The sequence below is a fragment of the Myxine glutinosa genome, chromosome 7 (assembly GCF_964187855.1).
Source record: "Myxine glutinosa chromosome 7, kmMyxGlut1.1, whole genome shotgun sequence".
In the NCBI taxonomy this organism is placed as follows: Eukaryota; Metazoa; Chordata; class Myxini; order Myxiniformes; family Myxinidae; genus Myxine; species Myxine glutinosa.
In genome coordinates this window covers 12,134,671-12,278,849 of record NC_136267.1, presented here as the reverse complement: position 1 = coordinate 12,278,849, position 144,179 = coordinate 12,134,671, and the positions used below count along the sequence as shown (strand labels likewise).

Here is a 144,179-nt window from a genome sequence, read left to right as displayed (position 1 = left end):
GATATCATGTTTAAAGATTCATCATCAGGCTAATTTAGCAAAGGGATATCATGTTTAAATATTCATCATCAAGCTAATTTACAAAAGGGATATTATGTTTAAATATTCATCATCAAGCTAATATACTAAAGGGATATCATGTTCAAAGATTCATAATCAAGCTAATTTACGAAAGGGTTATTATGTTTAAATATTCATCATCAAGCTAATATACTAAAGGGATATCATGTTCAAAGATTCATCATCAGGCTAATTGAGTAAAGGGATATCATGTTCAAAGATTTATCATGAGGCTAATTGAGAAAAGGGATATCATGTTTAAATATTCATCATCAAGCTAATTTACGAAAGGGATATCATGTTTAAAGATTCATCATCAAGCTAATATACTAAAGGGATATCATGTTCAAAGATTCATAATCAAGCTAATTTATGAAAGGGTTATTATGTTTAAATATTCATCATCAAGCTAATATACTAAAGGGATATCATGTTCAAAGATTCATCATCAGGCTAATTGAGTAAAGGGATATCATGTTCAAAGATTCATCATCAGGCTAATTGAGAAAAGGGATATCATGTTTAAATATTCATCATCAAGCTAATTTACGAAAGGGATATCATGTTTAAAGATTCATCATCAAGCTAATTTACGAAAGGGATATCATGTTTAAATATTCATCATCAAGCTAATTTACTAAAGGGATATTATGTTTAAATATTCATCATCAAGCTAATTTACGAAAGGGATATCATGTTTAAATATTCATCATCAAGCTAATTTACGAAAGGGATATCACGTTTAAATATTCATCATCAAGCTAATTTACGAAAGGGATATTATGTTTAAATATTCATCATCAAGCTAATTTACTAAAGGGATATCATGTTTAAAGATTCATCATCAAGCTAATTTACTAAAGGGATATCATGTTTAAATATTCATCATCAAGCTAATTTACTGAAGGGATATTATGTTTAAATATTCATCACCAAGCTAATATACTAAAGGGATATCATGTTCAAAGATTCATAATCAAGCTAATATACTAAAGGGATATCATGTTTAAAGATTCATCATCAGGCTAATTTAGCAAAGGGATATCATGTTTAAATATTCATCATCAAGCTAATTTACAAAAGGGATATTATGTTTAAATATTCATCATCAAGCTAATATACTAAAGGGATATCATGTTCAAAGATTCATCATCAGGCTAATTGAGTAAAGGGATATCATGTTCAAAGATTCATCATCAGGCTAATTGAGTAAAGGGATATCATGTTTAAATATTCATCATCAAGCTAATTTACGAAAGGGATATCACGTTTAAATATTCATCATCAAGCTAATTTACTAAATGGATATTATGTTTAAATATTCATCATCAAGCTAATTTACTAAAGGGATATAATGTTTAAATATTCATCATCAGGCTAATTGAGTAAAGGGATATCATGTTTAAATATTCATCATCAAGCTCATTTACGAAAGGGATATTATGTTTAAATATTCATCATCAAGCTAATTTACGAAAGGGATATCACATTTAAATATTCATCATCAAACTAATTTACGAAAGGGATATTATGTTTAAATATTCATCATCAAGCTAATATACTAAAGGGATATTATGTTTAAATATTCATCATCAAGCTAATTTACTAAAGGGATATTATGTTTAAATATTCATCATCAAGCTAATTTACAAAAGGGATATTATGTTTAAATATTCACCATCAAGCTAATTTACGAAAGGGATATTATGTTTAAATATTCACCATCAAGCTAATTTACTAAAGGGATATCATGTTTAAATATTCATCATCAAGCTAATTTACTAAAGGGATATCATGTTTAAATATTCATCATCAAGCTAATTTACGAAAGGGATATCATGTTAAAATATTCATCATCAAGCTAATTTACGAAAGGGATATCATGTTTAAATATTCATCATCAAGCTAATTTACGAAAGGGATATCATGTTTAAATATTTATCATCAAGCTAATTTAGTGAAGGGATATCATGTTTAAATATTCATCATCAAGCTAATTTATGAAAGTGATATTACGTTTAAAGATTTATCATCAAGCTAATTTACTAAAGGGATATCGTGTTTAAATATTCATCATCAGGCTAATTTACTAAAGGGATATTATGTTTAAATATTCATCATCAAGCTAATTTACGAAAGGGATATCATGTTTAAATATTCATCATCAAGCTAATTTACGAAAGGGATATCATGTTTAAATATTCATCATCAAGCGAATTTACTAAAGGGATATCATATTTAAATATTCATCATCAAGCTAATTTAATAAAGGGATATCATGTATAAATATTCATCATCAAGCTAATTTACAAAAGGGATATTATGTTTAAATATTCATCATCAAGCTAATATACTAAAGGGATATCATGTTCAAAGATTCATAATCAAGCTAATTTACGAAAGGGTTATTATGTTTAAATATTCATCATCAAGCTAATATACTAAAGGGATATCATGTTCAAAGATTCATCATCAGGCTAATTGAGAAAAGGGATATCATGTTTAAATATTCATCATCAAGCTAATTTATGAAAGGGATATCATGTTTAAAGATTCATCATCAGGCTAATTGGGTAAAGGGATATCATGTTCAAAGATTCATCATCAGGCTAATTGAGAAAAGGGATATCATGTTTAAATATTCATCATCAAGCTAATTTACGAAAGGGATATCATGTTTAAAGATTCATCATCAAGCTAATATACTAAAGGGATATCATGTTCAAAGATTCATAATCAAGCTAATTTATGAAAGGGTTATTATGTTTAAATATTCATCATCAAGCTAATATACTAAAGGGATATCATGTTCAAAGATTCATCATCAGGCTAATTGAGTAAAGGGATATCATGTTCAAAGATTCATCATCAGGCTAATTGAGAAAAGGGATATCATGTTTAAATATTCATCATCAAGCTAATTTACGAAAGGGATATCATGTTTAAAGATTCATCATCAAGCTAATTTACGAAAGGGATATCATGTTTAAATATTCATCATCAAGCTAATTTACTAAAGGGATATTATGTTTAAATATTCATCATCAAGCTAATTTACGAAAGGGATATCATGTTTAAATATTCATCATCAAGCTAATTTACGAAAGGGATATCACGTTTAAATATTCATCATCAAGCTAATTTACGAAAGGGATATTATGTTTAAATATTCATCATCAAGCTAATTTACTAAAGGGATATCATGTTTAAAGATTCATCATCAAGCTAATTTACTAAAGGGATATCATGTTTAAATATTCATCATCAAGCTAATTTACTGAAGGGATATTATGTTTAAATATTCATCACCAAGCTAATATACTAAAGGGATATCATGTTCAAAGATTCATAATCAAGCTAATATACTAAAGGGATATCATGTTTAAAGATTCATCATCAGGCTAATTTAGCAAAGGGATATCATGTTTAAATATTCATCATCAAGCTAATTTACAAAAGGGATATTATGTTTAAATATTCATCATCAAGCTAATATACTAAAGGGATATCATGTTCAAAGATTCATCATCAGGCTAATTGAGTAAAGGGATATCATGTTCAAAGATTCATCATCAGGCTAATTGAGTAAAGGGATATCATGTTTAAATATTCATCATCAAGCTAATTTACGAAAGGGATATCACGTTTAAATATTCATCATCAAGCTAATTTACTAAATGGATATTATGTTTAAATATTCATCATCAAGCTAATTTACTAAAGGGATATAATGTTTAAATATTCATCATCAGGCTAATTGAGTAAAGGGATATCATGTTTAAATATTCATCATCAAGCTCATTTACGAAAGGGATATTATGTTTAAATATTCATCATCAAGCTAATTTACGAAAGGGATATCACATTTAAATATTCATCATCAAACTAATTTACGAAAGGGATATTATGTTTAAATATTCATCATCAAGCTAATATACTAAAGGGATATTATGTTTAAATATTCATCATCAAGCTAATTTACTAAAGGGATATTATGTTTAAATATTCATCATCAAGCTAATTTACAAAAGGGATATTATGTTTAAATATTCACCATCAAGCTAATTTACGAAAGGGATATTATGTTTAAATATTCACCATCAAGCTAATTTACTAAAGGGATATCATGTTTAAATATTCATCATCAAGCTAATTTACTAAAGGGATATCATGTTTAAATATTCATCATCAAGCTAATTTACGAAAGGGATATCATGTTAAAATATTCATCATCAAGCTAATTTACGAAAGGGATATCATGTTTAAATATTCATCATCAAGCTAATTTACGAAAGGGATATCATGTTTAAATATTTATCATCAAGCTAATTTAGTGAAGGGATATCATGTTTAAATATTCATCATCAAGCTAATTTACGAAAGTGATATTACGTTTAAAGATTTATCATCAAGCTAATTTACTAAAGGGATATCGTGTTTAAATATTCATCATCAGGCTAATTTACTCAAGGGATATTATGTTTAAATATTCATCATCAAGCTAATTTACGAAAGGGATATCATGTTTAAATATTCATCATCAAGCTAATTTACGAAAGGGATATCATGTTTAAATATTCATCATCAAGCGAATTTACTAAAGGGATATCATATTTAAATATTCATCATCAAGCTAATTTAATAAAGGGATATCATGTATAAATATTCATCATCAAGCTAATTTACAAAAGGGATATTATGTTTAAATATTCATCATCAAGCTAATATACTAAAGGGATATCATGTTCAAAGATTCATAATCAAGCTAATTTACGAAAGGGATATGACGTTTAAATATTCATCATCAAGCTAATATACTAAAGGGATATCATGTTCAAAGATTCATCATCAGGCTAATTGAGTGAAGGGATATCATGTTCAAAGATTCATCATCAGGCTAATTGAGTAAAGGGATATCATGTTTAAATATTCATCATCAAGCTAATTTACGAAAGGGATATCACGTTTAAATATTCATCATCAAGCTAATTTACTAAAGGGATATAATGTTTAAATATTCATCATCAGGCTAATTGAGTAAAGGGATATCATGTTTAAATATTCATCATCAAGCTCATTTACGAAAGGGATGTTATGTTTAAATATTCATCATCAAGCTAATTTACGAAAGGGATATCACGTTTAAATATTCATCATCAAACTTATTTACGAAAGGGATATTATGTTTAAATATTCATCATCAAGCTAATATACTAAAGGGATATTATGTTTAAATATTCATCATCAAGCTAATTTACTAAAGGGATATTATGTTTAAAGATTTATCATCAAGCTAATTTACTAAAGGGATATCGTGTTTAAATATTCATCATCAGGCTAATTTACTAAAGGGATATTATGTTTAAATATTCATCATCAAGCTAATTTACGAAAGGGATATCATGTTTAAATATTCATCATCAAGCTAATTTACGAAAGGGATATCATGTTTAAATATTCATCATCAAGCGAATTTACTAAAGGGATATCATATTTAAATATTCATCATCAAGCTAATTTAATAAAGGGATATCATGTATAAATATTCATCATCAAGCTAATTTACAAAAGGGATATTATGTTTAAATATTCATCATCAAGCTAATATTCTAAAGGGATATCATGTTCAAAGATTCATAATCAAGCTAATTTACGAAAAGGATATTATGTTTAAATATTCATCATCAAGCTAATTTAGTGAAGGGATATCATGTTTAAATATTCATCATCAAGCTAATTTACGAAAGGGATATTATGTTTAAAGATTTATCATCAAGCTAATTTACTAAAGGGATATCGTGTTTAAATATTCATCATCAGGCTAATTTACTAAAGGGATATTATGTTTAAATATTCATCATCAAGCTAATTTACGAAAGGGATATCATGTTTAAATATTCATCATCAAGCTAATTTACGAAAGGGATATCATGTTTAAATATTCATCATCAAGCGAATTTACTAAAGGGATATTATGTTTAAATATTCATCATCAAGCTAATTTCGGAAAGGGATATCATGTTAAAATATTCATCATCAAGCTAATTTACTAAAGGGATATCATGTTTAAAGATTCATCATCAAGCTAATTTACTAAAGGGATATTATGTTTAAAGATTCATAATCAAGCTAATTTACGAAAGGGTTATCATGTTTAAATATTCATCATCAAGCTAATTTACGAAAGGGTTATCATGTTTAAATATTCATCGTCAAGCTAATTTACGAAAGGGATATTATGTTTAAAGATTCATCATCAAGCTAATTTACGAAAGGGATATTATGTTTAAAGATTCATAATAATCAAGCTAATTTACCAAAGGGATATTATGTTTAAAGATTCATAATCAAGCTAATTTACTGAAGGGATATTATGTTTAAAGATTCATAATCAAGCTAATTTACTAAGGGGATATCATGTTTAAAGATTCATAATCAAGCTAATTTAATAAAGGGATATTATGTTTAAAGATTCATAAATCAAGCTAATTTACTAAGGGGATATCATGTTTAAAGATTCATAATCAAGCTAATTTAATAAAGGGATATTATGTTTAAATATTCATCATCAAGCTAATTTACTCAAGGGATATTATGTTTAAAGATTCATAATCAAGCTAATTTACGAAAGGGATATTATGTTTAAATATTCATCATCAAGCTAATATACTAAAGGGATATCATGTTTAAAGATTCATAATCAAGCTAATTTACCAAAGGGATATTATGTTTAAAGATTCATAATCAAGCTAATTTACTGAAGGGATATTATGTTTAAAGATTCATAATCAAGCTAATTTACTAAGGGGATATCATGTTTAAAGATTCATAATCAAGCTAATTTAATAAAGGGATATTATGTTTAAAGATTCATAATCAAGCTAATTTACTAAGGGGATATCATGTTTAAAGATTCATAATCAAGCTAATTTAATAAAGGGATATTATGTTTAAATATTCATCATCAAGCTAATTTACTCAAGGGATATTATGTTTAAAGATTCATAATCAAGCTAATTTACGAAAGGGATATTATGTTTAAATATTCATCATCAAGCTAATATACTAAAGGGATATCATGTTTAAATATTCATCATCAAGCTAATTTACGAAAGGGATATCATGTTTAAATATTCATCATCAAGATAATTTACTAAAGGGATATTATGTTTAAATATTCATCATCAAGATAATTTACTAAAGGGATATTATGTTTAAATATTCATCATCAAGCGAATTTACGAAAGGGATATAAGGTTTAAATATTCATCATCAAGATAATTTACTAAAGGGATATCATGTTTAAATATTCATCATCAAGCTAATTTAGTAAAGGGATATTATGTTTAAATATTCATCATCGAGATAATTTACGAAAGGGATATTATGTTTAAATATTCATCATCAAGCTAATTTAGTAAAGGGATATCATGTTTAAATATTCATCATCAAGCTAATTTACGAAAGGGATATCATGTTAAAATATTCATCATCAAGCTAATTTACGAAAGGGATATCATGTTTAAATATTCATCATCAAGCTAATTTACGAAAGGGATATCATGTTTAAATATTTATCATCAAGCTAATTTAGTGAAGGGATATCATGTTTAAATATTCATCATCAAGCTAATTTACGAAAGTGATATTACGTTTAAAGATTTATCATCAAGCTAATTTACTAAAGGGATATCGTGTTTAAATATTCATCATCAGGCTAATTTACTAAAGGGATATTATGTTTAAATATTCATCATCAAGCTAATTTACGAAAGGGATATCATGTTTAAATATTCATCATCAAGCTAATTTACGAAAGGGATATCATGTTTAAATATTCATCATCAAGCGAATTTACTAAAGGGATATCATATTTAAATATTCATCATCAAGCTAATTTAATAAAGGGATATCATGTATAAATATTCATCATCAAGCTAATTTACAAAAGGGATATTATGTTTAAATATTCATCATCAAGCTAATATACTAAAGGGATATCATGTTCAAAGATTCATAATCAAGCTAATTTACGAAAGGGTTATTATGTTTAAATATTCATCATCAAGCTAATATACTAAAGGGATATCATGTTCAAAGATTCATCATCAGGCTAATTGAGAAAAGGGATATCATGTTTAAATATTCATCATCAAGCTAATTTATGAAAGGGATATCATGTTTAAAGATTCATCATCAGGCTAATTGGGTAAAGGGATATCATGTTCAAAGATTCATCATCAGGCTAATTGAGAAAAGGGATATCATGTTTAAATATTCATCATCAAGCTAATTTACGAAAGGGATATCATGTTTAAAGATTCATCATCAAGCTAATATACTAAAGGGATATCATGTTCAAAGATTCATAATCAAGCTAATTTATGAAAGGGTTATTATGTTTAAATATTCATCATCAAGCTAATATACTAAAGGGATATCATGTTCAAAGATTCATCATCAGGCTAATTGAGTAAAGGGATATCATGTTCAAAGATTCATCATCAGGCTAATTGAGAAAAGGGATATCATGTTTAAATATTCATCATCAAGCTAATTTACGAAAGGGATATCATGTTTAAAGATTCATCATCAAGCTAATTTACGAAAGGGATATCATGTTTAAATATTCATCATCAAGCTAATTTACTAAAGGGATATTATGTTTAAATATTCATCATCAAGCTAATTTACGAAAGGGATATCATGTTTAAATATTCATCATCAAGCTAATTTACGAAAGGGATATCACGTTTAAATATTCATCATCAAGCTAATTTACGAAAGGGATATTATGTTTAAATATTCATCATCAAGCTAATTTACTAAAGGGATATCATGTTTAAAGATTCATCATCAAGCTAATTTACTAAAGGGATATCATGTTTAAATATTCATCATCAAGCTAATTTACTGAAGGGATATTATGTTTAAATATTCATCACCAAGCTAATATACTAAAGGGATATCATGTTCAAAGATTCATAATCAAGCTAATATACTAAAGGGATATCATGTTTAAAGATTCATCATCAGGCTAATTTAGCAAAGGGATATCATGTTTAAATATTCATCATCAAGCTAATTTACAAAAGGGATATTATGTTTAAATATTCATCATCAAGCTAATATACTAAAGGGATATCATGTTCAAAGATTCATCATCAGGCTAATTGAGTAAAGGGATATCATGTTCAAAGATTCATCATCAGGCTAATTGAGTAAAGGGATATCATGTTTAAATATTCATCATCAAGCTAATTTACGAAAGGGATATCACGTTTAAATATTCATCATCAAGCTAATTTACTAAATGGATATTATGTTTAAATATTCATCATCAAGCTAATTTACTAAAGGGATATAATGTTTAAATATTCATCATCAGGCTAATTGAGTAAAGGGATATCATGTTTAAATATTCATCATCAAGCTCATTTACGAAAGGGATATTATGTTTAAATATTCATCATCAAGCTAATTTACGAAAGGGATATCACATTTAAATATTCATCATCAAACTAATTTACGAAAGGGATATTATGTTTAAATATTCATCATCAAGCTAATATACTAAAGGGATATTATGTTTAAATATTCATCATCAAGCTAATTTACTAAAGGGATATTATGTTTAAATATTCATCATCAAGCTAATTTACAAAAGGGATATTATGTTTAAATATTCACCATCAAGCTAATTTACGAAAGGGATATTATGTTTAAATATTCACCATCAAGCTAATTTACTAAAGGGATATCATGTTTAAATATTCATCATCAAGCTAATTTACTAAAGGGATATCATGTTTAAATATTCATCATCAAGCTAATTTACGAAAGGGATATCATGTTAAAATATTCATCATCAAGCTAATTTACGAAAGGGATATCATGTTTAAATATTCATCATCAAGCTAATTTACGAAAGGGATATCATGTTTAAATATTTATCATCAAGCTAATTTAGTGAAGGGATATCATGTTTAAATATTCATCATCAAGCTAATTTACGAAAGTGATATTACGTTTAAAGATTTATCATCAAGCTAATTTACTAAAGGGATATCGTGTTTAAATATTCATCATCAGGCTAATTTACTCAAGGGATATTATGTTTAAATATTCATCATCAAGCTAATTTACGAAAGGGATATCATGTTTAAATATTCATCATCAAGCTAATTTACGAAAGGGATATCATGTTTAAATATTCATCATCAAGCGAATTTACTAAAGGGATATCATATTTAAATATTCATCATCAAGCTAATTTAATAAAGGGATATCATGTATAAATATTCATCATCAAGCTAATTTACAAAAGGGATATTATGTTTAAATATTCATCATCAAGCTAATATACTAAAGGGATATCATGTTCAAAGATTCATAATCAAGCTAATTTACGAAAGGGATATGACGTTTAAATATTCATCATCAAGCTAATATACTAAAGGGATATCATGTTCAAAGATTCATCATCAGGCTAATTGAGTGAAGGGATATCATGTTCAAAGATTCATCATCAGGCTAATTGAGTAAAGGGATATCATGTTTAAATATTCATCATCAAGCTAATTTACGAAAGGGATATCACGTTTAAATATTCATCATCAAGCTAATTTACTAAAGGGATATAATGTTTAAATATTCATCATCAGGCTAATTGAGTAAAGGGATATCATGTTTAAATATTCATCATCAAGCTCATTTACGAAAGGGATGTTATGTTTAAATATTCATCATCAAGCTAATTTACGAAAGGGATATCACGTTTAAATATTCATCATCAAACTTATTTACGAAAGGGATATTATGTTTAAATATTCATCATCAAGCTAATATACTAAAGGGATATTATGTTTAAATATTCATCATCAAGCTAATTTACTAAAGGGATATTATGTTTAAAGATTTATCATCAAGCTAATTTACTAAAGGGATATCGTGTTTAAATATTCATCATCAGGCTAATTTACTAAAGGGATATTATGTTTAAATATTCATCATCAAGCTAATTTACGAAAGGGATATCATGTTTAAATATTCATCATCAAGCTAATTTACGAAAGGGATATCATGTTTAAATATTCATCATCAAGCGAATTTACTAAAGGGATATCATATTTAAATATTCATCATCAAGCTAATTTAATAAAGGGATATCATGTATAAATATTCATCATCAAGCTAATTTACAAAAGGGATATTATGTTTAAATATTCATCATCAAGCTAATATTCTAAAGGGATATCATGTTCAAAGATTCATAATCAAGCTAATTTACGAAAAGGATATTATGTTTAAATATTCATCATCAAGCTAATTTAGTGAAGGGATATCATGTTTAAATATTCATCATCAAGCTAATTTACGAAAGGGATATTATGTTTAAAGATTTATCATCAAGCTAATTTACTAAAGGGATATCGTGTTTAAATATTCATCATCAGGCTAATTTACTAAAGGGATATTATGTTTAAATATTCATCATCAAGCTAATTTACGAAAGGGATATCATGTTTAAATATTCATCATCAAGCTAATTTACGAAAGGGATATCATGTTTAAATATTCATCATCAAGCGAATTTACTAAAGGGATATTATGTTTAAATATTCATCATCAAGCTAATTTCGGAAAGGGATATCATGTTAAAATATTCATCATCAAGCTAATTTACTAAAGGGATATCATGTTTAAAGATTCATCATCAAGCTAATTTACTAAAGGGATATTATGTTTAAAGATTCATAATCAAGCTAATTTACGAAAGGGTTATCATGTTTAAATATTCATCATCAAGCTAATTTACGAAAGGGTTATCATGTTTAAATATTCATCGTCAAGCTAATTTACGAAAGGGATATTATGTTTAAAGATTCATCATCAAGCTAATTTACGAAAGGGATATTATGTTTAAAGATTCATAATAATCAAGCTAATTTACCAAAGGGATATTATGTTTAAAGATTCATAATCAAGCTAATTTACTGAAGGGATATTATGTTTAAAGATTCATAATCAAGCTAATTTACTAAGGGGATATCATGTTTAAAGATTCATAATCAAGCTAATTTAATAAAGGGATATTATGTTTAAAGATTCATAAATCAAGCTAATTTACTAAGGGGATATCATGTTTAAAGATTCATAATCAAGCTAATTTAATAAAGGGATATTATGTTTAAATATTCATCATCAAGCTAATTTACTCAAGGGATATTATGTTTAAAGATTCATAATCAAGCTAATTTACGAAAGGGATATTATGTTTAAATATTCATCATCAAGCTAATATACTAAAGGGATATCATGTTTAAAGATTCATAATCAAGCTAATTTACCAAAGGGATATTATGTTTAAAGATTCATAATCAAGCTAATTTACTGAAGGGATATTATGTTTAAAGATTCATAATCAAGCTAATTTACTAAGGGGATATCATGTTTAAAGATTCATAATCAAGCTAATTTAATAAAGGGATATTATGTTTAAAGATTCATAATCAAGCTAATTTACTAAGGGGATATCATGTTTAAAGATTCATAATCAAGCTAATTTAATAAAGGGATATTATGTTTAAATATTCATCATCAAGCTAATTTACTCAAGGGATATTATGTTTAAAGATTCATAATCAAGCTAATTTACGAAAGGGATATTATGTTTAAATATTCATCATCAAGCTAATATACTAAAGGGATATCATGTTTAAATATTCATCATCAAGCTAATTTACGAAAGGGATATCATGTTTAAATATTCATCATCAAGATAATTTACTAAAGGGATATTATGTTTAAATATTCATCATCAAGATAATTTACTAAAGGGATATTATGTTTAAATATTCATCATCAAGCGAATTTACGAAAGGGATATAAGGTTTAAATATTCATCATCAAGATAATTTACTAAAGGGATATCATGTTTAAATATTCATCATCAAGCTAATTTAGTAAAGGGATATTATGTTTAAATATTCATCATCGAGATAATTTACGAAAGGGATATTATGTTTAAATATTCATCATCAAGCTAATTTAGTAAAGGGATATCATGTTTAAATATTCATCATCAAGATAATTTACGAAATACTCCCTTTACTAAAGGGATATCATGTCCAAGATTCATCATCAGGCTAATTGAGTAAAGGGATATTATGTTTAAATATTCATCATCAAGCTAATTTACTGGTGTTGGGCTAGCGGCTAGGGTGCCGGCTTAGGATCCTAGGATCCTGGGTTCGAATCCCGGTCGATCGCTGAATTAACGCCAGGGGGGTTGACTCAGCCTGTCATCCTTCCGAGGTCGGCTAATTGAGTACCAGTTCACTGGTAATTCCCTGTTTGTCGTTAAAGGCGGCAAAAAGGATTGGCGTCAGGAAGGGCATCCGGCCGTAAAACATTGCTTCAAAAAGGGGACCAAAAAACAACAACAACCACGGTTCCCGAAAAAGGCCAACCCCCGCTTTGCGGGGAAAAATGGCCTCTGAAGGTGGTTATTTATATTATTTAAGCTAATTTACTAAAGGGATATCATGTTTAAATATTCATCGTCAAGCTAATTTAGTAAAGGGATATCATGTTTAAATATTCATCATCAAGCGAATTTACAAAAGGGATATTATGTTTAAATATTCATCATCAAGCTAATTTAGGAAAGGGATATCATGTTAAAATATTCATCATCAAGCTAATTTACTAAAGGGATATCATGTTTAAAGATTCATCATCAAGCTAATTTACGAAGGGGATATTATGTTTAAAGATTCATAATCAAGCTAATTTACGAAAGGGTTATCATGTTTAAATATTCATCATCAAGCTAATTTACGAAAGGGTTATCATGTTTAAATATTCATCGTCAAGCTAATTTACGAAAGGGATATTATGTTTAAAGATTCATCATCAAGCTAATTTACGAAAGGGATATTATGTTTAAAGATTCATAATCAAGCTAATTTACCAAAGGGATATTATGTTTAAAGATTCATAATCAAGCTAATTTACTGAAGGGATATTATGTTTAAAGATTCATAATCAAGCTAATTTACTAAGGGGATATCATGTTTAAAGATTCATAATCAAGCTAATTTAATAAAGGGATATTATGTTTAAAGATTCATCATCAAGCTAATTTACTCAAGGGATATTATGTTTAAAGATTCATAATCAAGCTAATTTACGAAAGGGATATTATGTTTAAATATTCATCATCAAGCTGATATACTAAAGGGATATCATGTTTAAAGATTCATAATCAAGCTAATTTACCAAAGGGATATTATGTTTAAAGATTCATAATCAAGCTAATTTACTGAAGGGATATTATGTTTAAAGATTCATTAATCAAGCTAATTTACTAAGGGGATATCATGTTTAAAGATTCATAATCAAGCTAATTTAATAAAGGGATATTATGTTTAAAGATTCATAATCAAGCTAATTTACGAAAGGGATATTATGTTTAAATATTCATCATCAAGCTGATATACTAAAGGGATATCATGTTTAAAGATTCATAATCAAGCTAATTTACCAAAGGGATATTATGTTTAAAGATTCATAATCAAGCTAATTTACTGAAGGGATATTATGTTTAAAGATTCATAATCAAGCTAATTTACTAAGGGGATATCATGTTTTAAGATTCATAATCAAGCTAATTTAATAAAGGGATATTATGTTTAAAGATTCATAATCAAGCTAATTTACTAAGGGGATATCATGTTTAAAGATTCATAATCAAGCTTATTTAATAAAGGGATATTATGTTTAAATATTCATCATCAAGCTAATTTACTCAAGGGATATTATGTTTAAAGATTCATAATCAAGCTAATTTACGAAAGGGATATTATGTTTAAATATTCATCATCAAGCTAATATACTAAAGGGATATCATGTTTAAATATTCATCATCAAGCTAATTTACGAAAGGGATATCATGTTTAAATATTCATCATCAAGATAATTTACTAAAGGGATATTATGTTTAAATATTCATCATCAAGATAATTTACTAAAGGGATATTATGTTTAAATATTCATCATCAAGTGAATTTACGAAAGGGATATAAGGTTTAAATATTCATCATCAAGATAATTTACTAAAGGGATATCATGTTTAAATATTCATCATCAAGCTAATTTAGTAAAGGGATATTATGTTTAAATATTCATCATCGAGATTATTTACGAAAGGGATATTATGTTTAAATATTCATCATCAAGCTAATTTAGTAAAGGGATATCATGTTTAAATATTCATCATCAAGCTAATTTACGAAATACTCCCTTTACTAAAGGGATATCATGTCCAAGATTCATCATCAGGCTAATTGAGTAAAGGGATATTATGTTTAAATATTCATCATCAAGCTAATTTACTGGTGTTGGGCTAGCGGCTAGGGTGCCGGCTTAGGATCCTAGGATCCTGGGTTCGAATCCCGGTCGATCGCTGAATTAACGCCAGGGGGGTTGACTCAGCCTGTCATCCTTCCGAGGTCGGCTAATTGAGTACCAGTTCACTGGTAATTCCCTGTTTGTCGTTAAAGGCGGCAAAAAGGATTGGCGTCAGGAAGGGCATCCGGCCGTAAAACATTGCTTCAAAAAGGGGACCAAAAAACAACAACAACCACGGTTTCCGAAAAAGGCCAACCCCCGCTTTGCGGGGAAAAATGGCCTCTGAAGGTGGTTATTTATATTATTTAAGCTAATTTACTAAAGGGATATCATGTTTAAATATTCATCATCAAGCTAATTTAGTAAAGGGATATCATGTTTAAATATTCATCATCAAGCTAATTTACTAAAGGGATATCATGTTTAAATATTCATCATCAAGCTAATTTACGAAAGGGATATTATGTATAAATATTCATCATCAAGCTAATTTACTAAAGGGATATTATGTATAAATATTTATCATCAAGCTAATTTACTCAAGGGATATCATATTTAAATATTCATCATCAAGCTAATTTACTCAAGGGATATTATGTTTAAATATTCATCATCAAGCTAATTTACTAAATGGATATTATGTTTAAATATTTATCATCAAGCTAATTTACGAAAGGGATATCATGTTTAAATATTCATCATCAAGCTAATTTACGAAAGGGATATAATGTTTAAATATTCATCATCAAGCTAATTTACTAAAGGGATATTATGTTTAAATATTCATCATCAAGCTAATTTACTAAAGGGAGATTATGTATAAATATTCATCATCAAGCTAATTTACAAAAGGGATATCATATTTAAATATTCATCATCAAGCTAATTTACGAAAGGGATATCATGTTTAAATATTCATCATCAAGCTAATTTACTAAAGGGAGATTATGTATAAATATTCATCATCAGGCTAATTTACGAAAGGGATATCATATTTAAATATTCATCATCAAGCTAATTTACTAAAGGGATATTATGTTTAAATATTCATCATCAAGCTAATTTACGAAAGGGATATCATATTTAAATATTCATCATCAAGCTAATTTACTAAAGGGATATCACATTTAAATATTCATCATCAAGCTAATTTAATAGAGGGATATTATGTTTAAATATTCATCATCAAGCTAATTTACTAAAGGGAGATTATGTATAAATATTCATCATCAAGCTAATTTACGAAAGGGATATCATATTTAAAGATTCATCATCAAGCTAATTTACGAAAGGGATATTATGTTTAAATATTCATCATCAAGCTAATTTACTAAAGGGAGATTATGTATAAATATTCATCATCAAGCTAATTTACTAAAGGGATATCATGTTTAAATATTCATCATCAAGCTAATTTACTAAAGGGAGATTATGTATAAATATTCATCATCAAGCTAATTTACTAAAGGGATATCATATTTAAAGATTCATCATCAAGCTAATTTACTAAAGGGATATTATGTTTAAATATTCATTATCAAGCGAATTTACTAAAGGGATATAAGGTTTAAATATTCATCATCAAGATAATTTACTAAAGGGATATCATGTTTAAATATTCATCATCAAGCTAATTTAGTAAAGGGATATTATGTTTAAATATTCATCATCAAGATAATTTACGAAAGGGATATTATGTTTAAATATTCATCATCAAGCTAATTTAGTAAAGGGATATCATGTTTAAATATTGATCATCAAGATAATTTACGAAATACTCCCTTTACTAAAGGGATATCATGTCCAAGATTCATCATCAGGGTAATTGAGTAAAGGGATATCATGTTTAAATATTCATCATCAAGCTAATTTACAAAAGGGAGATTATGTATAAATATTCATCATCAAGCTAATTTACTAAAGGGATATTATGTTTAAATATTCATCATCAAGCTAATTTACTAAAGGGATATTATGTTTAAATATTCATCATCAAGCTAATTTACGAAAGGGATATTATGTTTAAATATTCATCATCAAGCTAATTTACGAAAGGGATATCATGTGAAAATATTCATCATCAAGCTAATTTACTAAAGGGATATTATGTTTAAATATTCATAATCAAGCTAATTTACTAAAGGGATATCATGTTTAAATATTCATCATCAAGCTAATTTACGAAAGGGATATCATATTTAAATATTCATCATCAAGCTAATTTACTAAAGGGATATTATGTTTAAATATTCATAATCAAGCTAATTTACGAAAGGGATATCATGTTTAAATATTCATCATCTCTCTATAATTCCAGTAATCTCTGTGTGTCTGTATGCGACCGCTGTTTCTCGACAACTACCGGTCCGATATACTTGAAACTTGCCAGGTATATTGCTGGGGACCCGAGGATGTGCCTTTTCAAGGTTTGAAATTAATCGGACAAGTGGTTCCCAAGGTATGGTCACCGTACTCGCAAGCCGTTCGCTTTGGCTTTGCGAATGGACCAAACCATTTCATGTAAATAGAGGGGGGGGTTCTGTGGTCGTTACTGCCACGTGGTTTCAAAGTTTTTTTTTGTTGTTGTTGTTTGCACGCATGTTTTTTTGCACACACGTACGGGCAAGCACGTACGGGCAAGCACGTACGTGCGGGCACGCCCTAGTCAAGCTAATTTACGAAAGGGATATTACGTTTAAATATTCATCATCAAGCTAATTTACGAAAGGGATATCATGTTTAAATATTCATCATCAAGCTAATTTACAAAAGGGATATTATGTTTAAATATTCATCATCAAGCTAATTTACGAAAGGGATATGTTTAAATATTCATCATCAAGCTAATTTACGAAAGGGATATCATGTTTAAATATTCATCATCAAGCTAATTTACTAAAGGGATATCATGTTTAAATATTCATCATCAAGCTAATTTACGAAAGGGATATCATGTTTAAATATTCATCATCAAGCTAATTTACTAAAGGGATATTATGTTTAAATATTCATCATCAAGCTAATATACTAAAGGGATATCATGTTTAAATATTCATCATCAAGCTAATTTACGAAAGGGATATCATGTTTAAATATTCATCATCAAGCTAATTTACTAAAGGGATATCATGTTTAAATATTCATCATCAAGCTAATTTACGAAAGGGATATCATGTTTAAATATTCATCATCAAGCTAATTTACGAAAGGGATATCATGTTTAAATATTTATCATCAAGCTAATTTAGTGAAGGGATATCATGTTTAAATATTCATCATCAAGCTAATTTACGAAAGTGATATTACGTTTAAAGATTTATCATCAAGCTAATTTACTAAAGGGATATCGTGTTTAAATATTCATCATCAGGCTAATTTACTAAAGGGATATTATGTTTAAATATTCATCATCAAGCTAATTTACGAAAGGGATATCATGTTTAAATATTCATCATCAAGCTAATTTACGAAAGGGATATCATGTTTAAATATTCATCATCAAGCGAATTTACTAAAGGGATATCATATTTAAATATTCATCATCAAGCTAATTTAATAAAGGGATATCATGTATAAATATTCATCATCAAGCTAATTTACAAAAGGGATATTATGTTTAAATATTCATCATCAAGCTAATATACTAAAGGGATATCATGTTCAAAGATTCATAATCAAGCTAATTTACGAAAGGGATATTATGTTTAAATATTCATCATCAAGCTAATATACTAAAAGGATATCATGTTCAAAGATTCATCATCAGGCTAATTGAGTGAAGGGATATCATGTTCAAAGATTCATCATCAGGCTAATTGAGTAAAGGGATATCATGTTTAAATATTCATCATCAAGCTAATTTACGAAAGGGATATCACGTTTAAATATTCATCATCAAGCTAATTTACTAAAGAGATATAATGTTTAAATATTCATCATCAGGCTAATTGAGTAAAGGGATATCATGTTTAAATATTCATCATCAAGCTCATTTACGAAAGGGATGTTATGTTTAAATATTCATCATCAAGCTAATTTACGAAAGGGATATCACGTTTAAATATTCATCATCAAACTTATTTACGAAAGGGATATTATGTTTAAATATTCATCATCAAGCTAATATACTAAAGGGATATTATGTTTAAATATTCATCATCAAGCTAATTTACTAAAGGGATATTATGTTTAAAGATTTATCATCAAGCTAATTTACTAAAGGGATATCGTGTTTAAATATTCATCATCAAGCTAATTTAATAAAGGGATATCATGTATAAATATTCATCATCAAGCTAATTTACAAAAGGGATATTATGTTTAATATTCATCATCAAGCTAATATACTAAAGGGATATCATGTTCAAAGATTCATCATCAGGCTAATTGAGTGAAGGGATATCATGTTCAAAGATTCATCATCAGGCTAATTGAGTAAAGGGATATCATGTTTAAATATTCATCATCAAGCTAATTTACGAAAGGGATATCACGTTTAAATATTCATCATCAAGCTAATTTACTAAAGGGATATAATGTTTAAATATTCATCATCAGGCTAATTGAGTAAAGGGATATCATGTTTAAATATTCATCATCAAGCTCATTTACGAAAGGGATGTTATGTTTAAATATTCATCATCAAGCTAATTTACGAAAGGGATATCACGTTTAAATATTCATCATCAAACTTATTTACGAAAGGGATATTATGTTTAAATATTCATCATCAAGCTAATTTACTAAAGGGATATTATGTTTAAATATTCATCATCAAGCTCATTTACAAAAGGGATATTATGTTTAAATATTCACCATGAAGCTAATTTACTAAAGGGATATTATGTTTAAATATTCACCATCAAGCTAATTTACTAAAGGGATATCATGTTTAAATATTCATCATCAAGCTAATTTACTAAAGGGATATCATGTTTAAATATTCATCATCAAGCTAATTTACGAAAGGGATATCATGTTTAAATATTCATCATCAAGCTAATTTACGAAAGGGATATCATGTTTAAATATTCATCATCAAGCTAATTTACGAAAGGGATATCATGTTTAAATATTCATCATCAAGCTAATTTAGTGAAGGGATATCATGTTTAAATATTCATCATCAAGCTAATTTACGAAAGGGATATTATGTTTAAAGATTTATCATCAAGCTAATTTACTAAAGGGATATCGTGTTTAAATATTCATCATCAGGCTAATTTACTAAAGGGATATTATGTTTAAATATTCATCATCAAGCTAATTTACGAAAGGGATATCATGTTTAAATATTCATCATCAAGCTAATTTACGAAAGGGATATCATGTTTAAATATTCATCATCAAGCGAATTTACTAAAGGGATATTATGTTTAAATATTCATCATCAAGCTAATTTAGGAAAGGGATATCATGTTAAAATATTCATCATCAAGCTAATTTACTAAAGGGATATCATGTTTAAAGATTCATCATCAAGCTAATTTACTAAAGGGATATTATGTTTAAAGATTCATAATCAAGCTAATTTACGAAAGGGTTATCATGTTTAAATATTCATCATCAAGCTAATTTACGAAAGGGTTATCATGTTTAAATATTCATCGTCAAGCTAATTTACGAAAGGGATATTATGTTTAAAGATTCATCATCAAGCTAATTTACGAAAGGGATATTATGTTTAAAGATTCATAATCAAGCTAATTTACCAAAGGGATATTATGTTTAAAGATTCATAATCAAGCTAATTTACTGAAGGGATATTATGTTTAAAGATTCATAATCAAGCTAATTTACGAAGGGGATATCATGTTTAAAGATTCATAATCAAGCTAATTTAATAAAGGGATATTATGTTTAAAGATTCATAATCAAGCTAATTTACTAAGGGGATATCATGTTTAAAGATTCATAATCAAGCTAATTTAATAAAGGGATATTATGTTTAAATATTCATCATCAAGCTAATTTACTCAAGGGATATTATGTTTAAAGATTCATAATCAAGCTAATTTACGAAAGGGATATTATGTTTAAATATTCATCATGAAGCTAATATACTAAAGGGATATCATGTTTAAAGATTCATAATCAAGCTAATTTACCAAAGGGATATTATGTTTAAAGATTCATAATCAAGCTAATTTACTGAAGGGATATTATGTTTAAAGATTCATAATCAAGCTAATTTACTAAGGGGATATCATGTTTAAAGATTCATAATCAAGCTAATTTACTAAGGGGATATCATGTTTAAAGATTCATAATCAAGCTAATTTAATAAAGGGATATTATGTTTAAATATTCATCATCAAGCTAATTTACTCAAGGGATATTATGTTTAAATATTCATCATCAAGCTAATATACTAAAGGGATATCATGTTTAAATATTCATCATCAAGCTAATTTACTAAAGGGATATCATGTTTAAAAATTCATCATCAAGATAATTTACTAAAGGGATATTATGTTTAAATATTCATCATCAAGATAATTTACTAAAGGGATATTATGTTTAAATATTCATCATCAAGCGAATTTACGAAAGGGATATAAGGTTTAAATATTCATCATCAAGATAATTTACTAAAGGGATATCATGTTTAAATATTCATCATCAAGCTAATTTAGTAAAGGGATATTATGTTTAAATATTCATCATCGAGATAATTTACGAATGGGATATTATGTTTAAATATTCATCATCAAGCTGATTTAGTAAAGGGATATCATGTTTAAATATTCATCATCAAGATAATTTACGAAATACTCCCTTTACTAAAGGGATATCATGTCCAAGATTCATCATCAGGCTAATTGAGTAAAGGGATATTATGTTTAAATATTCATCATCAAGCTAATTTACTGGTGTTGGGCTAGCGGCTAGGGTGCCGGCTTAGGATCCTAGGATCCTGGGTTCGAATCCCGGTCGATCGCTGAATTAACGCCAGGGGGGTTGACTCAGCCTGTCATCCTTCCGAGGTCGGCTAATTGAGTACCAGTTCACTGGTAATTCCCTGTTTGTCGTTAAAGGCGGCAAAAAGGATTGGCGTCAGGAAGGGCATCCGGCCGTAAAACATTGCTTCAAAAAGGGGACCAAAAAACAACAACAACCACGGTTCCCGAAAAAGGCCAACCCCCGCTTTGCAGGGAAAAATGGCCTCTAAAGGTGGTTATTTATATTATTTAAGCTAATTTACTTAAGGGATATCATGTTTAAATATTCATCATCAAGCTAATTTAGTAAAGGGATATCATGTTTAAATATTCATCATCAAGCTAATTTACTAAAGGGATATCATGTTTAAATATTCATCATCAAGCTAATTTACGAAAGGGATATTATGTATAAATATTCATCATCAAGCTAATTTACGAAAGGGATATCATGTTTAAATATTCATCATCAAGCTAATTTACTAAAGGGATATCATGTTTAAATATTCATCATCAAGCTAATTTACTAAAGGGATATTATGTATAAATATTTATCATCAAGCTAATTTCCTCAAGGGATATCATATTTAAATATTCATCATCAAGCTAATTTACTCAAGGGATATTATGTTTAAATATTCATCATCAAGCTAATTTACTAAATGGATATTATGTTTAAATATTTATCATCAAGCTAATTTACGAAAGGGATATCATGTTTAAATATTCATCATCAAGCTAATTTACGAAAGGGATATAATGTTTAAATATTCATCATCAAGCTAATTTACTAAAGGGATATTATGTTTAAATATTCATCATCAAGCTAATTTACTAAAGGGAGATTATGTATAAATATTCATCATCAAGCTAATTTACAAAAGGGATATCATATTTAAATATTCATCATCAAGCTAATTTACGAAAGGGATATCATGTTTAAATATTCATCATCAAGCTAATTTACTAAAGGGAGATTATGTATAAATATTCATCATCAGGCTAATTTAGGAAAGGGATATCATATTTAAATATTCATCATCAAGCTAATTTACTAAAGGGATATTATGTTTAAATATTCATCATCAAGCTAATTTACGAAAGGGATATCATATTTAAATATTCATCATCAAGCTAATTTACTAAAGGGATATTATGTTTAAATATTCATCATCAAGCTAATTTACTAAAGGGATATCACATTTAAATATTCATCATCAAGCTAATTTAATAAAGGGATATTATGTTTAAATATTCATCATCAAGCTAATTTACTAAAGGGAGATTATGTATAAATATTCATCATCAAGCTAATTTACTAAAGGGATATCATATTTAAAGATTCATCATCAAGCTAATTTACGAAAGGGATATTATGTTTAAATATTCATCATCAAGCTAATTTACTAAAGGGAGATTATGTATAAATATTCATCATCAAGCTAATTTACTAAAGGGATATCATGTTTAAATATTCATCATCAAGCTAATTTACTAAAGGGAGATTATGTATAAATATTCATCATCAAGCTAATTTACTAAAGGGATATCATATTTAAAGATTCATCATCAAGCTAATTTACTAAAGGGATATTATGTTTAAATATTCATTATCAAGCGAATTTACTAAAGGGATATAAGGTTTAAATATTCATCATCAAGATAATTTACTAAAGGGATATCATGTTTAAATATTCATCATCAAGCTAATTTAGTAAAGGGATATTATGTTTAAATATTCATCATCAAGCTAATTTAGTAAAGGGATATCATGTTTAAATATTGATCATCAAGATAATTTACGAAATACTCCCTTTACTAAAGGGATATCATGTCCAAGATTCATCATCAGGCTAATTGAGTAAAGGGATATCATGTTTAAATATTCATCATCAAGCTAATTTACAAAAGGGAGATTATGTATAAATATTCATCATCAAGCTAATTTACTAAAGGGATATCATATTTAAAGATTCATCATCAAGCTAATTTACTAAAGGGATATTATGTTTAAATATTCATCATCAAGCTAATTTACTAAAGGGATATTATGTTTAAATATTCATCATCAAGCTAATTTACGAAAGGGATATTATGTTTAAATATTCATCATCAAGCTAATTTACGAAGGGGATATCATGTTTAAAGATTCATAATCAAGCTAATTTAATAAAGGGATATTATGTTTAAAGATTCATAATCAAGCTATTTTACTAAGGGGATATCATGTTTAAAGATTCATAATCAAGCTAATTTAATAAAGGGATATTATGTTTAAATATTCATCATCAAGCTAATTTACTCAAGGGATATTATGTTTAAAGATTCATAATCAAGCTAATTTACGAAAGGGATATTATGTTTAAATATTCATCATGAAGCTAATATACTAAAGGGATATCATGTTTAAAGATTCATAATCAAGCTAATTTACCAAAGGGATATTATGTTTAAAGATTCATAATCAAGCTAATTTACTGAAGGGATATTATGTTTAAAGATTCATAATCAAGCTAATTTACTAAGGGGATATCATGTTTAAAGATTCATAATCAAGCTAATTTACTAAGGGGATATCATGTTTAAAGATTCATAATCAAGCTAATTTAATAAAGGGATATTATGTTTAAATATTCATCATCAAGCTAATTTACTCAAGGGATATTATGTTTAAATATTCATCATCAAGCTAATATACTAAAGGGATATCATGTTTAAATATTCATCATCAAGCTAATTTACTAAAGGGATATCATGTTTAAATATTCATCATCAAGATAATTTACTAAAGGGATATTATGTTTAAATATTCATCATCAAGATAATTTACTAAAGGGATATTATGTTTAAATATTCATCATCAAGCGAATTTACGAAAGGGATATAAGGTTTAAATATTCATCATCAAGATAATTTACTAAAGGGATATCATGTTTAAATATTCATCATCAAGCTAATTTAGTAAAGGGATATTATGTTTAAATATTCATCATCGAGATAATTTACGAATGGGATATTATGTTTAAATATTCATCATCAAGCTAATTTAGTAAAGGGATATCATGTTTAAATATTCATCATCAAGATAATTTACGAAATACTCCCTTTACTAAAGGGATATCATGTCCAAGATTCATCATCAGGCTAATTGAGTAAAGGGATATTATGTTTAAATATTCATCATCAAGCTAATTTACTGGTGTTGGGCTAGCGGCTAGGATGCCGGCTTAGGATCCTAGGATCCTGGGTTCGAATCCCGGTCGATCGCTGAATTAACGCCAGGGGGGTTGACTCAGCCTGTCATCCTTCCGAGGTCGGCTAATTGAGTACCAGTTCACTGGTAATTCCCTGTTTGTCGTTAAAGGCGGCAAAAAGGATTGGCGTCAGGAAGGGCATCCGGCCGTAAAACATTGCTTCAAAAAGGGGACCAAAAAACAACAACAACCACGGTTCCCGAAAAAGGCCAACCCCCGCTTTGCAGGGAAAAATGGCCTCTAAAGGTGGTTATTTATATTATTTAAGCTAATTTACTTAAGGGATATCATGTTTAAATATTCATCATCAAGCTAATTTAGTAAAGGGATATCATGTTTAAATATTCATCATCAAGCTAATTTACTAAAGGGATATCATGTTTAAATATTCATCATCAAGCTAATTTACGAAAGGGATATTATGTATAAATATTCATCATCAAGCTAATTTACGAAAGGGATATCATGTTTAAATATTCATCATCAAGCTAATTTACTAAAGGGATATCATGTTTAAATATTCATCATCAAGCTAATTTACTAAAGGGATATTATGTATAAATATTTATCATCAAGCTAATTTCCTCAAGGGATATCATATTTAAATATTCATCATCAAGCTAATTTACTCAAGGGATATTATGTTTAAATATTCATCATCAAGCTAATTTACGAAATGGATATTATGTTTAAATATTTATCATCAAGCTAATTTACGAAAGGGATATCATGTTTAAATATTCATCATCAAGCTAATTTACGAAAGGGATATAATGTTTAAATATTCATCATCAAGCTAATTTACTAAAGGGATATTATGTTTAAATATTCATCATCAAGCTAATTTACTAAAGGGAGATTATGTATAAATATTCATCATCAAGCTAATTTACAAAAGGGATATCATATTTAAATATTCATCATCAAGCTAATTTACGAAAGGGATATCATGTTTAAATATTCATCATCAAGCTAATTTACTAAAGGGAGATTATGTATAAATATTCATCATCAGGCTAATTTAGGAAAGGGATATCATATTTAAATATTCATCATCAAGCTAATTTACTAAAGGGATATTATGTTTAAATATTCATCATCAAGCTAATTTACGAAAGGGATATCATATTTAAATATTCATCATCAAGCTAATTTACTAAAGGGATATTATGTTTAAATATTCATCATCAAGCTAATTTACTAAAGGGATATCACATTTAAATATTCATCATCAAGCTAATTTAATAAAGGGATATTATGTTTAAATATTCATCATCAAGCTAATTTTCTAAAGGGAGATTATGTATAAATATTCATCATCAAGCTAATTTACTAAAGGGATATCATATTTAAAGATTCCTCATCAAGCTAATTTACGAAAGGGATATTATGTTTAAATATTCATCATCAAGCTAATTTACTAAAGGGAGATTATGTATAAATATTCATCATCAAGCTAATTTACTAAAGGGATATCATGTTTAAATATTCATCATCAAGCTAATTTACTAAAGGGAGATTATGTATAAATATTCATCATCAAGCTAATTTACTAAAGGGATATCATATTTAAAGATTCATCATCAAGCTAATTTACTAAAGGGATATTATGTTTAAATATTCATTATCAAGCGAATTTACTAAAGGGATATAAGGTTTAAATATTCATCATCAAGATAATTTACTAAAGGGATATCATGTTTAAATATTCATCATCAAGCTAATTTAGTAAAGGGATATTATGTTTAAATATTCATCATCAAGCTAATTTACTAAAGGGATATTATGTTTAAATATTCATCATCAAGCTAATTTATGAAAGGGATATCATGTTTAAATATTCATCATCAAGATAATTTACGAAATATTCCCTTTACTAAAGGGATATCATGTCCAAGATTCATCATCAGGCTAATTGAGTAAAGGGATATCATGTTTAAATATTCATCATCAAGCTAATTTACAAAAGGGAGATTATGTGTAAATATTCATCATCAAGCTAATTTACTAAAGGGATATCATATTTAAAGATTCATCATCAAGCTAATTTACTAAAGGGATATTATGTTTAAATATTCATCATCAAGCTAATTTACTAAAGGGATATTATGTTTAAATATTCATCATCAAGCTAATTTACGAAAGGGATATTATGTTTAAATATTCATCATCAAGCTAATTTACGAAAGGGATATCATGTGAAAATATTCATCATCAAGCTAATTTACTAAAGGGATATCATGTTTAAATATTCATCATCAAGCTAATTTACGAAAGGGATATCATGTTTAAATATTCATCATCAAGCTAATTTACTAAAGGGATATTATGTTTAAATATTCATAATCAAGCTAATTTACTAAAGGGATATTATGTTTAAATATTCATCATCAAGCTAATTTACGAAAGGGATATCATGTTTAAATATTCATCATCAAGCTAATTTACTAAAGGGATATTATGTTTAAATATTCATCATCAAGCTAATTTACGAAAGGGATATTATATTTAAATATTCATCATCAAGCTAATTTACGAAAGGGATATCATGTTTAAATATTCATCATCAAGCTAATTTACTAAAGGGATATCATGTTTAAATATTCATCATCAAGCTAATTTACGAAAGGGATATCATGTTTAAATATTCATCATCAAGCTAATTTACGAAAGGGATATTATGTTTAAATATTCATCATCAAGCTAATATACTAAATTGTGCTTTTTCTGGTCTTCATCAATGATCTCTTCGACTCTCTTGAAAATCGTCTCTGTCTTTTTGCTGATGACTCCACTATCTGCCGCTCCATTCCTCATCCCTCAGATCAGCAGTCTGCAGCCTCCTCACTCTCTGCAGACCTGGACAAAATCACAGACTGGGCAAACAAGTGGAACATGTCTTTCAATCCTGACAAATCTCACTCTTACTATGCATCTCCGAAAAGACCGACTGGAGAACCCTCCCATCCACTTTCTCAACAATCCTCTCCAAGAAGTTCTGTCGCTATCTGCCATGATGTTTCCTGCCATGATCTTTCCATGTCTCACTATCTGCCATGATCTTTCCTGGGAAAACCACATTTCCAAGCTGGCATCCAAAACCAGTCGCCGACTGAGCATCCTCCGTCCTGCAAAGTCCTTCCTTGGCACACCTGAGCTCCTCACCACATGCAAAGCTTTCATGCTGCTCTCCCCTCTGGGCTGGTGCTCCTGCTCACACCTGGCTCAGCTTCACGCTGTTGAAACCAAAGCTTTCAGAATCATTGGAATCTCCCGCAATGAAGCTAACTCTGAGGGCCTTTAACTTACTCACCACAGGCAGGTAGGTGGTCTTTCTGTCCGCAGGCAGGTCGGATCTGTGCTCTGTCCCCCAAATATTCCTACAGGTTGCAAAATATCTGCCTGCAACCCTCTTCTGGTGAAAGTGCCAAAATCTCGGCTCTCTGCTCACCTTTACTCTTTCATTCCTCTTTTCTCCCGCCTCTGGAACAAACTCCCTCACTCTCTTCAATCCCACTCCTCCCTCCAGGTCTTTAAAACAGCTGTTCACCACCATCTCTTATCATCCCCCATCCAAACCTTGATCTTTTCTACCCCTGTTAATTCACCCCAGATCCACTTTTTTGAAATACCAACTTCTTTCCTGTAAGTCCTTGCAGTGTCCATGTGTTTTATACTTCTCCCACCACCTCCCCTCCCCCCCTCATTCCCACGCCTCCCCAAGCCCTCTCCCTCCCACAGATCTCCCGATGTCCCTGCTCTCAAATATTTTGTTTGTGTGCTTCCCCCTCTCTCCCCATCTTATCTACCGCTCCCCTTATTATATGTTTTATGTGTGCGTTTGATTTTTTTGTGTGATTAATGTTAGCTCTTTCACGAGCCTCGATCTTGTATACAAAAAAAATCAAAAAATTAAAAAGACCCAATACACCCAGAAGACTAAAAAGACCGAAAATACTCTGAAGACACTAAATCCCCTGAAGACACAAAGTACCCCAAAAATTCTAAAATACCCCAAAGATACAAAAGTCCCCAAAGAGCCTTAATTAAAGACTATGATGACGCCAAATACCCAAAAGACCTGAATACCCAAAATACCCAAAGACCCTTAAAGATACCAAAGATCCTGAAGACCCAAAATACCCAAAAGACCTGAAGACCTTAAAGACCCAAAATACCCCAGAGACCCTTAAAGACCCCAAATACATTGAAGACCGTAAAGACCCAAAAGAGCCCAAAGTCCCACAAGACTGAAAATACCCTGAAGACCCAAAAGGCCTGAAGAGCACAACAACTCTTGAAGACCCTGAAGACCCAAAAATACACTGAAGACCAAAAAGACCAAAACAAACACCAAAGACCCAAAAGACACTGAAGACACTTAAAGTCCACAAATATGCTGAGGATCCAAAAGACCCATTGGACCACAAAGACCCTGAGGACCCAAAAAACCCCGAGGACTGAAAGAACACTAAAGACCCAGATTACGGAAACGAACCAAACGACCCCGAGGACCCAAAACACCCGGACGACCCAAAAGACCCTGAGAACCGTTTTAGAAGTGTTTTCAAAAAAACAAACAAACAATAAATATAAACTAGAACGACACTCTTTGACGTCACGACGTTGACCGATATGCCTCCACCAACATTATTACATCATTATAACACTTGCACCAAGTTTGCTTTAAATCCATTCAGCTGTTCTCAAGTTATCATATTTTTATCTGACATGACCTCTGATCTTTGACCTCTTGGCCCCAAAATGTAATCAGTTCATGTTTACATCATTATACATACCTATACCAAGTTATAATTTAAATCCCTTCAGATGTTCACGTCATCAAATTTTTACCTGAGATGACCTCTGACCTTTGACCTGGAGACCCCAAAATCTAATCAGTTAATCTTTACATTATTATACATACCTGTACCAAGTTTGAATTAGATCACTTCAGCAGTTCTCAAGTTCTAGACTTATTGCAGACTTTGAACTTTGACCTATTGACTCCAAATTCTAATCAGTTAATCTTTACATTATTATACATACCTGTACCAAGTTTGAATTAGATCACTTCAGCAGTTCTCAAGTTATAGCCCTTTACAGACTTTGACCTTTGACCTCTTGACTCCAAAATCTAGTCAGTTCATCCTTACATCATTCTACGTAACTCTACCAAATTTGGTCAGAATCCCATCAATGGTTCACAAGTTATCGCTGCAACAGGATTTTTACCTAACATGACCTTTGACCTTTGACCTCATGCCCATAAAATCTCCTCAGTTCATCTTTACCTCATTATACATACCTGCACCAAGTTTGACTAAGATCCCTTCAGCCGTTCTCAGGTCATCGCAGCAACGAAAACCTATCACGGACGGACGAACAGACAACCTGAAAACATAATGTCTCCGGCGACTTCGCCAACGAAGACATACAAACCCAAGGAGGTGACGTTCGCTGCACGTGATGTGCAATGCATGCAGAGTAAGTCGAGTGTTCATTTACATCCGTAGACAACAACAACAACAAGCATTTTAAGGCCATTTTCTCTGCAAGAGCGGGGGTTAGCCTTGCGGTCCCAATGACAATGTTCTGCCCTATTTTCTGCATCTCTCCTTGTTAACCCCCTTGCCCGCATTTCTTCTTTGACCATCTTTAGCCAAGTCTTTCTCGGTCTACCCCGTCCTCTACTTCCTTCTACATTCATTTCCATCACTCTTTTCAACCAGTCACTTTCATCCTTCCTCAACACATGACCAAACCATCTCAACCTGTTTCTCTTCACAGCATCCATCACAGGCTCTATTCCCATCATCTTTCGCAATTCATCATTTGTCTTCCTCTCTCTCAACGATACTCCACACATCCACCGAACCATTCGCATTTCCACCCTTTCCAGCCTTCGTTGCTGCTCTACGTTCATTACCCATGTCTCACTCCCATAAATCATAACACTTCTCACACATGCAGCATTGCAGCATACACCTTTCCCTTCAGCTTCAATGACACTCCCCTCCTCGTCAGCACGCCACTCAGTTCCCGAAACTTCTTCCATGCACATCTCACTTGAGCAACCATTGCCGAGTCTGATCCACCTTCTCCATTCAGCATGTCTCCAAGGTAACAAAATGTTTTCACACCTTCCAGCTTCACACCATCTCCAAGATCCAACTCAACATTTCCTCCATCTGCAGCTCCCTCTGTGCACACCTTACACTTGAATGTAGCTGCCACACTGGTTAATGACCCTCTCAAACCACTACATTTTTGATGAACCCACTCAGCGCATATTGTACATTGAATGGAATTCACTCCGACACCCTTCCTGCACACAGCACACGGCCACTTCCCAGTTATTTCCACCTCACCACATGCTTTACCACTTGCCATCACCTTCTTTTTTCCGATATTCACCTTCAGACCTTTTGTCTCCATACATTCCTTCCACTTGTTCATCTTCTCATTCAGTCCATCCATACTTTCTGCAATCAACACCAGATCATCTGCATATAACAACTCCCATGGTAAACCCTCCTTTACATTCTGAGCCAGCACCTCCATCACAGCTACAAATAGTATTGGACTTAGTACCGACCCCTGATGCACTCCCACCTTCACCTCAAACTCACCACTGTTCCCGTCCTTCGTCCTTACAGCTGTGCGCGCTCTTTTGTACATTGCCATCACTACTCTGATCAACCATTCCTCCACTCCTAACTTCCTCAATGACCATGCCATTACTTCACGTGGAACCCTATCGAATGCTTTCTTCAGATCAACAAACCCAAGAAACAACTTCTTCCTCTTCTCCGTATACTTCTCTTGCAAATGCCTCACAAGAAAAAGCGCGTCTGCCGTTCCTCTTCCTGGCATAAATCCAAACTGCATTTCGTCAATCTTCACTTTCTTCCTTATCCTCCTCTCCAACACCCTTTCCAATACCTTCGTTCCATGCTCCAATAACTTTATCGCTCGATACGAGCCACAGTCAAGAGGGTCACCTTTCCCCTTGTATAGAGGGACGAGGGTACTCAGTTCCCAATCCACTGGAATGCGGCCTTCTTTCACCACCAGATTGCAGATCTCTGTCATTCTCTTCACACCCCAATTTCCCACTGCCTTCAACATATCTCCCACAACTCCCGTCGGCCCTCCCGCTTTTCTACTCTTCATTGCTTTTATCACTTCCTCAACTTCCTTCTCGGTTATCTTCTCTGCCGGTCCTAAAACTGGGTTACTCTCTATGTTGCCATCACATTCATTCTCTGCATTCAACAGCATTTCCATATATCTTTTCCATCTTCCTTTAATTCCATCTGGGTCCACAACGATTTGTCCCACTTCATCCTTCAAGCAACTCACCCCCATCACATCACACCTCTCTTTCGCTATCTGCTTTGCAATCCTGAATACCGCTCTCTGACCCTCTTCCGAATCCAAGCGTTCTCCGAACATTTTCCTACATGCCTCCTGTGCCTTTGCTACCTCTTTCTTTGCAGCCTTCTTGGCTGCCTTATAACTTTCATGCTCTGCCTTTTCTGCCCCCATACCCTTCGCCTTCTGCCACTCCTTGAACTTCTTCCTCTTCTCGTCAATCTTCTTTCCAACTTCATCATCCCACCACCATGTTTCCGAGTGCCTCGGTGGTCCTTTTGTCCATCCACATACCTCACCAACGGCTCCCAACATACTATCTTTCATTGACATCCAACCACGTTCAAGCTCAACCACATCATCCTCTTCCCTTCTCAGCCTCTCTTTTAATGCCTCCCTTACTGTCACCTCTTTCAACCTCCACACCTTCATTCTCGGTTGGTACTTCACCCGCCGAGCTCTCTTCGCACCTTTCACCCTTATGCCGCAGACAACCAAGTGGTGCTGTGAAACAGCCTCCTCCCCCGGGATCACCTTTGTGTTCCGGAGGTGCCCCCTATCTCGCCTACGCACCAGCAGGTAGTCAACGGTTGTCGTCGACCCACCTGACGTGTATGTAACAAGCTTATTATCCTCTTTCTGGAACTGAGTATTACAAATCAACAAATCAGCTCCATCAGCAAACTCCAAAATCCTTTCACCTTCTCCATTTCTCACACCATATCTGTAACCCCCATAAACTCCCTCAAAACCATCCATACTCCTTCCCACATGTCCATTTAGGTCTCCTCCTGCCACAACAACTTCCTCATCTTTCACGTTTTCCATCAGCTTCTCTATCGCACACCAGAACTTGTCCTTCTCTTCATCGCTCCGACCAACCTGCGGAGCATATCCCGAGATGATGTTCACCAAGAGCTTTCCAATCATCATTTTCACCATCATCAACCTTTCACTCACTCTAGTCACACTCACCACACTCTCTACAAACTCTTCAGAAAACAGGACACCAACACCATTCACACCCTCCAGGCACCCTTGCCACACAAACTTGTATTTCTGTCCCTGCCTACCCTTCACCATTGTCACCCCACTTCCCTTCCATCTCGTCTCCTGCACACAACATATGTCCACTCTTCTTCTGACCAATACTTCCACCACTTCTCCTGATCTCCCTGTCATTGTCCCTACATTCCATGTCCCAAATCTCAGAAACCGAACTCCACGTCGGGCATCAGACGTTTCGTCGTCTTAAATGGAATGATTTCCACCCTTGCTTCGATCGGGTTCCCCACGTTGAGTTTTGACGAGAGGGAGTGGGGTCCCCCACGGGGTACTTCGGGCTGTACCCTGCCCATATGTAGTCGTAATTGTCATGGTTCTCTTTTTGAGGCAATGTTTTTATGGCCGGATGCCCTTCCTGACGCCAACCCTTTTAGTCGCCTCTTACCACGCAGGGATACGGTGTACCTATTCTAAACCAGGGTACACACCAGGTGTACCATTTACATCCGTAGGTTGTCTCATAAATAAACATGATAGAAAGAAGCACACCTGACGCTCGACTGAGGATTCAGACTTTGGCTCACGAGGTTGTCTGAATAAACTGTTCCAACCCGTAATTTTTGACAAGATTTTTTACCTCCACCACCAAAGGTGGATGGAGGTTATGTTTTCGCCCATTTGCATTTGCACTCATGAATTGATCATTTGCATACCGGGTCTGTTTGTTTGTTACTCGTGAAAATCGAAGACTTTTCAAGTATATTTGTTTGTCTTGTGCGTTATTCTGTCTGTCTGATGTACAGACAGACAGACAGTCACCAACACATCACAATTTTCAACTGATCTTCATAAAACCTCACCAAATGGTAGTTGGTCATAAGCAAGAAGCCTATTGTTTTTGGGGTCAAAAGGTCAATAGGTCAACATAGGCCAAAGGTCACCAACTTTATCAAGTTTCTAAAATGCTTTTTCTAAAATTCATCAGATTGACTTGAAATTTGAAGAGGATTTGCATTTCTGTTCACTGAATTCAACCACCAACTATTTTTGTGGTCAACATAGACCAAAAGGTCAACATAACCCAAATTTCTAAAATCCTCAATTTTTATCCGATTGACTTGAATTGAATTTCAAGAGGATTTGCATATCTGGTCGCTGAATTCAACCACCTAGTATTTTTGAGGTCAACGTCTTACTATAATTCACCAAATGTCCGTCCGTCAGACTGTCTGTCCGTCCGAAGGTACCGTAAAACTACTGAACCAATCGCAACGATATTTTGGGTGGGTAATGCTGGGATCTCCAGGAGTAAAATAGGCTATTTAGTTTTTCCAATTTCAGCTTTGGTCTCCAGCATTCTCAGGTTTGGACTCCTGCATAACATTCGCGTTCGCATAACGTTCATTGTGACGATGTTTTCATTGTGACGATGTTGTTTTCCTGGGTGCCGCACAAACGGCTGCACCGATCGCTGCACAGCTGCACCAATCAGACTCGGTGACCAATCCATAATATTTACCGATATGAACAGTCATGTGGCTTTTATTGAAATTCTAAAGATACTGTTTAGATTTTGATGATTTCCGTATGATACGCGGAGGGTACATGGATGGATGCATAATAGATGGATGGGTGGAGGCATAATAAATGGATGGATAGGTGGATGCATAACAGATGGATGAATGGATGCATATTACATGGGTGGATGGATGGATGCATAATGGATGGGTGGATGCAAATAGATTGATGGATGCAAATAGATGCATGCATGATTGATGGATGATAATGAGGATTCACTGCACATTCAGAGAGAGAGGATTCACTGCACATTCAGAGAGAGAGGATTCACTGTACATTCAGAGAGAGAGAGGATTCACTGTACAGTGTACATTCAGTGAGAGATGATTCACTGTACATTCAGAGAGAGATGATTCACTGTACATTCAGAGAGAGAGGATTTACTGTACATTCAGAGAGAGAGGATTCACTGTACATTCAGAGAGAGGGGATTCACTGTACATTCAGAGAGAGGATTCGCTGTACATTCAGAGAGAGAATATTCACTGTACATTCAGAGAGAGAGAGGCTTCACTGTACATTCAGAGAGAGATGATTCACTGCACATTCAGAGAGAGGATTCGCTGTACATTCAGAGAGAGAATATTCACTGTACATTCAGAGAGAGGATTCGCTGTACATTCAGAGAGAGAATATTCACTGTACATTCAGAGAGAGAGGATTCGCTGTACATTCAGAGAGAGAACATTCACTGTACATTCGGTGAGAGATGATTCACTGTACATTCAGAGAGAGATGATTCACTGTACATTCAGAGAGAGATGATTCACTGCACATTCAGAGAGAGATGATTCACTGTACATTCAGAGAGAGATGATTCACTGTTCATTCAGAGAGAGATGATTCACTGTACATTCAGAGAGAGATGATTCACTGTACATTGCGAGAGAGATGATTCACTGTACATTCAGAGAGAGAGATGATTCACTGTACATTCAGAGAGAGATGATTCACTGTACATTGCGAGAGAGATGATTCACTGTACATTCAGAGAGAGATGATTCACTGTACATTCAGAGAGAGATGATTCACTGTACATTGCGAGAGAGATGATTCACTGTACATTCAGAGAGAGATGATTCACTGTACATTGCGAGAGAGATGATTCACTGTACATTCAGAGAGAGAGATGATTCACTGTACATTCAGAGAGAGATGATTCACTGCACATTGCGAGAGAGATGATTCACTGTACATTCAGAGAGAGATGATTCACTGTACATTGCGAGAGAGATGATTCACTGTACATTCAGAGAGAGAGATGATTCACTGTACATTCAGAGAGAGATGATTCACTGTACATTGCGAGAGAGATGATTCACTGTACATTCAGAGAGAGATGATTCACTGTACATTGCGAGAGAGATGATTCACTGTACATTCAGAGAGAGAGATGATTCACTGTACATTCAGAGAGAGATGATTCACTGTACATTGCGAGAGAGATGATTCACTGTACATTCAGAGAGAGAGATGATTCACTGTACATTCAGAGAGAGATGATTCACTGTACATTCAAAGAGAGATGATTCACTGCACATTCAGAGAGAGATGATTCACTGTTCATTCAGAGAGAGATGATTCACTGTACATTCAGAGAGAGATGATTCACTGTACATTGCGAGAGAGATGATTCACTGTACATTCAGAGAGAGAGATGATTCACTGTATATTCAGAGAGAGATGATTCACTGTACATTGCGAGAGAGATGATTCACTGTACATTCAGTGAGAGATGATTCACTCTACATTCAGTGAGAGATGATTCACTGTACATTCAGTGAGAGATGATTCCCTCTACATTCAGTGAGAGATGATTCACTGTACATTCAGAGAGAGATGATTCACTGTACATTCAGAGAGAGATGATTCACTGCACATTCAGAGAGAGATGATTCACTGTACATTCAGAGAGAGATGATTCACTGTACATTGCGAGAGAGATGATTCACTGTACATTCAGAGAGAGATGATTCACTGTTCATTCAGAGAGAGATGATTCACTGTACATTCAGAGAGAGATGATTCACTGTACATTCAGAGAGAGATGATTCACTGTACATTGCGAGAGAGATGATTCACTGTACATTCAGAGAGAGATGATTCACTGTTCATTCAGAGAGAGATGATTCACTGTACATTCAGAGAGAGATGATTCACTGTACATTCAGAGAGAGATGATTCACTGTACATTCAGAGAGAGATGATTCACTGTACATTCAGAGAGAGATGATTCACTGCACATTCAGTGAGAGATGATTCACTGTACATTCAGAGAGAGATGATTCACTGTACATTCAGAGAGAGATGATTCACTGTACATTCAGAGAGAGATGATTCACTGTACATTCAGAGAGAGATGATTCACTGTTCATTCAGAGAGAGAGGATTCACTGTACATCCAGAGAGAGATGATTCACTGTTCATTCAGAGAGAGAGGATTCACTGTACATCCAGAGAGAGAGGATTCACTGTACATCCAGAGAGAGAGGATTCACTGTACATTCAGAGAGAGAGGATTCACTGTACATTCAGTGAGAGATGATTCACTCTACATTCAGAGAGAGAGGATTCACTGTACATTCAGAGAGAGATGATTCACTGTACATTCAGAGAGAGATGATTCACTGTACATCCAGAGAGAGAGGATTCACTGTACATCCAGAGAGAGAGGATTCACTGTACATCCAGAGAGAGATGATTCACTGTCCATTCAGAGAGAGAGGATTCACTGTACATTCAGTGAGAGATGATTCACTGTACATTCAGAGAGAGATGATTCACTGTACATCCAGAGAGAGATGATTCACTGTCCATTCAGAGAGAGAGGATTCACTGTACATTCAGTGAGAGAGGATTCACTGTACATCCAGAGAGAGATGATTCACTGTCCATTCAGAGAGAGAGGATTCACTGTACATTCAGTGAGAGATGATTCACTGTACATTCAGAGAGAGATGATTCACTGTACATCCAGAGAGAGATGATTCACTGTCCATTCAGAGAGAGAGGATTCACTCTACATTCAGTGAGAGATGATTCACTGTACATTCAGAGAGAGAGGATTCACTGTACATTCAGAGAGAGATGATTCACTGTACATTCAGAGAGAGATGATTCACTATACATCCAGAGAGAGAGGATTCACTGTACATCCAGAGAGAGATGATTCACTGTCCATTCAGAGAGAGAGGATTCACTGTACATTCAGTGAGAGATGATTCACTGTCCATTCAGAGAGAGAGGATTCACTGTACATCCAGAGAGAGATGATTCACTGTCCATTCAGAGAGAGAGGATTCACTGTACATTCAGTGAGAGATGATTCACTGTATATTCAGAGAGATGATTCACTGTCCATTCAGAGAGAGAGGATTCACTGTACATCCAGAGAGAGATGATTCACTGTCCATTCAGAGAGAGAGGATTCACTGTACATTCAGAGAGAGATGATTCACTGTACATCCAGAGAGAGAGGATTCACTGTACATCCAGAGAGAGATGATTCACTGTACATTCAGAGAGAGATGATTCACTGTACATTCAGTGAGAGATGATTCACTGTCCATTCAGAGAGAGATGATTCACTGTCCATTCAGAGAGAGATGATTCACTGTACATTCAGAGAGAGATGATTCACTGTACATTCAGTGAGAGATGATTCACTGTATATTCAGAGAGAGGATTCACTGTACATTCAGAGAGAGATGATTCACTGTATATTCAGAGAGAGGATTCACTGTACATTCAGAGAGAGAGGATTCACTGTATATTCAGAGAGAGGATTCACTGTACATTCAGAGAGAGATGATTCACTGTATATTCAGAGAGAGGATTCACTCTACATTCAGAGAGAGATGATTCACTGTATATTCAGAGAGAGATGATTCACTGTATATTCAGAGAGAGGATTCACTGTACATTCAGAGAGAGATGATTCACTGTATATTCAGAGAGAGGATTCACTGTACATTCAGAGAGAGATGATTCACTGTACATTCAGAGAGAGATGATTCACTGTACATTCAGAGAGAGAGGATTCACTCTACATTCAGAGAGAGATGATTCCCCCTACATTCAGAGAGAGAGATGATTCACTGTACATTCAGAGAGAGATGATTCACTGTACATTCAGAGAGAGAGATGATTCACTGTACATTCAGCGAGAGGATTCACTGTACATTCAGAGAGAGATGATTCACTGTACATTCAGAGAGAGATGATTCACTGTACATTCAGAGAGAGATGATTCACTGTACATTCAGAGAGAGATGATTCACTGTACATTCAGAGAGAGATGATTCACTGTACATTCAGAGAGAGATGATTCACTGTACATTCAGAGAGAGATGATTCACTGTACATTCAGAGAGAGATGATTCACTGTACATTCAGAGAGAGATGATTCACTGTACATTCAGAGAGAGATGATTCACTGTACATTCAGAGAGAGATGATTCACTGCACATTCAGAGAGAGATGATTCACTGTACATTCAGAGAGAGAGAGATGATTCACTGTACATTCAGAGAGAGATGATTCACTGTACATTCAGAGAGAGATGATTCACTGTACATTCAGAGAGAGATGATTCACTGTACATTCAGAGAGAGATGATTCACTGTACATTCAGAGAGAGATGATTCACTGTACATTCAGAGAGAGATGATTCACTGTACATTCAGAGAGAGATGATTCACTGTACATTCAGAGAGAGATGATTCACTGTACATTCAGAGAGAGATGATTCACTGTACATTCAGAGAGAGATGATTCACTGTACATTCAGAGAGAGATGATTCACTGTACATTCAGAGAGAGATGATTCACTGCACATTCAGAGAGAGATGATTCACTGTACATTCAGAGAGAGAGAGATGATTCACTGTACATTCAGAGAGAGATGATTCACTGTACATTCAGAGAGAGATGATTCACTGTACATTCAGAGAGAGATGATTCACTGTACATTCAGAGAGAGATGATTCACTGTACATCCAGAGAGAGATGATTCACTGTCCATTCAGAGAGAGAGGATTCACTGTACATTCAGAGAGAGATGATTCACTGTACATCCAGAGAGAGAGGATTCACTGTACATCCAGAGAGAGATGATTCACTGTACATTCAGAGAGAGATGATTCACTGTACATTCAGTGAGAGATGATTCACTGTCCATTCAGAGAGAGATGATTCACTGTCCATTCAGAGAGAGATGATTCACTGTACATTCAGAGAGAGATGATTCACTGTACATTCAGTGAGAGATGATTCACTGTATATTCAGAGAGAGGATTCACTGTACATTCAGAGAGAGATGATTCACTGTATATTCAGAGAGAGGATTCACTGTACATTCAGAGAGAGAGGATTCACTGTATATTCAGAGAGAGGATTCACTGTACATTCAGAGAGAGATGATTCACTGTATATTCAGAGAGAGGATTCACTGTACATTCAGAGAGAGATGATTCACTGTACATTCAGAGAGAGAGGATTCACTCTACATTCAGAGAGAGATGATTCCCCCTACATTCAGAGAGAGAGATGATTCACTGTACATTCAGAGAGAGATGATTCACTGTACATTCAGAGAGAGAGATGATTCACTGTACATTCAGCGAGAGGATTCACTGTACATTCAGAGAGAGATGATTCACTGTACATTCAGAGAGAGATGATTCACTGTACATTCAGAGAGAGATGATTCACTGTACATTCAGAGAGAGATGATTCACTGTACATTCAGAGAGAGATGATTCACTGTACATTCAGAGAGAGATGATTCACTGTACATTCAGAGAGAGATGATTCACTGTACATTCAGAGAGAGATGATTCACTGTACATTCAGAGAGAGATGATTCACTGTACATTCAGAGAGAGATGATTCACTGTACATTCAGAGAGAGATGATTCACTGCACATTCAGAGAGAGATGATTCACTGTACATTCAGAGAGAGAGAGATGATTCACTGTACATTCAGAGAGAGATGATTCACTGTACATTCAGAGAGAGATGATTCACTGTACATTCAGAGAGAGATGATTCACTGTACATTCAGAGAGAGATGATTCACTGTACATTCAGAGAGAGAGGATTTACTGTACATTCAGAGAGAGATGATTCACTGTACATTCAGAGAGAGAGGATTCACTGTACATTCAGAGAGAGATGATTCACTGTACATTCAGAGAGAGATGATTCACTGTACATTCAGAGAGAGATGATTCACTGTACATTCAGAGAGAGATGATTCACTGTACATTCAGAGAGAGATGATTCACTGTACATTCAGAGAGAGATGATTCACTGTACATTCAGAGAGATGATTCACTGTTCATTCAGAGAGAGAGGATTCACTGTACATTCAGAGAGAGATGATTCACTGTACATTCAGAGAGAGATGATTCACTCTACATTCAGAGAGAGATGATTCACTGTACATTCAGAGAGAGATGATTCACTGTACATTCAGAGAGAGAGGATTCACTGTACATTCAGACAGAGATGTTTCACTGTACATTCAGACAGAGATGCTTCACTGTACATTCAGAGAGAGATGATTCACTGTACATTCAGACAGAGATGATTCACTGTACATTCAGAGAGAGAGGATTCACTGTACATTCAGTGAGAGGATTCACTGTACATTCAGAGCGAGAGGATTCACTGTACATTCAGAGAGAGAGGATTCACTGTACATTCAGAGAGAGATGATTCACTGTTCATTCAGAGAGAGATGATTCACTGTACATTCAGAGAGAGATGATTCACTGTACATTCGGTGAGAGATGATTCACTGTACATTCAGAGAGAGATGATTCACTGTACATTCAGAGAGAGATGATTCACTGCACATTCAGAGAGAGATGATTCACTGTACATTCAGAGAGAGATGATTCACTGTACATTCAGACAGAGATGATTCACTGTACATTCAGAGAGAGAGGATTCACTGTACATTCAGTGAGAGGATTCACTGCACATTCAGAGAGAGATGATTCACTGTACATTCAGACAGAGATGTTTCACTGTACATTCAGAGAGAGATGATTCACTGCACATTCAGAGAGAGATGATTCACTGTACATTCAGAGAGAGAGGATTCACTGTACATTCAGTGAGAGGATTCACTGCACATTCAGAGAGAGATGATTCACTGTACATTCAGAGAGAGATGATTCACTGTACATTCAGAGAGAGATGATTCACTGCACATTCAGAGAGAGATGATTCACTGTACATTCAGAGAGAGATGATTCACTGTACATTCAGAGAGAGAGGATTCACTGTACATTCAGAGAGAGATGATTCACTGTACATTCAGAGAGAGATGATTCACTGTACATTCAGAGAGAGATGATTCACTGTACATTCAGAGAGAGATGATTCACTGTACATTGCGAGAGAGATGATTCACTGTACATTGCGAGAGAGATGATTCACTGTACATTCAGAGAGAGAGATGATTCACTGTACATTGCGAGAGAGATGATTCACTGTACATTGCGAGAGAGATGATTCACTGTACATTCAGAGAGAGATGATTCACTGTACATTCAGAGAGAGAGGATTCACTGTACATTCAGAGAGAGAGGATTCACTGTACATTCAGAGAGAGATGATTCACTGTTCATTCAGAGAGAGATGATTCACTGTACATTCAGAGAGAGATGATTCACTGTACATTCGGTGAGAGATGATTCACTGTACATTCAGAGAGAGATGATTCACTGTACATTCAGAGAGAGATGATTCACTGCACATTCAGAGAGAGATGATTCACTGTACATTCAGAGAGAGATGATTCACTGTTCATTCAGAGAGAGATGATTCACTGTACATTCAGAGAGAGATGATTCACTGTACATTGCGAGAGAGATGATTCACTGTACATTCAGAGAGAGAGATGATTCACTGTACATTGCGAGAGAGATGATTCACTGTACATTCAGAGAGAGATGATTCACTGTACATTCAGAGAGAGATGATTCACTGTACATTGCGAGAGAGATGATTCACTGTACATTCAGAGAGAGAGATGATTCACTGTACATTCAGAGAGAGATGATTCACTGTACATTGCGAGAGAGATGATTCACTGTACATTCAGAGAGAGAGATGATTCACTGTACATTCAGAGAGAGAGATGATTCACTGTACATTCAGAGAGAGATGATTCACTGTACATTCAGAGAGAGATGATTCACTGTACATTGCGAGAGAGATGATTCACTGTACATTGCGAGAGAGATGATTCACTGTACATTCAGAGAGAGAGATGATTCACTGTACATTGCGAGAGAGATGATTCACTGTACATTGCGAGAGAGATGATTCACTGTACATTCAGAGAGAGATGATTCACTGTACATTGCGAGAGAGATGATTCACTGTACATTCAGAGAGAGAGATGATTCACTGTACATTCAGAGAGAGATGATTCACTGTACATTGCGAGAGAGATGATTCACTGTACATTCAGAGAGAGAGATGATTCACTGTACATTCAGAGAGAGAGATGATTCACTGTACATTCAGAGAGAGATGATTCACTGTACATTCAGAGAGAGATGATTCACTGTACATTCAAAGAGAGATGATTCACTGCACATTCAGAGAGAGATGATTCACTGTTCATTCAGAGAGAGATGATTCACTGTACATTCAGAGAGAGATGATTCACTGTACATTGCGAGAGAGATGATTCACTGTACATTCAGAGAGAGAGATGATTCACTGTATATTCAGAGAGAGATGATTCACTGTACATTGCGAGAGAGATGATTCACTGTACATTCAGTGAGAGATGATTCACTCTACATTCAGTGAGAGATGATTCACTGTACATTCAGTGAGAGATGATTCCCTCTACATTCAGTGAGAGATGATTCACTGTACATTCAGAGAGAGAGGATTCACTGTACATTCAGAGAAAGATGATTCACTGTACATTCAGAGAAAGATGATTCACTGTACATTCAGAGAGAGAGGATTCACTGTACATTCAGAGAGAGATGATTCACTGTACATTCAGAGAGAGATGATTCACTGCACATTCAGAGAGAGATGATTCACTGTACATTCAGAGAGAGATGATTCACTGTACATTGCGAGAGAGATGATTCACTGTACATTCAGAGAGAGATGATTCCCTCTACATTCAGAGAGAGATGATTCACTGTACATTCGGTGAGAGATGATTCACTGCACATTGCGAGAGAGATGATTCACTGTACATTCAGAGAGAGATGATTCACTGTACATTCAGAGAGAGATGATTCACTGTACATTCAGAGAGAGATGATTCACTGCACATTCAGAGAGAGATGATTCACTGTACATTCAGAGAAAGAGGATTCACTGTACATTCAGAGAGAGATGATTCACTGTACATTCAGAGAGAGATGATTCACTGTACATTCAGAGAGAGATGATTCACTGTACATTCAGAGAGAGATGATTCACTGTACATTCAGAGAGAGATGATTCACTGTACATTCAGAGAGAGATGATTCACTGTACATTCAGAGAGAGATGATTCACTGTACATTCAGAGAGAGATGATTCACTGTACATTCAGAGAGAGATGATTCACTGCACATTCAGAGAGAGAGGATTCACTGTACATTCGGTGAGAGATGATTCACTGTACATTCAGAGAGAGATGATTCACTGTACATTCGGTGGGAGATGATTCACTGTACATTGCGAGAGAGATGATTCACTGTACATTCAGAGAGAGATGATTCACTGTACATTCGGTGAGAGATGATTCACTGTACATTCAGAGAGAGAGGATTCACTGTACATTCAGAGAGAGAGGATTCACTGTACATTCAGAGAGAGATGATTCACTGTACATTCAGAGAGAGATGATTCACTGTACATTCAGAGAGAGATGATTCACTGTACATTCAGAGAGAGATGATTCACTGTACATTCAGAGAGAGATGATTCACTGTACATTCAGAGAGAGATGATTCACTGCACATTCAGAGAGAGAGGATTCACTGTACATTCACAGAGATGATTCACTGCACATTCAGAGAGAGATGATTCACTGTACATTCGGTGAGAGATGATTCACTGTACATTGCGAGAGAGATGATTCACTGTACATTCAGAGAGAGATGATTCACTGTACATTCAGAGAGAGATGATTCACTGTACATTTGGTGAGAGATGATTCACTGTACATTCAGAGAGAGATGATTCACTGTTCATTCAGAGAGAGATGATTCACTGTACATTCAGAGAGAGATGATTCACTGTACATTGCGAGAGAGATGATTCACTGTACATTCAGAGAGAGAGATGATTCACTGTACATTGCGAGCGAGATGATTCACTGTACATTCAGAGAGAGATGATTCACTGTACATTCAGAGAGAGATGATTCACTGTACATTGCGAGAGAGATGATTCACTGTACATTCAGAGAGAGAGATGATTCACTGTACATTCAGAGAGAGATGATTCACTGTACATTGCGAGAGAGATGATTCACTGTACATTCAGAGAGAGAGATGATTCACTGTACATTCAGAGAGAGATATGATTCACTGTACATTCAGAGAGAGATGATTCACTGTACATTCAGAGAGAGATGATTCACTGTACATTGCGAGAGAGATGATTCACTGTACATTGTGAGAGAGATGATTCACTGTACATTCAGAGAGAGAGATGATTCACTGTACATTGCGAGAGAGATGATTCACTGTACATTGCGAGAGAGATGATTCACTGTACATTCAGAGAGAGATGATTCACTGTACATTGCGAGAGAGATGATTCACTGTACATTCAGAGAGAGAGATGATTCACTGTACATTCAGAGAGAGATGATTCACTGTACATTGCGAGAGAGATGATTCACTGTACATTCAGAGAGAGAGATGATTCACTGTACATTCAGAGAGAGAGATGATTCACTGTACATTCAGAGAGAGATGATTCACTGTACATTCAGAGAGAGATGATTCACTGTACATTCAAAGAGAGATGATTCACTGCACATTCAGAGAGAGATGATTCACTGTTCATTCAGAGAGAGATGATTCACTGTACATTCAGAGAGAGATGATTCACTGTACATTGCGAGAGAGATGATTCACTGTACATTCAGAGAGAGAGATGATTCACTGTATATTCAGAGAGAGATGATTCACTGTACATTGCGAGAGAGATGATTCACTGTACATTCAGTGAGAGATGATTCACTCTACATTCAGTGAGAGATGATTCACTGTACATTCAGTGAGAGATGATTCCCTCTACATTCAGTGAGAGATGATTCACTGTACATTCAGAGAGAGAGGATTCACTGTACATTCAGAGAAAGATGATTCACTGTACATTCAGAGAAAGATGATTCACTGTACATTCAGAGAGAGAGGATTCACTGTACATTCAGAGAGAGATGATTCACTGTACATTCAGAGAGAGATGATTCACTGCACATTCAGAGAGAGATGATTCACTGTACATTCAGAGAGAGATGATTCACTGTACATTGCGAGAGAGATGATTCACTGTACATTCAGAGAGAGATGATTCACTGTACATTCAGAGAGAGATGATTCCCTCTACATTCAGAGAGAGATGATTCACTGTACATTCGGTGAGAGATGATTCACTGCACATTGCGAGAGAGATGATTCACTGTACATTCAGAGAGAGATGATTCACTGTACATTCAGAGAGAGATGATTCACTGTACATTCAGAGAGAGATGATTCACTGCACATTCAGAGAGAGATGATTCACTGTACATTCAGAGAAAGAGGATTCACTGTACATTCAGAGAGAGATGATTCACTGTACATTCAGAGAGAGATGATTCACTGTACATTCAGAGAGAGATGATTCACTGTACATTCAGAGAGAGATGATTCACTGTACATTCAGAGAGAGATGATTCACTGTACATTCAGAGAGAGATGATTCACTGTACATTCAGAGAGAGATGATTCACTGTACATTCAGAGAGAGATGATTCACTGCACATTCAGAGAGAGAGGATTCACTGTACATTCGGTGAGAGATGATTCACTGTACATTCAGAGAGAGATGATTCACTGTACATTCGGTGGGAGATGATTCACTGTACATTGCGAGAGAGATGATTCACTGTACATTCAGAGAGAGATGATTCACTGTACATTCGGTGAGAGATGATTCACTGTACATTCAGAGAGAGAGGATTCACTGTACATTCAGAGAGAGAGGATTCACTGTACATTCAGAGAGAGATGATTCACTGTACATTCAGAGAGAGATGATTCACTGTACATTCAGAGAGAGATGATTCACTGTACATTCAGAGAGAGATGATTCACTGTACATTCAGAGAGAGATGATTCACTGTACATTCAGAGAGAGATGATTCACTGCACATTCAGAGAGAGAGGATTCACTGTACATTCACAGAGATGATTCACTGCACATTCAGAGAGAGATGATTCACTGTACATTCGGTGAGAGATGATTCACTGTACATTGCGAGAGAGATGATTCACTGTACATTCAGAGAGAGATGATTCACTGTACATTCAGAGAGAGATGATTCACTGTACATTTGGTGAGAGATGATTCACTGTACATTCAGAGAGAGATGATTCACTGTTCATTCAGAGAGAGATGATTCACTGTACATTCAGAGAGAGATGATTCACTGTACATTGCGAGAGAGATGATTCACTGTACATTCAGAGAGAGAGATGATTCACTGTACATTGCCGGAGAGATGATTCACTGTACATTCAGAGAGAGATGATTCACTGTACATTCAGAGAGAGATGATTCACTGTACATTGCGAGAGAGATGATTCACTGTACATTCAGAGAGAGAGATGATTCACTGTACATTCAGAGAGAGATGATTCACTGCACATTCAGAGAGAGAGGATTCACTGTACATTCGGTGAGAGATGATTCACTGTACATTCAGAGAGAGATGATTCACTGTACATTCAGAGAGAGATGATTCACTGTACATTGCGAGAGAGATGATTCACTGTACATTGTGAGAGAGATGATTCACTGTACATTCAGAGAGAGAGATGATTCACTGTACATTGCGAGAGAGATGATTCACTGTACATTGCGAGAGAGATGATTCACTGTACATTCAGAGAGAGATGATTCACTGTACATTGCGAGAGAGATGATTCACTGTACATTCAGAGAGAGAGATGATTCACTGTACATTCAGAGAGAGATGATTCACTGTACATTGCGAGAGAGATGATTCACTGTACATTCAGAGAGAGAGATGATTCACTGTACATTCAGAGAGAGAGATGATTAACTGTACATTCAGAGAGAGATGATTCACTGTACATTCAGAGAGAGATGATTCACTGTACATTCAAAGAGAGATGATTCACTGCACATTCAGAGAGAGATGATTCACTGTTCATTCAGAGAGAGATGATTCACTGTACATTCAGAGAGAGATGATTCACTGTACATTGCGAGAGAGATGATTCACTGTACATTCAGAGAGAGAGATGATTCACTGTATATTCAGAGAGAGATGATTCACTGTACATTGCGAGAGAGATGATTCACTGTACATTCAGTGAGAGATGATTCACTCTACATTCAGTGAGAGATGATTCACTGTACATTCAGTGAGAGATGATTCCCTCTACATTCAGTGAGAGATGATTCACTGTACATTCAGAGAGAGAGGATTCACTGTACATTCAGAGAAAGATGATTCACTGTACATTCAGAGAAAGATGATTCACTGTACATTCAGAGAGAGGATTCACTGTACATTCAGAGAGAGATGATTCACTGTACATTCAGAGAGAGATGATTCACTGCACATTCAGAGAGAGATGATTCACTGCACATTCAGAGAGAGATGATTCACTGTACATTCAGAGAGAGATGATTCACTGTACATTGCGAGAGAGATGATTCACTGTACATTCAGAGAGAGATGATTCCCTCTACATTCAGAGAGAGATGATTCACTGTACATTCGGTGAGAGATGATTCACTGCACATTGCGAGAGAGATGATTCACTGTACATTCAGAGAGAGATGATTCACTGTACATTCAGAGAGAGATGATTCACTGTACATTCAGAGAGAGATGATTCACTGCACATTCAGAGAGAGATGATTCACTGTACATTCAGAGAAAGAGGATTCACTGTACATTCAGAGAGAGATGATTCACTGTACATTCAGAGAGAGATGATTCACTGTACATTCAGAGAGAGATGATTCACTGTACATTCAGAGAGAGATGATTCACTGTACATTCAGAGAGAGATGATTCACTGTACATTCAGAGAGAGATGATTCACTGTACATTCAGAGAGAGATGATTCACTGTACATTCAGAGAGAGATGATTCACTGTACATTCAGAGAGAGATGATTCACTGCACATTCAGAGAGAGAGGATTCACTGTACATTCGGTGAGAGATGATTCACTGTACATTCAGAGAGAGATGATTCACTGTACATTCGGTGGGAGATGATTCACTGTACATTGCGAGAGAGATGATTCACTGTACATTCAGAGAGAGATGATTCACTGTACATTCGGTGAGAGATGATTCACTGTACATTCAGAGAGAGAGGATTCACTGTACATTCAGAGAGAGAGGATTCACTGTACATTCAGAGAGAGATGATTCACTGTACATTCAGAGAGAGATGATTCACTGTACATTCAGAGAGAGATGATTCACTGTACATTCAGAGAGAGATGATTCACTGTACATTCAGAGAGAGAGGATTCACTGTACATTCAGAGAGAGATGATTCACTGTACATTCAGAGAGAGATGATTCACTGTACATTCAGAGAGAGATGATTCACTGCACATTCAGAGAGAGAGGATTCACTGTACATTCACAGAGATGATTCACTGCACATTCAGAGAGAGATGATTCACTGTACATTCGGTGAGAGATGATTCACTGTACATTGCGAGAGAGATGATTCACTGTACATTCAGAGAGAGATGATTCACTGTACATTCAGAGAGAGATGATTCACTGTACATTTGGTGAGAGATGATTCACTGTACATTCAGAGAGAGAGGATTCACTGTACATTCAGAGAGAGAGAGGATTCACTGTACATTCAGAGAGAGATGATTCACTGTACATTCAGAGAGAGATGATTCACTGCACATTCAGAGAGAGAGGATTCACTGTACATTCAGAGAGAGATGATTCACTGTACATTCAGAGAGATGATTCACTGTACATTCAGAGAGAGATGATTCACTGCACATTCAGAGAGAGATGATTCACTGTACATTCAGAGAGAGATGATTCACTGTACATTCAGAGAGAGATGATTCACTGTACATTCAGAGAGAGAGGATTCACTGTGCATTCAGAGAGAGATGATTCACAGTACATTCAGAGAGAGATGATTCACTGTACATTCAGAGAGAGAGAGAGATTCACCTTTTGTTCATGTGTGTTGTACCGTCCACCAAACAGTGATGACTCCATCTACATCTCGCTGTCTGATAACATGGACCAACTTCTATCTACCCATCCCAACTCTCTCTTCCTCATATGTGGTGATTTCAATTGTCACCATGCCAGTTGGCTGGGTGTGGGTACCTCTCTCACCAGCCATGGCTCTTCAGCAAAGGACTTCTGCAACTCACTGGGACTGACACAATCTGTCAATTTCCCGACCCGGATCTCAGTCAACGGAGCATCTTCTCTTCTGGACTTGGTTATGACTAACTTCCCTGAAAATGTCTGCTGCTCTTCTTCTGCTCCAATCGGCTCTTCTGATCATGTGCTTGTTAAAGTGGACATCTCTCTGACCATTCTCAGAGAGCCTCCTCAACATCGACGAGTCTGGCATTTCACTCAGGCCAACTGGCACGGTCTTCAAGCAGCCATCAATCATCTGGACTGGTCTCCCATCTCGACCGCCTCTGACATCAACTCATCCTGGGAATTCTTCCAAAGTAAATTGCTCTCCCTCATGCACAGATTTATCCCATCTCGTCTTCAGTTGTCATACCCTTCCTCCCGTCCATGGTACACGGAATCTTGTGGTGAGGCTGTTGCCCAGAAACAACTTGCTTTCGTCTCCTGGAAAACAAATCCAACGGAAGGAAATCTCATTTCCTTTCACAAAGCCCGAAACAAGTGTGTGTCCACCCTCAGGAGAGCCAGGAAACAATATCTCTCCGTTCTCAGGACAGAACTCTCTTATCTGTCTCCCTCTTCCAAATCCTGGTGGCGTCTGGTGAAATCTGTTTCTGGTGTTTGTTCCCCCTCCATCCCCTCCCTCACCTCAAACGGCCACACAGCTGACTCCGCACGTGAAAAAGCTGAATGCCTCAACTCTGTGTTTGCCTCTAAATCTTGTGTCCCAAACCCATCCCTCTCTGTACCCACCGTACCCAGCTGCTCCTGGACTCTGTGTCCTTTCCTCCTGACAAGGTGGAAAAGTTTCTGTCAACCCTCGACTCTGATTCTGCAACTGGACCTGACGGCATCAGCCCACGGGTCCTAAAATCTTGTTCTTCCGCTCTTTCACTCCCTCTCTCTGTTCTCTTCACCCTCTCTTTTGCTCAAGTTAATCTGCCATCTGCTTGGAAATCTGCCAACATCACCGCTTTGCACAAAAAAGGTGCAAAAACAGATCCCAGCAACTACAGACCAATCAGCCTTCTCCCAATTATCAGCAAAGTCATGGAATCCATCATTGCTTCAGATATGAAATCTTTCCTCTTCTCCAATGGCTTGATCTCTGATCATCAATTTGGTTTCAGACCTGGTCACTCTACTCTGGACATGCTGCTTCTGCTTTCTCAACAATGGATGGAGGTCCTCAATGCCAAACAGGAAATTAGAGCCGTCTCCCTTGACATATCACGTGCCTTCGATACGGTCTGGCACCCCGCTCTGCTCACCAAACTCTCCTCTGTTGGTATCCATGGAAATCTCCACGCATGGCTGGCGGACTTCCTCTCTAGTCGTAGTCAACCTGTGGCCCAGAATGGAATTCTCTCATCTCCTCTTCCTGTTCAGGCTGGAGTTCCCCAAGGCAGTGTTCTGGGCCCTGTGCTTTTTCTGGTCTTCATCAATGATCTCTCTGACTCTCTTGAAAATCCTCTCTATCTCTTTGCTGATGACTCTACTCTCTGTCGCTCCATTCTTCATCCCTCAGATCGGCAGTCTGCAGCCTCGTCACTCTCGGCAGACCTGGACAAAATCACAGACTGGGCAAACAAGTGGAACATGTCTTTCAATCCTGACAAATCTCACACTCTTACGATGTCTCTCCGAAAAGACCGACTGGACAACCCTCCAATCCACTTTCTGAATAATCCTCTCCAAGAAGTTCTGTCACTCAAGCTTTTGGGTCTCACTATCTGCCATGATCTTTCCTGGGAAAACCACATTTCAAATCTGGCCTCCAAAGCCAGTTGCCGACTGGGCATTCTCCGCCGTGCGAAGTCCTTCCTTGGCACACCTGAGCTCCTCACCACATACAAGGCTTTCATCCGCAGCTCAATGGAATACTGCTCTCCCCTCTGGGCTGGTGCTCCTGCCTCACACCTAGCTCGTCTTCACGCTGTTCAAACCAAAGCATTCAGAATCATTGGAATCTCCCGCGATGAAGCTAACTCCAAGGGCCTCTCACTCACTCACCGCAGGCAGGTTGGTGGTCTTTCCGTCTTCTACCGACTCCTCTCTGGCCTTGCCCCCCCCAGCTCTCTCTGGGCTCTGTCCCGCAAATATTCCGACAGGTCGCACAAGATCTGCCTGCAACCCTCTTATGGTTAAACTGCCAAAATCAAGGCTCTCTGCTCACCTTCACTCCTTCATTCCTCTTTTCTCCCGCCTCTGGAACAAACTCCCTCACTCTCTTCAATCCCACTCCACCCTCCAGCTCTTTAAAACAGCTGTTCACCACCATCTCTTATCTTCCCCCATCCAAAACCTTGATCTTTTCTATCCTCGCTAATTTCACTCCAATTCCACTTTTTTGAAATACCAACTTCTGTCCTGGAAGTCCTTGGTGTCCTTGTGTTTTATACTTCTCCCACCCCCCCCCCCCCCTTCCCACACCTCCTCCCCCCAAGCCCTCTCCCTCCCACACATCTCCCTGCTCTTAAATGTTGTGTGCTCTCAAGTGTTTGTGTGCTTCCCCTTCTCTTGTCTTCCGCTCCCTCTTTTTATATATTTTGTTTGTCTGGTTGATTTGTTTGTGAAGTAAATGTCAGCTCTTTCACGAGCCTCGAATCAGTATACAAAAAAGATGATTCACTGTTCATTCAGCATTTGTGCAATTTATTTATTTATTAGGTTTTGCCAATCCCCACATTGCTTCCATAAAAATAAATAAAATTTCCATGATGCAAACACCCAATGAAAAGGCAGTATGTGCATTGCCTTGCTGCTGCAACCTTCACAAAGCTTGCATTGTGGGTATTCGGAAAATAAAACTGCTGCCATCTTTACACAAACCAAGTGATGCTTGTTTCCCATATTTTGGGTCGTTAGACTCTCTTTGATGTAAAGAAAGAAATGAAGTCAACATTCGAATGGATTTTATGTATGGAATGAATTGCACAAGAAAGTGTTAATGGAAAGTGCCAGAAATAGACAATAATAAACCAGAAATGCCTCTTGTTTAACGTCTTTGGAAAACAAGTGCCGTTTGAGTCCAACAAAAAGACCAACCTGAAATGATGACGTCACAAGATTTCCTTCTGAAAAATAAACAATGCACCAATTTGAATCGCTCCCCCAACCTCTTCCTTTCATTCACTACCCTTCCCTTCCTCAACTTCCTCATCCTCAGTCTGCTTTGCAAATACAATCATCATTACTTTTTAAATCCACAAGAAATAATCCTCACAAGTTTTGAACCCAAATTTATATGAGAGAATTGAGCACAATTTATTATATTAATCGATACAATTTCTGGACATACAAACTTCACCAACCCAAAGGACGTTGGAATATTGTGCAATCCAAGAGCATTTGTGACTCTTTCCCACCAAGTCTCCTGTATCACAAATCAAACAAAGCAAATGAGCGACCGTGTGTGAAAATGGGCGTTAATAAACTCAGGGGGGGCTCATTGTACCCCCTGTGATGTCCACGTGACAAATCAAACAGAGCAAATGAGTGACCGTGTGTGAGAATGGGCATTAATAAACTCAGGGGGGAGCCGATTGTACCCCCGGTGATGTCCACGTGACAAATCAAACAAAGCAAATGAGCGACCGTGTGTGAGAATGGGCATTAATAAACTCAGGGGGGAGCTGATTGTACCCCCGGTGATGTCCACGTGACAAATCAAACAAAGCAAATGAGCGACCGTGTGTGAGAATGGGCATTAATAAACTCAGGGGGGAGCCGATTGTACCCCCTGTGATGTCCACCTGACAAATCAAACAAAGCAAATGAGCGACCGTGTGTGAGAATGGGCATTAATAAACTCAGGGGGGAGCTGATTGTACCCCCGGTGATGTCCACGTCACAAATCAAACAAAGCAAATGAGCGACCGTGTGTGAGAATGGGCATTAATAAACTCAGGGCGGGCTCATTGTACCCCCGGTGATGTCCACGTTGTCCGGATCAGTAGCTCAGCTCTGAGGCTGGCTCGATCCCTTGTACGCGTATTCCAAAGCGGTGGCTATTGTCTGCATGTCCGACTCGATGCTCCGGGCCCAGTTCTCCACGTCCCCGATTTCCTGCGTGGGTTTGTGGGAAATGCAACCTGCTCAAGCAAAAGCCTCATCTTGAGCCCTTACCTTTACACTCACAGGTAAAACATGCAGTTCATGATGACCACGCAGCATGACCCCTTCTCCAAGACTCCAGCCCAACTTCCACACACTTTTTGTTTTTCCAAACGAGTAATTTACTTTGGACCCATTGATGGAGGTGAATTTAATTAATAGATCATTTAACTTCAAACAAAACCCACAAACAAACTCAATGGTGTAAAATTTGATGAACAAATGAGATACCCATGCTACGCACGGGTGGGAGGCCGGAAGCAAACAGGCAATGCATATACGGCGAATGCTAGAGCATGAAACCAATAAATTCCACATTCCTGTAGCACCTTCAATCGCACGTCAGACATGGACAGCAATTTCGTGAAGGACTTCCATGAAAAACGTATAGAAACATCGATCGTGGGTCCGTGGCGAATCTGCATATGGTGATCCGCGAAGTTCACATTCAGAAAGTAGAAACCATCACGGCATGTCGTCATTCACTTGAACTCGATACAAAATCGAGTCCAATCACAAATTAATCACAAAATAAACTTTTAACAACATTGTTAATGTTTCCTTCATTGTAAAAACTACCAAGTCAACAGTTAAAAGGATTTTGAGCTGATAGGTGTTACGGCCTCCGCAAGATCGATGGAGACAGCGATCTGTTGGCTTATACACCGCCCAAATAGCTATGTGAAATTCTCTCATGTAGAGATTAAACCCACGTCGTTTGAACTTTGGCCTAGGTCATTATTTACTTTTAATGATGTTTATATACGAATCAAAAAGAAGATCATTGGTTTTGGGTCGTCCTTTCCGCATATCTTGTGGGATTGTGAGTTGGACAGACGACCGTGATGGCGGGGAGGGGGTTGGCATTCTCTCAAGCAGGGATTCAACCCATGTACTTATAAAAGGTCTTTGTCCGAGGTCACCGAGTCCAATCGGTGCAGTTGATTTGTGCGGCACCCGGGAAAATAACGTTATGCGGGAGTCCAAACCTGAAAATGCTGGAGGCCAAAGCTGAAATTGGAAAAACAATATACCCTATTTTACTCCAGGAGATCCCAGGATTACCCACCCAAAATATTGTTGCGATCGGTTCAGCCGTTTTTGCGGTACCTTCGAACGGACGGACGGACAGACAGACAGACAGACGAACGGACATTTGGTGAATTATAGTAAGATGGTTCCCAACCAAGAATTCCTGAAATTATTCATGATGATGATGTGACAGGTCTGAGCAAATATTTTAAAATGAACATTGGTTTGAGGCAGTAGGAATTTTTTTTATTTAATTTAATATTTTTAGGTATTTTTAATTATTTAATTTTTTGATTAATCACTTAATTAATTTTCAAAAAGTTCCATATTCGGATGAAACTGTGGTGGTGCAGGTTTTATGCCATCAGCTAATTGATTAACAAAAAATTAATTATTTTACGATTATTTATTTATTTTAATGACACGACTCTCTATTTTCATCAAACCTGTCAGGCGCCAGACGTCCTTTCTTGTTTGTTTGTTTGGCCGATTACAAGATATATCAAAAAGTTGTGGAAGGTATCAGCCGAAACTTGCTGGAGAGGTTAGGTATGTGACAAGGATGAATCGATTCGATTTTGGTGAAGATTTGAATCCGTATCTGGATCAGATAAATTTTTTTCGTGATTCTCCACCATTGAGTGATAGGCCTAAAACCGATAGCATATCTGAAAATGTTGTGCACGGATTCAGACGAAATTTGGTGAACAGGTTATGTGTCTGACAAGGATGAATTGATTCGATTTTGGTGAAGATCCGAATACGAGAATTATTTGATTTCAAAATGATTCTTCACCATTGAGATATGGGGCCAAAAACAATATGTAACATGATATTTCAAAAAGTTGTGGACGACTTATGACAAAACGTGGTGGAAGAGTTGGATAGGCCACAAAAACAATCCGATTCGATTTTGGTTCAGGTCCGAATCCAGATCCGGCCTATCAGTGGGATACAAAACGTAAACTGTTCACCTGGTGGATGTGTGCTCTCCACCGAGTGCCGCTCTAGTTTAGTCGTGGTTTCACCCCTGTTACGTGGTCCTCCCGGTGACTACCTGGTCTCGGTGACCCCCGGACCGTGAGAGGAACTCCGCCAGAAAGATTTATTATGTATGCGCTTTCATAACGCAATCAATATTAATTCCAACCAAGAAAAAAACCCCTCACCAAGGATCCGGAATAATCAATGATATATTCCCCGAGCAATCAACCATCAACAATCAGCAATCAATAGTACAAAGATGTAAACTCATCTACATTAACTCTAAGATGGCCATCTTATACATTCCTCACGTGAGCCCCACTCCCGACTCCCTCCGTGGTCAATGTCTCTCACAATGTCTCCGTACTCCTGTAGTTCGATCTCCGCACGTGGGCGGTTGAACGGACTCTTCCTGACGTGCTTCCACCGGGCACGTCCCGTACCGGGAACAACGCCTGCAGCGCACACCTCCTGGCCAAGCAAAGCGGGTAAAGCAATGCGGGGAAAGCAACACGCGGCTTGCCCAGCGCGCGAGGCCCCAAGGTGCGACCCGTACGCGGCCTTGTAGATGGTGAGGCGAACTGTGCCGGACGCTTGGTTCCGTGCACGAACCCACAGTGACTTGATGTGTCAAAGGGTAGTTACACGTCCCGGTAACTCCTCTCACCAGACGGGCTTTTAAACGCCGATTCTCTTACGTTGCTCAATAGCGATCCCGCTCGCGTCCGAGCTCGGCGAGGAAGAAGAAGAATCGTCGCTTCTCCCGGACCTCGTGTCTTTTCTTCTTCCGTTTCCGGTCTCCTTTTTCCCAGAAGGGCTCCTGACCCTTTAATCACAACAACCTTTAATCGATTACACATTGATAAGCAAAGACCTGAATAGTAATTCACATACATTCACATAAATATGTAACACTCCCCCCCTTCAAGAAAGAAAGTTTGAACCCAGCGAAAACTTTCTTTGCCGGCCAACTTGGATAAACAAACCAGATAACTCACCCCCCCCCCCCCCAACTCATCAGTTCCCCCCGGGCACAGTCATCACTTAAAAATAAAGCAACAAAATTTCACACAATCCCCTAGATTAATTCCCTCTGGACCAAGCGTCAGCCACTTCTAGTTTCTCTTGAATGACGGTTAAGAGGTGGTGACCAAAGCCCCCAAATTTAAACCTCTCTATAGCACTTTTTCGGGAGGCCCAGCGGAGTATTCCCTACATGGATGCCTTAAGGATTGTGGAGTTCACGGTTAGTCCGGGGAGGAAAGTTCATTACATGGACGCCTTTAAGAACATGGAGTTCACGGTTCGTCCGTGCAGGAAAGTTCACTACCTGGACGCCTTTAAGAACGTGGCGTTCACGGTTAGTCCGTGTAGGAGCCCCGGCTCGGCGGCTCCCCCGTATATATCGTGCTTCAACTTCTCCAGACTCCTAACAGTTACGGTGGGACCACTTGTCCCAGCCGTTACCTGACTGGCGGTCTCCTTCTCGGCCAGTGCTCTGACATTCATTCTTTCGGGAGGTGCCGTAACTCTGGGAGCCTCCATAGTAATATCGGCTGCTGCCAACCCCAAAACTACTGCCATGTTGTCCTCTTCTGTAGACCTCTCGACGCCTACGAAATGCCTTCCCTACTGTTATGGTCCGACCCTCCAAATCCTTACCATTCCAATTCTTCTCTGCCTCCCTGGCGTCTCTTGTGCTTGCAAACGTGACAAAGCCAAACCCTCTTGACCGTTGCGTTTCCCTGTCTTTTACCACCCGCACTTCCACCAGCGGCCCATATCTGTTGAAGACAGAGGTCAGAACTTCTTCCTCTGTGTTGAAGTTCAGTCCCCCTACAAATAACTTGGAACTTTTGTCGCCATCCCGAGCTGGTGGGGTGTTATTTTCCCTGCTGTGCTCTTTACCAACCCTTGGGTTACCATAAATTTGCCCCCCGGCCAAATCATTCCCAATAATCACAGATACTCCCTCTACAGGAAGCGTGGCTTGTAAACCGACGGTGACCGGTCCTGACACCAAATCGGATTCCAAATGGATGACGAAGTGGGGCACTAACACAGCCACCGATCCCTTGTAACCGAACACTATCACCAGTTGCGGTACTCTTTGACAATGGCAAAATGCCTTCAAGCATTAAGGATTGATGGGCTCCTGTGTCCCTCAAAACCCTAACCGGTCTTGGGTTAGTCAAGTCTCCCTTGAGCGAGACCAACCCCTCATAAATAAATGGTTGGTAACTCTTCTGTGGGCGATTTCTTACGTTTGCCATCGCACTTGGAGTTGTACTAGTCGGACTCCGCTCTGGGTTGTCCCTTTTCATGAGGTAACAACTGGACATCAAGTGTCCAGGTTTTTTGCAAAAGGCGCAAGTAGGCCTGGAGGAAAAACTAGTGGTCTGCCTCGGGCCCCCCGGGAAATAAGTTTGTCTTGGGCCCGTAGCCCCCTGATTTCGAACAGTTCGGGTATCAGCGTTGTCCCCATATTCATCTCGAGGCCGCCGCCATGTATTGTCGTTCTCCGCACCTGCTGGTCCACACCTCCCCTGCGGAGATCTAGGCGAGGAGTTAGGTTCGTGGACCCCTAACCGGTGTGTTAAGGCATAATCATCTGCCATGGTGGCTGCGTCCCACAACTTTGGTACTTTCTTTTCCTGCAGGTACACTTTGATGTCCTCGTGGACACACTGTTGAAATTCCTCCACCAGGATCAAGTCACGCAATGTTTCGAAGTCTTTCCCGACTCCTTTTGACTCACACCACCGATCAAACATGTTTTCTTTCACTCTGGCAAACTCCACATGGGTCTCACTCTCCCACTTCCTGGCATTCCTGAATTTTTGCCGGTAAGCTTCAGGAACCAACTCATAGGCTTTGAGGATGTGCTTCTTCAATACCTCATAATCTGCACATTGGTCCATTGGTAGCGCCGAATAAATCTCTTGAGCTTTTCCCACCAGCACACTTTGCACTAGTATGGTCCAGGCCTCCTCCGGCCAGTTTAACTGTCGAGCCACTTTCTCAAAGTGTGGAAAAAATTTCGCGACTTCCTTTTCACTGAAGGGTGGAACCAGCCTCACATGTCTGCCCACATCCCAGGTGTTCTGGCTAGGTGTCGACCCCGTCAGCAAGGGTGGTACCTCTCCCCGTTCTCTCATTAACTCCAGCTCCTTGAATTTAATTTCCTGCTGAAGCTCCATGTCACGTTCCTTTAATTCCCTTTCTGCTTTTCTCTCCTCTGCTTCGAGGTCCCTTGCAGCTCTCCTCTCCTCTGCTTTTCTCCCTTCTAACCTTTCCTGGAGTTCTCGTTCCACTCTCCTTTCCTCTGCTTGTTTCTCTTCTCTCCTCTCTTCTGCTTTCCTTTCTTCTTCTGCTCTTTCCTTTTCTGCTTTCCTTTCTTCTTCTGCTAACCTTTCCTGGAGTTCTCGTTCCACTCTCCTTTCCTCTGCTTGTTTCTCTTCTCTCCTCTCTTCTGCTTTCCTTTCTTCTTCTGCTCTTTCCTTTTCTGCTTTCCTTTCTTCTTCTGCTCTCCTTTCTTCTTCTTTAATCCGTTCCTGGCTCCGTAATTGCAACTCCAGTTTCCGGAGCTCAACGTCTTCTGGTTCTTCGGGTAGCCACTGCCAGGCTAACTCGTCCCATGTTCCTAATCCCACCATAGACTGTATCACCGTGGTCTGCAACTCTGCCTTCCTCAAATTAGTTCGGACCTCCAAGTTAAAATGTTTGGCCAATTTCAAGAGGTCTGCTTTTAGTAACGCTCGGAACTGTGCCTCACTAGGTGTTACCGCAAAGTTCTGTGCAACAAACGCCATGGTGACTATCGTTAACACCTGTTAACCTTCACCCAAGACTTTACCACAATTTCTCAAAAATTTACCAATTAATAATTAATTAATAAATTTTAATTAATAAAAATTATTATTTTATTATGTTATACAATTTTAAATCCCGGACGTAGACCCAATTGCGAATCCGCAAATCGTAATTTGGACGAGCCCCCAATTCTGTTATGTGGTCCTCCCGGTGACTACCTGGTCTCGGTGACCCCCGGACCGTGAGAGGAACTCCGCCAGAAAGATTTATTATGTATGCGCTTTCGTAACGCAATCAATATTAATTCCAACCAAGAAAAAAACCCCATGGCCATCTTATACATTCCTCACGTGAGCCCCACTCCCGACTCCCTCCGTGGTCAATGTCTCTCACAATGTCTCCGTACTCCTGGAGTTCAATCTCCGCACGTGGGCGGTTGAACGGACCCTTCCTGACGTGCTTCCACCGGGCACGTCCCGTACCGGGAACAACGGCTGCAGCGCACACCTCCTGGCCAAGCAAAGCGGGTAAAGCAATGCGGGCAAAGCAACACGCGGCTTGCCCAGCGCGCGAGGCCCCAAGGTGCGACCCGTACGCGGCCTTGTAGACGGTGAGGCGAACTGTGCCGGACGCTTGGTTCCGTGCACGAACCCACAGTGACTTGACGTGTCAAAGAGTAGTTACACGTCCCGGTAACTCCTCTCGCCAGACGGGCTTTTAAACGCCGATTCTCTTACGTTGCTCAATAGCGATCCCGCTCGCGTCCGAGCTCGGCGAGGAAGAAGAAGAATCGTCGCTTCTCCCGGACCTCGTGTCTTTTCTTCTTCCGTTTCCGGTCTCCTTTTTCCCAGAAGGGCTCCTGACCCTTTAATCACAACAACCTTTAATCGACTACACATTGATAAGCAAAGACCTGAATAGTAATTCACATACATTCACATAAATACGTAACACCCCTAACACCAAAACCCGCTAATCTTGTGCCTTGTGATGACCTACTGTTTTTTGATTGGTGGACAGGTTAGATGTGCGTGTAGATTATGACCTAATTCACAAAAACCACATTTTTGATCATAACTTGGTACAATTTTCCTCTGATTTCCATGATGTTGACTTTCAGGGATACATGGTAGATGGGGACACGTTTTCCTCATCTACAATCTAGCCCTGAAGGTCAAGGCCATCTGGTGGTCCGAACAAAATATGGCCATCATTGGATCACGGACCAAGGGTAAGCCTGCCCCAGCCGAGGCAGGCTTACCCTTGTTAAACGCGTCGTGAATGCAGATATCGAGGTTGACCATGAAGCAGGATTTATTTTGTGAGGTGAAAAAGATCGGAACAGAATAAGAGCGCAGACTTGTGCTTACAAAGGAAAAGATAAGGAGACAAAAATCACAAATAAACAATGTGCGAGATTCAACAAGGAAATAAATTAATGCGTGAGGCTCACGTCCACACCGTACTACAATCAAAACAAACAGCTACAGGAACGGACACACGAGACATTTACAAAGTAGGGAGCAGTTAGACAACTGGTGCATGAATAAAAAATACAATTTCCTTATTTTTGTTATAATGACAGTTTGATGGAGAATCATTTTCGGTCACAAGGTCTTTTGAGTTTTTTGCATTGAAAATAACACAAATATAAGAGATAAGTTTCACCACAAAAATGTAGCGAGGGAATGGGGGCAGGGGAGGGTTGAAAGGGGAGGGTGATGGAAGTTCTAAACGGCAGCCTGTTTGTCGTGATTGTAACAGGTTCATGTTGAATTTAAGGGAGAGCACGAGGAACAAAGCAAACATTGAACTCTGATGCATAGGCGAGGGCAGGCGTGGTGGCGAGGGCAGGCGTGGTGGCGAGGGCAGGGGTGGTGGCGAGGGCAGGGGTGGTGGCGAGGGCAGGGTGGCGGCGAGGACAGGGGTGGTCCCAGGAAGCCGAGAGAGCAAACAGCCGGGCAGGGGTGGTCCCAGGAAGCCAAGAGAGAAAACAGCCGGGCAGGGGTGGTCCCAGGAAGCCGAGAGAGCAAAGAGCCTGGCAGGGGTAGTCCCAGAAAGCCAAGAGAGCAAAGAGCCGGGCAGGGGTGGTCCCAGGAAGCCGAGAGAGCAAAGAGCCGGGCAGGGGTGGTGGCGAGGGCAGGGGTGGTGGCGAGGGCAGGCGTGGTGGCGAGGGCAGGGGTGGTCCCAGGAAGCTGAGAGAGCAAAGAGCCGGGCAGGGGTGGTCCCAGAAAGCCAAGAGAGCAAAGAGCCGGGCAGGGGTGGTCCCAGGAAGCCAAGAGAGCAAAGAGCCGGGCAGGGGTGGTGGCGAGGGCAGGGGTGGTGGCGAGGGCAGGGGTGGTGGCGAGGGCAGGGGTGGTGGCGAGGGCAGGGGTGGTCCCAGGAAGTCGAGAGAGCAAAGAGCCAGGAAGGGGTGGTGGCGAGAGCAGGGGAGGTCCCAGAAAGCCGAGAGAGCGAAGAGCCAGGCAGGGGTGGTCCCAGGAAGCCAAGAGAGCAAAGAGCCAGGCAGGGGTGGTCCCAGGAAGCCAAGAGAGCAAAGAGCCAGTCAGGGGTGGTCCCAGGAAGCCAAGAGAGCAAAGAGCCGGGCAGGGGTGGTCCCAGGAAGCCAAGAGAGCAAAGAGCCAGGCAGGGGTGGTGGCGAGGGCAGGGGTGGTCCCAGAAAGCCGAGAGAGCGAAGAGCCAGGCAGGGGTGGTCCCAGAAAACAGAGAGCAAAGAGCCGGACAGGGGTGGTCCCACGAAGACGAGAGAGCAAAGAGCCAGGCAGGGGTGGTCCCAGAAAGCCGAGAGAGCAAGGAGTCGGGCAAGGGTGGTCCCAGGAAGCCGAGAGAGCAAAGAGCCGGGCAGGCGTGGTCCCAGGAAGCCGAGAGAGCAAAGAGCCGGGCAGGGGTGGTCCCACGAAGCCGAGAGAGCAAAGAGCCGGGCAGGGGTGGTCCCAGGAAGCAAAGAGAGCAAAGAGCCGGGCAGGGGTGGTACCAGGAAGCTGAGAGAGCAAAGAGCCGGGCAGGGGTGGTCCCAGGAAGCCGCCGAGAGAGCAAAGAGCCGGGCAGGGATGGTCTGAGGAAGCAGAGAGAGCAAAGAGCCGGGCAGGGATGGTCCCAGAAAGCCGAGAGAGCAAAGAGCCGGGCAGGGGTGGTCCCAGGAAGCTAAGAGAGCAAAGAGCCGAGCAGGGGTGGTACCAGGAAGCCAAGAGATCAAAGAGCCGGGCAGGGGTGGTCCCAGGAAGCCGAGAGAGCAAAGAGCCGGGCAGGGATGGTCCCAGGAAGCCGAGAGAGAGCAAAGAGCCGGGCAGGGGTGGTCTCAGGAAGCCGAGAGAGCAAAGAGCCGGGCAGGGGTGGTCCCAAGAAGCTGAGAGAGCAAAGAGCCGGGCAGGGGTGGTCCCAGGAAGCCGAGAGAGCAAACAGCCGTGTAGCGATGGTCCCAGGAAGCCGAGAGAGCAAAGAGCCGGGCAGGGATGGTCCCAGGAAGCCGAGAGCAAAGAGCCAGACAGGGGTGGTCCCAGGACGCCGAGCAAAGAGCCGGACAGGGGTGGTCCCACGAAGACGAGAGAGCAAAGAGCCAGGCAGGGGTGGTCCCAGAAAGCCGAGAGAGCAAGGAGTCGGGCAAGGGTGGTCCCAGGAAGCCGAGAGAGCAAAGAGCCGGGCAGGGGTGGTCCCACGAAGCCGAGAGAGAGCAAAGAGCCAGGCAGGGGTGGTCCCCCGAAGCGGAGAGAGCAAAGAGCCGGGCAGGGGTGGTCCCAGGAAGTAAAGAGAGCAAAGAGCCGGGCAGGGGTGGTACCAGGAAGCTGAGAGAGCAAAGAGCCGGGCAGGGGTGGTCCCAGGAAGCCGAGAGAGCAAAGAGCCGGGCAGGGATGGTCTGAGGAAGCAGAGAGAGCAAAGAGCCAGGCAGGGATGGTCCCAGAAAGCCGAGAGAGCAAAGAGCCGGGCAGGGGTGGTCCCAGGAAGCTAAGAGAGCAAAGAGCCGGGCAGGGGTGGTACCAGGAAGCCAAGAGAGCAAAGAGCCGGGCAGGGGTGGTCCCAGGAAGCCGAGAGAGCAAAGAGCCGGGCAGGGATGGTCCCAGGAAGCCGAGAGAGCAAAGAGCCGGGCAGGGGTGGTCTCAGGAAGCCGAGAGAGCAAAGAGCCGGGCAGGGGTGGTCCCAAGAAGCTGAGAGAGCAAAGAGCCGGGCAGGGGTGGTCCCAGGAAGCCGAGAGAGCAAACAGCCGTGTAGCGATGGTCCCAGGAAGCCGAGAGAGCAAAGAGCCGGGCAGGGATGGTCCCAGGAAGCCGAGAGCAAAGAGCCAGACAGGGGTGGTCCCAGGACGCCGAGAGCAAAGAGCCGGACAGGGGTGGTCCCACGAAGACGAGAGAGCAAAGAGCCAGGCAGGGGTGGTCCCAGAAAGCCGAGAGAGCAAGGAGTCGGGCAAGGGTGGTCCCAGGAAGCCGAGAGAGCAAAGAGCCGGGCAGGGGTGGTCCCACGAAGCCGAGAGAGAGCAAAGAGCCAGGCAGGGGTGGTCCCCCGAAGCCGAGAGAGCAAAGAGCCGGGCAGGGGTGGTCCCAGGAAGTAAAGAGAGCAAAGAGCCGGGCAGGGGTGGTACCAGGAAGCCCGAGAGAGGAAAGAGCCGGGCAGGGATGGTCTGAGGAAGCAGAGAGAGCAAAGAGCCGGGCAGGGGTGGTCCCAGGAAGCCGAGAGAGCAAAGAGCCGTGTAGGGATGGTCCCAGGAAGCCGAGAGAGCAAAGAGCCGGGCAGGGATGGTCCCAGGAAGCCGAGAGAGCAAAGAGCCAGGCAGGGGTGGTCCCAGGAAGCCGAGAGAGCAAGGAGTCGGGCAAGGGTGGTCCCAGGAAGCCGAGAGAGCAAAGAGCCGGGCAGGGGTGGTCCCACGAAGCCGAGAGAGAGCAAAGAGCCAGGCAGGGGTGGTCCCCCGAAGCGGAGAGAGCAAAGAGCCGGGCAGGGGTGGTCCCAGGAAGTAAAGAGAGCAAAGAGCCGGGCAGGGGTGGTACCAGGAAGCTGAGAGAGCAAAGAGCCGGGCAGGGGTGGTCCCAGGAAGCCGAGAGAGCAAAGAGCCGGGCAGGGATGGTCTGAGGAAGCAGAGAGAGCAAAGAGCCAGGCAGGGATGGTCCCAGAAAGCCGAGAGAGCAAAGAGCCGGGCAGGGGTGGTCCCAGGAAGCTAAGAGAGCAAAGAGCCGGGCAGGGGTGGTACCAGGAAGCCAAGAGAGCAAAGAGCCGGGCAGGGGTGGTCCCAGGAAGCCGAGAGAGCAAAGAGCCGGGCAGGGATGGTCCCAGGAAGCCGAGAGAGCAAAGAGCCGGGCAGGGGTGGTCTCAGGAAGCCGAGAGAGCAAAGAGCCGGGCAGGGGTGGTCCCAAGAAGCTGAGAGAGCAAAGAGCCGGGCAGGGGTGGTCCCAGGAAGCCGAGAGAGCAAACAGCCGTGTAGCGATGGTCCCAGGAAGCCGAGAGAGCAAAGAGCCGGGCAGGGATGGTTTCAGGAAGCCGAGAGCAAAGAGCCAGACAGGGGTGGTCCCAGGACGCCGAGAGCAAAGAGCCGGACAGGGGTGGTCCCACGAAGACGAGAGAGCAAAGAGCCAGGCAGGGGTGGTCCCAGAAAGCCGAGAGAGCAAGGAGTCGGGCAAGGGTGGTCCCAGGAAGCCGAGAGAGCAAAGAGCCGGGCAGGGGTGGTCCCACGAAGCCGAGAGAGAGCAAAGAGCCAGGCAGGGGTGGTCCCCCGAAGCCGAGAGAGCAAAGAGCCGGGCAGGGGTGGTCCCAGGAAGTAAAGAGAGCAAAGAGCCGGGCAGGGGTGGTACCAGGAAGCCCGAGAGAGGAAAGAGCCGGGCAGGGATGGTCTGAGGAAGCAGAGAGAGCAAAGAGCCGGGCAGGGGTGGTCCCAGGAAGCCGAGAGAGCAAAGAGCCGTGTAGGGATGGTCCCAGGAAGCCGAGAGAGCAAAGAGCCGGGCAGGGATGGTCCCAGGAAGCCGAGAGAGCAAAGAGCCAGGCAGGGGTGGTCCCAGGAAGCCGAGAGCAAGGAGTCGGGCAAGGGTGTTCCCAGTACGCCGAGAGAGCAATGAGCCGGGCAGGGGTGGTCCCAGGAAGCCGAGAGAGAGCATAGAGCCGGGCAGGGGTGGTCCCAGGAAGCCGAGAGAGCAAAGAGCCGGGCAGGGGTAGTCCCAGGAAGCCGAGAGAGCAAAGAGCCGGGCAGGGGTGGTCCCAGGAAGCCGAGAGAGCAAAGAGCCGGGCAGGGGTGGTCCCAGGAAGCCGAGAGAGCAAAGAGCCGGGCAGGAGTGGTCCCAGGAAGCCAAGAGAGCAAACAGCCGGGCAGGAGTGGTCCCAGGAAGCCGAGAGAGCAAAGAGCCAGGCAGGGGTGGTCCCAGGAAGCCGAGAGAGCAAAGAGCCGGGCAAGGGTCGTCCCAGGAAGGCGAGAGAGCAAAGAGCCGGGCAGGGGTGGTCCAAGGAAGCTGAGAGAGCAAAGAGGCGGACAGGGGTGGTCCTAGAAAGTCGAGAGAGCAAGGAGCCGGGCAGGGGTGGTCACAGGAAGCCGAGAGAGCAAACAGCCGGGCAGGAGTGGTCCCAGGAAGCCGAGAGAGCAAAGAGCCAGGCAGGGGTGGTCCAAGGAAGCTCAGAGAGCAAAGAGGCGGACAGGGGTGGTCCTAGAAAGACGAGAGCAAAGAGCCAGGCAGGGGTGGTCCCAGAAAGCCGAGAGAGCAAGGAGCCGGGCAGGGATGGTCTGACGAAGCAGAGAGAGCAAAGAGCCGGGCAGGGATGGTCCCAGGAAGCCGAGAGAGCAAAGAGCCGGGCAGGGGTGGTCTCAGGAAGCCGAGAGAGCAAAGAGCCGGGCAGGGGTGGTCCCAAGAAGCTGAGAGAGCAAAGAGCCGGGCAGGGGTGGTCCCAGGAAGCCGAGAGAGCAAACAGCCGTGTAGCGATGGTCCCAGGAAGCCGAGACAGCAAAGAGCCGGGCAGGGATGGTCCCAGGAAGCCGAGAGCAAAGAGCCAGACAGGGGTGGTCCCAGGACGCCGAGAGAAAAGAGCCGGACAGGGGTGGTCCCACGAAGACGAGAGAGCAAAGAGCCAGGCAGGGGTGGTCCCAGAAAGCCGAGAGAGCAAGGAGTCGGGCAAGGGTGGTCCCAGGAAGCCGAGAGAGCAAAGAGCCGGGCAGGGGTGGTCCCACGAAGCCGAGAGAGAGCAAAGAGCCAGGCAGGGGTGGTCCCCCAAAGCCGAGAGAGCAAAGAGCCGGGCAGGGGTGGTCCCAGGAAGTAAAGAGAGCAAAGAGCCGGGCAGGGGTGGTACCAGGAAGCCCGAGAGAGGAAAGAGCCGGGCAGGGATGGTCTGAGGAAGCAGAGAGAGCAAAGAGCCGGGCAGGGGTGGTCCCAGGAAGCCGAGAGAGCAAAGAGCCGTGTAGGGATGGTCCCAGGAAGCCGAGAGAGCAAAGAGCCGGGCAGGGATGGTCCCAGGAAGCCGAGAGAGCAAAGAGCCAGGCAGGGGTGGTCCCAGGAAGCCGAGAGCAAGGAGTCGGGCAAGGGTGTTCCCAGTACGCCGAGAGAGCAATGAGCCGGGCAGGGGTGGTCCCAGGAAGCCGAGAGAGAGCAAAGAGCCAGGCAGGGGTGGTCCCAGAAAGCCGAGAGAGCAAGGAGTCGGGCAGGGGTGGTCCCAGGAAGCCGAGAGAGCAAAGAGCCGGGCAGGGGTGGCCCCAGGAAGCCGAGAGAGAGAAAAGAGTCGAGCGCTTTCATCACCGCAATGTGCCGAGTTGACGGTTGCACTGAACCGATGCGTTGAAGACGGATAAACCGTAAGCCGCAATGCATCGCGAATCAAAATAGGACATGTGTGTTACGTGTTACACTAGAAGTGTTACAGTAGCTTCTGATGCAAGCCCCAAAACACCTGGACAACCGAGCAGGGATTGGCCGGCTCCACAGGGCGGAGTCGTGTTCACGCCACGAAATTTATACACACGCCATGTGGGACAGTCACACCATCGCTTTGCCGGACAAACCAGGTCCAAACATCTTGATACTGATGAAGTGGGGTTTGATTATGGGTAGAGGTAGAGCAGGGAGGACGTATGATCATTAAAAAAAAAAAAAAACCACGGAGGTGGCGGGTTAACATGGACTTACGTCCGGGAAAACTTTCCGTTTAAAAATGATTGCAAGTGGCCTCACACATCAATATGAAGCCTATTCCCTCCAAGGTGGGCCGACAGTACAAAATCAGAGCAGCAATTCTCATTACGGTGATGAAATATACATCATATATACGTATATATAAATTTGAATATGCATCACCGTAGGAGCCCAGTCTTTCTCACAAACGTTGCAGTATTTCTCGTGCCCTACCTTGAGGGCCTGGTTGAAATTCTCCACCATGGAAAGCCACTGCGCTGTCTGTTTGGAAAACTGTGCGGCCTGAACTTGCAGGTTTTTGGCCTCGGCATCAAGACGCCGCTGGTTCTGGTACGCACGTCCCACTCTGCACACGCAAAAGGAAAGTCTCCAATGAGAGAGGGTGCGTGTGGGATTCCTCGAAGCGTCTTGGAGACGATAATAATATGGAATGTTGTAATATTACTTCAGCACAGAGGTAAACCACTTTTTCGGGTAAGGGGTAAGGAAGAAAACAAGTTTGCGTTCAAATGAGTAAATAAAAGAAACTGGCACATTCAACGATTCCATAATTGGAGGAAAAACGGAAATCTATCGATTTTAACCACAAACACGGCGAGCAGGTAAAGAAAGCACTGGCCAAAAAATTTTTAATGCAAAAACATAAAAGTTAATTGAATTCAAATTTTTTATGGAGTTTGGCAAAGTGAAAACTGCAATTGACGCTTTCGACATCATGGTTATTCATAAACTGATCTCCAGGCCTATATGCTATATGCCACACAAATAAGGAATTAACGAGGCATTAGATGAGCTTCCCGTTACAGAGATAAATGTGAAAGGCATGTTAACATGGATTGTACAACGGAAAGCAAACTTGGGCCAAACTTCCCCCCCCCCCCCCCCCCCCCGGCCAAACTCTGAATAATTATGTTTTGCATCCCCCTGATAGGCCGACTCAACATCCGAACATTAACCAAAATCTAATCACATTGTTCTTCTCAACTACCCAATTCATGCACTAAATTTTGTCCGAATCCAAACACGTTTTGAGATACATCGTGCTATATATCATTTTTGGTTCCATTAATGGCATAATGGTCTGGGGCTGTTTTTCATGGTTCGGGCTAGGCCCCTGAGTTCCAGTGAAGAGAAATCTTAATGCTACAGCATGACAATGTCCTCGTGCACAAAGTGAGGTCCATACTGAAATGGTTTGGCGAGATCGGTGTGGAAGAACTTGACTGGCCTGCACAGAGCCCTGACCTCAACCCCATCGAACACCTTTGGGATGAAATTGAATGCCGACTGCGAGCCAGGCCATATCGCCCAACATCAGTGCCCGACCTCACTAATGCTCGTGTGGCTGAATGGAAACAAATCCCTGCAGCAATGTTCCAGCATCTCGTGGAAAGCCTTCCCAAAAGAGTGGAGGCTGTTATCGCAGCAAAGGGGGAGACCAACTCCATATTAATGCCCATGATTTTGGAATGAGATGTTCGACGAGCACATACAGGTGTGATGTGCTGGTGTCCACATACTTTTGGCCATTGTGTCTGTATGTATATATATTGTAACGATTTTGAGAAGTGTGTAACGATTTTGAGAAGTGTGTAACGAATTTGAGAAGTGTAACGGTTTTTGAGAAGTGTAACAATTTTGGAGGAAGTGTAACGAATGTGAAAACGTTACAATGTGAACGTTACAAACGTACGGTACCACCCTGTAATGTAAATAATGGTCGCAGTCAGCGTCCTAGTTAAATTGCATGAAATGTACACGCAGGCCACGATATATCTTTTAAATAGTGTATTTCCTTATTCCATGTAGGCTAAGTATGTGTTTTCCCACTAGATTGACTTTGCATTGTATCAAACAAAATAAGCGTAGGCCCTTCCAATTTCCCCAAAACCTCCCTTCCAATTGCCTTCCGCATTTTGGCCGGTTTTCTTCAAACCACCATTGGCCACGAGGTAAGGTTGGGGAAGAAAGGCGTGTCTCCACCTCGTCATAAGAGGGAAGGAGTGAACCAGCCCTAACAGCCAATCAATACCGCGGTGAGTGACCCGGTAGGCGTGCCCTCGGAGTCGGCGGCTTGATTTCGCTCGAGGTGATAAAAGCGACTGCAAGGGACTGCTTTAAGAGATGAGCTGGAGATGACCCTGGGAGAGGAGCAAAGAGGCTGCACCAAAGAGAGGCGGTGAGATGCGAAACGCTCCAAGCAAAAGAGGAGAGGTACTCGGCAAGGAGACCAGCTTTGGAGAGACGCGCTGAAAGGAGGGAGACGGCCCCACCCCAGAAGAGGAGCAGGTGTGCCGAACCAGCGCGTGCCGTCGACCACAGCGGATACACGACGCGGGTTTCCCGCCAAAACCGCGAGGAATTGCGAACGGCGGCCTCCCGACCTTGCCTCCATCTCAAGCCTACCTGCCTGCAATTATCCCCTGTGTAAGTGCGAACGTCCTGTCCTGCTCGTTTGTCTTGGGGCTAAGTAAAAATGAATAGTGTAAGTTAAGGATTCGCTGTGTTACTGCTTCTTCCATCCATTGCTTGTGTGTGTATAATAAAACCTGTTCTTCCTCCGTATTCTTCTTCTTCTTCTTTTTCATTCTCTTTCGGTCGCTTTAGAGATTTCCCGATTGAATATCTGTGGGGCGATCGGGTCAACGTCGGGTGGAATCGGGTTTTAATCGGGGAGGAACTGTTCGGACGCGGTTAAATACACCACCGCTCGGTCAATATAACATCTAAAAGCCGCGTCTGTAACAATATATTATATATTATATATATATATATATATATATATATATATATATATATATATATATATATATATATATATATATATATATATATATATCCGGGAATATATATATATATACACTCAACCCTTGGCTATCACGTCTAATTGGTGCCGCTATCGGCGCGCGTTAGCCGAAATCGCGATAGCTGAACTGAAGAACGTATGGTAATAATTCTAATTGGTGCCAGGACCCCCAAGTTGACCACATATTTAACCTATTTTTGCCACTTTTTTTTACCAAGTGTTTCTACCATATAAAGAAACATTAACATATAAAGAAAAAAGGAAAACAAGAATCACAATATGTAAATAAAAATAAAATGGTAAAAAAGTACCTTTTTACCATTTTATTTACCTTTTTGGGAACGATGAGGAGCTTAGGTGGTTGGGTAGGTTCCGAGGCTTGGGTGGAGTCTTATTGACCACCCCTACGTGCCTCTAACTCGTCCAGGATTGCGTCAGCTGAAGCATCAGAGAAGCGCTTAACGTCAGAGGGCTCGTCAAAGACAGAGGGCTGTGCCTCGTTGCGACGCCGTAAGCAGGGTCGGCGTCATGGGGGGGCATTCGCCGGGCCATGCCCACCAAAATGAGTTGTTGTGCCCCCCCCCCCCCCCACACCCACCCGCAGGCCAAGCCTTTGGCGCCAAACATTCACGTCGGCTATATTTTGTGGTGTATATGTGTGTGTGTGTGTGTGTGTGTGTGTGTGTGTGTGTGTGTGTGTGTGTGTGTGTGTGTGTGTGTGTGTGTGTGTGTGTGTGTGTGTGTAAGAGATATAATTTGCAGCATGTTTTAAAATTGGAACTGCGTTGGTGTGTTGGTTGTTGACGGCAAACTCTTCTTATCAAGCATTTACATCATAGATTGAGGTCTCGAACGGCAGTTTGTGCCCCCCCCTCCCCTGCGGTTACCCTAATGTCCCCCGATTAGACTTGTTCTGACGCCGAATCTGGCCGTAAGAATTCGGTGATCTGGCGTTGGCGGAGGGAGTTGACGTGGGCATGATACTGATTACTGCTCCTCGTAACCTGCCAGTGCCGTATTAATAAAGGAGCACCTTGCTTCACTGTTGAATCTTAAATCTTATCCACGTTTCTGCGATAATCACGGTTTTGATAAATACCTCGCACTGTTGACTCATTTATCCCAAATTTCTTTCCAACACTTCGCTTTGTTTCACCATTGTCTATCAACTGCACAATTTCGAATTTCTGAGCGTAACTTAAGTTCTTCCTCTTCTTGATTTCCCTTGATTTCTCTTTCCTCACGCTCGGTGATGACGTAGCACCCTTTCCACCATTTCCGGTGCGCTATAGCGCGTATTTGGGGCGCGATAGTCGTGTGTTGAGCAGTTTTTTAGGTAGCCACGATAGCAAAGAAACGCGATAGCCGAGGGTTGAGTGTGTATGTATGTATGTATATATGTATATATGTATGTGTATATATATATATATATACATATATATATATATATATATATATATATATATATATATATATATATATATATATATATATACAGTGAAACCTTGACTTACGAGTTTAATTCGTTCTGTGACCGAGCTCGTAACTCAATTTGCTCGTTTCTCAAATCAAATTTCCCCATTAAAATGCATTGAAATGCTATTAATCCGTTCCAGCCCGCCAAAAACCACACCAATTTTTTTTGAAATATACAGTATATATAAAAATATCTCGCGCTTTATATTTCACCTGTATGCAGCATACAAGTTGGCAGGATGGCCTGGACTGGAGATACGCACACTTGACTCTAAACTGTCCAGCCTGGGTTTGAATCCCGACCCAGCTATAACCTGTCATGGGTGAATCACAGGCAGGGTGATTCATCAATATGTGTACCGCTAAACTGGGCGCCCCGTTTGCGTCCCATTAGTTGTTGGATGTTGAGGATCTCACCGTGTCTTCCACAAAGAGAAGGCGAGCTATCGCCGGCACTCTGAACAAGTTGTGGCCTGGCATGCTCTTCTCCTCTGCCGTTATATACGTCCTCCTCGGCATCTTTTTCCAGAAGAGCCCTGTCTCATCACAGTTGAAGATTTGCTGGGGGATGTATCGTTCGGCTTCTATCAGTTCGGCAAAAGTTATAATAAAATGTCTCGGGCCTTCTCACACATGATGCTCTCGGTCACGGTATCTCCTGCGAGCTGCTTCTCCGTCAACCACACAAACAACAACTTCTCCATCTTTTCATGGATAGAGGTCCGGAGCTTTGAAATAATCGTAACGCCCTTGGCTGGCGTTATAGCCTTTATCGACTCCTTCTGCTTCAAATCGTACATATCGTAGAAGTACTGCGATCGTACTGCCTCGCCAAGTCGACAACACGCACACCTCGCTCATGTTTTTCGACGATTGCGTGTTTTATATCCAAGCACATCATCCTCTTCTTCTTCTCAGTACTGCCCTTGGCACTCAATTTCTTAGGACCCATGGTTAAAACTAAGAAATTTTCCAAAATAACCAAAATGCGAAAACAAAGCAGCAGCGATATACGGCAGAGATGCTTGCACGGCAAGATAACCACGTGACCGGAACCCACCTGGCGGGTGGCGTAAGCTCCAAAATAACCAAAATGCGAAAACAAAACAGCAGCGATATACGGCAGAAATGCTTGCACGGCAAGATAACCACGTGACCGGAACTCACCTGGTGGCGGGTGGCGTCAGCTCCAAAATAACCAAAATGCGAAAACAAAACAGCAGCGATATACGGCAGAGATGCTTGCACGGCAAGATAACCACGTGAACGGAACCCACCTGGTGGCGGGTGGCGTCAGCTCCAAAATAACCAAAATGCGAAAACAAAACAGCAGCGATATACGGCAGAGATGCTTGCACGACAAGATAACCACGTGACCGGAACCCACCTAGTGGCGGGTGGCGTAAGCTCGTAACTCAGATCTCAGCTCGCATCTCAAAGCAATAAACCGCCCGAGCGACGGCTCGTATCTCGGAAAACTCGTAAGTTGGTGCACTCGTAAGTCAAGGTTTCACTGTATATATATATATATATATTGTTACAGACGCGGGTTTTAGATGTTATATTGACCGAGCGGTGGTGTATTTAACCGCGTCCGAACAGTTACTCCCCGATTAGAACCTGATTCCACCCGACGTTGACCAGATCGCCCCACAGATATTCAATCGGGAAATCTCTAAAGCGACCGAAAGAGAATGAAAAAGAAGAAGAAGAAGAATACGGAGGAAGAACAGATTTATTATACACACACAGCAATGGATGGAAGAAGCAGTAACACAGCGAATCGTTAACTTACACTATTCATTTTTACTTAGCCCCAAGACAACGAGCAGGACAGGACGTTCACACTTACACAGGGGATAATGCAGGCAGGTAGGTGGATTGCTTGAGAGGGAGGCAAAGTCGGGAGGCCGCAGCTCGCAATTCCTCGTGGTTTTGGCGGGAAACCCTCCGTCGTGTATCCGCTGCGGTAGACGTCACGCGCTGGTTCGGCACACCTGCTCCTCTTCTTGGGGTGGAGCCGTCTCCCTCCTTTCAGCGCGTCTCTCCAAAGCTGGTTTCCTTGCCGAGTACCTCTCCTCTTTGGCTTGGAGCGTTTCGCATCTCACCGCTCCTTTTGGTGCAGCCTCTTTGCTCATCTCCCAGGGTCATCTCTCAAGGCCTCTCGTAAAGCAGTCCCTTACAGTCGCTTTTATCACCTCGGGCGAAATCAAGCCGCCGACTCCGAGGGCACGCCTACCGGGTCGCTCACCGCGGTGTTGATTGGCTGTTAGGGCTGGTTCACTCCTTCCCTCTTATGACGAGGTGGAGACACGCCTTTCTTCCCCAACCCTACCTCGTGGCCAATGGTGGTTGAAGAAAACCGCCCAAAATGCGGAAGGCAATTGGAAGGGAGGTTTTGGGGAAATTGGAAGGGCCTACGCTTATTTTGTTTGATACAATGCAAAGTCAATCTAGTGGGAAACACATATTTAGCCTACATGGAATAAGGAAATACACTATTTAAAAGATATATCGTGACCTGCGTGTAAGTTTCATGGAATTAACTAGGACGGCTGCGACCATTATTTACATTACGAGGATGTTACCATACTTTTGTAACGTTCACATTGTAACGTTTCCACATTCGTTACACTGCACCCTCCTTTCTTCAGGCCCGTTCTCGGGCCTATTAAACTTTAACTTAGTGTGACACGTAGGTGTAATTCCCTCTACAATTAACCTGACCCTGAGTGTGACAATTTTAAAACACAAATAAGTATGTCCCCCTATTGCATTGCACCCTGTCTAACAGACTCAAGCCCACAGCTAACCGAATTACGGAATTATTCTCAAACTATACATTTACGGTGGGGAGCATTATTTACAATGACGTGATTTCTTATTTACAACGCAACCCAGGACCTGTGTTTTTTTTTTCTTTTTTTTTCTTTTTAGGGAACAAGAGAAAGAAATTCCTGTTGGGAGGGAGGAGACAGCACGCATTGCATCGATGCACCAGTACCAATACCACCAAAGCACCCAAAAGCACCAAAAGCACCACAAAGCACCAAAAGCACCACCCGGTGCGCAGTCACCATGCTTCATAATAAACACAACAAAACAACTGGTGGTGGTCTTCTCTTTCTCTGCTGGGCCGATGTTCTTCCCGACGTCTTCTGGCTTCATGCGGCCTAGTTGGAAATAATAAAAAGCACAACTTGTGTCCATTTTTATTTAGGGCCTCAGGAGCCAACTAAGGGTGGTCCACCTGTTTGGCATAGGTGCCACCTTACCGAGGTCCGCAAGCAAGATTCCCTGGCCACTATGGCCGGTCTCCAACAGAGGTGCCCTGCCCCAGAACCTGGGGTCCATCAAGTGGTACTTGGCCGCAGAACAGCGGTCCATACAGTGGTACATCAACGCAATGCATGCTGGTTCTGGGAATCTCGGGCGCACAATGGCCACCTCACGCACGCTCCGATCGGCACCCAATGGCGCACAGGTCATGTGGGAGACAAAAGAAAGACAATTGAGCGAGGGGTAAGGTCACAAGGGTACACGTCAATAAGGCAATGCAAGGTGAAATGCGTACGGAGGGCGAAGTGAGAAAGCTCGTCCCTACCGTACGTCACCCCCCCTGTCAACTACCCTACCCTTGCCCTTGCCCTTACCCCATATGTACAAAATCTACACATTACCAATTCGTCACTACTGTCACGTCTTCCCCATATTTCCCCTATACCAAATTCGTCACCACAATCCCTCTACTTCAAAATTTGCCATCACCAATTCATCATCAATCCTCATAAGGAGGGAGAGATGGAATTACGCACAATGTCACACCCACGTCATGATGCGTCTCACAATCCAAACATTTGCATCATAAAAAATAATCAAAACATGGCATGGTGTGGAGTACCTGTCACCTCAGGTGAGTGGATGCAGATGGTGCGAGGAGATCCTTCATCCTAACTATCCTCTAAATGACTTTAACACACTTTACACTACCCGGGGTCTCTCCCTGCAAGTCCATTGGCCAACTTACACTATGGGTTCTAAAAACCAATTCCCATTGCCCAAACTGTGGTGCCTCTCAATTTGGGGTCTCACTCCCCCAACTCATCTCCCGGTGCTCTCGCACAATTTCTGGGCTGCGACGTCTAGCTCTCCCAACAGGTCTACCCACCTGCACACCTCCACCACTGTAGTTGCCACCCGAGCTTACCTAGCTCCTCACCCTAACCTAACTAACTGGGGACAGCCCCTCTCCTGGCTCTGTCACCCCATGGTGCCCTCTGGCACTGGGCTACCCGGGTCCGTCCTCCGGATCCTCGGGCCCCATCCACAACAACTACTACCGGCTCCCAGAGCCCACCTGCGGCCTCACCTGGCCGACATCCTCACAGTGGTGGAGTGCCCAAACCAACTACACACACTAACAGGCTACACGCCCAGCCATTTCCACAACACTAATGCACCCATCCACATACCATTCTGCCACCCGCACCACAGATGCCAATATCCAACCACAATTTACCTGTACCCTCTACCTAACACTTACACTACCCGCCCCGGGTATCCGTGATGGGGGTCCACTCTTCCCCCATTCACACCTTCGCACCATCCACTCCACTCCACAATTTCCACCATTCTCACTCCACGACCATCCATTCCAATACTCCAGATATTCCACACTACCATTTATTCCACACAGCCACATACACCTATTGTTGCACACCTGTGCCCTCACACCTGGTGCCACCTGCACCCTCCTTTCTTCCTGGACCATTTGGTCAACACAACACGCAATCACCACTACTCCCTCATACACAGCTCCACACACCTGTTCAGTTGCACACCTGTGCAATCACACCTGTTCCATTCTCACCTGTTCAATCCTCACACACACGGCATCATCTCAGCTAACTACTCCCCTCTGAAACTTGCGCTTTCCAGTCGTCCCTTTAAACTATTGCGCTCCCTCGTCATTATCATCCACACTAAACTACCTGCGTCCCCACTACAGGTATCAGTCACTAACTAATCTTAACGTTACCTAATGTCATCTTCGCTAGGGCCCTATCAATATCCTAACCCACCCGGGCTAGTTTTCACTGCCATACACCCCATAGACAATAGCTCCTTTGCCCCACTTGTGAGGGATGGTGGATTTGCCATCCCACCACATCGGGGGTCTCTCACTATAAATTTTGCTAACCAAATTCCAACCAATTCAAAAATTTTCCATTTACTGCCAATTCTACCCACTTTTCTAAATTTCGTTTTAAATCACCATCACTATCACCATCACCCGTCTACTTATTACATCCTCTCGGTGCGCCAATTCACGTCTACAGCCCGGCTTCGTACAGCCGAGCAATGAACGCGGATTCTTTTGTGCCGGCGGCTGGATGCGTCCCGCATTCGGGGCAGGGGCGGGGGCTTACCCGGGCCGAGATCCCATGCACCACCTCGGCGTGGAGCCATCCAATGTCCCGATCTCGACCTGCCGGCACGTCTCAACAAAACGTGGTCGCCATGACGACCCTTCCTATCCAGCTGCCCGCTCCGCCTAGTGGAGCCCGGACGCGGCCGTTCCAAGCGAGGCACAGCGTGGATCGCGTACGGCGGTTCTTTCGAAACCGCCGTGGTTCGGATCCCCGCTGGTCCTCGCGGCACGCGAAGCTGCCCGACGCGCACCGAGGGCCCGATTCGGCTATAAGTCGCCCTAACCGCTAAACCGGTTACCGTCGACGCTTCACCTGGACGCTTACATGCATACGCTACCCCTTTCTTGCTCATACATGCAGCCGTCTCCCTGCTCTTGGTCGTACCTTCTCTAACACACCTCAGTACACTCATTCCGCTCACCGACTTGGTCACACACCTGACCACCGAACACCTTGGCACACATTCGTCGCTCGCACACCTCACCAACACACCTCTTCGCGCCCCTTTCTCGGTCACCTCCTTTGTGACAATCACAGGTATGCTCTCACCCGCACACCCAACCGCGTGCCTCACGACCAACTCAAGTGTGCATCCCCACACACGCTCTACCATTCCAGGTGTGCATCCTTCCATTCCAGGTGTACATCCTCGCCCACCTGTCACAACCAACTCACGCTCCGTTTCACTCTCACCACTCTCACCTCCACTCTTGACAGCGCACTCACCCTTACTCTCGACGGCACACTCTTTCCTCATGCACCCGTCTGTTACACACCTTTCTCGCGCACACTCTCCCGTTACATCCTCTGTAACACTCACCACAGGCGTACACTTTCTTGTTACATCCTCTGTAACACTCACCACAGGTGTACATTCTCCCTTACTCTTGACATCATGCGCTTCCCCCATGCACCCGTCCGTTACACACCTTTCTCGCGCATCCTCTCGCGCACACTTTTTCGTTACTTCCTCCGTAACACTCACCACACCGCGCTTCCCTGTGCTCCCTCGCACACGCGCTACGACCGACTCACTCCTGACGGCACACTCACTCCTGACGGCACACTCACTCCTCGGCGTGCACTTTTTCCTCACACACCCCATGGTCGGACATTCTCGCACACCTCTTTTTTCGCACACCTGACCTGTCGCACACTTCACCAACGGCCTCTCACGAACACCCGGATCCAAAGCAACCCCCAAGCCAACTGAAGCTTTCCTCACATCATATACATTGCCACTCACCTCCGTACTTCGTCGTCGCACCTCCTCTGCCACCTGCAAACTTTTTATTTGGTTAGTGAGCACCTCATCATGATTTGAACACAGACCGTGTACATATTCCATTACCTCCTCCTGGATTTCTCTCTTAGTTTCTGTCCGTCCCTTCTTAATTTCACTCACCTCTTCTTCCACTTCCTCTAATTTTTGTTTAACCTCTTTTATTTCTCGGTGCGTCTCCTCAAGTTCGTCCTCTAAGGCTACCGTAACCGTCTCTATGTGCATCCTCACCTGCCGGTCCTTTGTCTCCATTATCTCTGTCACCTCGTCCACCCTCATTGTCAGTTCCTCCCGTACCATCTGACATTGCCTCTGTGTCGCTATTAATTCGTTTTTAATTTCTTTTTGTGTCGCCTTTAACCCTCCGAGTACTGCAGTGTTCCTTTGAACCTGCTCCACTAATGTCGTTTGTCCCTCTGTCAGCTGTTCCACCTCCTCCGTCAGATCTTCTATTCCCCCTTGTAACTTTGCCGTATTATTTCTCACCTCTTTCTCCATACGCTTCTCACCTCGCTTTACCTCCTCGAGCAGCCCCGAAACCTCCTCACTTACCCCTCGTCGTATTTCCTCCATCTCTTTTGTAGATGCCACCCTCATCTGTCCCAATTCATCCCTCTGAGCATCCAGTTTGGTTTCTACCCCGATTTTCACCTCCTCTATCTGCTCTCCCATTTGTTTGATTTCTCGGGCGGATTGCTCCCCTATCTCCCGCAATTTGCCTTCCATCCTATTTTCTAACCCCATTAACCCATTTTGCACCTCTTTTATCCCATTGTCTAACCCCTCAAATTTCTTGTCTAATCCCTCACCGGTACCCCTCGCTTCGTCCCTCATTACCCCCATTTGGCCCTCCAATCGCTCACTATCAGCCCTCGCTCCGTCCCTCATTACCCCCATTTGGTTTCCCATTACCCCCATTTGCCCCATAATTCTGCTTTCCATTTTTTCACTATCAGCCCTCCTTCTGTTTTCCATTTGTTCGCTATTCTTGTCCATAAGGGCCTTCATTTGTATAAAAAAAAGGTTCAAATCCACCAACGGCGCTGCTACGGTCGCGGCAAAATTTGGTGCCGCTACACCCACGTGCGTGAGGACGCCACTTTGCGCGTCTGATACTTCCGCAACCACATTGCTATTTTTCTCCTCCTCCCTATCCTCCACATACATTTCCCCGAGGTCCTGGGTCGATTCCACCCTGTCTATCTCTCCCACCGACATCCGATCGCCTTGATTGTCCATGGCGCGATCTCAAAATTCGGGTTTTGCTTTATAAAACAAAATAAATTTCGGCAGCTTGTAATTTTGAGCGCGTTAAGCGCGCTTCGGGTCCGATCTCCCTCCTCGACACCAATTGTTACTCTAATAGTACAATTGGTGTTCCAAAATTTGGGCCTAACAAATTTAGTCCCAGGTCCGAATCCAACTCCTCGACACCAAATGTTACAGACGCGGGTTTTAGATGTTATATTGACCGAGCGGTGGTGTATTTAACCGCGTCCGAACAGTTACTCCCCGATTAGAACCCGATTCCACCCGACGTTGACCAGATCGCCCCACAGATATTCAATCGGGAAATCTCTAAAGCGACCGAAAGAGAATGAAAAAGAAGAAGAAGAAGAATACGGAGGAAGAACAGATTTATTATACACACACAGCAATGGATGGAAGAAGCAGTAACACAGCGAATCGTTAACTTACACTATTCATTTTTACTTAGCCCCAAGACAACGAGCAGGACAGGACGTTCACACTTACACAGGGGATAATGCAGGCAGGTAGGGCTTGAGGTGGATTGCTTGAGAGGGAGGCAAAGTCGGGAGGCCGCAGCTCGCAATTCCTCGCGGTTTTGGCGGGAAACCCTCCGTCGTGTATCCGCTGCGGTAGACGTCACGCGCTGGTTCGGCACACCTGCTCCTCTTCTTGGGGTGGAGCCGTCTCCCTCCTTTCAGCGCGTCTCTCCAAAGCTGGTTTCCTTGCCGAGTACCTCTCCTCTTTGGCTTGGAGCGTTTCGCATCTCACCGCTCCTTTTGGTGCAGCCTCTTTGCTCATCTCCCAGGGTCATCTCTCAAGGCCTCTCGTAAAGCAGTCCCCTTACAGTCGCTTTTATCACCTCGGGCGAAATCAAGCCGCCGACTCCGAGGGCACGCCTACCGGGTCGCTCACCGCGGTGTTGATTGGCTGTTAGGGCTGGTTCACTCCTTCCCTCTTATGACGAGGTGGAGACACGCCTTTCTTCCCCAACCCTACCTCGTGGCCAATGGTGGTTGAAGAAAACCGCCCAAAATGCGGAAGGCAATTGGAAGGGAGGTTTTGGGGAAATTGGAAGGGCCTACGCTTATTTTGTTTGATACAATGCAAAGTCAATATAGTGGGAAACACATATTTAGCCTACATGGAATAAGGAAATACACTATTTAAAAGATACTAGGGCATTGCCCGTACTATATCTATATCTAAAATTATATCCCCCCCCCCCTCTATTTACATGAAATGGTTTGGTCCAAAGCGAACGGCTTGCGAGTACGGTGACAATCCCCCCCCTCTATTTACATGCAATGGTTTGGTCCAAAGCGAACGGCTTCCGGAGTTTGGTAAAGAAATCGCCATCGCATGCACAAACGCGCAGGAAAGCGAATGAATCGCAAATTCGGTTTTATTAGTTTTAAAACATAGTTTAACGCCAACATAGTTTGCAAACGTGAAATAAATGAATACGCTGTCAAATGTGCCATCCGAGGCAGAGTGTGTCCTCCACGTTCGGCACACGCGATCGTTCGCTGCTCTCTGATTGGTTGAATCGTTTTTTGGACATAGCTCGGTAAGTAATTGTCCGATTAATATGAAACCTTGAAAAGGCACATCCTCGGGTCCCCAGCAATATACATGGCAAGTTAAAAGTATATCGGACCCGTGGTTGTCGAGAAACAGCGGTCACAGACAAACAAACGTACAGACGTACAAACGTACAGACGTACAGAGATTACTGGAATTATAGATAGATATCGTGACCTGCGTGTAAGTTTCATGGAATTAACTAGGACGGCTGCGACCATTATTTACATTACGAGGATGTTACCATACTTTTGTAACGTTCACATTGTAACGTTTCCACATTCGTTACAATATATATATATATATATATATATATATATATATATATATATATATATATATATACATATATATATATATATATATATATATATATAGTTACGGACCGCGGATAAGATGTTAATTTGCCGAGCGGATGGCGCCGCGGCCCGAACTGTTTTTACAATCACTAGACCCGATTCTGAACGTTGGCCAAATCGTGCCACAGATATTCAATGAGGGAAAAGACAAAGACGACGCGGATGTGAAGAAGAAGAAGGAGACAAAAAGGTTTGAAATACGATTATTATTTATTACTATTTACAGGATCGAAAGAAACCAAGGAAGAAGGAAAGATAAGAAAATAAAGCAGAAAGAGGGACGGACCAGAAGGACACAGTGAAAACTCTAGCTTACCTATTACAGTCTTACTTAACCCAGGGACAAGACAAACAAAACAAACTCACGTACACAAGAAGGATGGAATGGATGGTTTGGGACGGCAGAGGAGGGTCCAGGCAGATGGTAGGCGTCGAGGTCCGGCTCCAAGCGCGCGCTCCGATCCACGCTTTGGGGTCAAGGCGAAAACCCCGGCAAACACAGCCTCGTGTCTCACCGACCGGCAATAGGGCCTAGAGGGTATCGGCCTATTGCCGCAATACAGGCACCCCCTCACGTTTCTCTCTCTCAGTCTTGCTCAATGGTTCGCTCTCCGTGCTGCCGTGGGGACGTCGTGTGCTTTTTTCCGGACTCATCTGCCGTTTCACGATCTTCGCACGCATATCTCATCCTCAAGCGCCGGTGTGACACGCCCTCCTCAGTTTCGGTACCGCCCTCCCCCCGTGCTCTGTGACCTTATATGGCAATGCCACGGGCTTGCCTCCTTATTTGGACATGGCGCCGAACGGCGCGCCCCTCGTGGCGAGCTACGGGCCTTGTTCCCTTATTTGGGCATGGGGCTGAACAGCCCCGCCCCTCGTGGCGCACCCTGGGCTTGCCTCTTCCCGGCGACCCCGCCCCTCCTGTTCACACAGAGCACATGGCAATGGCGGCGAATGCAGTTGGCAATCGAGGCTTTGTGAATGGGGCATTGGGAATGAATTGGGATCTATCTATTTGACTTCGGTGCAATGGAGTGTCAATTAATGGAAAACAAATCCTTAGCCTACTACACCGAATAAGGAAATAACTGTCAACAAGGAGGAAATCTATGATTGGCTAACGTGAGTGCTTATGAAATAACTACGGAACGACCTTTGACCTTTATACACAGACTGGAGGCAGGAGGGTCCAGAATAAAACAATTAAAAAAAACAATCCTCATATCCACAATATATATATATATATATATCTATCTATAATTCCAGTAATCTCTGTGTGTATGTTTGTATGTTTGTATGTCTGTGACCGCTGTTTCTCGACAACCACGGGTCCGATATACTTTAAACTTGCCAGGTATATTGCTGGGGACCCGAGGATGTGCCTTTTCAAGGTTTGAAATTAATCGGACAAGTAGTTACCGAGCTATGGCGATTTAGCCGTTCGCCGTTCGCTTTGGCGTTGCGAATGGACCAAACCATTTCATGTAAATAGAGGGGGGGGTTCTGTGGTCGTTGCGAATGGACCAAACCATTTCATGTAAATAGAGGGGGGGGATTGTCACTGTACTCGCAAGCCGTTCGCCGTTCGCTTTGGCGTTGCGAATGGACCAAAACATTTCATGGACCAAACCATTTCATGTAAATAGAGGGGGGGGATTGTCACCGTACTCGCACCCACGTACCCACGTACCCACGTACGGGCATTGCACCCACGTACGGGCATGCCCTAGTATCTATAATTCCAGTAATCTCTGTGTGTGTGTGTGTATGTGTGTGTGTGTGTGTTTGTCTGTGACCGCTGTTTCTCGACAACTACCGGTCCGATATACTTGAAACTTGCCAGGTATATTGCTGGGGACCCGAGGATGTGCCTTTTCAAGGTTTCATATTAATCGGAGAAGTAGTTACCGAGCTATGGCGATTTCTTTACCAAACTCCGCAAGCCGTTCGCTTTGGACCAAACCATTTCATGTAAATAGAGGGGGGGGTTCTGTGGTCGTTACTGCCACGTGGTTTCAAAGTTTTTTTTTGTTGTTGTTGTTTGCACGCATGCTTTTTTGCACGCACGTACGGGCACGTCCTAGTATATATAAATGAACCACTTTGGAGGCCATTTTTCCTCGCAGAGCAGGGGTTGGCTTTTTTCGGACACCGTGATCCCCTTTTGAAGCAATGATTTATGGCCGGATGCTCTTCCTGCCGCCAACCCTGTTGGTCGCCTCTTGTGACAAACAGGGAATTATCAGTCAACTGGTACTCAATTTGCCGACCTCAGAAGGATGACAGGCTGAGTCAACCTCCCTGGCGTAAATTCAGCGATCGACCGGGATTCGAACCCAGGATCCTAGGATCCCCAGCTGGCACCCTAACCACGAAGCCAACACCAGGCTATATATATATATATTTACGCTTCGGTGAAGTGGTCCCAGACAATCAGACAATCAAAGCATTATATATATAGGGGGTGGGAGGGGGGAGGGGGAGGACGGGGCAGGGGGGAGGGGGAGGAGAAGGGGGGAGAGGGAGGGGGGAGGGGAGAGGGAAGAGGGGGGGATGGGGAGGGTGAGGGATGGGAGGGTGAGGGATGGGAGGGGGGAGGGGGAGGGGGTGGGATGGGGGAGGGGGAGGGGGTGGGAGGGGGGAGGGGGTGGGAGGGGGGAGGGGAGGGGTGGAGGGGGGAGGGGAGGGAGGGGGAGGGGGTGGGAGGGGGGGAGGGGGTGGGAGGGGGAGGGGGAGGGGGGTGGGAGGGGGGGAATGGTTAGGGGGAGGGGGTGGGATGGGGAGGGGAGGGGGGAGGGGAGGGGGGAGGGGGGAGGGGGAGGGGGAGGGGGAGGGGAGGGGGAGGGGGAGGGGAGGGGGAGGGGAGGGGGAGGGGAGGGGGGGACCCGGCAGAAGTACCTGGCATTGCTGGGTGGGGGAGGGGAGGGGAGGGGAACGGGGGGGGAGGGGAGAAGAGGGGGGAGGGGAGAAGGGTGGGGAGTGGAGGTGGAAAAGGGAGGGGGAGGGGAGAAGGGGAGGGGGTAGGGTGGAGGGGGAAGGGAGGGGGAGGGGGGACGGGGAAGGGGGAGGGGAAGGGGAGGGGAGGGGGGAGGGGAAGGGGAGGGGGAGGGGGAGGGGGAGGGGAGGGGGAGGGGAGGGGGGGACCCGGCAGAAGTACCTGGCATTGCTGGGTGGGGGAGGGGAGGGGAGGGGAACGGGGGGGGAGGGGAGAAGAGGGGGGAGGGGAGAAGGGTGGGGGAGTGGAGGTGGAAAGGGAGGGGGAGGGGAGAAGGGGAGGGGGTAGGGTGGAGGGGGAAGGAGGGGGAGGGGGGAGGGGGAAGGGGGAGGGGAAGGGGAGGGGGAGGGGGAGGGGAAGGGGAGGGGGAGGGGGGAGGGGAAGGGGAGGGGGAGGGGGAGGGGGAAAAGGGGGGAGGGGAAAGGGAGGGAGGGGGAGGGGGAAAAGGGAGGAGGAGGGGGGAAAATGGAGGGGGAGGGAGAAGGGGAGGGGGAGGGGGAGGGGAGAAGGGGAGGGGTGAGGGGGAGGGGAGAAGGGGAGGGTAGGGTGGAGGGGGAAGGGAAGGGGGGACGGAGGGGGAGGGGGAAGGGGGAGGGAAGGGGATGGCCAGTCACAACGACGTTGCAGTTCTCATGGTCGGAGAGCAGCACAACAATCGGACATAGTCCTGCATATTCGCAACAGCACGAAGCGGATTTTGGAGACTCACCGATCCTATGACGTCCTCCAGTACGGCGTTGCCGGGCGGGGGGAAGGGAGACCCGTACATTCCCAACCCGTACATTCGCCCTCTCGACTCAAGCTCACTCGGACAAAAGCCTCGCACAAATTACACCGTGAAGGCCCAATGGTCATGTCTATGCCACAAATCACGGGCGCACTGAATTGAAAATATATAGAACGCTCATACTCCGTGAAAGTGAAGCCGCCGTGTCGCCATCTTGGTCAGCACAACTCGACCAACTCACTTCGCGGATCTTGTTTTGTGCGGCAAGAAACTGCTCCAATCGGTTACGGAAGGGTTGTGGAAAGACGTTTCACAGCTGTTTCAAAGACGTCTTTAATTCATATCGCACAAAATCGATACAAAACATGATCGCATAAAAGGTGAAGTGACGTGTGACGGGATGGAACATCACGTGATCGCTCTGAGCGGCGGGGAATGGAACATCACGTGATCGCTCTGAGCGAATCAGCGAGGTGCTCTGGAACCGGCTGAGATTAGCGGGTACTTCGCTGAAATGCGCTGAGGTAAATATGAATAAAAAATATGGATCGTCAAATATTTTGAGTTCGGCCATGTTCGTCCCACGCTCAATGGCCATGTCTATGTCAAATATCAAGCACGTAAGCCTCTCCGTTTAGGAGTCTATCGGTAACACACACACACACACACACACACACACACACACACACACACACACACACACACACACACACGCGCGCGCACACACACACACACACACACACACACACACACACACACACACACACACACACACGCGCACACACACACACACACACACACACGCACACACACACACACACACACACACACACGCACACACACGCACACGCACACACACGCACACACACACACACACACACACACACACACACACAGTGTTTTATATATATAGATTATATATGTATGTATATGGCGATTAAAAATACAAGACCACCTTGGTGTTGCTTTTATTCGAACTGTTGCTCAATGAATACACTCAAGTGAAAATGGGAACTTTTTTTGCAACATCTGCGGTCGATTAATGCACTTTTTAACACCAAGCAATGTTTCACTGAAGCTTTGCCCTGCATTGCCAGCCATCTGGAAGTGAAATGGGAGCATGCTTGGCACACCATTGAAAATTGAAAGGTGTGCAATATTGGGAATATATATAAAGGACAGCAGATTATGCTCAACAAGGAGCTAATGTTCTCGGTCCCCTGGAATTTTGGAGGTACCAGCAATAGGTCTGTATCATATAAAATATAAATGTTAAACTGTTTTTGAAATATCACGTGCACAAGCCAAGTTACCGAGATGGTTGCCATGACAACATAATTCAGCCAATTCAGGCAGGCATCTTATCATGTACAGATAATGTCATGGCAAATAGATATCTGCAATATGAAAGCTAAATGTTAAACGTTTTTTTTGAAATATCGTGCACACAAAAGTAGATGAATGGATTATTGGTCGGTTCGTCAGACGGAGCTCATTTTATGTCTCGTCTCCATCCTTGTCGGTAGGTGGGGCACAAAAAGTACAGAGCTTTTAAAATAGTTGAAGTGGCAAGTCACGTGCCACAAGCTAATCTTGCTATTTTTTGAAAGTGTAGGTTGTGACAATGTCACAAATCAAAATTATCGAGAATCCAGCGGTGGGATCTTGATCAAATGACGTCATCAAAATGTCCGCCATTCCATATCTTTGATATTGGAAGCAGTGCTGGATGTATAGTCCTTTGTAAATGGAGCGGTTTCTGGATACTGTGATTCAACTCCCCGCAACAGCTGCACTACAGAGGCATGCTGGAATCACGTGACCAGACGCGGAAACGTTTGTCATCTAATGAGCAAATGGGACTTTGACCTAATGTTAGAAATACGTTACTTATGGCCGTAACATTTTGTTTAGGCATCTTATTGTGATGTAGGCCCACACTTACCACATAATAGACCCCTGTACGGTTACAACGTAATCATATGCTTCTTCTGATTCACCTTACACCTTATCAGGATGTGTGCTGGCATGTGCTTACACATTATTACCAGAATCATTGACTTGTGCGTATTCTGTTCGAGATCGACACCGTAATGCATAGATGTTCATGGCAGGACAATTAAAGACCAAAACAAGTACAGACTACGTTGTTCACAGTGGTCCCTGCATCATTGATCAGGAAAGAAGGGACCTTCATCTAACAAAGACAATAACAAAACAATTACAGCCAAAGGGTATAGTCGTGGCCAAAAATATTGGCACCCTTGCAATTTTTTCAAATAATTCACCATTTCTTCAAGAAAATTGTTGAAATTAAAAATAAAACTGGTATTCACAAATGTATTTATTTGGTTTGCAGTGGAGCAAAACAAAAAAAAGATGAAATATTACTAAATCTTGGCTTATTCAATACATTCAGAACCTCCAAATCCTCCAATACATTCAGAACTCCGCTGCCCGTCTACTCACCCATTCCCGGACCCGTGACCACATCACCCCCGTCCTTTACAAGCTTCACTGGCTCCCCATCCCCCAGAGAATCCAGTACAAAATCCTCCTCTTGACATACAAACCCCTCCATAACCTGGCCCCATCCTACCTGGCTGACCTCCTCTCCAGACACACTCCCGCCCGCAACCTCCGCTCTGCTGGTACCAACCTCCTGACCCCCTCCATCCGGACCAAATTCAGATCCTGGGGGGACAGGGCCTTCTCCATCGCTGCTCCCACCCTCTGGAACTCACTACCTCACACCATCAGAGACTCCTCCTCACTCACCACATTCAAAACATCACTAAAGACCCACCTGTTCAACACTGCATTCAACATTCAACCCACAGCATTTAACCCCTGACTATCTCTTCTCCTTCTCCCTCCTTTTGCTTTAAATATTTCCCTATTGATTCTTGTCTTTTTGCAATTGTGGTTTTCATGTATTGTTATGCATTATGTTTTCCACTCTGTCAAAGCGCCTTTGGGCTACTTGAAAAGCGCTATACAAAATAAATGAATTCTTATTATTATTATTATTATTCCACACAGGAATCGTAAAATGCCCTGGACAATATTATTGGCACTTTTTAAAAGTTGTTAGAAATAATTAGATTTCAAGCAGGTGATTCTCCTTTACTTTGGAATTGAGCTCACCTGTGGTGAGTTGCAGGTGCCTGCAATATTAAAATCACTCATTAAACCAGTTTGAATAGAGCAAAGGGGACATTCTGCTGTTTTGTGTCACTGTCTGTCCCACAATGAGCATGGAGAAAAGAAAGAAAACCAGAGAATTGTCTGAGGAGGTCAGACACAAGATTATGGCCAAGTATGGACAATCTCAAGGTCACAAGTCCATCTCTAGAGACCTTGATGTTCCTGTGTCCACCATACGCAATGTTATCAGGAAGTTTAAGGCCCATGGCACTGCAACCAACCTCCCTGGACGTTGCCACAAGAGAAAACTTGATCAAAGATTGCAGCAAAAGATTGTTCCTAGATTGGATTCCTGGATTCCAGAATTCCTGGTTCCTGGATTGTTCCAGCCAAGAGAGTAGAGCAGTATTCCATAATGCTGCAGATGAAAGGTTATGTGGTGAGGATCTCAGAAGTGCTCAGAAAGGTCTTCGTACGACAGAGGATGCCCAGTCGGCGGTTGGCTTTGGAGGCCAGCTTGGAAATGTGGTTTTCCCAGGAAAGATCATGGCTGATAGTGAGACCAAAAAGCTTGAGAGACAGAACTTCTTTGAGGGGATTGTCCAGAAAGTATATGGGAGGGTAGTCCAGACGTTCTTTTCAGAGAGACAAAGTGAGAGTGTAAGATTTGTCAGGATTGAAAGACATGTTCCACTTGTTTGATCAGTTTGTGATTTTGTCTCGGTCTGCAGAGAGTGAAGAGGCTGCTGCCTGCCGATCTGAGGGAATAGGTATGGAACGTAAGAGAGTGGAGTCATCAGCAAAGAGATAAAGAGGATTTTCCAGAGTAGGAGAGATCATTAATGAAGATTGGAAAAAGCACAGGTCCCAGAACACTGCACTGAGGAACTCCAGCCTGGACAGGAAAGGGAGATGAGATAATTCCATTCAGGGCCACATGTTGACTGCGACCAGAGAAGAAGTCCACAAGCCATGCGTGGAGGTTTCCATGGATACCATAAGAGGAGAGTTAGGTGCGCAGAGCAGGGTGCCAAACCGTATCGGTTGAGATATGTAAAGGGAGACAGCTCTGATTTCCTGTTTCGCATTGAGGACCTCCATCCATTGTTGAGACAGTAAGAGCAGCATGTCCAGAGTAGAGTGACCTGCTCTGAAGCCAAATTGATGATCCGAGATCAAGCCATTGGAGAAGAGGAAGGATTTGATATCAGAAGCGATGATGGATTCCATGACGTTGCTGATAATTGGGAGCAGGCTGATTGGTCTGTAGTTGCAAGGATCTGTTTTTGCACATTTTTTGTGTACAGCGGTAATGTTGGCTGATTTCCAAGTAGATGGCAGATTACCTTGAGCAAGAGAGAGGGTGAGTTAGAGCGGGAGAGCAGGATTTTAGGACCCGTGGGCTAATGCCGTCTGGTACAGTTGCAGAATCAGAGTCTAGGTTTGACAGAAACTTCTCCACCTTGTCTGGAGAGAAGGACACAGAGTCCAGGAGCAGCTGGGTATGACTGGGAACGGTGGGTACAGAGAGGGATGGGTTTGGCACACAAGATTTGGAGGCAAACACAGAGGTGAGGCATTCGGCTTTTTCACGTGCGGAGTCAGTTGTGTAGCTGTTTGAGGTAAGGTCGGGGAAGGAGCGGGAACAAACACCAGAAACAGATTTGACCAGACGCCACCAGGATTTGGAGGAGGGAGACAGGTTTGAGAGTTCATTCTTGAGAGTGGAGAGATATTGTTTCCTGGCTGCCTTGAGGATAGACACACACTTGTTCTGAGATTTGTGAAAGTATCTGACATTACCTTCAGTTGGATTAGCCTTCCATGAGGTGAAGGCAAGTTGTTTCAGGGCAACTGCCTCACCACAAGATTCCGTGTACCATGGACGGGAGGAAGGGTATGACAACTGAAAACGAGATGGGATAAATCTGTGCATGAGAGAGAGCAGTTTGCTTTGGAAGAACTCCCAGGATGAGTTGATGTCAGAGGCAGTGGAGATGGGAGATCAGTCCAGATGATTGATGGATGCTTGAAGACCGTGCCAGTCGGCCTGAGTGAAATGCCAGACTCGTCGACGCTGAGGAGGCTCTCTGAGAAGGGCCAGATAGATGTCCACTTTAACAAGCACATGATCTGATGAAGCAATTGGAGCAGAAGAAGAAGAGCAAACATTTTCAGGGAAGTTGGTCATAAGTCCAGAAGAGAAGATGCTCCGTTGACTGAAATCCGGGTCGGGAAATTGACAGATTGTGTCAGTCCCAGTGAGTCGCAGAAGTCCTTTGCTGAGGTGCCGTGGCTGGTGAGAGAGGTACCCACACCCAGCCAGGGGCATGATGACAGTTGAAGTCGCCACATATGAGGAAGAGAGAGTTGGGATGAGTGGATAGAAGTTGGTCCATGTTGTCAGACAGCGAGATGTAAATGGAGTCATCACTGTTTGGAGGATGGCGCAGAACACATATGAACAAAAGGTGGGAGCAGAGGGGAAGCCGTAGCCAGAGGTACTCCTGTAGTTTGGGAGGTGAAATAGCAGTACACGGAGAGTGAGGAATAGAGTTTTTGATAAATATTGCAACCCCACCTCCAGGACGAGGCTCAGGTCTATCATACTTGAGGAGGGTGTAACTAGGGAGAGAAATTAAGGAATCAGAGACATCTTGAAGGAGGAAAGTTTCTGTTAAGCAGACAAACTCTGGTTTTTGAGAAGCAACCTGCAAGGAGAGATCGGTCAGGTTTGAGCAAAGGCCCCAGAAGGTTGAGGTCCATAACAATGAGGAAGAAGGAGGGGAAGCATCAGGTACAAGAGAGGGGAGGGTGGGGTAGGGTAAATGAGGGAGAGGAGGAGAATGAGGTGGGGAGAGCAGTTTATAGTGTGTCAGAGATTGCAATAGAGCAAGGAGAGAAGGCAGGATGAGGAGGAGAAAGGGCAGGATGAGGAGGAGAGACGGCAGCATGGGGAGGAGGACCAAAGGCTCGGTGGTGATGGTGTAAGGCAGAGGGAATAGGCACACACACACACACACACATATATATATAAAAACACACACACACACACACACACACACACACACACACACACACACACACACACACACACACACACACACACACACACACACACACACACACACATATATATATATATTGTTACGGATCCGGGGGACGGCACTCCCGTTAGCAAGGGGGGCTTAATCCCCTTGTCTTGTTAAGCTGGCCGTCCGACCGGTCCTGGGGGTATGACGTCACGCCCGGTCAGCGCTGAATAGGGTAGTCGGCCGATTCGTCCTATGACCTAAGTACCAGCGCCTTCCGGTACGCAAGGAAATACTTCCGCCCGGGCCGCAGCGTAATTGATGGATTGCGCCGAGCGAAGCGAGCCGCGATGCGGGCCGTTAACAAAGACTAAACCCGATTATAAGTGGTTCGGCCGAAATCACGCCACAGGTACTCAATGGGGAAATCACTAAAGTGATCGGACGAGAAAGAAACCAAAGAATAAGGAGGAACAGGGATTTATTAACTATTTCCAAAACCAAAAACCAAAAGAGAAATGAAAGCAATATACATGGCGAAGAAGAAGAAGATACTCAGGGAAATTCTTAAACAGGCTTACTTATACCCAGGGACAAGACAAACAGAACAAACTCACGTACACCAATGGGGTTTTCAGGCAGGAATGGTGGGAAGGATGAGAAGGGCAGACAGTCCACAGAACTGGTGGGCAGGGAGGTTCGGGAATCGCGGCACGCCGTCGAGGTCCCGCTTGAGAGTCCACGCTCCGGTGCAGTGGCGAAAACCCGGTTGTCAGTGCTGGTTGGTATCGCGTCTCTCTCCAGTGCTCCTTTCTCATGCGTCTCTTGCACCTCCTCCCGCGTCTCTCTGGTGGGGGCCTCGCACCAAGGGTTTTATATCCACGCCTTGGAACCCTTTCGAACCTACCAGACGTTTCTTGCCACGCCCTTGAAACCCTCCCGAACTCTCTAGATGTTTCTTGCCACACCCTATCAAGCCATGCCCACCGAGCCCTGGTTGGTCGTTAAGGGCTCTCTGACTCCACCTTTGATGACGAGGTGGCGCCACGCCCATGCTCTGGCGGCTCCTACCTCTTCTTCTCCGATCCTGGCCTCGTGGGCAGTGGAGTTTTGGCGGGGTAATGCCAACGAAACAGCCCAACTGTCACTGGCACCTGCCAGAGGCGATTGGGGATCTGAAAGGGGAACTATCTTATTTGATTGATGCAACGTAGAGTCAACTATTGGAAACACAGCCTTACCTGAAACACATACTAATGACATAACTAGTGAGATCCTAAAGTGTCCTACGTGTTGCTCGTGGACTAACTAAGGTGCAATCTTTAATTAACAGCCAATTAAGGGGAAATGTACACAGGGGTCATTTATAAGGGAATTTACTACTAAATTTACATGTGAAGGTTCTAAAAACCATAACTATATATATATATATATATATATATATATATATATATATATATATATATATATATATATATATATATATATATATATATATATACATTGTTACAGATCGCGGTTTAGATGTTATGATGACCGAGCGGTGGTGTATTACCGCGACCTAACAGGATCCCCGACTCACCCGATTCCACCCAAACGTTGGCCGGGTCGCACCGCAGCTAGTCAATAGGGAAAAGACAAAGGCGACACGGATGTGAAGAAGAAAAAGAAGACAAAAAGGTTGGAAATGCTACTGAATTTATTTACTATTTACACACATAAGCAAAAAGGAGCAATCAAGTTTATTTACAACACATAAGACGCAGGTGACACAGTGCAAATATTAGCTTACCTACAGACTTAATTAAATACCCAGGGACAGAACAAACAAAAGACAGACTCACGCGGGGAATGACAGGAATGGCAGGAGGTGGATGGCTGGAGGTGAACGCTTGGTGGAGCCAACGCGGAGCTTGGTGGAGCTTTGGTGGAGGTGAACGCTTGGTGGAGCCAACGCGGAGCTTGGTGGAGCCTTGGTGGAGGTGAACGCTTGGTGGAGCCAACGCGGAGCTTGGGGGGTTGGTGTGACGGGTTCTCTCTCCTTCCCTCACAAGCTTCAGGACCCTTTCTCTCTCTTTCTTAGTCCCACCCAGTCCAACAACTTCCTCTCTTGCTTAGTCCCACCCAGTCCAACAACTTCCTCTCTTGCTTAGTCCAACTCAAGGCCTTCCTGTCTTCTGATCTCCTCCCTCCTCGACTCCTCACCGCAACCAACGCAACTACTGACCGCCACCACCGACTCCTCACCGCAACCAACTGACCACCGACTCCACTGACTGACTCTTCACGACTCTCTCTTGACAACCAACTCTTTGTGACCAACCCTTCACAGACCCTCTACTGGCAACCGACTCTTCACGGACCCTCTACTGGCAACCGACTCACTCAACCAACTCAGTTGCTTCCTTGCGCGCCTTTTTATAGCGCCTCCAGCGATTAAGCCGCCGGCGTTTTGGACACGCCCATCGGGGTGCTCACCTCGGCCCTGGTTGGTCGCGCGACCCTCGGGCTCCGCCCTGGATGACGACGGGCGGGCACGCCCCTCTTCCCCTCTATGACGAGGTGGAGACACGCCTTTCTTCCCCGACTCGAGCCTCGTGGTCAATGGCGGTTATTGGAGGGGAGGTAATATGGGCAATCGAGGCTCGGCAATGACGAGAGGGGATGTAAAGGAAATGGGGATTTTGGGGATGGGAATGCAAGGGGATCTATTCTCTTTCACTGGTGCAATGGAGTACTTCAATTAATGGGAGACACAGCCTTACCCTAGAACACAGAATAAGAGATAACTATCAACAGGGGTATTCTATTACTTGGCTGACGTGTATGCTTGTGGACTAATTATGGGATGCCCTTTCACCTTTACACAGCTCCGGAGGTAGGGGGGTGCAGAATAAACAATAATAATAATAGTACAGCACACAATCAAAAAATATACAGTCCTCATCTCCGCAACACTGCACCCTCCTCCTCTTAGGCACGTCCCGGGCCTACAACTTTTACTTTTAGTGTGACACGTAGGTGTAGTTCCCTCTACTTTTAACCTGACCCTGAGTGCGACAGTTTTAAAACATAAATAAATGTGTCCCGCTGCTCCATTGCACCCTGCCTAACAGACTTACGCCCACAGTTAACCGAATTGCGGAATGGTCTTCAAACTATACACTGACGGTGGGAAGCATTATTTACACTTGGCGCTACTTTTATTTACAAGACTAACCCAGGACCTGTAATTGTTCTTTCTGGGGGGGAGACAGTCTGCTCTGCATCAATGCACCATTAAAGCACCCAAAAACGCACCAAAGCACCCTCAAGCACCAATCGGTGCACAGTCATCACTGTTCATGAATAAAAATAACCAAACAACCCCTAACCCTGCAGGTGATCTCTTGCTCTTCGGCTCCCTCTGCTGGTGATTATTATTTGTTCTTCCAGATGTCGTCATTCTTTTGCTTTGCTTACTGGCGGCCTATTTGTATTAAAACTTGCACCCAATGTGTCCTTTTTATTTATTTTATTTATGGCCCACAGGGCCGACTAGTGTGGTTCACCTGTGGGGCATCGGTGCCCTGTGGCCAAGGTCCGCCAGCAAGATTTCGGGCCCTCATGGCCGGTTCCAGCAGAGGGGCCATGCCCCAACCCATGGGGTCCATAAGTGGTGCTCGGCCACAGACATGTGGTCCATAATGTGGTGCATCGATGCAGACAGCTGGTTCTGGGAATTTCGGGCGCACAATGGCCGACCCACGCACGCTCCCCTCGGCACCCAATGGCGCACAGGTCATGTGGGAGACAAAAGGGGAAAGACAATTGAGCGAGGGGTAAGGTCACAAGGGTACACATCAATAAGGCAATGCAAGGCGAAATGCGTACGGAGGGCGAAGTGAGAAAGCTCGTCCCTACCGTACGTCACCCCCCTGTCATCTACCCTACCCGTGCCCTTACCCCATATGTACAAAAATCTACACATTACCAATCCGTCGCTACTGTCACGTCTCCCCATATTTCCTCTATACCAAATTCGTCTCCACAATCCCTCTACTTCAAAATTTGCCATCACCCAATTCATCATCAATCCTCATAAGGAGGAAGAGATGGAACAACAAAGCACAATGTCACACCCACGTCATGATGCGTCTCACAATCCAAACATTTGCATCATAAAAAATAATCAAACAACCTGGCATGGTGTGGAGTACCTGTCACCTCAGGTGAGTGGATGCAGATGGTGCGAGGAGATCCTTCATCCTAACTATTTTCTAAATGACTTTAACACACTTTACACTACCCGGGGTCTTTCCCTGCCAATCCATTGGCCACTTACACTATGGGTTCTAAAAACCAATTCCCATTGACCAAACTGTGGTGCTTCTCAATTTGGGGTCTCACTCCCCCGATTCATCTCCCGGTGCTCTCGCACAATTTCTGGGCTGCGACGTGTAGCTCTCCCAGCAGGTCTACCCACCTGCACACCTCCACCACTGCAGTTGCCACCCGAGCTTACCTAGCTCCTCACCCTAACCTAACTAACTGGGGAAGGCCCTCTCCTGGCTCTGTCACCCCTTGGTGCCCTCTGGCACTGGGCTACCCGGGTCCGTCCTCCGGATCCTCGGGCCCCATCCACAACAACTACTACCGGCTCCCAGAGCCCACCTGCGGCCTCACCTGGCCGACATCCTCACAGTGGTGGAGCGCCCAACCCAACTACACACACTAACAGGCTACACGCCCAGCCATTTCCACAACACTAATGCACCCATCCAAAGACCATTCTTTCACCCGCACCACAGATGCCAATATCCAACCACAATTTACCTGTACCCTCTACCTAACACTTACACTACCCGCCCCGGGTATCCGTGATGGGGGTCCACTCTTCCCCCATTCACACCTTCGCACCATCCACTCCACTCCACAATTTCCACCATACTCACTCCACGACCATCCATTCCAATACTCCAGATATTCCACACTACCATTTATTCCACACAGCCACATACACCTGTCCTCCATTCACCTGTCGTTGCACACCTGTGCAATCATACCTGGTGCCACCTGCACCCTCCTCCTCTTCCTGGACCATTTGGTCAACACAACACGCAATGACCACTACTCCCTCATACACTGCTCCACACACCTGTTCAGTTGCACACCTGTGCAATCACACCTGTTCAATTCTCAAACACACGGCATCATCTCAGCTAACTACTCCCCTCTGAAACTTGCGCTTCCCAGTCGTCCCTTTAAACTATTGCGCTCCCACGTTATTATCATCCACACTAAACTACCTGCGTCCCCACTACAGGTATCAGTCACTAACTAATCTTAACGTTACCTAATGTCATCTTCGCTAGATCCCTATCAATATCCTAACCCACCCGGGCTAGTTTTCACTGCCGTACACCCCATAAGCTATAGCGCATTTGCCCCCACCTTACTGTGAGGGATGGTGGATTTGCCATCCCTCCACATCGGGGAGGTCCCACTATCAATTTTGCACATCCAAATTCCACAAATCAAAAATTTTCCATTTACTGCCAATTCTACCCACTATTATAAATTTCGTATCAAATCACGATCACTATCACTATCACCATCATCACAGTCCACTATATCCTAGCCTCGGTGCGTCGTGACATCATTAAACTCAGCTTCGTAAAGCCGAGCAATGAATTCAGGTGGTTTGGTCGCCTGCAGGTTGAATCCGTCCGGCTTTCGGTTCAAGGGAGGTGGTTTGGTTGGGCCGAGATTCCACGCACCGTCTCGGCGCGGCACCTTGCGGTCCCGGGCCCGATGGCTCAATCTCCCCTGGTCGGAACCCCGTCCCCACGAGGGGGCACCGTTCCGCTTCCTCCCACTCGCCCTCGAACCGGACCGGTCGCCTCGCCCGACAAGGCCCGGACTCGACCGTGCGGGGCGGGGCCAAGCCCGAATCGGCAACGACGCTTCGAAGAGAAGCGACGCAGCATCGACCCGCGCCGGGCCTCGCACCCAACAAAGCACCCCTCGCACCGAGTGCTCGCATCGGCTATCCGTCGCTCTAACCACTAACCCGGTTACCGTCGATGCTTTACTTGCATGCTTACAAGCATACGCTACCCCTTTCACCCTCACAAAACCTGGCGTTCCAACGCCGTCCGTACATTCCACCAACGCTCTCCCTGTTACACACCACACCTCTCGCGCACACTCTTGCGCACACTTTGGTCCACACCTCTCCTCCGTTACGTCCTCCGTAACACTCACCATGGGCGTGCACTCTTGCATCCACCCACTAATGCGCTCACATGGGCTCTCCCACACCCGCGCCACCACCAATTCAGGTGTGCTTTCTCGCACACGTTCCACCACCACCTTACTCTCCGTGTCACACTCACCCTCGCACGTACACTCCGTATTGCTCTCACTCCCTGTGTCACACCCCGTACACACCGACGTGCATTCTCGCTCGCACTCGGTTTCACTCCCACACTTTATAACACACCCACTCGCCGACGCACACTTTTTCCTCCCACGCGTGCCATTTCCACTCACACGGGACCCTTCACCAACGCCCGGATGCTTCCTCGATCCCAAGCGCGCGAAAATTCTTTTGTCGCTAAACATCCTCTTACAAAATCTACCCGCACAATATACAGCACGTCTCACCTTCGGGGTTCTTCTTCCTCCCTGCACCAAAACCTGCAAACTTCCATTTGGATTAGCGAGTACAGCATCAGGATGTGCATTTAGACTTTGAGCAATTTCCATTCCTTCCTCCGATTGTTGCTCTTTTAACTTTAAGTCCCCGGTCTCTCCAATTTCAACTATACCCATAATTTCTTTGTTCACCTCGACGACCGTTGGCTTTAATAAAATTCCCTCTACCTCATCGGTCGCCGGCTTTTCCAAACCCTGGGTCGCGATTTCTACCCCCGTCATTGTACCCGTGCTTTCCTCCGCTTCGCTCAACCAGCGCTTTTCGACCCGCTTTACCTCCTCATGCACCCCTGGGACCCTTTCGCCCACCATGCGATCCATGGTCTCCCCACATTTTTGCATGCGGTCACCCATTCTGTTGGTTATTGCTTCAATTTGGTTTCCCCATCGCTCACTGTTAGCCCTCCTTTCGTCCCTCATTACTCCCAATTGCTCACTATTCTTCTCCATAAGGGCCTCCATTTCGTTCGTTATTGCTTCCATTTTATTACTCAATTTCTCCCCGTTTATTCTCAGCATCTCGGCGAATTGCGCCATGAAGTCCCCCACATCAAAGCCCGCTACTACGGTCACGGGCGCGGCAAAATTTGGTGCCGCTGTAACCACGTGCGCGAGAGCGCCATTTTGTGCACCTGATACCCCCTCAACCACACCTTCTTTACTCTCCTCCACCCTTTCCTCCACATACATTTCCCCGAGGTCCTGGGTCGATTCTACCCCGTCTATCTCTCCCACCGGCATCCCGTCGCCTTGACCAGCCATGGCGCGATTTCAAAATTCGGGTTTTGCTTTAAAACAAAACAAATTTCGTCCGCTCCAAATTTTGACCAAATTTTTTCTAGATGTTTTAAAAATTTGGTTCGGGCCCCGAATCTCACTCCCAGACACCAATTGTTACTTAATAACACAATTGGTGTTCCAAAATTTGGGCCTAACAAATTTAGTCCCAGGTCCGAATCCAACTCCTGACAACCAATTGTTACAGATCGCGGTTTAGATGTTATGATGACCGAGCGGTGGTGTATTACCGCGACCTAACAGGATCCCCGACTCACCCGGTTCCAACCAAACGTTGGCCGGGTCGCACCGCAGCTAGTCAATAGGGAAAAGACAAAGGCGACACGGATGTGAAGAAGAAAAAGAAGACAAAAAGGTTGGAAATGATACTGAATTTATTTACTATTTACACACATAAGCAAAAAGGAGCAATCAAGTTTATTTACAACACATAAGACGCAGGTGACACAGTGCAAATATTAGCTTACCTACAGACTTAATTAAATACCCAGGGACAGAACAAACAAAAGACAGACTCACGCGGGGAATGACAGGAATGGCAGGAGGTGGATGGCTGGAGGTGAACGCTTGGTGGAGCCAACGCGGAGCTTGGTGGAGCTTTGGTGGAGGTGAACGCTTGGTGGAGCCAACGCGGAGCTTGGTGGAGCCTTGGTGGAGGTGAACGCTTGGTGGAGCCAACGCAGAGCTTGGGGGGTTGGTGTGACGGGTTCTCTCTCCTTCCCTCACAAGCTTCAGGACTCTTTCTCTCTCTTTCTTAGTCCCACCCAGTCCAACAACTTCCTCTTTTGCTTAGTCCCACCCAGTCCAACAACTTCCTCTCTTGCTTAGTCCAACTCAAGGCCTTCCTGTCTTCTGATCTCCTCCCTCCTCGACTCCTCACCGCAACCAACGCAACCACTGACCGCCACCACCGACTCCTCACCGCAACCAACTGACCACCGACTCCACTGACTGACTCTTCACGACTCTCTCTTGACGACCAACTCTTTGTGACCAACCCTTCACGGACCCTCTACTGGCAACCGACTCACTCAACCAACTCAGTTGCTTCCTTGCGCGCCTTTTTATAGCGCTTACAGCGATTAAGCCGCCGGCGTTTTGGACACGCCCATCGGGGTGCTCACCTCGGCCCTGGTTGGTCGCGCGACCCTCGGGCTCCGCCCTGGATGACGACGGGCGGGCACGCCCCTCTTCCCCTCTATGACGAGGTGGAGACACGCCTTTCTTCCCCGACTCGAGCCTCGTGGTCAATGGCGGTTATTGGAGGGGAGGTAATATGGGCAATCGAGGCTCGGCAATGACGAGAGGGGATGTAAAGGAAATGGGGATTTTGGGGATGGGAATGCAAGGGGATCTATTCTCTTTCACTGGTGCAATGAAGTACTTCAATTAATGGGAGACACAGCCTTACCCTAGAACACAGAATAAGAGATAACTATCAACAGGGGTATTCTATTACTTGGCTGACGTGTATGCTTGTGGACTAATTATGGGATGCCCTTTCACCTTTACACAGCTCCGGAGGTAGGGGGGCGCAGAATAAACAATAATAATAGTACAGCACACAATCAAAAAATATACAGTCCTCATCTCTGCAACAATATATATATATATATATACGTATATATATTATATATATATATATATATATATATATATATATATATATATATATATATATATACAGTATATGTATATATACAGTATATATATATATATACAGTATATATATATATACAGTATATATATATATATACAGTATATATATATATACAGTATATATATATATACAGTATATATATATATACAGTATATATATATATACAGTATATATATATATACAGTATATATATATATACAGTATATATATATATACAGTATATATATATATACAGTATATATATATATACAGTATATATATATATATATATATATATATATATATATATATATATATATATATATATATATATATATATATATATATATATATATCTATATATATAAAAGACAGTGTGTGTGTGTGTGTGTGTGTGTGTGTGTGTGTGTGTGTGTGTGTGTGTGTGTGTGTGTGTGTGTGTGTGTGTGTAATGTTACCGATAGACTCCAAAACGGAGAGGCTCACGTGCTTGATATTTGGCATAGACATGGCCATTGAGCCTGGGACGAACATGGCCGAGACCATATTTGACGAGATCCATATTTTTTATTCATATTTACCTCAGCGCATTTCAGCGAAGTACCCGCTAATCTCAGCCAGTGCCAGGCTCGCTGATTCGCTCAGATCGATCACGTGATGTTCCATCCCGTCACACGTCACACGTTTGCACGTAATTGAGGGCGAAAAGCGATTGCGCTTTTTCACCTTTATGCGATCGTGTTTTGTGTCGATTTTGTGCGATATGAATTAAATTTTAATTCATATTTCGTGTTTACGAATTCAAATACGAAGGATTTCCCCTTTCCCCTTTCGATTTCGAATACGAATCGAATACGAGTTTGAGTCGAGAGGGCGAATGTACGGGTTGGGAATGTACGGGTCTCCCTTCCCCCGCCCGGCAACGCCGGTACTGGAGGGCGTGGCGGTACTGGAGGGCGTGGGTCACAGGATCGGTGAGTCTCCAAAATCCGCTTCGTGCTCTTGCGAAGATGCAGGACGATGTCGCGATTGTTGTGCTGCTCTCCGACCATGAGAACTGCAACGTCATTGCTGACTGGCCCTCCCCTTCCCCCCCTCCCCCTCCTCCTCCTCCCCCTCCCACCCCCCCTCCCATCCCCCCTCTTCTCCCCCCCTCCCCCCTCTCCCCCTCTTCTCCACCCCTCCCCCTCCCCCTCTTCTCCACCCCTCCCCCCTCCCCCTCTTCCTCCCCTCCCACCCGTTCCCCTCCCACTCATTCCCCTCCCCTCCCGCTAGTATATATATATATATATAATATATATATATACATATATACACACACACACACACACACACACACACACACACACACACACACACACACACACACACACACACACACACACACACACACACACACACACACACACACACACACACACACACACACACACACACACACACACACACACCACTAGGGAATCCATGTGTTTGGATGCCCATTCACGCAGGAGTTCCCAGAAACCTTACAATATGTTATTGCATCACATGCTGTGAGTGTTTAACTCTATTTCTGCTCAAATACCGAACAAAAAAAAAAACCAAACATCATCGTACAGTGAGTAAATGAAGTACATTGTGTAACTTAGTGTCATTTACCAGTGTATGGTTTGTAAAAGTGAACGCGCAACCTTGAGAACCACAAACACAAAAGTAAAGTAAAGGTTTGCTCATAAAAGGTGTTTCAAGGTAACAAAGAAGCAAGACGAGTGGACTGTGGGAACGAACGTTGTACAAGCAGATTCCATATACAGGCAAATGGGAAACATTCCAGCACTTGGAGCGCGGCGCACAGCCAATCACCTGGCGTGTTTGAAGCGGGTCAGGTGATCCCATTGCTTGGTATGTAAAGCAGATCATAAAAAATTATTATTACTAGAGAATAAATGCTGTTGTTGAGAGAGTTCACTCAAAATGAAATAGGAACCATTCCAACCTTTACAAAAGGTGTGTTATCACATTATTGCACTGTTACAACTACCTTTGATGTGAAACTGCTGTTTACCGCTACCAGACAGCAACACACACATTTGATGGATGTATGTATGTGTGTATATATATATATATATATATATATATATATATATATATATATGGGGATTGGGGGTATTATATATATATATATATATATATATATATATATATATATATATATATATATGGGGGTATATATATATATATATATATATATATATAGATGGGGGTATATATATATATATATATATATATATATATATATATATATATATATATATATATATATATGGGGGTATATATATATATATATGTATATATACACACGTGTGTGTATGTGTGTGTGTGTGTGTGTGTGTGTGTGTGTGTGTGTGTGTGTGTGTGTGTGTGTGTGTGTGTGTGTGTGTGTGTGTGTGTGTGTTTGATGTCACACACTACGTTTGATATCTCCAATTGTCTGTTCGTCACACTATGTCCTCCCAATGTTCGTCACACTATGTCCTCCCAATGTTCGTCACACTATGTCCTCCCAATGTTCGTCACACTATGTCCTCCCAATGTTCGTCACACTATGTCCTCCCAATGTTCGTCACACTATGTCCTCCCAATGTTCGTCACACTATGTCCTCCCAATGTTCGTCACACTATGTCCTCCCAATGTTCGTCACACTATGTCCTCCCAATGTTCGGCACACGATGTCCTCCCAATGTTCGGCACACTATGTCCTCCCAATGTTCGTCACACTATGACCTCCCAATGTTCGGCACACTATGTCCTCTGTTACGTGCTCCTCCCCAAACCCCGGTCACGTCGTCGCGGTCGCGGTGTACCTCCAAGCCCCGAGAGGAGTCACGGCAGAAAGATGTGTTATTCTGTATGTCAAAGATCAATGGTGAAACCACACCAATTGTTACCAACAAACAAGTATTGTATTAAGATCACACAGGAATAACAGTACAAAAAATAATAGTAATCAATTGTACAACAAATATATCATTCCTATGATGGTACCATCAGTTTCGTACAATATAACTCACTGTGCCCCATGTGAGCGAAAAGAACATCCCCAATGTCTCTATCCCGGCTTCAAGCAAAAGTTGATCCACGCTCCAGTGATCGTCAGAACGATGTCGAATCGAGACCAGAATCCCGTTCGATTGACAGTGACAGTCACGCTGCCAAAGATGCGTAAAGGTGCCCTCAAGGCGACTGGGAAATCACCCCTTTGGATATGGACGTTCAACGGCTCCCTTTACGGTGAACCACAAATTTCCACTCAAAATCCACGTTACACACACACCAGCTTAACTTCTGGATGCGGTGAAATGGTTGAAGCGAGGCAAAGAGCCCAGATTGATGCAAAATCAGGCACAAGACAAAAACGGCCAACGGGCCTCTTCTCGAGGCGCAACTGCCCTCAAACAACGATTCTCTTCGGAATCAACCGCAAAACCTGACACGCAGGTTGATCTGTCACAGCGATAACAACTCTGTCGCAGGAATCCCTTTCCTGGGAAACCCGAAGTTCACTCGTGACCCTCGTTCGCCAACGTTTGCTCAAGACCTCGAAACAGCTCGGCTTCTTGTCCGACTCACTCGCTCCACCTCCTTTTCCTCTTCTTCCTCTTCGTCTTCGTCTTCGTCCGGTTCCGGTTTCTTTTAAAACATTAACTTTTTTTTACCTTTTGAAAATAGTAATCTCTATTTCACTTAGACAACAATAGTAGTACATGCAACCAAAAATGTTTACAGTGGATGAGAACCACAACAACGGAAGTGACGAATCCGTAACACCTCCCAAACGGTTGTTTAGATAAATTCACCAAACCTGGTACTTATGATCACCACTCAGCACATGGAACCAAAGTGCAAGACTCGTATAATTTTTGGCCTCATCCCTTGGTGCGGATTCAAAAGTTCAAATACCAAAAAATGCAATTACGGGCACATTTTAGATATTGTTAAAATGAATTTAAACATAGTTAAAGTGAAACTTTAATATACGTACAATATATACAATCAACATTGGGGAACGCATTAAATACGTAACCATTTTTAGCCCCCGTTACTTATTCCGAAACGGGGGCTTACGGATTGGGTCTCGTCCGTCCGTCCATGCGTCCGCAATCATATACATCATCTTGTTTCACGATGCAATCAAAAATGGCTGACTGGCAGCCATTTTATTACTTAAACGTGCCCCCAACTATTTCTTGAACATACACATTCAGATTTTGTTCAGACTTGGAACAAGCACCTCACATGATGGCATATACGTGCACCTCACTTTATTTTGCGATCTGACCTGACCAAAGATGGCCGACTGGTAGACTGGCGGGCATTTTAGTTGTAAAAAAAAAAAAAAATCCCCTATATTAACCACGTCCTCAACCATTTCTCAGACATGCATTTACCGATCTTGTTCAAACTTGACATACAGAAAATGAATGATGGGTTTCATATGCACATCATTGTTACGGCGTAGTCCAAAGGGCAAAGCCGACGAGAACAGTGTTTGTCCATCCGTATGTATGTATGTATGTATGTATATCCCCTGAAACGTATACCAATCAGAGCTGAGGATCTGGTCACATAACAGGGTGATGTGATTACATTTGAAGTCATTATGCCGGTACGGCAGCTGACTCTCCATACTCTGGCCTGAGCGATATTTTGAATCAAAATGCCGAACATATCGTCGAACCTGTCATATATCACAATCGCCGTGTTCAACCTTGACGTTTTTCATTCAGTGTGAAACACAAACAAACCGATAGTTAAATGACCATCAAATATCGAAAGGATCGGTGTTACGTCTCTTCCAACAATACGGTACGGGACATATAGGCCTTAGGCTTCATGCCTACCCTTCGGACCTCTTCGGACAAATTAAGCCCAGGTTTCTTAATACTATCGCGTGATTCCCCAGGTGAACGCCACAGGGAACACGAATGGCCAAAGCAAGCTTTAACTCCGAGGCGACGATCAAATGCGGACTTTATATATATGCGCCGGAGGAAGAAATGGGAGGGGAACACTGAAGCGCTTACCTATGGTCCCGCCGGCAGTTCCCAATCCTGCAATAAATAAACTCAAACAAAAACGGATTTAGAAATGTACAAAAATAACAAAAGGATTTATTAAATGGAATTCCGGTAACAATAAAAACACAACGGTAAAATCAAATTCCTAACCGGGACTTCCCCCACACCAGACTTAAACACAGACGAGGGATAAAATAACTGGATAAATAAAAATGTGTGGTTTATCGTGCACTTAGCTCTGATCGGCTGTCCTGGCACCTAGTCAAGACCCGTCTCAGGCCCCAAGCGCCAGTCCGAACCCGGTTCTGTTCTTGGCGGGAAGAAGGCCGCAGTCCGCCCATTTGCACGCTGCTAGGCCTCACCGAGCGTCTTCTCACTCCTGGCCCCATCAAGCACAAAGTGAAAAGGAGTTTTCGCGACGTTCCTCATTCCCAGCTCTTCGTTCGCAACTCGGCCTCCTCACAATCCCCAGCAAGGTCTCGGCACACTACCACCCGCACCGAGGTCCAGAACGTGAAGACAAGGGGGGAGAATCGTCAGCACTCAACCGTCTCTTTTCACATCCAGCACGAGAAGCACGAGAAGGCACAAGAGAAGAGGGAGAAGAGCGATAATCCTGGTCAGACGCGGTTTTTATGTCCCACCTCTGATGTCATTGGCGCTTCTCTTCCAATCAGCGAGTTGCTTCTTGCTCAGGCCTTCCTGTTGGTCAACTCCCGCCCAATCACTGCCCTTCTGCGCGTGGCTCTCGGCCGGCCTGACCTTCGTGGTGATGTAGCTGGTTGCCGTCCCATCGACAGTGCTCAGAACTGGCTTCCAGTTGGTTTAATTATCATTATTTAATGCACTTTAATTGCCATTCTCACTAGTGTCTGTTGCGGTGCCATAAGGGACAAAGGATCCATGACATAGGGAACGACGAACAGGGAAGTAGTTAACATAATCCCTATAACTAGTTAACATGCCCATTCCTCGTAATGGGGACGAAGATACACCTTCATCCGACATCCGGGCTAAACAGGTCCTCCACTTATTACAGTGTGGTGGTTGTTCTTCTTCACGACAGTCGGAGCATGTTACCGACAAAAATCTACCTCACTAAATGTCACTACCCCACCGACATAACAATACAGTAGTATATCATTTCAGTAGTATCGTTTTCGTAATAGTGATAACAATAATATAGTAAATATAACCATAACACTTTAATCCCAATGTCGTGAATACAAAGTTGATGGATTGAAGCAGTGTATGGTTCATGAATCAATGATAAATCGGTGTACGGTACTAACAACCGCGGAAGTAAGGAATTCGCCCCGGTTTTTTGATATTAATATCATTTTCAAAATAATGATAACGTAATGTTAATATTATCGTAAATTTAATCGAAACACCAAGCAGGAAGGGTCATTCCTCTTTGGGGTATATAGATGACAGTAGATCTATAGTCGGGTCTGAAGAACATTGGGTGTGTGACTGTGTGTTCGTTTACCAAGTTTCTTGTGGAGAGATCGCCAAGTGGTTTAAGCATTCGAGCAAGCACTCCATTCAAAACCATTAAGGAACGGTTGGCTTGGTAAGCGCCAGCTAGCTGTTTGGTAAATTAGCACACCTCCAAACCTTGTTGGGTGTATAGATTACAGTAGATCTTCGTTCAGTTCTGTAAGTAAAACTTACCTCACGGATGTCAGGATTCCTTAAAATTTATTTGTTTAATGTTATAAACAGCATTAGCGACAGTTTAAAAAGCTAATCATATGTTTCTGGTTTATAATATTGTTATGAATTTGGGGTAGGGGGGAATATCTAGATTTAGGTAGATCTGCATAGGTCGGTGTCCGGCTGTCGTGCTAGAGAATCTCACCTGTAATAAGTTCTGTGTTTACCCCGAATGTCGGAGTAAGCGGAGTAAGCAGTTTACCCCGAAGACAAGCAGGCAGCGGCCGTGCAGTGGTACACCATGGAAGACGAACATCGTGCCAGGCAGGCTGGGAGCCACGCCCAGGAGAACTAGTGATTGGCCAGTGGAGGGGCGAGCAACAAACACCACACCGATTGGCAGAGCAGGGGAGGATGTGCGATTGGTCAAAGGAAGGGCAGAGAGCTTCCCCGTGATTGGAGAGCAAAGAAGGACTTATGGTTGGCCACCGAACAATGGCATGGAGCAGGGCACCAAGCGCTCGGCCAATGGGAGGGGACGGATGAGATCAGAAGATTCGGGAAGGTTAGAAGCGACGCACTGGTTGGAGGGGAAGCGAGCTGACATCAGAAGACCGCGAGTAAAACCGCTTACTCGCCGGCATTTTCCTCTCTTCCCTTTGCGCTCTTCTTCCCTTGGCCTTCTCGTTCCTGGATCCATCCTGCCCAGACCTCCGTCTCGACTTTCGTCTCGCTTTGGTTTCTGCTTTTCCCAGACCTTTCCCATTTCCCTTGCGACTGGAGCGGGCGAGACCAGGGCGAGCGAGTGGCTCGGCCTAGCATGTGCGGATGGGGGCGCATCGAGGCCTGTCTTCCCACCGACGGAGCCGCGTCCAGACGACAGAGACAGATAAGACGCGCATTCACCACACAACGGTTTTTTTTCATTTATCCTCCCCATCTGCGTGTATTTGAAATCTGTGCGGGGACGTCCCAATATAGGGGTTTAGTTATTACCGGCGCGTTCTTTTCCTGTCCTGATATTTATTAAATAAACCCTTGTATTATTTTCCCAACCAACTTTAATCCCGTTTTAGTTTGTGAGTTCTTTTCCAAGGGTGAAGACATCGTCGGACCGTCAGGCAAGCTGTGGCATTCTCCCCCGAACCCCTTCTCGTGTATGATCCGCCATATAATTGGATAACGCCTCATTAGAGCTCGGTTCATCCGTGGTGACGCTCGGTGTTAACTGAGCCAACCACACGACAATATTTTACAAGCCCGGCTACTCCGCTGTTAGGCTTTCGGTCTTGTTTTTCTAAGATCAGATCCAAGATGGCCGACTGGCGGCCATTTTGTTACTTAAACGTGTCTCCAAACATTTGTCCACATGCATGGATTGATTTTGTTCAAACTTGGCACAAAGACAATACATGAGAGTGCACATATGCAGAATATTTGGTTTTGTAATCCAACCAAAGATGGCCGACTGGCTATGACATTTTATGTCTTTTTATTCTTGTTTTGATTTGACCATGCCTCAGTGAATGCACACTTCGGGTCACAGGGGTCAAAATGGGAAAACATTTTTGAAGTATAAATTTGATATATCCGGTCATTTTGGTGGAGTTTCCTGTCATCTTTCAACTTTGTTTTAGGTGGGAAGTGTGGGGATTTTCAACGGCATGCCATCGACTTCGCTCTCGTTTGTTGGTTCCCAAACTAGGGTGGGGGAGGCCTCCCTTGGGTGGTGCGAGGCGGGTACAGGGGAGGTGTGAGGCCGTGTGAAAAAAATCATTTTAAATTTCGAATTGGCCTTAAATATTCAAAAATTGATAAATTAAGCCAGATATTTTTTTTACTAACACCAACGTTCTCCGCCTTGCAATACCCCCACCACCCACGACCTTCAAACATCACACCAGATCCGTTTGTGCTGCTGCCTGTCAATAACACCTCAACTAATGGATCTGTAAACAAAAAACAACTAAACAAGAGAAGCTTGGTTTTCCCTTGCCTTGGTGATGGGAAGAGTGCTTGGTGATGGGAAGAGGATGTTGGAATCATTGTTGGTATAGCCCGTGCAATTCGCCTTGCTGGATTAACCTTTTCACGACGTAAAGCTGGTGGGATCGACTCACAGAACTTCCTGTCTGGACTTGAAGCCAGAAGGAGCTGTGTGCTCATATTCTTCAATCACCTCTGTAGTATCAACAGCGGGCAGTGGCTATGGCAGCGTCGTGTCCGATTGCGCTTTACTGCATCCGAAATAAAATTTATTTCGATAAAAAAGAAATGGGTGGAGCGTGAGGGTTTGGTGAAAACCAAACGGGGAAAACCAAATCATACCAAAATGTGTGGGAACCATTGCTCTAGTTAGTCCGTCGCCAGCCCCAGGACGAATATGGACAAGACAAAATAATTTGGTCTTAAAATCGTCAATTTTCATGCAATTGACCAGAAATTTTAAGAATATGCATATTGGGTCACTGTCAAAAGTTCACTAATCATGTATCGTCTTTGTACCACTGGTTCACCACTCAAAAGAAGCCGATTTTATTTTCTTTCTTTTTTTTAGATCAAAAGATCAAAGGTCAAGTTTGCATGAAATTGTCAATTTTCATCCGATTGACTTGAAATTTGAGCAGAGTTTGCACATTGGGTCACTGAAGCCAAAAGTTCAACATAGGCCACTGAAGCCAAAAGGTTGCTTTTGAGGTCAAAAGGTCAAGGTCGCCTAAAATAGTCAATCTTTTTCTATTTTTACCTCCGCCACCGAAGGTGGGTGGAGGTTATGTTTTCAACCCTGTCTGTTTGTTACTTGCGAAAATCAATTTTTTTTCAAGTATATCGCTTGGTCTTGTGGGTTATTACTTGGCAAAAATAAATAAAAATTTCCAAGTATGTTTATCACTCGTGTGTGTGTGTGTGTGTGTGTGTGTGTGTGTGTGTGTGTGTGTGTGTGTGTGTCCGCTCCCATTTTTTTTTTTTTTGTATACAAGATCGAGGCTCTTGTAAGAGCTAACATCAATCACAAAAAAAAAAAAAACACACACACAAAACATACAATAAAGGGAGTGGGAGACAAGATAGGGAGAGAGAGGGAAGCACATGAGTACAACATTTGAGAGCAGGGACTTCGGGAAATCTGTGGGAGGGAGAGGGCTTGGGAGGAGGAGGCACGGCAAAGGGGGTTGGGGGGTGGGAGAGGTAAAAAAAATAAAAAATAACATGGACACGGCTAGGACTTCCAGGAAAGAAGTCGGTATTTCAGAAAGTGGATCTGGGGTGAATTAACAGGGGTAGAAAAGATCAAGGTTTTGGATGGGGAAAGATGAGAGATGGTGGGAAACAGCTGTTTTAAAAACCTGGAGGGATGAGTGGGATTGAAGAGAGTGAGGGAGTTTGTTCCAGGGGCGGGAGAAAAGAGGAATGAAAGAGTGAAGGTGAGCAGAGAGTCTTGATTTTGGCAGTTTCACCAGAAGAGGGTTGCAGGCAGATCTTGTGCGACCTGCAAGAGTATTTGGGGGACAGAGCACAGACAGGACTGGGGGGCTAGGCCAGAGAGGAGTTGGTAGAAAACAGAAAGACCACCAACCTGCCTGCGGTGAGTGAGTGAAAGGCCCTCACAATCGGCTTCATCACGGGAGATTCCAATGATTCTGAAAGCTTTGGTTTCAACAGCATGAAGACGAGCAAGGTGTGAGGCAGGAGCACCAGTCCAGAGGGGGGAGCAGTATTCCATTGAGCTGTGGATGAAAGCCTTGTATGTGGTGAGGAGCTCAGGTGTGCCAAGGAAGTACTTCGCACGACGGAGGATGCCCAGTCGGCGACTGGCTTTGGAGGCCAGCTTGGAAATGTAGTTTTCCCAGGAAAGATCATGCCTACAGGTCACAATTTTAAACCGATCTTCACGAACCTTCACCAAATGGTAGGGTTCCTGGTCCTACAAAATCCTCTATTTTTTGGGGTCAAAAGGTCAACATAGGCCAAAGGTCAACCACTTTTTTTCAAATTTCTAAAATCCTCAATTTTCATCCGATTGACTTGAAATTTGAATAGGATTCTCATATCGACGAACTGAATTCAACCACCAAATATTTTTGAGATCAGCATGGGCCAAAAGGAATTTTCAAAAATTTAGAAAATCGTCTCCATCTCTTTGCTGATGACTCCACTCTCTGCCACTCCATTCCTCATCCCTCAGATCGGCAGTCTGCAGCCTCCTCACTCTCTGCAGATCGGGACAAAATCACAGACTGGTCAAACAAGTGGAACATGTCTTTCAATCCTGACAAATCCCACACTCTCACGATGTCTCTCCGAAAAGACCGCCTGGACAACCCTCCCATCTACTTTCTGAACAATCCTCTCCAAGAAGTTCTATCACTCAAGCTTTTGGGTCTCACTATCTGCCATGATCTTTCCTAGGAAAACCACATTTAAAATCTGGCCTCCAAAGCCAGTCACCGACTGGGCATTCTCCGTCGTGCAAAGTCCTTCCTTAGCACACCTGAGCTCCTCACCACATACAAGGCTTTCATCCGCAGCTCAATGGAATATTGCTCTTCCCTCTGGGCTGGTACTCCTGCCTCTCACCTCGCTCGGCTTCACGCTGTTGAAACCAAAGCTTTCAGAATCATTGGAATCTCCCGGGATGAAGCTAACTCCGAGGGGCTTTCACTCACTCACCGCAGGCAGTTAGGTGGTCTTTCTGTCTTCTACCGACTCCTATCAGGCCTAGCTCCCCCAGCTCTATCTGTGCCCTGTCCCCCCAAATATTCCTAACAGGTCGCACAAGATCTGCCAGTAACCCTCTTCTGGTGAAACTGCCCAAATCAAGACTCTGCTCACCTTCACTCCTTCATTCCTCTTTTCTCCCGCATCTGGAACAAACTCCCTCACTCTATTCAATCTCACTCGTCCCTCCAGGTCTTTAAAACAGCTGTTCACCACCATCTCTTGTCTTCCCCCATCCAAAACCTTGATCTCTTCTACCTCTGTTAATTCACCCCAGATCCACTTTTATTTCTTGAAATCCCGACTTCTTTCTTTCCTGGAAGTTATAGCAGTGTCCATGTGTTTTATACCTTTTTCACCCCCATCCCCCGCCTTCCCATGCCTCCTCTCCCCAAGCATTCCCCCTCCCACGGATCTTCCGTTGTCCCTGTTCTCTGCTGTTGTAGTTGTGTGCTTCCCTCTATCTCCCCATCTTGTCTCCCGTTCCCTTTATTGCATGTTTTGGGTGTCCTTTTGTCCGTTTTTGTGATTGGTGTTAGCTCTTTCACGAGCCTCGATCTTGTATACCAAAAAAAAATACAAAAAAAGTCAACATAGGCCAACAACCATTTCAAATTTCTAAAATCCTCAATTTTCATCCGATTGACTTGAAATTTGAAGAGGGTTTACATATCAGCTAACTGAATTCAACCACCAACTATTTTTGACATCAGCATAGGCCAAAATGTCAACACAAACCAAAGGTCAACCACTTTTTTTAAATTTCTAAAATCCTCAATTTTCATCCGATTGACTTGAAAAGTGAATAGTATTTGCATATCAGTTTACTGAAACCAACCAAATTCATTCATTCATTCATTCAGCGACTAACAATTTTTGAGATCAACATGGGCCAAAATGTCAACCACCTTTTTCAAATTTCTAAAATCCTCAATTTTCATCCGATTGACTGGAAATTTGATTCGGATTTTCATATCAGGCAACTGAATTCAACCACCAACTATTTTTGAGATCAGCATGGGAGAAAAGGTCAACATAGGCCAAAAGGTCAACATAGGCCAAATTTCTAAAATTGTCAATTTCATCCGATTAACTTAAACTTTGAAGACGATTTGCATATGAAATTACTGAATTCAATCACTAATTATTTTTGAGGTAATCATAGGCCAACAACTTATTTTAGGGATTGCGCAAGTATCGTGCTATGCACGACATATTTCTTGTTGGTTTGTCTGTGAACAGGATATCTCAAAAAGGCTTGTAAAGATTCAGCCGAAATTTGGTGGAGAAATTTTGGTGGGTACGTGACACGGACAAAATGATTAGATTTTGGTGAAGATCTGGATTCGGATCTGGATCAGAGAAGTTTTTAAAAGTGATTCTTCACCATTGAGAGTTAGGGCTAAAACTGATATATTGCATGATATCTCAAATAGTTATGGACGGATTCGGATGAAACTTGATGGACAGGTTTGGTGTTCTTAACGACTGATTGATAGAGCCAAAATCGAAAAAATAACATGGTATATTTCAAGACGTTGAGGACGACTTATGACAAAACTTGGTGGATGAGTTGTATAAGTGACAATAACAAGCCGATTAGATTTTGGTTCAGGTCCGAATCCAGATATCACCTATCAGTGGGATACAAAACGTAAACTGTTCAACCTGGCGTAGGTACAGTACAGTCGTGGCCAAAAATATTGGCACCTTTGCACTCTTTTAAAATTAATCACAATTTTCTCCAAAAATAAGTTTAAATTGACAAAAGTATTTGGTCTCCACAATTCTTTATTTCACTTTTAAAATTACAGAACCTTTGTTTTTGATTCAGAACTTAAAATATCCTTTTAAATCAGAAAGAAAAAGGGCATTGACAAAATTATTGACACCCTAGACTTAATATTTGGTATCAACCTTTGGACAAAATAACAGCAGTGAAGCGCTTCCTATAGCCATGAATGAGCTTCCTGCACCCCTCTGCTGGCAGTTTTGCACTCTCTTCTTGTGCAAACTGCTCCAGTTCTCCCAGATTTGAAGGGTGCCTTCTCCCAACTGCTGTTTTCAGATCTCCCCACAGGTGTTCAATGTGATTTAGATCTGGACTCATTGCTGGTCACTTCAGAACAGTCCAGCGTTTTGTCTTGAACCATTCCTGGGTGCTTTTTGAAGTGTGTGTTGCAGATCATTGTTGCGGATCTGGCTGCAAGACCCATGACCTTCGATGAAGACCCAGCTTTCTGACACTGGGTTGAACATTGCGCTCCAAAATGCCTTGGTAATCTCCTGATTTCATGATGCCATGCACACATTCAATGTACCCAGTGCCAAAGGCAGCACAGCAACCCCAAAACATCACTGAACCTCCTCCATGTTTGACTGTGGGGAAGGTGTTCTTTTCTTTGAAGGCTTCATTTTGTTTTCTGTAAACATAGAGATGATGTGCTTTACCAAAAAGCTCTAATTTGGTCTCATCTGTCCACAGGACATTCTCCCAGAAGGATTTTGGCTTGTTCAGGTGTGTTTTGGAAAACTCCAGTCGGGCTTTCTTATGTATCTTTCCACAGAAATCACCTACCACAGAACCCCCTTTCATCGAGTTGGCGACGGATGGTGCGAGTTGAAACTGTCGTACCTTGTGTCTGAAGGTCATTTTGAATCTGTTTGGCAGTTGATTGAGGTGCTTTCTCCACCATTCGAACAATCCTTCGCTGCAATCTTCGATAAAGTTTTATCTTGCGGGCACATACAGGGAGGTTAGCTGCAGTGCCATGGGCCTTAAACTTCCTGATAACATTGCGTATGGTGGGGACACAGGAAAATCAAGGTCTCTGGAGATGGACTTGTCGCCTTGAGATTGTCCATACTTGGCTACAATCTTGTGTCTGACATCCTCAGCCAATTCTCTGGTTTTCTTTCTTTTCTCCATGCTCAGTGCAGTATACACAGTGACACAAAACAGCAGAATGACTCCTTTTCTCTTTTCAAACTGGTTGAATGAGTGATTTTTATATTGCAGGCACCTACAAATCACCACAGGTGAGTTCATTTCCAAAGTTAAAGATAATTTCCTGCTTGAAATCTAATTATTTCTTACAACTTCTGAAAGGTGCCAATAAAATTGTCCGTGCCATTTTAGAATTTCTGTGTGGAATAAAGCAAGATTTAGTCATTTTTTCAGCTTTTTTTGTTATGTTCCACTAAAAACGAAATAAATACAAATGTGGATACGAAAAGATTTTTTATTTCAATAAATTTCTGGAAGAAATGGTGCATTATTTGAAAAAAGTGCAAGGGTGCCAATATTTTTGGCCACGACTGTATGCTCTCAACCGAGTGCTGTTCTAGTCAGTGTTGCAGTCTACGAAAAATAACTGAGAAAATTTGGGGGAATTGAAAAAATAACAATCCCAGCAAAAACAAAGGTTGTAAGTTAGTACCCCAATAACAATGAAGGAAGAGAGAAATATTGCATCTGTATTCTCACCCAACATTCAATTGATCAACCAAAGCATCGGAAAGTTTCACTGCAGCGGCGACGGCTTGTTTTCTTCGTTGTTCTAAAAAAAAAATTTAAAAAAAATATAAACAAAATGCTGTTGCACCAATGACAGGTTAATTACAATCAGAACAGTTAGAACTACTAAAGTGTAATTTGTAATTGTAAGAATTTGTTGGAACAACTGAACTTGGTGTACATTGGACCTTGAACAATCAACTTAAGTTGCCGTTACAAAGAAAGATCCACTCAATCGCTGCTACTTAAATCCTAAAATAAGGAGGAAAAAAAAAGGCAAAAATGCAACATCAATCAATGCAAATGCAAATATTTGGTAAATTTAAAGGATATCTGGTTCGGGGTTTTTTTTAAGTGCCGGTGAAATCTGAGCTACTTGGTTTCACCTTATAAAGGTGCGTTTTCTGAACCGGATTTACCGGATATGTTATTGTGTCTTTGTCCCATGCAAAATTTCATGTTAATTTGTTCGTTGTTTGTATTATTAGTTTCATTAGCTTCATATTGTTCAAGGCCCGTCACAGCCTTCCCTCAGATATAAAATGTTTCTTGACATCTTTCTTCTATCCCAGGTATATTCTCGGGTGTCTTGCTTCTATGTCCTCAACACTATCCTATTTCCTCTCCTCATTTCAAAAAATCAAAAACAAAAAATAAAATAAATAAATAAATAAGCTTCATTTTTCACTCCGTAATGATTCTAATTTCTACTTCAAATTCCCACTGCTTCTACACCCCCTCCCCACCCACACTCTTCTCAATATCTCCAAACTGAGTCCACATTAAACATAAATGCTTTTTCTTCCTTTAAAGTTTAAAAGCATTAGAAGTCATTTTAGAAATGCATTTCAACTTTGTATTTCCTTCAGAAATGATACATGTCTTCCTTCTTCACCATCATGTGTCTTCTTCTTCTTCACAAGTAATATTTTTCAGAACCGTTTGTCAGCTCGGTGCTTGGTCCACCAACCATCCCCCCGCTCAAACAGCACCGTGTTTCTCTGTACTTTCAACAAGAAATCTTATCTCACACTCCATGATTTTTATCTCCATTTGTCAAAGTTGGAAATTTGCAATCAGAATTTAAACATCCACCCCAATTCCACCCATTCAAAGCCTTATGTCCTTCCCCTTTCTGCACGCCTCCTCAACCCACCCTCTAAATCGTTCCCCCAACCACACACACACACACACACACACACACACACACACACACACACACACACACACACACACACACACACACACACACACACACACACACACACACACACACACACACACACACACACACACACACACACACACACACACACACACACCTTCCCGGCACCTCGCACTCTCAAACCCTCCCTCGCATGCAACACAATAACCTTCTCCAATGCCCGACACACATCAACCTTCCCCCACACCCCGCACTCTCAAACCCTCCATCCACCACACATTCAAACCTTACCCTGCACCTCACAAACTCAAACTTTCCCGCACACACTAAAACCCTCCACCACACCTCCCACAGAGACACAAAACTTCCCTGCAGAAAACACACTCACTCCTTCCTCTGCACCCAACACAGTCAAACCCTAACCCAGACCCAACACACTAAAATCCTCACCCGCAACCCACACACTAAAACCCTCATTCGCATCCCACACACTAAAACCCTAATTTGCAGCCCACACACTAAAACCCTCATTTGCAGCCCACATGCTAAAACCCTCATTTGTATCCCACACACTAAAACCCTCATTCGCATCCCACACACTAAAATCCTCATTCGCAGCCCACACACAAAAACCCTCATTTGCAGCCCACAAACTAAAATCCTCACCCGCAGCCCACACACTAAAATCCTCCTTCGCATCCCACACACTAAAACCCTCATTTGCAGCCCACACACTAAAACCCTCATTTGCAGCCCACACGAGAAAACCCTCATTCGCATCCCACACACTAAAATCCTCACCCGCAGCCCACACACTAAAACCCTCACCCGCAGCCCACACACTAAAATCCTCACCCGCAGCCCACACACTAAAACCCTCACCCGCAGCCCACACACTAAAACCCTCATTCGCTACCCACACACTAAAACCCTCACCCGCAGCCCACACACTAAAACCCTCATTCGCTTCCCACACACTAAAACCCTCATTCGCTTCCCACACACTAAAACCCTCATCAGCAGCGCACACACTAAAACCCTCATTCGCATCCCACACACTAAAATCCTCACCCGCAGCCCACACACTAAAACCCTCACCCGCATCCCACACACTAAAATCCTCACCCGCAGCCCACACACTAAAACCCTCACCCGCAGCCCACACACTAAAACCCTCATTCGCTACCCACACACTAAAACCCTCACCCGCAGCCCACACACTAAAACCCTCATTCGCTTCCCACACACTAAAACCCTCATTCGCTTCCCACACACTAAAACCCTCACCTGCAGCCAACACACCAAAATCCTGCTTCGCATCCCACACACGAAAACCGTCATTCACATCCCACACACTAAAACCCTCATTCACATCCCACACACGAAAACCCTCATTCGCATCCCACACACTAAAACCATTTGCATCCCCCACACTAAAACCCTCATTCGCATCCCACACACTAAAACCATTTGCATCCCACACACTAAAATCCTCATTCGCATCCCACACACTAAAACCCTCATTTGCATCCCACACACTAAAACCCTCATTTGCATCCCACACACTAAAACCCTCATTTGCTGCCCACACACTAAAACCCTCATTCGCATCCCACACACTAAAACCATTTGCATCCCACACACTAAAATCCTCATTCGCATCCCACACACTAAAACCATTTGCATCCCACACACTAAAACCATTCGCATCCCACACACTAAAACCCTCATTTGCATCCCACACATTAAAACCCTCATTCGCATCCCACACACTAAAATCCTCATTCGCATCCCACACACTAAAATCCTCATTCGCATCCCACACTCTAAAACCCTCATTCGCATCCCACACACTAAAACCCTCATTCGCATCCCACACTCTAAAACCCTCATTCGCATCCTACACACTAAAACCCTCATTCGCATCCCACACACTAAAACCCTCATTCGCATCCCACACATTAAAACCCTCATTCGCATCCCACACACTAAAACCCTCATTCGCATCCCACACACTAAAACCCTCATTCGCATCCCACACTCTAAAACCCTCATTCGCATCCCACACACTAAAACCCTCATTCGCTTCCCACACACGAAAAGCCTCATTCGCATCCCACACACTAAAATCCTCATTCGCATCCCACACACTAAAACCCTCATTCGCATCCCACACATTAAAACCCTCATTCACATCCCACACACTAAAACCCTCATTCGCATCCCACACACTAAAACCCTCATTCGCATCCCACACACTAAAACCCTCATTCGCTTCACACACACGAAAACCCTCATTCGCATCCCACACACTAAAACCCTCATTCGCATCACATAAACTAAAACCCTCATTCGCATCCCACACACTAAAACCCTCATTCGCATCCCACACACTAAAACCCTCATTTGCATCCCACACACTAAAACCCTCATTCGCATCCCACAGACTAAAACCCTCATTTGCATCCCACACACTAAAACCCTCATTCGCATCCCACACTCTAAAACCCTCATTCGCATCCCACAGACTAAAATCCTCATTCGCATCCCACAGACTAAAACCCTCATTTGCATCCCACACACTAAAACCCTCATTTGCATCCCACACACTAAAACCCTCATTCGCATCCCACAGACTAAAACCCTCATTTGCATCCCACACACTAAAACCCTCATTCGCATCCCACACACTAAAACCCTCATTCGCTTCCCACACACGAAAACCCTCATTCGCATCCCACACACTAAAACCCTCATTCGCATCACATAAACTAAAACCCTCATTCGCATCCCACACACTAAAACCCTCATTCGCATCCCACACACTAAAACCCTCATTTGCATCCCACACACTAAAACCCTCATCGCATCCCACACACTAAAACCCTCATTTGCAGCCGACACAGTAAAGCCACCCACACACCTCAAACACTAAAACCCTCCCCTGCACCTCACACCCACTAACATTCACCCCACACCCTCCTCCACAAAACCTCCACACAAACCTTCACACACAAACACACAAACCTTCACACACAAACACACAAACCTTCACACACAAACACACAAACCTTCACACACACACACACACACACAAACCTTCACACACACACACACACAAACCTTCACACACACACACAAACCTTCACACACACACAAACCTTCACACACACACACACACAAACCTTCACACACACAAACCTACACACACACAAACCTACACACACACAAACCTACACACACACAAACCTACACACACACAAACCTACACACACACAAACCTACACACACACAAACCTACACACACACACACACACACACACACACACACACACACACACACACACACACACACACACACACACACACACACACACACACACACACACACACACACACACACACACACACACACACACACACACACACACAAAAACCTTCCCTGCACCCCTCACACTCAAACCTTATAGACGGGTCAATATACAACCAGAACAGCCGTACCCTAAAAAAATTGCAAATTTTAGTTTTATTGCATTTCCTTATATTTTAAGACTTACTTAGGAACATATCAAAAGTTGGACATAAATGGACCATGGGAAAGTAAAATTTTTGACATGATAAAAATGTCACAAAACCATGCACGATTCACTACGTCGAAAACGTCTTTGGTTTTTTATTTTTGTTTCTTTTTGTTTATATAAATTAATTTGTTCCACTGAGTGTTCTCCATTGCTGGAGACAATGTGGACCACAACATCATAACGTTGGATGGAAAGGGTACCTTTCATGGGATGGGCATGATAGCAGCTATTACACCAGGGCGTCAATCTAGCCACATCATATCTAGAAAGAAAATGTCTGACAGGAAGCTCGTCGAACTGACGAAGATCAATATAATAGATTACCGCTATGCAGAGCACGTCAACCGCAACCTCAAATTTCAGCCCCTCCCTTTGTTATCAATTTGTGATCGCCCAATTGACATATTATGGGAGATGTCATTTTGCTTCGAAAAGAGTGCACCAAATTGGCAAGGCATGATGCACTTTCTGCATGAGGAGTGTGATCACCCAGGGAAAGCCTCAATACAGTTTCTCCCAATGATTGATATGAACCCAGGTGACAAAACCTGCATCTTGTCAACTCTTGATTACCTGAGCAAACTTGCATCAAAACACAACATGCCAGCAATCATCACATTTGACCAACCGCTGTTTTGGAAGGCCTCTGAGATAGTGAATGCTCTTCCTGCTGATAACCCAATCCATAATGCAGTGCTACTGCTTGGGAGCTTCCACACATTAATGAATTTGTTGGGTGCCATTGGAAGTTTGATGGATGGAAGTGGACTGAAAGAGATCCTGGAAACAGTGTATGGTCAAAATGCTGTTGTGCACATGCTGAGTGGGAAGGCGGTGCAACGTGCTTTTCGTGGCCATTTGCTTGTGGATCAGTGTCTTACACGTCAGGTTGTTGGCAAGATTGTGGAAGTTGACCCTGGGTTTCAAGAACAAGTGGCAGAACTGGAGCGACTGTACATTTCCCTGGAGACTGTCGAAAGTGACACTATAGAGTCTGTGTTGCAATCAGAGTGCATTCATTTCATTGACAATAGATTGAATCAGGAAAGGAATAAACTTGCAAAGGACTCGAAAACCAGTGCACTTTGGATCAACTACCAGCGTATGTTGGGAATTGCAAGGGCACTTGTGGCAGCTGATCGGACGGGGTCCTGGGAGATGCATCTCCAAGCCATATCAGCTTGCTTGCCGATATTTGCAGCTGCTGGCCATCCCAATTACCTGAAGTCAGCTCGACTCTATCTCGAGAAGATGCTTGCGTTAGAGGATGACAACCCTGAGGTTCATCAGAAGTTCCAATCTGGTTATCATGTAATCCGGCGCAGTGACCAATACTGGGCTGGCCTAGGCTCTGATCTTGTGATAGAACAGACATTAATGCGCTCACTGAAAAGCCAAGGGGGGCTGACTCGAGGAAGTGGGATGTCAGAGCACCAGAGAGCAGTTTGGACTCTGTCTTCAACCATATCGTCCTCCTACAACCTTGCTATGCAAGAACTGACCTCGAGTAGCTACTCAACAAGTGAACAACATAAGGAGTTGACAACATCCAGGGTGAGTCGAGATGAAGCTGATCGTGGCAAAGTTGCCGAAAAACTGGACAGCTTCACACCATTTTCTGATGACAAGTCATTGCGCAATATCATCACAGGGGTTACTGCAAATGAGGATGTCAATGTTCATGACCTATTCAAAGTAGGTAGTGACATTGTCAAGAAGATGGATGATCACCCAGCTTACTCCTATTCACACAAAAGGAGTTCTAAAGCCAAGACACTTGCATTCAGCAGGGCAGTCAAAGTTGCTGAGGACCGCACAATAGATCCAGCGTTACTATTCCAGAGGTTCTTAGTGGTGTCACAGACGGGAGATCTCCAGATAGGTGAAGTGATGAAATATGAACTCTGCCCATACCCAATGTCTCTTTTTGAGGCAAAAAACATCCTGCGCCAGCCAGATAAACCACAGTTGGCGGAGGCAATAAGGAATTATGCTACAACCAAATCTGACAATGCTGTCAACCAGACAGTTCCAGGAACAGATCACTATGTTCTTGACGGGGGATCACATATTCACCGCTTAAAGTGGACAGAGGGATTCACCTACAGTTCCATTGCAGATGAATATGCCTCATTTACAGTACGACACTATGGCAAAGCTACTGTTGTGTTTGATGGTTATGAGGCTGGGCCAAGCACAAAGGACTGTTCTCATCAACGTCGGAATAGAAACAAGAATGCCACCAAGGTTAACATTACGGAGTCAACAAAATTTGTTGGGAAAAAGGAGGACTTTCTGTCGAATGAGTCAAACAAGCAGGCAATGATACTGTTGATTATAGAGGTGTTGCACAAGGAAGGCTGTGAGGTGATCCAAGCAGAGGGAGATGCTGATGTTGAGATTGCAAAAGCGGCCGTCGCAAATGCGGCTTCCAGATCTACAACCCTCATTGGAGAAGATACAGATCTCCTTCTCCTCCTGCTCTTCTATATGGTGGAGACAAACTGCATTGAACTCTATTTCCGTTCTGACAAGGCAAAATCAAATGTCTACAATATCAAAGTCCTTCAGCAGATACTTGGAAATGCAGCCTGCAGATCTATATTGTTCCTTCATGCATTAACTGGCTGTGACGCAACGTCTCGTGTCTTTGGGATTGGAAAGAAGTCAGGGTTTCAAAGAATCATCAAGAAAGAAAAGGAACTGATAGACAGCTCAAAGGTGTTCTGTAAACCACAGCAGAGTCAGGATGTTATTGAAACTGCAGGCTGCAGAGCAATGGTGGCATTGTTTGAAGCAAATCAGAACGACTCATTGGCATCGATCAGATACAACATTCTCTGCAAAAAGGTTGCAAGGGCTAAGGCATTTGTCACTCCTGAAAGACTGCCACCCACATCCGCTGCCTGCAAGTTTCATTCTCTGCGGACCTATTACCAGGTAATGGAATGGATGGGCCTTTGTTGTGGAATGCAGCCAACGGAGTGGGGATGGAAGGTAGAAGGAGGAAAACTTGTTCCAGTGATGACAGACAAAAGCCCTGCTCCAGACATACTACTTCAGATGATTCACTGCAACTGTTCAGGGGGGTGCAAAACACTAAGGTGTTCATGTAGGAAGCATGGATTAGAGTGCACCAGTGCATGTGGACATTGCCAGGACAGCAACTGTGACAATATGAGTGTTGAACCAGACATAGAGGAGGAGGAGGAGGACGATGAAACTGGAATCTAAGACTAGAAGGCATATGGTACTTCCACATGTGTCAAAATTGTCCAATTTTTTATATGTTGCTTTCCATGTCATAGACTGGCAGAAACAATCAAAGAACATATATTTGTGCAAATATTTACTTTAAATTGCGAATGGTCTCAGGATTAGCACTGCATAAACTACCAGCAACGATCATAATACAAATATTGGTGCAAAATTAACTTTAAATTGTTAGTGGTCTGATGATTATCAGTCAATTTTTTTACGTTTTATCTGCCGGCAGCCATCTTGTTTTCTGACGTCACTGAGGGACTTTCCCATGCGTCAAAATTGTCCAACTTTTAATATGTTGTCTTCCACTTCATAAACTACTAGAAATAAGCATAAAACAAAAATTTGCAATTTTTTTGGGGTCAGGCAGTATATTGACCCGTCTATTACCCCTAAGCACAATTTTCCCAAGCAAGGTCCCATCCCCCATCCTGCACCCTCTCAATGCCCCCCCACCCCCATCTCTAACTGTGTGGACCTAAAACATCCGTGGTCCCCACTCTCACCTGACATCTCTCAATCCCGAGGTTGTGTCACTGCCGATAAACCAGATATCCCCTGTTTAACAGAATCATTCCTCCCACAGGACGTCCCTGATGTATCTATCCAGTTATTATCTGCTCCGATTTGATCGGCATGAACCACACCTCAGCGGTGGAATTGCACTTTAAATCAATAACTCAATTTCTGAATGCAGTAAAGTGAACTCAACATTGTTTCAGTCATTTTCAGGAGTCAAAGACCCTCACCTCAGAGTGCCCACATTAACTGGGCCTCTGACGAGACTGGTGCCTTGATGACCTATTGATGATCTATTGGTGGTGCACTGATGACCTATTGATGATCTATTGGTGGTGCATTGATGACCTATTGATGATCTATTGTTGAATACGCATTTTACTTCCTGAAAACGACAACATGAACTGTGTCCAGCGATTTGAAGAGACGAGACGAATATTTTGCACCATCAGGTCCTAATCACGGTCTCATGTCACTCACAAAGGTAAACATCCAACCTCGGGTCCGAAACACGGACTCGTGTCACTCACAAAGGTAAACATACCGCCTCGGGTCCTAAACATGGACTCGTCACAAAAAGGTAAACATCCAACCTCAGGTCCTAAACATGGACTCATGTCACTCACAAAGGTAAACATCCAATGTCAGGTCCTAAACACGGACTCGTGTCACTCACAAAGGTAAACATCCAAACTCGGGTCCTAAACACGGACTCATGTTACTCACAAAGGTTAACATCCAACCTCACGTCCTAAACACGGAATCGTGTCACTGACAAAGGTAAACATGTAGCTTCGGGTCCTAAACACGGACTTGTGTCACTCACAAAGGTAAACATACAGCCTCAGGTCCTAAACATGGACTCATGTCACTCACAAAGGTAAACATACAGCCTCAGGTCCGAAACACGGACTCGTGTCACTCACATAGGTAAACTTCCAACCTCGGGTCCTAAACACGGACTCATGTCACTCACAAAGGTAAACATCCAATCTCAGCTCCTAAACACAGACTCGTATCACTCACAAAGGTAAACATCCAACCTAGGGTCCGAAACAGGTACTCGTGTCGCTCACAAAAGTAAACATACAGCTTCGGGTCCTGAACAGGGACTCATATCACTCACAAAGGTAAACATACAGCCTGAGGTCCTAAACACGGACGCGTGTCACTCACAAAGGTAAACATCCAATCTCAGGTCCTAAACACGAACTCGTGTCACTCACAAAGGTAAACATCCAACCTCAGGTCCTAAACACGGACTAGTGTCACTCACAAAGGTAAACATACCGCCTCTGGTCCTAAACACGGACTCGTGTCACTCCCAAAGGTAAACATCCAACCTCAGGTCCTAAACACGGACTCATGTCACTCACAAAGGTAAACATCCAACATCAGGTCCTAAACACGGACTCGTGTCACTCACAAAGGTAAACATACCGCCTCTGGTCCTAAACACGGACTCGTGTCACGCCCAAAGGTAAACATCCAACCTCAGGTCCTAAACACGGACTCGTGTCACTCACAAAGGTAAACATACCGCCTCTGGTCCGAAACACGGACTCGTGTCACTCCCAAAGGTAAACATCCAACCTCGGGTCCGAAACATGGACTCGTGTCACTCACAAAGGTAAACATACCGCCTCGGGTCCTAAACATGGACTCGTGTCACTCACAAAGGTAAACATACCGCCTCGGGTCCTAAACATGGACTCGTGTCACAAAAAGGTAAACATCCAACCTCAGGTCCTCAACATGGAATCGTGTCACAAAAAGGTAAACATCCCACCTCAGGTCCGAAACAGGGACTCGTATCACTCACAAAGGTAAACATCCAACCTCGTGTCCGAAACAGGGACTCGTGTCACACACAGAGGTTAACATCCAACCTCACGTCCTAAACACGGAATCGTGTCACTGACAAAGGTAAACATACAGCTTTGGGTCCTAAAGATGGACTTGTGTCACTCACAAAGGTAAACATACACGTTTGGGTCCTAAACACGGACTCGTGTCACTCACAAAGGTAAACATACCACCTCGGGTCCTAAACACGGACTCGTGTCACTCACAAAGGTAAACGTCCAATCTAAGGTCCTAAACACGGACTCGTGTCACTCACAAAGGTAAACATACCGCCTCAGGTCCTAAACATGGACTCGTGTCACAAAAAGGTAAACATCCAACCTCAGGTCCTAAACATGGACTCGTGTCACAAAAAGGTAAACATCCAACCTCGGGTCCTAAACATGGACTCGTGTCACTCACAAAGGTAAACATACCACATCGGGTCCTAAACACGGACTCGTGTCACTCACAAAGGTAAACATACCGCCTCTGGTCCGAAACACGGACTCGTGTCACTCCCAAAGGTAAACATCCAATCTCAGGTCCTAAACACGGACTCGTGTCACTCACAAAGGAAAATATACCGCCTCAGGTCCTAAACATGGACTCGTGTCACAAAAAGTTAAACATCCAACCTCAGGTCCTAAACACGGACTCCTGTCACTCACAAAGGTAAACATCCAATCTCAGGTCCTAAACACAGACTCATATCACTCACAAAGGTAAACATCCCACCTCAGGTCCGAAACAGGGACTCGTATCACTCACAAAGGTAAACATCCAACCTCGTGTCCGAAACAGGGACTCGTGTCACTCACAGAGGTTAACATCCAACCTCACGTCCTAAACACGGAATCATGTCACTGACAAAGGTAAACATACAGCTTCGGATCCTAAAGATGGACTAGTGTCACTCACAAAGGTAAACATACACGTTTGGGTCCTAAACACGGACTCGTGTCACTCACAAAGGTAAACATACAGCCTCAGGTCCGAAACACGGACTCGTGTCACTCACAAAGGTAAACATACCACCTCGGGTCCTAAACACGGACTCGTGTCACTCACAAAGGTAAGCATACAGCCTCGGGTCCTAAACACAGACTCGTGTCACTCACAAAGGTAAACATACACGTTTGGGTCCTAAGGACGGACTCGTGTCACTCACAAAGGTAAACATACAGCCTCAGGTCCGAAACACGGACTCGTGTCACTCACAAAGGTAAACATACCACCTCAGGTCCTAAACACGGACTCGTGTCACTCACAGAGGTAAGCATACAGCCTCGGGTCCTAAACACGGACTCATGTCACTCACAAAGGTAAACATCCAATCTCAGGTCCTAAACATGGAATCGTGTCACTCACAAAGGTAAACATACAGCTTCGGGTCCTAAACACAGACTCGTATCACTCACAAAGGTAAACATACAGCTTCGGGTCCTAAACACGGACTCATGTCACTCACAAAGGTAAACATCCAATCTCAGGTCCTAAACATGGAATCGTGTCACTCACAAAGGTAAACATACCGCCTCGGGTCCTAAACACAGACTCGTATCACTCACAAAGGTAAACATCCAACCTCAGGTCCTAAACAGGGACTCGTATCACTATGACTCACAAAGGTAAACATACAGCTTCGGGTCCTAAACAGGGACTCATATCACTCACAAAGGTAAACATACAGCCTTAGGTCCTAAACACGGACTCCTGTCACTCACAAAGGTAAACATCCAACCTCGGGTCCTCAGCATAGAATCGTGTCACTCACAAAGGTAAGCATCCAATCTCAGGTCCTAAACACGGACTCGTGTCACTCACAAAGGTCACAATCCAACCTCGGGTCCTAAACAGGGACTCGGGTCACTCACAAGGGTAAACATCCAATGTCAGGTCCTAAACACGGACTCGTGAGTCGTGTCACTCACAAAGGTAAACATCCAATGTCAGGTCCTAAACACGGACTCGTGAGTCGTGTCACTCACAAAGGTAAACATCCAATGTCAGGTCCGAAACACGGACTCATGAGTCGTGTCACTCACAAAGGTAAACATCCAATGTCAGGTCCGAAACACGGACTCGTCAGTCGTGTCACTCACAAAGGTAAACATCCAATGTCAGGTCCTAAACAAGGACTCGTGTCACTCACTAAGGTAAACATACAACCTCAGGTCCTAAACATGGAGTCGTGTCACAAGAAGGTAAACTTCCAACCTCAGGTCCTAAACACGGACTCCTGTCACTCACAAAGGTAAACATACCGCCTCGGGTCAGAAAAAAACACAGACACGTATCACTCACAAAGGTAAACATCCAACCTCAGGTCCTAAACACAGACTCGTATCACTCACAAAGGTAAACATCCAACCTCAGGTCCTAAACACAGACTCGTATCACTCACAAAGGTAAACATACCGCCTCAGGTCCTAAATACAGACTCGTATCACTCACAAAGGTAAACATCCAACCTCAGGTCCTAAACACAGACTCGTATCACTCACAAAGGTAAACATCCAACCTCAGGTCCTAAACAGGGACTCGTATCACTCACAAAGGTAAACATACCGCCTCAGGTCCTAAACAGGGACTCGTATCACTCACAAAGGTAAACATACAGCTTCGGGTCCTAAACAGGGACTCGTATCACTCACAAAGGTAAACATACAGCATCAGGTCCTAAACACAGACTCGTATCACTCACAAAGGTAAACATACAGCTTCGGGTCCTAAACAGGGACTCGTATCACTCACAAAGGTAAGCATCCAATCTCAGGTCCTAAACACGGACTCGTGTCACTCACAAAGGTCAAAATCCAACGTCGGGTCCTAAACAGGGACTCGTGTCACTCACAAAGCCAAAGGTAAACATCCAATGTCAGGTCCTAAACACGGACTCGTGTCACTCACAAAGGTAAACATCCAATGTCAGGTCCGAAACACGGACTCGTGTCACTCACAAAGGTAAACATCCAATGTCAGGTCCTAAACACTGACTCGTGTCACCCACAAAGGTAAACATCCAACCTCAGGCCCTAAAGCTAAACAAGGACTCGTGTCACTCACTAAGGTAAACATACCGCCTCGGGTCCTAAACAGGGACTCGTGTCACTCACAAAGGTAAACATCCAACCTCAGGCCCTAAACAAGGACTCGTGTCACTCACTAAGGTAAACATCCAATGTCAGGTCCTAAACACGAACTCTCTTCACTCTTGCCTTGATTGTCTCGGCGCTTGGCCTGCCAGGCCTGGTGTTCACGCACTAACTCGGACAGCATCTTGTCTTGCCCCATCGACTTCAATATTTCACAGAAACACGAACGTCTTCATTCAACAGATTCGCTTCGTTCAAACAGCTCGCCAGTCGAAACACGACTCTTCCTCACTTCGCCCCGTTGGTGGTGGTGCCGTTGTTGTTGTTGTTGTTGTTCAATATATTTTGTAAATAATTGGAATTAACATTTTCCAATCAGACCATTTCTTGGTTATCTTATCTGCTTTGCCAATGCGTCTGTATTCTGTAAGAAACAAGACCGGAAGTCTAACAGCGGCGTAGGCGGGCTTGTTAATTATTATAAACCACAAACACACGAATAGCTTTTTTAACAGACGCTAATTATGTTTGTCACGTTAAACAAAAAATATTTGGAGCAATCCCGACATCCGTGAGGTAATATTTGCTTTCAGAACTGAGGGAAGATCTACTGTAATCTATATAGAACACAAGTGTTGGTTGCGTACCGTATTGTTGGAAGAGCCGAAAGGCCGATCCTTTCGATATTTGATGGTCATTTTAACAATCGATTTGTTTGTGTTTCACACTGAATGACAAACGTAAGGGTAGAGCTTGGCGATTGTGATATATGACAGGCTCGACGACACACGACATATTTGGTATGAACGGCGTATAAATCAAAATGGCGATGTGTGGACAATCAGCCGCCGCACCGCAGTAATGGCATCAGACGTAATCACATCACCCTGTCATGTGACCAGATCCACAGCTCTGATTGGTATATGTTTGAGGGGACATACATACATACATACATACATACATACATACATACATACATACATACATACATACATACATACATACATACATAGGCCAACAGACAAACTGTTTCAGACGGCTTTGCCCTGTGGGCAACGCCATGAAAAAATGTCTCGGGAGGGGACGGTTTTTTTTAGTTTTTTTTTTGTAGACTGAATCGAGGCTCGTGAAAGAGCTGACATTTACTTCACAAACAAATCAACCAGACCAACAAAATATATCAAAAGAGGGAGCGGAAGACAAGAGAATGGGAAGCACACAAACACTTGAGAGCACACAACATTTAAGAGCAGGGAGATGTGTGGGAGGGAGAGGGCTTGGGGGGAGGAGGCGTGGGAAGGGGGGTGGGGGGGGGGGGAGAAGTATAAAACACAAGGACACCAAGGACTTCCAGGACAGAAGTTGGTATTTCAAAAAGTGGAATTGGGGTGAAATTAGCGGGGGTAGAAAAGATCAAGGTTTTGGATGGGGGAAGATAAGAGATGGTGGTGAACAGCTGTTTTAAAGACCTGGAGGGTGGAGTGGGATTGAAGAGAGTGAGGGACTTTGTTCCAGAGGCGGGAGAAAAGAGGAATGAAGGAGTGAAGGTGAGCAGAGAGTCTTGATTTTGGCAGTTTAACCATAAGAGTAGTGTAGCAGAATAGCAAACATGTTGTGCATTTTGTGATACAAGCACCAAATTTGGCACAAATGTACATTAATATGTTGCGAACATTTTCAGATATTGGGCCACTTGAAATTCCGTAATTTTTTTTTTCAAATTTTTTCAAATTTCGTAATTTCAAATTTTTAGGGTGACACCGTCACAATTTCGGTCTTCGAGGCCGGCCGATATAGTGGGGCGGCTTAGCCCAAATATTCAAAAGAATTGTGCATTTTGTGATACAAGCACCAAATTTGGCACAAATGTACATTAATATGTTGCGAACATTGTGTGGTCAGCAATGAAGACGAGAGTCTGAATTACATGTATGCAAAAGACCTTGTGAACCAGTGAAGCAAATACACGGGTAAGCATGAATTAAATCTAGGGCATGATATAATTTCCATGATGTTTACCTCTACACTCAATGGTGGAAGGAGGTAATGTTTTGATCCCAGCTTGTCTGTATGTCTGTTTGTCTGTTAGTCCACAAAATTCCAGACAAAGCTTGTAGTAGTGGTAGTTGTATTGGTAGTGGTGATAACAGAAATTGTTATATAGAACTGAACTTATATTATTATTATATGCAGAAAATAACTTCATTTCTATATGCCCTGCAGTGGACAGGTTAATTGGTTTATGCACTGAAGGGGTCACCCTGGTGTGCACTGCTGTGTTCTGCCTCACGGAGTTGTTCAGGTATGATGTACTCAGCACAAGCTTCCGGTCGGCCCGGAGGTGGGGGTGCGGGGCCTGTCACGGAACGTCAAAACAAACGGCCTGCCGGGGCCGCCCAAAAGTCGGGCGTGAGGGGCGCGTCCACTAATGGAACGCCTCTCGCTTCCCAGATCGAGGTCCACGTGGTCAGGAGAACCTCGTCCCTTCCGGTCACACTTTGCCTATCGGCCGGCCTCGGAGACCGAAATTGTGACGGTGTCACCCGAAAAATTTGAAATTACGAAATTTGAAAAAATTTGAAAAAAAAAATTACGGAATTTCAAGTGGCCCAATATCTGAAAATGTTCGCAACATATTAATGTACATTTGTGCCAAATTTGGTGCTTGTTTCACAAAATGCACAATTCTTTTGAATATTTGGGCTAAGCCGCCCCACTAGAGGGTTGCAGGCAGATCTTGTGCGACCTGTAGGAATATTTGCGGGACAGAGCCCAGAGAGAGCTGGGGGGGGGGGCAAGGCCAAAGAGGAGTCGGTAGAAGACAGAAAGACCACCAACCTGCCTGCGGTGAGTGAGTGAGAGGCCCTTGGAGTTAGCTTCATCGTGGGAGATTCCAATGATTCTGAACGCTTCGCTTTCAACAGCATGAAGACGAGCTAGGTGTGAGGCAGGAGCACCAACCCAGAGGGGAGAGCAGTATTCCATTGAGCTGTGGATGAAAGGCTTGTACGTGGTGAGGAGCTCAGGTGTGCCAAGGAAGGACTTCGCACGACGGAGGATGCCCAGTTGGCAACTGGCTTTGGAGGCCAGATTTGAAATGTGGTTTTCCCAGGAAAGATCATGGCAGATAGTGAGACCCAAAAGTTTGAGTGACAGAACTTCTTGGAGAGGATTATTCAGAAAGTAGATGGGAGATGGATGTCTATTGTGGAGACATGCTCCTGATTAGGGTGAACAGAGTGCATGGGGAGGTGAAAAGTGTGTGTGTGTGTGTGTGTGTGTGTGTGTGTGTGTGTGCGTGCGTGTGTGTGTGTGTGTGACTGTGTGTGTGTGAATGTGTGTGTGTGTGTGTGTGTGTGTTTGTGTGTGTGTGAGACTGTGTGTGTGTGTGTGTGTGTGTGTACCTGATGCAGGAACCCTTCCCTCTCTTGTACCTGATGCTTCCCCTCCTCCTTCCTCATTGTTATGGACCTCAACCTTCTGGGGCCTTTGCTCAAACCTGACCGATCTCTCATTGCAGGTTGCTTCTCACAAATGAGAGTTTGTCTGCTCAACAGAAACTTTCCTCCTTCAAGCCGTCTCTGATTCCTTAATTTCTCTCCCTAGTTACACCCTCCTCAAGTATGATAGACCTGAGACTCGTCCTGGAGGTGGGGTTGCTATATTTATCAAAAACTCTCTTCCTCACTCTCCCAGCACTGCCCTCTCTCCACCCCACCCCCAGGAGTACCTCTGCCTGCAGCCTCCTCTCCGCTCCCACCTTTTGTTTATATGTTTGCTGTGCCATCCACAAAATAGTGATGACTCCATTTACATGTCGCTGTCCGACAACATGGACCAACTTCTATCCACTCATCACAACTATCTCCTCATATGTGGCGACTTCAATTGTCACCATGCCAGCTGGCTGGGTGTGGGTACCTCTCTCACCAGCCATGGCACCTCAGCAAAGGACTTCTGCGACCAACTGGGACTAACACAATCTGTCAATTTCCCAACCCAGATCTCAGTTAACAGAGCGTCTTCTCTTCTCGACTTGGTTATGACTAAATTCCCTGCAAATGTCTGCTGGTCCTCTTCTGCTTCAATCGGTTCATCTGATCATGTGCTTGCTAAAGTGGATTTATCTCTGGCCATTCTAAGAGAGCCTCCTCAGCATCAACGAGTCTGGCATTTCACTCAGGCTATAAATCATCTGGACAGGTCTCCCATCTCTGCTGCCGCCGACATCAACTCATCCTATGAATTCTTCCAAAGCAAACTGCTCTCTCTCATGCACAGATTTATCCCAATTCGTCTTCAGTTGTCATTCTCTTTGTCCAGTCGATGGTACACTGAATCTTGTGGTGAGGCAGTTGCCCTGAAACAACTTGCCTTTGCCTCTTGGAAGGCAAATCCTACTGAAGGCAATCTCAGTTCCTTCCACCAAGCTCGGAACATGTGTGTGTCTACCCTCAGGAGTGCCAGGAAGCACTATCTCTCCACACTCAAGAATGAACTCTCAAACCTGTCTCCTTCCTCCAAATCCTGGTGGCGTCTGGTCAAATCCGTTTCTGGTGTTTGTTCCCTCTCCATCCCCTCTATTACCGCAAATGGCTACACAGTTGACACCGCACGTGACAAAGCCGAATGCCTCACCTCTGTGTTTGCCTCAAAATATTGTGTGCCAAACCCATCTCTCTCTGCACCCACCTTACCCAGTCGTACTCAGCTGCTCCTGGACTCTGTGTCCTTCTCTCCTGACAAGGTGGAGAAGTTTTTGTAAAACCTCGACTCTGATTCTGCAACTGCACCAGACGGCATCAGCCCACAGGTCACAAAATCCTGCTCTGCCGCTCTATCTCACCCTCGCTCTGTTCTTTTCACCCTCTCTTTTGCTCAAGGTCATCTGCCAGCATCTTGGAAATCAGCAAACATCACCGCTTTACACAATAAAGGTGCAAAAACAGATCCTTGCAACTACAGACCAATCAGCCTGCTCCCAATTATGAGCAAAGTCATGGAATCCATCATTGCTTCGGATATGAAATCCTTCCTCTTCTCCAATGGCTTGATCTCTGATCATCAATTTGGATTCAGACCAGGTCATTCTACTCTGGACATGCTGCTTCTGCTGTCTCAATATTGGATGGAGGTCCTCAATGCCAAACAGGAAATCAGACCTGTCTCCCTTTCCATATCTTGTGCCTTCGATATGGTATGGCACCCCGCCCTGTTCAACAAACTCTCCTCTTATGGTATACATGGAAACCTCCACACATGGCTTGCGGACTTCCTCTCTGGTCGCAGTAAACGTGTGGCCCTAAATGGATTTCTCTCATCTCCCCTTCCTGTTCTGGCTGGAGTTCCCCAAGGTAGTATTCTGGGCCCAGTGCTATTTCTGGTCTTCATCAATGATCTCTCCCACTCTCTGGAAAATCCTCTCTATCTCTTTGCTGATGACTCCACTATCTGCCGCTCCATTCCTCATCCCTGAGATCGGCAGTGTGCAGCCTCCTCTCTCTCTACAGACCTGGACAAAATCACAGACTGGGCAAACAAGTGGAACATGTATTTCAATTCTGACAAATCCCACACTCTTACTATGTCTCTCTGAAAAGATCGACTGGACAACCCTCCCATCTACTTTCTCAACAATCCTCTCCAAGAAGTTCTGTTGCTCAAGCTTTTGGGTCTCACTATCTGCCATGATCTTTCTTGGGAAAACCACATTTCCAAGCTGGCGTCCAAAGCCAGTCGCCGACTGGGCATCCTCCGTCGTGCGAAGTACTTCCTTGGCACACCTGAGCTCCTCACCACATACAAGGCTTTCATCCACAGCTCAATGGAATGCTGCTCCCCCCTCTGGACTGGTGCTCCTGCCTCACACCTTGCTCGTCTTCATGCTGTTGAAACCAAAGCTTTCAGAATCATTGGAATCTCCCGCGATGAAGCTGATTGTGAGGGCCTTTCACTCACTCACCTTAGGCAGGTAGGTGGTCTTTCTTCTTCTACCAACTCCTCTCCGGCCTTGCTCCCCCAGCTCTCTCTGTGCTCTGTCCCCCAAATATTCCTGCAGGTCGCACAAGAGCTGCCTGCAACCCTCTTATGGTGAAACTGCCATAATCTCGGCTCTCTGCTCACCTTCACTCTTTCATTCCTCTTTTCTCCCACCTTTGGAACAAACTCCCTCACTCTCTCCAATCCCACTCCACCCTCCAGGTCTTCAAAACAGCTGTTCACCACCATCTCATATCTTCCCACATCCAAAACCTTGATCTTTTCTATCCCGGTTAATACAACCCAAATCCACCTCTTTCAATCTCCAACTTCATTCTTGAAATTCCTCGTGGTGTCAATTTGTTTTATACCGTGTACCCCTTCCTCCCCCCCCCCCCCCCCCACTCTCCTCCCCCCAAGCCCTCTTCCTCCCACAGATCTCCCATTGTCCTTATTCTTTGTCGTTGCACTTGTGTGCTTCCCTTTCTCCCCCCCATCTTGTCTCCCACTCTCTATATTATATGTTTTATGTGTCCGTTTGTTTTTTGCGTTTAATGTGCTTCCTCTTACACGAGCCTCGATCTTGTATACAAAAAAGAGGCATTTTCGTGTTGTTTTTCAAAGCCGTTTTGATGACGTTTTTCCAAGGTGTATTGATGACGTTTTTCCAAGGTGTATTGATGACGTTTTTCCAAGAGGTTTTTATGGCGTTTTTTCTGTAGCATTTTTCGAAGGTGTTTTCCAAGGTCGTTTCTTAAAAGTAATAACAACACTTATGATAATAGCATAATATTAATCTTATTACAAAAAAAACCCACTCCCCGAATCGTTTTGTGATCTCCGACATGACACTTTGTGACATCTTTACGAACCCAAGGTAATTCTCTATGAACCTGAGGTAATTTCTGGACGAACCCGTGGTAATTTCTCAACGAACCTGAGATAATTTCTCAATGAACCTGAGGTAATTTCTCTACGAACCTGAGGTAATTTCTCAATGAACCTGAGGTAATTTCTCCACGAACCTAAGGTAATTTCTCAACGAACCTGAGGTAATTTCTCGACAAACCCGAGGTAATTTCTCGATGAACCTGAGGTAATTTCTCAATGAACCTGAGGTAATTTCTCGACGAACCCGAGGTAAATTTCTGGACGAACCCGAGGTAATTTCTCATGAACCTAAGGTAATTTCTCTACGAACCTGAGGTAATTTCTCTATGAACCTAAGGTAATTTCTCTACGAACCTGAGGTAATTTCTCTACGAACCTAAGGTAATTTCTCTACGAACCCGAGGTAATTTCTCTACGAACCCGAGGTAATTTCTCCACGAACCTGAGGTAATTTATCCTCGAACCTCAGGTAATTTCTCTACGAACCTGAGGGAATTTCTCTTTGAACCCGACGTGATTTCTCTACGAACCTGAGGTAATTTCTCTACAAACCTGAGGTAATTTCTATACGAACCTGAGGTAATTTCTATACGAACCTGAGGTAATTTCTCCATGAACCAAAGGTAATTTCTCTGCGAACCTGAGGTAATGTCTCCACGAACCTGAGGTAATTTTTCTATGAACCAAAGGTAATTTCTCTACGAACCCGAGGTAATTTCTCTACGAACCTGAGGTAATTTCTATACAAACCTGAGGTAATTTCTCCATGAACCAAAGGTAATTTCTCTGCGAACCTGAGGTAATGTCTCCACGAACCTGAGGTAATTTTTCTATGAACCCGAGGTAATTATTCTACGAACCCGAGGTAATTTCTCTATGAACCTGAGGTAATTTCTCTACGAACCTGAGGTAATTTCTCGACGAACCCGAGGTAATTTCTCTTCGGACCCGACGTGATTTCTCTACGAACCCGAGGTAATTTCACTACGAACCCGAGGTAATTTCTCTATGAACCTGAGGTAATTTCTCCATGAACCTGAGGTAATTTCTTCATGAACCTGACGTAATTTCTCTGCGATCCTGAGGTAATTCCTCCACGAACCCGAGGTAAATTTCTGGACGAACCCGAGGTAATTTCTCTTTGAATCTGAGGTAATTTCTCTCTGAACCTGAGGTAATTTCTCAATGAACCTGAGGTAATTTCTTCATGACCTTGACATAATTTCTCTGCGATCCTGAGGTAATTTCTCGACGAACCTGAGGTAATTTCTCCTCGAACCTGAGGTAATTTCTCTACGAACCTGAAGTAATTTCTCTATGAACCTAAGGTAATTTCTCAATGAACCTGAGGTAATTTCTTCATGAACCTGACGTAATTTCTCTCCAAACCTAAGGTAAATTTCTCTACGAACCCGAGGTAATTTCTGGACGAACCCGAGGTAATTTCTCTATGAACCTGAGGTAATTTCTCTATGAACCTGAGGTAATTTCTCTGTGAACCTGAGGTAATTTCTTCATGAACCTGACGTAATTTCTCTACGAACCTGAGGTAATTTCTCTACAAACCCGCGGTAATTTCTGGACGAACCCGAGGTAATTTCTCTACGAACCTGAGGTAATTACTCTACGAACCTCAGGTAATTTCTCGACGAACCTGAGGTAATTTCTCTTCGAACCTGGGGTAATTTCTCTACGAACCTGAGGTAATTTCTCTACGAACCTGAGGTAATTTCTCTACGACCTGAGGTAATTTCTCTTCGAACCTGAGGTAATTTCTCTACGGACCTGAGGTAATTTCTCTTCAAACCTGAGGTAATTTCTCTACGAACCTGAGGTAATTTCTCTACGAACCTGAGATAATTTATCCTCGAACCAAAGGTAATCTCTCTACGAACCTGAGGTAATTTCTCTATGAACCTAAGGTAATTTCTCTATAAACCTAAGGTAATTTCTCCACGAACCCGAGGTAATTTCTCTACGAACCTGAGGTAATTTCCCTACGAACCTGAGGTAATTTCTCCTCGAACCTGAGGTAATTTCTCTACGAACCTGAGGTAATTTCTCTATGAATCTGTGGTAATTTCGCTACGAACCTGAGGTAATTTCTCTATGAACCTAATGTAATTTCTCTATGAACCTAAGGTAATTTCTCTACGAACCTGAGGGAATTTCTCTTCGAACCCGACGTGATTTCTCTACGAACCTGAGGTAATTTCTCTGCGAACCTGAGGTAATTTCTCTTCGAACCCGACGTGATTTCTCTACGAACCCGAGGTAATTTCTCTACGAACCTGAGGTAATTTCTCTACGAACCCGAGGTAATTTCTCTACGAACCTGAGGTAATTTCTCTACGAACCCAAGGTAATTTATCTACGAACCTGAGGTAATTTCTCTACGAACCTGAGGTAATTTCTCGACGAACCCGAGGTAATTTCTCCACGAACCTGAGGTAATTTCTCGATGAACCTAAGGTAATTTCTCAATGAACCTAAGGTAATTTCTTCATGAACCTGACGTAATTTCTCTGCGATCCTGAGGTAATTTCTCTACGAACCCGAGGTAAATTTCTGGACGACCCCGAGGTAATTGCTCTTTGAATCTTAGGTAATTTCTCTATGAACCTGAGGTAATTTCTCAATGAACCTGAGGTAATTTCTTCATGACCCTGACGTAATTTCTCTGCGATCCTGAGGTAATTTCTCTACGAAGCTGAGGTAATTTCTCCTCGAACCTGAAGTAATTTCTCTATGAACCTGAGGTAATTTCTCGATGAACCTGAGGTAATTTCTTCATGAACCTGACGTAATTTCTCGACGAACCTGAGGTAATTTCTCTATGAACCTGAGGTAATTTCTCTACGAACCCGAAGTAATTTCTCTCCGAACCTGAGGTAATTTCTCTACGAACCTGAGGTAATTTCTCTACGAACCTGAGGGAATTTCTCTATGAACCCGAGGTAATTAATCTACGAACCCGAAGTAATTTCTCTCCGAACCTGAGGTAATTTCTCTACGAACCTGAGGTAATTTCTCTACGAACCCGAGGTAATTTCTCTACGAACATGAGGTAATTTCTCCACGAACCTGAGGTAATTTCTCCACGAACCTGAGGTAATTTCTCCACGAACCTAAGGTAATTTCTCTACGAACCTGAGGTAATTTCTCTGCGAACCCGAGGTAATTTCTGGACTAACCGGAGGTAATTTCTGGACAAACGGAGGTAATTTCTCTTTGAACCTGAGGAAATTTCTCTATGAACCTGAGGTAATTTCTCGACGAATCTGAGGTAATTTCTCTGCGAACCCGAGGTAATTTCTGGACTAACCGGAGGTAATTTCTGGACTAACCGGAGGTAATTTCTCTTTGAACCTGAGGTAATTTCTCTGCGAACCCGAGGTAATTTCTGGACGAACCCGAGGTAATTTCTCTATGAACCTGAGGAAATTTCTCTACGAACCTGAGGTAATTTCTCTCCGAACCTGAGGTAATTTCTCTACGAACCTGAGGTAATTTCTCTACGAACCCGAGGTAATTTCTCTACGAACATGAGGTAATTTCTCCACGAACCTGAGGTAATTTCTCCACGAACCTGAGGTAATTTCTCCACGAACCTAAGGTAATTTCTCTACGAACCTGAGGTAATTTCTCTACGAACCTGATGTAATTTCTCGACGAACCCGAGGTAATTTCTCCACGAACCTGAGGTAATTTCTCCATGAACCTGAGGTAATTTCTCAATGAACCTGAGGTAATTTCTTCATGAACCTGACGTCATTTCTCTGCGATCCTGAGGTAATTTCTCTACGAACCCGAGGTAAATTTCTGGATGAACCCGAGGTAATTTCTCTATCAATCTGAGGTAATTTCTCTATGAACCTGAGGTAATTTCTAGATGAACCTGACGTAATTTGTTCATGAACCTGACGTAATTTCTCTATGAACCTGAGGTAATTTCTCTACGAACCTGAGGTAATTTCTATCATACCATTCCCTGGCTCACCTGCCGTCATACGGTACCACTCATCATATGATGGCAGGTGAGCCAGTGAGTGGTATGATGACGGGTGAGCCAGTGAGTGGTATGATGGAAGGTGAGCCAGTGAGTGGTATGATGACGGGTGAGCCGGTGAGTGGTATGATGACAGGTGAGCTAGTGAGTGGTATGATGACGGGTGAGCCAGTGAGTGGTATGATGGAAGTTCAGTCGGAGAGTAGCATCATGCAAGGTGAGTAGTATGGTAGCAGGTGAGTCAGTGAGTCGTATCGTGCAAGGTGTATCGTTGAGTCGTGTGGTGGAAGTTGTGTAAGTTTATATAGGGATCGCGGGGGTTGCAATGCGATGTTAGCGGTGTAAACTGCATTCAGAAAGTATTCAGACCCCTTCACTTTTTTCACATTTTGTTATGTTGCAGCCTTCTGCTGAAATCGTTTAAATTCATTTTTTCCCTCATCAATCCACACTCAATACCCCGTAATGACAGAGAGAAAACAGGATTTTAGAAAGTTTTGTAAATTTTTTTTTTTTTTTAAACTGAAATATCCCATTGACATAAGTATTCAGACCCTTTGCTATGACACTTGAAATTTAGCTCAGGTGCCTCCCATTTCTCTTGATCATCTTTGAGATGTTTCTACACCTTGATTGGAGTCCACCTGTGGTAAATTCAATTGATTGGACATGATTTGGAAAGGCACACACCTGTCTATATAAGGTCATACAGCTGACAATGCATATCAGAGCAAAAACCAAGCCAGGGCTAGGAGGTCGAAGGAACTCCCTGCAGAGCTCAGAGACAGGATTGTGTCGAGGCACAGATCTGGGGAAGAATACAAAAAAATCTCTGCTGCATTGAAGGTTCCCAAGAGCACAGTGGCCTTCATAATTCTTAAATGGGAGAAGTTTGGAACAACCAGGACTCTTCCTAGAGCTGGGGCCGCCCGGCCAAACTGAGCAATCGGGGGAGAAGGGCCTTGGTAAGAGAGGTGACCAAGAACCCGATGGTCACTCTGGCTGAGCTCCGGAGATCCTGTGTGGAGATGGGAGAAACTTCCAGAAGGACAACCATCACTGCCATAAAGCCCAGATCGGTGGAGTGTTGCAGAGTGGCCAGACGGAAGCCTCTCCTCAGTGAAAGACACATGAAAGCCCGCAGAATCTTGTTTCTCACAGTCTGAGAGTCCTTTAGGTACTTTTTTGCAAACCCCAAGAGGGCTTTCATGTGTCTTTCACTGAGGAGAGGCTTCCATCTGCTTCCATCATTCTACTCACTTAAGCAACAATTTACATTTCAAATATTTACAAAACTCGAAGTCCTTGCTCCTAACTCCTGGGACAGGAAGAAAATCAACAACACGCAAAAACGACTTTAACCACAAAACCTTAACAAAGAAATGCAAAATTCAGTAAAACATTTATACAACCCCTTCCTGCAGACCACACCCACATTACCCAACGTTACCTGCGGAGCCATCTCAATGTGCCCCAAATTTCCGCAGGCCCTGTCCTGGTGTTACAGGTGAGTGACATGGCTCGGTGGATTTCTCCCCCATTCACTCACGCAAATCCCATAACCATTCACACACATTTCAGTAATAATAATAAAAACACATATTTCACCCCCCTGCAAGACCATGGCAGCGATGTCATTACACATGTGTGTGATCCTCAAGTTGGCAGCGGGGAGGTACCGTACAAGCAAGATGGTGGGGGCGCTTCAGGCTGTGGTGCCCGCAGTCCAAAAACAAGTCGCCCAAAACAAGTCGCCCTTCACCTCCCACCCCCCATTTAACTCTTGACCCCCTGACAGCCAAACAGCTCCTTACGCTGTCGTCCCACCAGGGAGGTCTCCACACCAGACTTCGTTGCCTCAGGCTTTCACACAGACTCACGGGTTGCCGAGGGTCTCCATACCGCAGGATGCCCAAACAGACCCCACCACCGACAGGCTCCCAATTTCCAGACACCACTGGCTGCCAGGGACAATTGCCGCAGAGGGGGCCACAGTCACCGCTCGTCCAAAGCTTGATCCATAACAGTGGACACACACCATCCCCACCCACAAAATCCACAAAAACATTTCCTCCCCCGCTGCCATTCAATTCTCAACCACATATTTCCAATAGAAAGATGTCATAAAAAGGTACCGCCATGGCCTGCTTACATGTGAAATCCCCATTCACATTTCAAATTTTCAAACACATAACTCAATCATAAATCAATCCCCATCCTCACGTCCACACAAAAACACAAAATCATTTTACACATAAACAAACGCCACCCACAAGACACGTTGTGGCACACATTCCAATCCCCTCACCGGCCATGCCATCACTCTCACCCGC

At 42.7% G+C, this 144,179-nt stretch overlaps 1 protein-coding gene across 1 annotated transcript; it reads right to left on the bottom strand.

Moving 5' to 3' along the window:
• Window positions 1-53,924: 53,924 nt before the first annotated feature.
• On the bottom strand, window positions 53,925-131,456 carry BLOC1S1 (biogenesis of lysosomal organelles complex 1 subunit 1). The gene is made up of 4 exons (XM_068121803.2): window positions 131,091-131,456; window positions 117,466-117,538; window positions 69,532-69,664; window positions 53,925-55,354 (listed from the first exon to the last, which is right to left on the bottom strand). Exons 1-4 carry the CDS (start codon window positions 131,164-131,166, stop codon window positions 55,247-55,249), a joined length of 390 nt encoding a protein of 129 aa, XP_067977904.1. The 5' UTR covers window positions 131,167-131,456; the 3' UTR covers window positions 53,925-55,246.
• Window positions 131,457-144,179: the final 12,723 nt, after the last annotated feature.

Bases quoted from the DNA above. Each gene is read 5' to 3' on its own strand.
- BLOC1S1 (XM_068121803.2), bottom strand. From the start codon at position 131,166: ATGGGGCAAGACAAGATGCTGTCCGAGTTAGTGCGTGAACACCAGGCC. The intron at 69,665-117,465 runs GTGAGAATACAG...TTGCGTGTGCAG, and splicing joins GTTGATCAATTGAATGTTGG to AGTGGGACGTGCGTACCAGA. The intron at 55,355-69,531 runs GTAGGGCACGAG...AAACCCACGCAG, and splicing joins ATTTCAACCAGGCCCTCAAG to GAAATCGGGGACGTGGAGAA.